The sequence below is a fragment of the Vigna unguiculata genome, chromosome 9 (genome assembly GCF_037176805.1).
Source record: "Vigna unguiculata cultivar grain cowpea cultivar isolate G323 ecotype 2 chromosome 9, ASM3717680v1, whole genome shotgun sequence".
Lineage (NCBI taxonomy): Eukaryota > Viridiplantae > Streptophyta > Magnoliopsida > Fabales > Fabaceae > Vigna > Vigna unguiculata.
Window position 1 is genome coordinate 45,962,923 of NC_140800.1, and position 137,884 is coordinate 46,100,806.

The 137,884-nt window shown below is 33.1% G+C and overlaps 22 protein-coding genes, 1 non-coding gene and 3 pseudogenes across 47 annotated transcripts in view; 11 read left to right on the forward strand and 15 right to left on the reverse strand.

The window, feature by feature from the left end:
- The first annotated feature begins 240 nt into the window (after positions 1-240).
- On the forward strand, positions 241-1,377 carry LOC114164542 (uncharacterized). The gene is made up of 2 exons (XM_028049253.2): positions 241-434; positions 716-1,377. Exons 1-2 carry the CDS (start codon positions 321-323, stop codon positions 1,163-1,165), a joined length of 564 nt encoding a protein of 187 aa, XP_027905054.1. The 5' UTR covers positions 241-320; the 3' UTR covers positions 1,166-1,377.
- A 3,372-nt stretch (positions 1,378-4,749) lies between these two features.
- Positions 4,750-6,882, forward strand: LOC114164069 (3-ketoacyl-CoA synthase 4 pseudogene; annotated as a pseudogene). Its single transcript, XR_014984656.1, has one exon. The product of XR_014984656.1 is annotated as a 3-ketoacyl-CoA synthase 4 pseudogene (transcript).
- A 10,881-nt stretch (positions 6,883-17,763) lies between these two features.
- LOC114162414 (transcription factor bHLH63-like) lies at positions 17,764-20,383 on the forward strand. Its single transcript, XM_028046285.2, has 7 exons — positions 17,764-18,393; positions 18,481-18,714; positions 18,827-18,961; positions 19,088-19,159; positions 19,243-19,437; positions 19,521-19,623; positions 20,213-20,383. The coding sequence occupies exons 1-7, from the start codon at positions 17,986-17,988 to the stop codon at positions 20,251-20,253; spliced, it is 1,188 nt and encodes a 395-aa protein (XP_027902086.1). The 5' UTR covers positions 17,764-17,985; the 3' UTR covers positions 20,254-20,383.
- A 5,181-nt stretch (positions 20,384-25,564) lies between these two features.
- RD2 (Adenine nucleotide alpha hydrolases-like superfamily protein) lies at positions 25,565-26,778 on the reverse strand. Of its 6 annotated transcripts, none has more exons than XM_028086534.2 (5): positions 26,461-26,778; positions 26,253-26,332; positions 25,985-26,103; positions 25,813-25,879; positions 25,565-25,728 (listed from the first exon to the last, which is right to left on the reverse strand). In XM_028086534.2, the coding sequence occupies exons 1-4, from the start codon at positions 26,648-26,650 to the stop codon at positions 25,828-25,830; spliced, it is 441 nt and encodes a 146-aa protein (XP_027942335.1). In that variant the 5' UTR covers positions 26,651-26,778; the 3' UTR covers positions 25,565-25,728; positions 25,813-25,827. The 6 variants fall into 6 exon arrangements, with proteins under 6 accessions (XP_027942335.1, XP_027942331.1, XP_027942333.1 ...); XM_028086530.2 differs by having other exon boundaries at positions 25,813-25,889; positions 26,461-26,768; XM_028086532.2 differs by having other exon boundaries at positions 25,819-25,879; positions 26,419-26,758.
- A 71-nt stretch (positions 26,779-26,849) lies between these two features.
- On the forward strand, positions 26,850-28,245 carry LOC114196036 (phenylcoumaran benzylic ether reductase POP1-like). The gene is made up of 5 exons (XM_028086527.2): positions 26,850-27,070; positions 27,165-27,299; positions 27,392-27,629; positions 27,703-27,906; positions 27,985-28,245. The coding sequence occupies exons 1-5, from the start codon at positions 26,882-26,884 to the stop codon at positions 28,149-28,151; spliced, it is 933 nt and encodes a 310-aa protein (XP_027942328.1). The 5' UTR covers positions 26,850-26,881; the 3' UTR covers positions 28,152-28,245.
- Positions 28,246-29,621: 1,376 nt separating this feature from the next.
- LOC114195983 (protein RER1B-like) lies at positions 29,622-32,051 on the reverse strand. 3 transcript variants are annotated; one of them, XM_028086445.2, is made up of 4 exons: positions 31,870-32,051; positions 31,328-31,724; positions 30,098-30,278; positions 29,622-29,949 (listed from the first exon to the last, which is right to left on the reverse strand). In XM_028086445.2, the coding sequence occupies exons 2-4, from the start codon at positions 31,675-31,677 to the stop codon at positions 29,896-29,898; spliced, it is 585 nt and encodes a 194-aa protein (XP_027942246.1). In that variant the 5' UTR covers positions 31,678-31,724; positions 31,870-32,051; the 3' UTR covers positions 29,622-29,895. The 3 variants fall into 3 exon arrangements, with proteins under 3 accessions (XP_027942246.1, XP_027942249.1, XP_027942247.1); XM_028086448.2 differs by having other exon boundaries at positions 31,328-31,684; positions 31,870-32,028; XM_028086446.2 differs by having other exon boundaries at positions 31,328-31,771; positions 31,870-32,023.
- Positions 32,052-32,444: 393 nt separating this feature from the next.
- LOC114195984 (SNF1-related protein kinase regulatory subunit gamma-1-like) lies at positions 32,445-34,850 on the reverse strand. The gene is made up of 7 exons (XM_028086449.2): positions 34,268-34,850; positions 33,991-34,163; positions 33,823-33,915; positions 33,585-33,743; positions 33,428-33,510; positions 33,114-33,305; positions 32,445-33,034 (listed from the first exon to the last, which is right to left on the reverse strand). The coding sequence occupies exons 1-7, from the start codon at positions 34,455-34,457 to the stop codon at positions 32,647-32,649; spliced, it is 1,278 nt and encodes a 425-aa protein (XP_027942250.1). The 5' UTR covers positions 34,458-34,850; the 3' UTR covers positions 32,445-32,646.
- A 148-nt stretch (positions 34,851-34,998) lies between these two features.
- LOC114164408 (glucose-1-phosphate adenylyltransferase large subunit 1-like) lies at positions 34,999-38,935 on the reverse strand. 2 transcript variants are annotated; one of them, XM_028049077.2, is made up of 15 exons: positions 38,635-38,935; positions 38,275-38,520; positions 38,054-38,176; positions 37,789-37,959; positions 37,555-37,647; positions 37,375-37,458; positions 37,234-37,289; positions 36,977-37,070; positions 36,456-36,641; positions 36,266-36,346; positions 36,089-36,175; positions 35,869-35,973; positions 35,675-35,781; positions 35,468-35,528; positions 34,999-35,365 (listed from the first exon to the last, which is right to left on the reverse strand). In XM_028049077.2, exons 2-15 carry the CDS (start codon positions 38,500-38,502, stop codon positions 35,264-35,266), a joined length of 1,578 nt encoding a protein of 525 aa, XP_027904878.1. In that variant the 5' UTR covers positions 38,503-38,520; positions 38,635-38,935; the 3' UTR covers positions 34,999-35,263. The 2 variants fall into 2 exon arrangements, with proteins under 2 accessions (XP_027904878.1, XP_027904879.1); XM_028049078.2 differs by having other exon boundaries at positions 38,275-38,523; positions 38,635-38,870.
- Positions 38,936-44,587: 5,652 nt separating this feature from the next.
- Positions 44,588-45,846, reverse strand: LOC114164361 (uncharacterized). The gene has a single exon (XM_028049000.2). The coding sequence runs from the start codon at positions 45,585-45,587 to the stop codon at positions 44,697-44,699; it is 891 nt and encodes a 296-aa protein (XP_027904801.1). The 5' UTR covers positions 45,588-45,846; the 3' UTR covers positions 44,588-44,696.
- A 1,186-nt stretch (positions 45,847-47,032) lies between these two features.
- LOC114164616 (uncharacterized) lies at positions 47,033-48,188 on the reverse strand. Its single transcript, XM_028049346.2, has one exon. The coding sequence runs from the start codon at positions 48,002-48,004 to the stop codon at positions 47,150-47,152; it is 855 nt and encodes a 284-aa protein (XP_027905147.1). The 5' UTR covers positions 48,005-48,188; the 3' UTR covers positions 47,033-47,149.
- A 5,041-nt stretch (positions 48,189-53,229) lies between these two features.
- Positions 53,230-54,479, forward strand: LOC114164492 (uncharacterized). The gene has a single exon (XM_028049190.2). It carries the CDS (start codon positions 53,484-53,486, stop codon positions 54,372-54,374), a length of 891 nt encoding a protein of 296 aa, XP_027904991.1. The 5' UTR covers positions 53,230-53,483; the 3' UTR covers positions 54,375-54,479.
- A 296-nt stretch (positions 54,480-54,775) lies between these two features.
- Positions 54,776-57,088, reverse strand: LOC114162958 (uncharacterized). Its single transcript, XM_028046977.2, has 2 exons — positions 56,086-57,088; positions 54,776-55,405 (listed from the first exon to the last, which is right to left on the reverse strand). The coding sequence occupies exon 1, from the start codon at positions 56,976-56,978 to the stop codon at positions 56,091-56,093; it is 888 nt and encodes a 295-aa protein (XP_027902778.1). The 5' UTR covers positions 56,979-57,088; the 3' UTR covers positions 54,776-55,405; positions 56,086-56,090.
- A 3,254-nt stretch (positions 57,089-60,342) lies between these two features.
- On the reverse strand, positions 60,343-62,289 carry LOC114196261 (small ribosomal subunit protein eS25). The gene is made up of 4 exons (XM_028086849.2): positions 62,034-62,289; positions 61,877-61,951; positions 61,621-61,755; positions 60,343-60,609 (listed from the first exon to the last, which is right to left on the reverse strand). The coding sequence occupies exons 1-4, from the start codon at positions 62,034-62,036 to the stop codon at positions 60,496-60,498; spliced, it is 327 nt and encodes a 108-aa protein (XP_027942650.1). The 5' UTR covers positions 62,037-62,289; the 3' UTR covers positions 60,343-60,495.
- A 2,843-nt stretch (positions 62,290-65,132) lies between these two features.
- On the forward strand, positions 65,133-66,263 carry LOC114196188 (uncharacterized). The gene has a single exon (XM_028086751.2). The coding sequence runs from the start codon at positions 65,407-65,409 to the stop codon at positions 66,046-66,048; it is 642 nt and encodes a 213-aa protein (XP_027942552.1). The 5' UTR covers positions 65,133-65,406; the 3' UTR covers positions 66,049-66,263.
- Positions 66,264-68,545: 2,282 nt separating this feature from the next.
- On the reverse strand, positions 68,546-70,819 carry LOC114164464 (putative jasmonic acid carboxyl methyltransferase 2). Its single transcript, XM_028049152.2, has 4 exons — positions 69,886-70,819; positions 69,409-69,804; positions 69,087-69,326; positions 68,546-69,009 (listed from the first exon to the last, which is right to left on the reverse strand). Exons 1-4 carry the CDS (start codon positions 69,958-69,960, stop codon positions 68,644-68,646), a joined length of 1,077 nt encoding a protein of 358 aa, XP_027904953.1. The 5' UTR covers positions 69,961-70,819; the 3' UTR covers positions 68,546-68,643.
- A 140-nt stretch (positions 70,820-70,959) lies between these two features.
- LOC114163394 (bifunctional dihydrofolate reductase-thymidylate synthase) lies at positions 70,960-77,995 on the reverse strand. 10 transcript variants are annotated; one of them, XM_028047704.2, is made up of 12 exons: positions 75,696-75,736; positions 74,596-75,119; positions 74,104-74,503; positions 73,993-74,037; positions 73,735-73,800; positions 73,018-73,079; positions 72,842-72,916; positions 72,611-72,776; positions 72,413-72,536; positions 71,793-71,899; positions 71,554-71,709; positions 70,960-71,315 (listed from the first exon to the last, which is right to left on the reverse strand). In XM_028047704.2, exons 2-11 carry the CDS (start codon positions 75,030-75,032, stop codon positions 71,599-71,601), a joined length of 1,593 nt encoding a protein of 530 aa, XP_027903505.2. In that variant the 5' UTR covers positions 75,033-75,119; positions 75,696-75,736; the 3' UTR covers positions 70,960-71,315; positions 71,554-71,598. The 10 variants fall into 10 exon arrangements, 8 of the variants coding, with proteins under 8 accessions (XP_027903505.2, XP_085523286.1, XP_085523288.1 ...); XR_014984720.1 differs by lacking the exon at positions 73,018-73,079 and adding an exon at positions 71,403-71,429 and having other exon boundaries at positions 72,611-72,916; XM_085667160.1 differs by lacking the exon at positions 73,018-73,079 and adding an exon at positions 77,835-77,939 and having other exon boundaries at positions 72,611-72,916; positions 75,696-75,771.
- Positions 77,835-82,001, reverse strand: LOC114163393 (pentatricopeptide repeat-containing protein At1g56690, mitochondrial pseudogene; annotated as a pseudogene). Its single transcript, XR_014984718.1, has 2 exons — positions 81,657-82,001; positions 77,835-80,121 (listed from the first exon to the last, which is right to left on the reverse strand). The product of XR_014984718.1 is annotated as a pentatricopeptide repeat-containing protein At1g56690, mitochondrial pseudogene (transcript).
- A 1,718-nt stretch (positions 82,002-83,719) lies between these two features.
- On the forward strand, positions 83,720-88,426 carry LOC114162973 (phosphatidylinositol/phosphatidylcholine transfer protein SFH3-like). 2 transcript variants are annotated; one of them, XM_028046999.2, is made up of 15 exons: positions 83,720-83,972; positions 84,286-84,429; positions 85,033-85,285; positions 85,421-85,520; positions 85,620-85,886; positions 86,119-86,196; positions 86,292-86,393; positions 86,489-86,538; positions 86,731-86,830; positions 86,910-87,005; positions 87,121-87,180; positions 87,273-87,366; positions 87,464-87,819; positions 87,914-87,988; positions 88,072-88,426. In XM_028046999.2, exons 2-15 carry the CDS (start codon positions 84,384-84,386, stop codon positions 88,096-88,098), a joined length of 1,704 nt encoding a protein of 567 aa, XP_027902800.2. In that variant the 5' UTR covers positions 83,720-83,972; positions 84,286-84,383; the 3' UTR covers positions 88,099-88,426. The 2 variants fall into 2 exon arrangements, with proteins under 2 accessions (XP_027902800.2, XP_027902801.2); XM_028047000.2 differs by having other exon boundaries at positions 87,470-87,819.
- A 240-nt stretch (positions 88,427-88,666) lies between these two features.
- LOC114162972 (Sec14p-like phosphatidylinositol transfer family protein) lies at positions 88,667-93,786 on the reverse strand. The gene is made up of 14 exons (XM_028046998.2): positions 93,310-93,786; positions 92,908-93,211; positions 92,501-92,600; positions 92,119-92,385; positions 91,951-92,028; positions 91,723-91,824; positions 91,568-91,617; positions 91,306-91,405; positions 91,106-91,204; positions 90,893-91,006; positions 90,384-90,516; positions 89,399-89,799; positions 89,034-89,108; positions 88,667-88,935 (listed from the first exon to the last, which is right to left on the reverse strand). Exons 1-14 carry the CDS (start codon positions 93,341-93,343, stop codon positions 88,915-88,917), a joined length of 1,878 nt encoding a protein of 625 aa, XP_027902799.2. The 5' UTR covers positions 93,344-93,786; the 3' UTR covers positions 88,667-88,914.
- An 8,423-nt stretch (positions 93,787-102,209) lies between these two features.
- LOC114164196 (bZIP transcription factor 44 pseudogene) lies at positions 102,210-103,493 on the forward strand (annotated as a pseudogene). The gene has a single exon (XR_014984626.1). The product of XR_014984626.1 is annotated as a bZIP transcription factor 44 pseudogene (transcript).
- Positions 103,494-116,217: 12,724 nt separating this feature from the next.
- LOC114164902 (U1 spliceosomal RNA) lies at positions 116,218-116,378 on the reverse strand. Its single transcript, XR_003599637.2, has one exon. It is a non-coding gene; the product is annotated as a U1 spliceosomal RNA (small nuclear RNA).
- Positions 116,379-117,572: 1,194 nt separating this feature from the next.
- Positions 117,573-121,867, reverse strand: LOC114163908 (pre-mRNA-splicing factor SLU7-like). Its single transcript, XM_028048294.2, has 9 exons — positions 121,582-121,867; positions 120,700-120,863; positions 120,484-120,596; positions 119,524-119,931; positions 119,274-119,409; positions 118,879-119,178; positions 118,472-118,688; positions 118,242-118,345; positions 117,573-117,951 (listed from the first exon to the last, which is right to left on the reverse strand). The coding sequence occupies exons 1-9, from the start codon at positions 121,595-121,597 to the stop codon at positions 117,805-117,807; spliced, it is 1,605 nt and encodes a 534-aa protein (XP_027904095.1). The 5' UTR covers positions 121,598-121,867; the 3' UTR covers positions 117,573-117,804.
- Positions 121,868-125,824: 3,957 nt separating this feature from the next.
- Positions 125,825-130,664, forward strand: LOC114163358 (RING/U-box superfamily protein). Of its 4 annotated transcripts, none has more exons than XM_028047624.2 (5): positions 125,825-125,975; positions 126,845-127,254; positions 128,542-128,588; positions 128,929-129,895; positions 130,152-130,664. In XM_028047624.2, exons 2-4 carry the CDS (start codon positions 126,939-126,941, stop codon positions 129,871-129,873), a joined length of 1,308 nt encoding a protein of 435 aa, XP_027903425.1. In that variant the 5' UTR covers positions 125,825-125,975; positions 126,845-126,938; the 3' UTR covers positions 129,874-129,895; positions 130,152-130,664. The 4 variants fall into 4 exon arrangements, with proteins under 4 accessions (XP_027903425.1, XP_027903423.1, XP_027903422.1 ...); XM_028047622.2 differs by having other exon boundaries at positions 125,869-126,054; positions 130,149-130,664; XM_028047621.2 differs by having other exon boundaries at positions 125,869-126,054.
- A 1,514-nt stretch (positions 130,665-132,178) lies between these two features.
- LOC114163233 (uncharacterized) lies at positions 132,179-133,130 on the forward strand. The gene is made up of 2 exons (XM_028047414.2): positions 132,179-132,499; positions 132,600-133,130. Exons 1-2 carry the CDS (start codon positions 132,224-132,226, stop codon positions 132,864-132,866), a joined length of 543 nt encoding a protein of 180 aa, XP_027903215.1. The 5' UTR covers positions 132,179-132,223; the 3' UTR covers positions 132,867-133,130.
- Positions 133,131-133,921: 791 nt separating this feature from the next.
- IMPL2 (inositol monophosphatase family protein) lies at positions 133,922-137,067 on the forward strand. The gene is made up of 9 exons (XM_028047408.2): positions 133,922-134,266; positions 134,379-134,457; positions 134,912-135,006; positions 135,095-135,144; positions 135,529-135,653; positions 135,840-135,906; positions 136,399-136,488; positions 136,597-136,708; positions 136,826-137,067. The coding sequence occupies exons 1-9, from the start codon at positions 134,050-134,052 to the stop codon at positions 136,894-136,896; spliced, it is 906 nt and encodes a 301-aa protein (XP_027903209.1). The 5' UTR covers positions 133,922-134,049; the 3' UTR covers positions 136,897-137,067.
- A 152-nt stretch (positions 137,068-137,219) lies between these two features.
- LOC114163230 (26S proteasome regulatory subunit 10B homolog A-like) overlaps positions 137,220-137,884 on the reverse strand; it is a 2,223-nt gene continuing 1,558 nt past the window's right edge. The window contains exons 8-10 of the mRNA XM_085666811.1: positions 137,663-137,854; positions 137,499-137,597; positions 137,220-137,411 (exon numbers count right to left, since the gene is read on the reverse strand). Coding sequence (XP_085522937.1) covers positions 137,361-137,411; positions 137,499-137,597; positions 137,663-137,854 — 342 coding nt within the window. The 3' untranslated portion in view covers positions 137,220-137,360. The remainder of the gene's footprint in view (positions 137,412-137,498; positions 137,598-137,662; positions 137,855-137,884) is intronic.

Sequence of the window (137,884 nt, forward strand, 5' to 3'; positions counted from 1 at the left end):
ATTTAATATTTTCTTTAACAAGTATATTATTTAATATTATCGTATTAGTGAAGGAAAATTAATAAAGAAGCAAGTGGAGATTGGTTTTCTTAAAAAAAAAATAAAAATAAAATCAACGAGGATTGACCAGACCACTCTCGAGTTGAGAGTTGAGAGTACTCCTAAATTAATTAACCCTGGTTGAGCGATGCGTGGTGGAGGTTAACCCTAGTTAAGAGATTGGATGCTATATAAAAGGACAGGAGGGCGTAACATTGTTCTTCGTGCTAATCTCGTTGGCTCTTTCCGTTTCTGTCATTTAGGGTTTGTGAGTGTTGTCAATGGCTTCTGGAGAAGTTGAGTTCCGATGCTTCGTCGGTGGGCTTGCTTGGGCCACTGACAACGATGCTCTTGAGAAGGCCTTCTCACCGTATGGCCAGATCCTCGAATCGAAGGTCCGTTAGTCGCAGGGATCGGATCTGACACCATTCGGATTTGGATTCTCTTGATCCTTCTTGATCTGTGCTCTCTCATCTGTTTTGCGTTACTTGATCTATGATACTTGTGTTACTATAATGATTCTTTTATTACTCACACCAATCGGTACGTTCATCTTCATCTTTGATTCAAAGGCGAAGATCGATCGGTTTTAATCTGATTTTTTTTTTCTTCATTTTCCCTGAATTTCACGGTTCCGAACCCGATCTGACGTGATTCTATGTTTGTGTGTGTTCAGGTTATCAACGACCGCGAAACCGGAAGATCACGAGGGTTTGGATTTGTGACCTTCGCCACGGAGCAAGCGATGAGAGACGCTATCGATGGTATGAACGGCCAGAATCTCGACGGCCGTAGCATCACCGTCAACGAGGCTCAGTCCCGTGGAAGAGGTGGTGGCGGAGGTGGTGGTTATGGAAGCGGCGGTGGTGGAGGTTACGGTGGTGGTGGCGGTGGAGGGGGATATGGACGAGGTGGTGGAGGAGGTGGTTATGGTGGAGGCGGCCGCCGTGAAGGGGGTTATAACCGTAATGGTGGTGGTGGTGGAGGTTATGGTGGCGGCGGCGGCGGATACGGAGGTGGTGGTGGTGGTTATGGAGGTGGTAGTAGGGACCGCGGATATGGGGATGGTGGGTCTCGGTACTCGAGAGGAGGTGGTGCTTCCGATGGTGGAAGCTGGAGGAATTAGTGTTATTTTGATTTAGGGTTTAGTGGTTGAAAACACGGGAGGATGTTGTCTCTTCCTCCCTTTCATATATTGTGGTAATTTTAGGTTTGGAATATCTTTGTGGTTTGAGCACCTGTTATTGTTTCAGTGTTACTGTCCAGTGGTTATCGTTTTTGACCTCTAAATTAATCTGTGTAATAACAACAAAAAATGAATTGTCATTATTATGTCTAGGTTTATGTTTTATTGGATTACAAAATCGAGAAATAAATGAAAAAAAAAAACCTTTGAATTTAATTATCGACAATTTGAATTTTATTATATTAAACCGTTCAGACTAATTTAGGGAATAATAATGAATAAATATGTATTCTGTGATATGATTTAAATGGTGTCCATAAATAAAATTAAGTGTATAATTCATAGATGTTTAAATTTTTTTCCAATTGGTAGTTGAAATTTGTATTTGTAATAAGTGACATTGAATTCATATTTATAATTTAGGAGTATTTTAATTACATAGTCATAAAAGTAATAAAATGATGAGTACAGAAGAGGTAGAACATCTTTGTTAGATTCATCGTAATCTGAGTAATTACGTGATTCAGATGGAAGAGTACGGAATTTCACGATACCTTTCTATCTTATGAATCCTAATCTGTTCAATTTCGTTAACACATTTTTATGATATAGTTACAGCTGATTATCAAGTACAGAATTATTTTCTGAGGTATTATATTACTATTACTATATTAAGTATTTTTAATTATAAATACTATATGACTGCGTCAATTTAATATTTTATTATTAAAAATTAAAGTATTATACATATGCATAAAATTAATGATTACTAAAAAACTCATTTTGCTTCTTAATAATATTTAAAGTAAAACTAAAAAACATAAGAGCTGTTTTTCCTTTAAATGCTATAGCGATATTTTTTTTCCTTTAAATATATTTAATTAAAAATATGAAATAAACGATAAATCAATTTTTCTCTTAATTTATTTTAAGAATATTGTAATTCACGAATATTAAAATCTGTCCAAGTTATTTTAACTTTAAATATATATTTTTTTAAATTGTAATATAAATTACAATAAAGTTGTTATTTTGTAATTAATTTAACATTTTAAAGATGTTAATTATAAAATTATTTATTAATATTACTGTTTTTTGTTTTTTTAGATATTCTTTTTATATATAATGTATGATATATGTGGAAATTAATGGATGTAGAAAATTTTTAAATATTTTTTTGAATAAATTAATTACAAATATTATATTAGAATTTTTTTATTTATTTTGATAACGTAATTGATTTTATTTTAAAATAAAATTTCATTTAAAAAATGAAAATTTAAAATGCAAATTAACAAAATTCTAGTAGTGAAATTTAAATCATATTTAATAATTTAATTTGGTGATTTTTTTTTCGAAATAATTTTAAATTTTATTATTTTAATTATTTGAAATATTTTTTAAAATTTAATTTTTTTAAATTTTCTTATTCAAATAACTCATTTTATCTCAAAGAACTTTAAATTCACCAATGTCCAATCCAAACTTATACAACTTAAAATATAAGAATTTTAAGAAGAATAAGTTTAAAATTATGGTGTATGAGGAGAATTATGAAATGTTAAAAATGAGTAATTTTTCAAATTTTTATATTGTTATATATTTACATATTTTATCATACCATCAATACAAAATATACTTGAACTTGATTACTACCTTTTCACATAAAATTATCTTAGCCATGGATACACCCATGTAAAACATTTCTCAAATGTCTCAAATGATAAAATAAGATGTCTATAACACAGGAGTTATTACGTTCAGAGATCAAATAAGAAGTTTTTTCTTCTCATTTTTTTCTTCTCACGACGTATTCAGATAGTGAGTTACATACATAGTTGTAGGTTTAAAAAAAAAACATTCTTAGCATTATTTATTTCTCTTTATGGTTCTAACATTTAATTCATTACATTTCTTTATGCAATTATAGGTTTTCATTTGCAATTTTGTTTTGTATTTTTAGCATTTGCATCTTCAGCTATTTATTTCAGTGTCCACTTCCAACCACAAAAATGACGCCACCATCACCACCACTACAATTGAAGGGAGCAGAGAGTGATTTTTTTATTTTATTAAACTCAAAAAGCAACACATCTAAATTTAATTAAAACCGTAAAGTTTAATCACTCTATTTTTTTAACAAGTGACAGTATGTTGGAAGTCTCATATCGACTAGAGATATGGTCAATTTATAATATATAAGTAGGTGCAATCCAAATCTCATAAGTCGATTTTGTGGAGTTGAGTTAGACTTTAAATCCACTTCTAACATTTTGATGTTTACAAGTGTTCTTTTTCAAATAACTACTTTATTTTTTTTAAAGACTCAAAGAAATATCTATTTAGTTATATTTAAATATAAAATAATGCAAGTGTATTAAGTATATCAAAATATAATATACGATTTTCTTTTTTTATATTAACTTTGAATTATATCAAGAATAAGAAAGAGTTGAAAAAATAAAGTTTTTTTTTTCTCATACTTCAGACCATATTAATGAGTCTTTAGAGAAGACACTAATGAGAAAATAAAATACCTATAAGACAAGAGTTAAACTCGTAAAAAATAAAAAAATATACAATCTAAAATTTTAAAATGATAGATTTATGATTCTTGTATCTTATATGATTTTTAATTTTTTTTTATTTCTATTCCATTATTGATAAATATTTTTCAAAATTAATTGGTAAGACTATTTTAAAATATAGGTATCGAACCAATAAATTTAGTAAAAATTGTAATATATAATAAAAGAAGTTGAAATGAACACTTTTCTAATTCATAAAAAAATAAAGAATTATTTTTAAATAAATGAAAGCTTATTTTATTTATTTTTTAAATCTAATCAAAATATTTTCGAAGTATCGTAAAGGTTTAGGTAACCAAAGAAAGAAAGGGAGGCTAAGGACCTTAAAAATACTACAATAATAATACTTAATGTATTTACCGGCAATCTCTACCTAAATTTAATATTATGCAGTTCCATGTTTTATCAGATCTCTTATATTGGCGTTATAAATATTTTTTCTTTTTCAGAAACCCCCTTCCCCTCAATTTCATTTTTTAGCAAAAACATTATAACTAAAACAAGTAAAAAATATAAATATTTTAAATATTCCATATTTAATCTTCAAAACACTTGTCGTGGGAAACAACTTCTAAACTTTAATTATTTTTAACTTGGAATCTGAATGTTGGACAGTAAAAAAGCAAACTCATTGTGATTATGAATTTCAACGAAAAATACTATGAACATAAGCTATACCAAAGGAGCCTATACCACAAGTCGTAAATTAAAATCAACTCACAACAAGTTAGTTAATTTTAACTTATAAGAAATATTTCATAGATAAATTTATGCAGGCGTAAAATTGAACGAGAACAGATGAATTTTAATTTATAAAAAAAAAATCATTTTTGTGGTTGTGAATATTCTCACACACAAGTTTGTCTGTAAAGTATGTTACTTGGGTAGGTCTCAAATTGTAAATAAAAAGCACTTTTTTTGAACGTGATTAAAAAAATCTGGACAGATGGTGTGGTTGTGGAGGAAGAAATGTTGAGGGAGAAAGCGATGAAAAAGACAGAAACAGAAACACCTAATTAATCCGAAAACAGAGTTGCAGACAGAAAGTCAAGAAGAGAGAGATAGAGAGAGAGAGTGAAGAGGACGAAGGTGAAAGGAGTGAGATTGAAGCCATCGCTCGCCGCTTTGACCTTCACTACATATATATCATTCTCCTTTCACTTCCTTCTCCCATTCAATTTCTCGCTCTCTCTGTTTCTCTCTGTTCTGTTCTCGTCTCATATTAGGAACCAGATTTCAGATCAGATCAGATCCCATTATGAGTTCCGACACGAACACGAACACGGACACGACGGCGACAACCTCGAAGGAGTCGAAAACAAGGTTACCGGATTTTTCGCAGAGCGTGAAGCTGAAGTATGTGAAACTGGGGTACCATTATCTGATGTCACACCTGGTGACTCTGTGTCTGCTCCCTCTCATGTCCGTAATCCTCATACAAGCTTCTCAGATGGAGGCGCAGGAGATTCAGGAGCTCTGGGCCCACCTCCAGTACAACCTCCTCAGCGTCATCGCTATATCCGCCATCCTCGCCTTGGGATCCACCCTCTACATCATGACCCGACCCACATCCATCTACCTCCTCGACTTCTCCTGCTACCGTCCCCCCCACCACCTCACCGTCCACTTCCAAAAGTTCATCCACCACTCCACCCTCACCGGCGACTTCCTCCCCTCCTCCATCGATTTCCAGCGCAAGATTCTCCTCCGCTCCGGCCTCGGCGAGGAAACCTACCTCCCCGAGGCCATGCACTCCATCCCCCCCCGCCCCTCCATGGCCGCCGCCAGGGAAGAGGCCGAGCAGGTCATGTTCGGCGCCCTCGACAACCTCTTCGCCAACACCCGCGTCAAGCCCAAGGACATCGGAATCCTCGTCGTCAATTGCAGCCTCTTCAACCCCACCCCCTCCCTCTCCGCCATGATCGTCAACAGGTACAAGCTCCGTGGCAATGTCAAAAGCTTCAACCTTGGCGGCATGGGCTGCAGCGCCGGCGTCATCGCCATCGATCTCGCCAAAGACATGCTCCAGGTTCACCGCAACACTTACGCCGTCGTCGTCAGCACCGAGAACATCACTCAGAATTGGTACTTCGGGAACAACAAGGCCATGTTGATACCCAATTGCCTCTTCCGCGTCGGTGGGGCCGCCATTCTCCTCTCCAACAAAAGCTCCGACAGGAGGCGAGCCAAATACAAGCTCCTGCACGTGGTGAGGACTCACAAAGGGGCGGATGACAAGGCCTTTCGGTGCGTGTACCAGGAACAAGACGATGCCGGAAAAACCGGCGTGTCTTTGTCGAAGGATCTCATGGCTATTGCCGGTGGGGCTCTCAAGACTAACATAACCACTCTGGGTCCCCTTGTTTTGCCTATAAGCGAGCAACTTCTTTTCTTTCTCACACTTGTCGTGAAAAAGCTTTTCAACGCGAAGATGAAGCCTTACATCCCTGATTTCAAGCTCGCGTTTGACCATTTCTGCATTCACGCCGGTGGAAGGGCCGTTATTGATGAGCTGGAGAAGAATCTGCAGCTTCTGCCTCTGCACGTGGAGGCTTCCAGGATGACGCTGCACAGGTTCGGGAACACCTCGTCGAGTTCGATTTGGTACGAGTTGGCTTACACGGAGGCGAAGGGGAGGATGAGAAAGGGGAACAGAGTGTGGCAGATTGCGTTCGGGAGTGGCTTTAAGTGTAACAGTGCGGTGTGGGAAGCTCTCAGACACGTCAATCCCTCACCCAAATCTCCATGGGAAGATTGCATTCATAAGTACCCTGTTCAGATTGCATAGTCACTCTGTTGCAGCTTTATTCATCACAAAAATTCTGGGTTTTCATTTTAGATTCTCCTCTTTTCAAACTCCATTGAGTCATCATCGATTATTCTGTTTTCATTGTTCCTTGAGTTGAGCTTTCACATTACTGTATTCTGATGATCATTACATAATTTTTTTTTTTAAATCTTCAGATCAGTGTTAACGTCGTTTTGTGTGCATTTTTGTTGCTGGTTCGAACGATGTTGTAGGTAGGCAACTGGTGCAAGTGTTTGGATTTAGTCAGAAATTTGTTGGAACTGTGCTGCCCCTATAGATTAGGTTTTTTTTTTTTTTTTTTTTTTTGTTGTGCATTAAATTGTGGAATTGCGAAGAACGAGTCTTCAAAAAGAGTGCACTGTACCTACCGATTAAGCATAGGAAAAACGAGGATGGCAGAAAGAACGTAACCTAATACCTTCAAAAAAATGCTTCCTTTGTAAAACAGAAAAATGGCACATGGCGCGTCTTTTGTTACATTTTAGGTATAAATATGATTTCGTGTACATCAAACATTACTCTTCGCTAGTTGCTATATATAGATTAGAAATTTTTTCAGAATTTTATTGTCTGACGCAAAAAATAAATGAAATTTAGTCAGCAAATAGATGTGCAGAACTTTGGTAAGCTAAGGCTAAAATTAATTTTTTTAATGATAAAAATAGTCTTAAAATTTGAATCGGTACAAGTGGTGGTGTAAAAAAATATATTTTCCGAATAAGATTGAAAATTGAGTGGGGTGGGGGCAAATAAAAGATTGCATTGGGTGTAGAAACAATGTTAGCTATTATTTCTGCTCATTTTCTGTTCTGACACATGAAGTGTTTTTTGGCAATGCATGTTTTTCTTTGAATAAAATATTCTTCTTTTTCCCTTAAAATAATAATATTCTTCTTTGCCCATCTAACTTTCAATTGTTTAATTTCAACCTTGTTAGGGAGAGGGAGACACCTCTCCTTTCTCTTGGTGTCTATAAATTTTGAAGAGCATCTTCTCTCTACTCGCAACTTCTTCTGTAAAAGTCAAAAGTTACTTACTAAATGAAAAAATAAAAAAGTGGTAAATGCAAAAAAGTTAGATTTGAAAGTAAAAAGACTAAATTTTGTTTAATATTTTGGATGATGCAGGTTGTTCTGGTTAGCAGTAAAGTGACGAAAAGAGAAGCCTCTAGAATAGTTACGTTCATGTCTCTGAGATATTAATAATGTTTGTGTTCCTTTTAGGGTACATGTAGAATTAATCAACTTTTAATCTTAACCATGAAAGTAATGGATAATTTGGTGAGGGAAGATACAATGATTAGCATCTAATTCCATGGTAGGAGTATAATTAGTTTTAAAAGACATGGACGTGGCTATTTGTGTAAGCAATAAGTTTTACGATGCATATTGATTATTCAACCATCACCATGGTGTCAATATTATTATTATATGGCCTCATTATTAGTGATTCAATATATTAGAAATTAAGGATATCAGTTTAAATTTTACATCGGTTAGAACTAAGAAAATAAAGCATTATATAAAAATAAAGATCCATAAATCTATAATTTTAAAATTTTAGGTTGAGAGTGATGCCAATATTTTATGTGATTAGACTCAGGATTTATTGGTATTTATTCTCTCCAGAAACTCTCTCCCTCAACCTAACAATTTTTCTTTCTTTCTCAGCTTTTGCAACAAAAGAAGATTCAATCAAAATCCCAAATCAATGAATTTTAAGTCTACAAGAATACCAACAATACTCATGAATCGTGGTTCTTTGTAAAATACCTACCAACAAGATTATAGTATTTTTTTAGTTCTGTCCCCAACAGGGTGGTAGGAGATTAAAAGATGAACATTTTGTGCATAAACATGGGAAACGGTTTAACTAATTCAACTAAATTTTTTTTGACCCACAAAATTGGGAGTTGAACTGGTTTGAATTTTTTTGTTTAAAATCTCCACTTAACTGAAGTGAATTAGGTCAGTCTGACGTAATAAATTAAAAAAAAAAAGAGAATGAGTAATTTATAAGCTGTCTCACCAAATAAAAAGAACAAAGGAAAACATTAATAAGTAGACATAAATAAATGTAATCACACAATTACATAAATGTTATCATCAGTTAATTAAAAGTAATGTGTAGAAAAGAAAAAAATGGTTTATGAAAAAGACAGAACATTTAGCATTTATTATCTTCACAGTTAACTTAAGCATATTCGAAAGTAACATCTGCTATTTAAAGTATTATTATGATAATGATATCACAAAAAGTCAAGCGTAAAGTCATGAAAATGAACCGTCTTCGATTACAACGAAGAAACATCAAAGAAATTTTCTACAAATTTTTTTTCTTTATTTTATTTCTAGTAATTTATCTCGCAATCATTTTCCACTCTATAATTTTCTCTCAAACAAATACATTAATTTTCTCTCTAAACTACAACTCTATGGTTAAAAGCCAATTAGTTAATATTCTAGAATTAACAAAAACACAATTTTTTTTTTCTAAAATTAGGATTCTATAGCTAAGAAAAGTTCAACTTAATTAAATATACATTTGATTTTTATGTTTAACTTATTGTCACTGTTTTTGTATTGTTTAATTTACGTTAAAGTATATTAATTAATAAATGTTAATTAATTTTTAAAATTATGTACACATTATTTAAATTTTAATTTAAGCTTAATTAAGTTTCAAGTGTTTTTATAAATTTGTGTATTTTATTAAACTTTTTTTATTTATTTAGAATTCAAAATTATTATGTTTTTCATTTTAGTCTACACCATTTAATTTTTTTCATTACTTTTTCGTCTCCATGTATTAATTGCGATATTATTTTATTAATCACAAAAACATAACATATTTTAACACCAGAAAGAAGAAATAAGGATAAGAAATAAGGATAGTAAAAAAGATAATAACTACATCATTCGTTATTTCCTTAATTCTCCTGTGAAGGACTTGACACTGTTTCTAAAAATGACCTAAATTACAATTGAAAGATATACAGGTTCATTTCATAGTAGACTTAGCCATTGCTTCAGATTATTTTCAGGTTGAGACACTAGTTCAGAAGCCTTGAGCAAGAAAATGAAAAAGAATCAAAGAGAATGATGAACAATGAACAGAATATTAGTTAGAATTATGTGTAAGATGAATTAACTGCGTGATGGTGTGGATTTGTAATTAGGAAGTGGAACATGATCAGATTTTGTTAGGAATTGGAGTTTAAGTCTAATTCAATTTCACATAATCGATCTGTATAGTAAGATTTGTGCTATGTTTCTGACATTCTCCGAGAGTATCTCGTAGTGTCTTTTAACATCTTCAATGCTTTTACTAGTAATTGCTTATTAAGAATTTAAATATGAGTTTAAGTCTTATATTGATTAGAAATGAGAAAGTAGAGCACTATATAAAGATAAAGACTTGTACAGTCATAACTTTAAAGTTTTAGATTGAAAGTGATATCAATGCCTTATGTGATTGGACTCAGGTCTCGTTGATATTTGTTCTCTACAGTGAAAATTCCTCTTGATCCGGACAATACTGCTTTCGGTACATTGTGCCACCGATGAGGGGTATCTTCTCATACTTTGCAAGTGCCTTTTGGAAGCCATGAGAAAGAAATAGGGAAGGAAGAAAGAAGGTTGAGAATAAAAGTGGTGTGGTCCTTCACGTATAAATAAAATGGCTTCAGGTTGAAGAATAGTGTGGGTTGTACCTCACTCACTCATAGCCGAATCTGAGTTTCCAAAAGTTTCTGCTTTAGAACCACTAAATGAAGAACAACATGGTACGACCAAATCAGGGGAATCGGTTTCTAATGAATCTGGTTCTGGATTTCATATCTTCACCTTTCTTTTCTTTCTCGTTCATTCTAAATTAACTTCCTATACAACAAATTATACAACTCAATACATTAGGCTGTGAATCTTCCAGGGTTTGGAATAATGCTGAACGATTTATCATTTTAATTTCAATTAATAATATGATTAATTATTTATTTTGTCTTGTAAATAATTAAATTGAAATAAAACTCGAGTAGTTTTAATTGAAAAAATAATTTACAGTGATAATAAGAACTGTAAATATTATAAATGAAACTCCATTCCAATAATGCACGTATTTAACTATTTGCAATCACACTGTTACTTAATTGTTTAAATTGATTGTATTCTTTTAAACTTTGTTGTCTTAAAAATTTATTGAGTCCTTACAAAATGTGGGATCTTAGTCAAGTTGGGCCTGGACTTTCCTTGCACCCAGGCCTTCTTTTTTCAATTACCTTTTTCTTTTTTTTTTCTTAAATCACACACGATTTTATTTTTTATATCAAAATTTGTTAAATAAACACCTTTTAAATTTTCAGATTTTGGCCCAACTGCAAATATTGGTGTGTTTGATATTACAATTTTGTAATCATGGTCTTTTGAATTTAAAACGTGTAAGTTCAAATCATCAAGATAATTGTGATTTTTTATTGTCAAATTACTAAAAACCTCTTCTAGAAATTGAATTAATGATCTCTAACTATAAAGAACTAATCGCTAAAATAATTAGAGACAAAATTAAAACCTTAACTATTAATTTTGGAGAAAGATTTAAGATTTAATAACTAGTTGTCGCATTTTTTCTTTTAGCAAGCATTTACTGGGACTTCACTTTACTCTTCTTAATAATTAGAGACAGATTACTTGTCCTGCCATTACTTCAATTTCCTGCAGATAGTTGTTGTTAAAAAAAAAGGCGCAATTTCCAGGAGATTTAAAAAAAAAAAAATTAAAAATTTTAAAAAGAAAAGAATCCTATTAATTAAAACTAATTTATGAATAAGTTAAAATTAATTCTGATGAAATGTCTTTTATAAATCAACTCACTCCTATATATATTTATTTTACTTTATAAAAATGAATGCTTAATAAATACTCCTAAAAAATAGTTTGTATCGAATTCTTTCAAAGCCATATGGGTGCTTTGTTTTAGATTTTTTTTGACATATATATGTAATTAAGTTTCAATTTCGTTTTCTATAATATAAAGATTTATGGTAACTTAAGGCTGTTGCATTTAATCTAATATGAAAATGTCGTAGTAGGTAGAAATGTGGTTATATTTTTTGTGTAATAATTAAGAGAAATGTGATTATGTTAGGGTTTGATGATTGAACAGATACTTAGAAAGGAAAAATGTACATACAGATATTGAAAATGAACATCGACGACAATATCTAATGTATTTCCACCTATGGCAGTGGCATACAGATGTGTTATTTTGTGAACATTGACTTTGCTTATTCCAACCAAGGACTTGTTCATTCCCATTCTTCCCAATCACCCTTTATTCTCAACTCAAATCTACACTTTTATAATCCCACTAACCATCCACAAATAAAATGTATGAATTTAAATTATTATTATTATTATTATTATTATTAATTATATTATGAAACTTGTCTGACTATACAAACGTTGGAAATAATTAAATTAAGTGTGTGGGAATTCATTGAAGAATGGTCTTAAGAGAGTAACATTTGTGTCTGATTATGGTAGGTAGTTGAATATATGAATCTTTATGGTGTTCCATCTTCTTTTTCCCATGTCGAACATTAGAATATGGGAAAAAGAAGTAGGTGTCTGCTACTTGCTGCTTTATTTAATCCATTTAAGACATTTTGTATTGCCACTTGCTAATAAAGAAGATACCAGATAACCATGAAATAAATTTCTTGTTGAAATGTGTGTATCGAGGGAGAGAGAAAAAAAACAGATTCATATACTACATTGTTGCACACCAAATATATGAAGAATAAAATGACATGAGGTAGTTTAGTGCCTGCACAAAATAGGAACAAACCCATATGGTTTTTGAATTAAATGCATCATATATAGATAGTTTCAGATCTCACGGTCTCTCTCTTCACTCTCACATTTGTCTCTACTCATTAATCTAATCAATTCCTCACTCCAAAATTTCTATTCTAATATTGTCTCAGTCTTTTGTGTCTTTGTTCTTAGTGATTGCTCCAAAACCCTTCATGTGATATTGCCTCTCTTTATCCACTCACATCTTTTTTTTCCTTCCGTTAAGTTTTCAATCTATATGGGCTTCCTTCTTCACTGTATTTATGTTCGGGAGCATCATTAAAGTCGTGGAACGATCATACGATCACTCTAAGATTAAAATATGAGAGTTGTTCCAGAAAAACTCTGCATGAATTCATATGAAAACTTCTTTTAATTAAGGGTTCAGTAACAGCATGGCTCCACCTTCAAATTTAAAGCTGCTTTAAAAAGATATTGATTCACTGGAAAAATCAGCAATCTTGGGTTTGGAATAATAATTTGAATCCAAAATGTGCTATATTCTCTCGTGGTGATTACATGTGAATCCTATCCCTATAGAAAAAAAGGGGTTATGTAGCATCAGTTAAAAGGGTTGAATACATTAATTGCTTTTGAATGTGTTTTTCCAAAACCATACTTCACTTCAGAGATTTTCATGTGCACCGAACTTGGGTCGATTGAGGAAATGCTCTGAAAAGTATGAAATCATGTGAGACTCGTGGCATCTTGTCACCATCACCGTATTATTATTATTACTGCATGTATGCATGTACGTGAATGTTCTCATACATGTTTGTGCACAGCATGTTTCGTGAACAATGTTGGCGTTAGGTTTATATCAATGCCTCTATAAATATTTATTTGAGAAAAAATAAAAGAAACTTTTCTCTGAGATGGCTGATAAGGAACAGATATATGATGTTACAGGTGCTGTAGCAATTGTAAGTTTAGTATGTTTCCGGAGTTTTGAATTGTCTCTATGTACTATGATTAGAATCAGTTGCGCATATTTTGGGTTACGGTCAAAAACAGACAACAAAAGTAAGAACGATGTTGTCAGAAGTAGGGTTGATGGCTAGCTATTGAAGACAAAATATACTTTGGTGTAGCGTAGTTCAGAGACTCCTTGATGAAGTGAGATATGGATGGATCCTTTCCTTATACTAAGCAAAAAAACCTTTTAGGGTAAAAGTTCATGAATGTAGAATCAGTCTCTGCTCCAACTTAGAAAACAGTGTGTATTTTCGTACTGAAACAAAATTGTCAACGCAGGGTGGTGAAATGAGTTGAAGAAGTAAAGAATGTAACCACGAAATGACCTCAAAGGAACAAATACCATGCATTTTGAATTTTCCTTCTTCTTGGAAAAATGTCTGATTTAAAAATGATTTTCATTTAAATGTAAAGCATCCAGCACATGTAGAATATGTTTGAAAGGGAAGGAACTGAAAACAAAAGGAATATATTGAGATGAAATTTGGAGAGTACGAGAGAAATTAATAGTGCATGTTGCTTCTCTGCTAACCACGAGTTTCATATTACAGTACTCGTACCCTCAATCATGATTATCAACTGCTACTGTTTCAGAGTCACATTTTCTAAATAAACAAAAAAATTGAGTATGAGAGACGTGAGTTTTTTGGATGTCTATTTATGGTTGTTTTCGAGAGATATTACTGAGACGACACGTGAGTCAATTCATATACAAAATCAATTCTAACCTAAAATTAAGACAATAAATTTGTTAATCTTCATTTTATATATATATATATATAAATACCTACTACCGCCACGAAATTAAGAGTGTTTCATAATTTGCTTTATAGACGTAGAACCTATCGTTGTGTATCTGCAATATGCAATGCATGTGCTGCTGCTAGCATGACAAGACGTAGAAACTTTGGCTTGCAAATTTTAAAGGTGTGGGTTCCAACGTTGGGGATTGGAACTAGAAAAGAGACTCAAGCTTTTTTTCTTCCCTTTTTCTTTAGAGAAAAAATGTCTAATTTTTGGATTAGTGAGCGTCTTTGAGTACTTTTTTCTTTAAATATATAATATTATGGTGGAGAAAACTTTTTTTAAAAGATAATTTTGAGAAAATGCATCTTTTCTGAATAATTTTAAGCACTATTTTAACCAAAGATATTTTGTTAAAAGGTATTCAAGCAAAGAAGTTATTGCTTTCACTTATCTGTGCACTAAAATTGGTAAGTGAGAGTTTTTTCTTTCATTGATTTCGCGTTTAATAGTAGAAGTTTTAAGGAAAAAAAAAAAAACTTCTTAATATCGGACGTGAAAAGATAAATGCATTCAAATGTCGAGTCCAGATTTTCTATTAGTTGTTTTGGTACTGTCCTCTGCTGAACATTAAAAATACACTAGGTCAGTAGAGGAACAACACAAAAAACTCAACAGAGAATCTAAATTTGTGTTGTTCCTCTACTATGCCTTCATAATATACTGATTATCACTAATTTTGACATTTTAAAATATATTAAAAAAATATTTAAAATATTAACACAATGTACTTTTGATGCTCAACAGAAGACAACACCAAAAAGACTAGTAGGGAATCTGGACTCAACCTTAATCCAATGATGTTATGGATCTTTATTATTTTTATATAGTGTTTAATTTGTTTATTCTATCTAATGTGCGACTTTGACTCACATTTAGACTATTTCCAACTTACAACTCATTTTCTTACACGATTTGAAGTATATTTTTATTGTATATTGAAATTTATTAAATTTTTGAAGATTTTTAGAACAATTTCTATCGGTGAAGTTGTGCACATAATTTTGTAATTTTAAATAAATAATAATAGAGAATTATTATAAAAATGTGTTCAAATATAATTTATTTGTTAGGTTATGTTGTAAGCCGAAAAAGGTTATCACGAAGGAATAGTATTAGAAATAATAAAATTATCTAACATTTTATTTATTTTAGACATTTTAAAAGTAGAAATATATTTTTAAAATATTTATTAATTGAAGAACGGAGTGGTGTAAAGATTAAATTTCTACTTCTACACATACAGTAAACTAATTAAGAATAATCCAGTCTGATTTAAAGTAATTTCTGTAAAAATCAATAATCTTGTTTTTTAAAATCTATAGACAATGAATGTCATACTTATTTTTTGTCTTGTCACTAAAAAAAGAGATAAACCATAAGAATTCTTACATCTGAAAATCCAGTATCCAACTTATTCCTCCTTTCTCTCACTAAATATAACATTTGTGAGTTATATTATTATTATTATTATATTAATAATAATAATAATAATAATAATAATAATAATAAGTAAAGGAATAGTTTCCGATACATTGGATCTGGTGCTCTTCTGCGTTGCCACATGCCACATCTTTCTTCCAATTATTAATTTGGTTTATATTTATTTATTTATTTATTTTGGATAAGAAGAACTTCCTCTCAAGCCAATTATTAAACATGGGATTTAGTTTGCGTGATTGGTTCTAACAAGATACAACATCAGATTATTCTCAACCGACAGTACAAAATGTAAAATGGAAAAACAGATGAAAGGAGAAAAAACAGCAACATACCTCAAGCTATATCATAATTTTAATATGGTAAACTTCACCAGTGAAAATTTGTTTAAGTTTAAATATTTATAAAAATTTTATAAATAACTATAAATAAATCTATTGAATTTATCTACATATACAATAATTAAAGTGTAACGAAAGTTTCACACTGACTAATAATAGATTTGTCCCGTGTTAAGTTTGATCTAAATTCAATTTCTAATACTAACGGAAGATTAATATTCTGAACAACAAAATTGATGGTAAAATTAAACTATCAAACGTTACTTATTCTTTGGAGATGCATCGTGTGAAGGATATAATGGAAGTAGCACTGAGAAAAACAATATTCCATAAAATTTAAATTTATAAATAAATGATCAGATTTTCTCACTTAAATTTTCAGTAGGCCATTATATGATAAACTAATTCTTTTTCTTTTCCTTCGTCTATGAAAATATTCAAGTAAAAGTCTGTCTTCATTGAAAATAGTGTCATATTTTGTATTGGACGATATTTAAAAATTTTCCCGAAATAAAAAAATTATAAAAGAGATATACAAAATCTAAAATAAGCGCGATCCAACTCAAAGGTGTTCTTGGCTGAAATCACGCATGCCTTTTTTGGGTACAGGCAAATTACACACATGCCTAGCAAAAAAAAATAAAATTATAGCGCCCAAAGATATGTATGGGCCACAAGTGGATGAAAGAAAGCCAAGGATGAGAAGTTAAAAATTGAGTTGAAAATGAAGAAAAAGCGAACGCCATTAAGCAAACATGGAAGTTGTGTTTGTTGGTCTTTTGAGAGAGAATCACGGGAAGATATAACAGGATTTATGGATCTTTATTCTTATACAGAGACTTACAGGAATCATGAAAATAAATTCAACTCACTTAGTTTAGAATCTTAAGATAATAAATTTATAATTTTTTATTTTTATATAGTATTCAACTTTTTTATTTTTATTCGATATAAGACTTACACTCTCACCTGAAGTGTGTTGATCTCATGTCATAAACTCTTACTTGTGAGTCGCATTGGTTGAAGCTGGAAATGGTGTTCCACCATAAATAAATCTGCAAGCAAAGCATGATTTAGACTACTCACTCTTTCTTTTCAAGTAGTTTACTTGTGTGGGCCTTCTCTTGTGGCAACCAGATGTCTCACACTCCTCTTTTTCCAAAACCATAATCATACTCACTCACACAACAACAACAACCACAGCAAAACGGATTTTCAAGTGGTCCCGTACCTTTAGGTAACAAGCTTCAATTCAGATGAAGTAACTACCCAACGGGGTTTTCTATCTTTGGAACGGACTAACACAGGGTGTAGGAATCTTCACCTTCTAATCATCAAGGTACTGCGTTTTGTACCTTCAAACACCTCATTGTGTGTTAGAGCGGGAGTTTGCAACTTTTGTCATCCATTAAGAGAATGAAAGAACGAAAGAGAGAAGTGTAATTATGTGTTTTTTTGGTATCAAGAGTCCCACATCGATCAACTAAGTGTAGGTGATTAGTGTTAAGGAGTAGGGTATATGAGGGAGTGGAAGGGGTGAGACAGGCCCACGTGGCAGTCATGTCAATAGGGTCCAATGCCCACAGCTCTCTCTTTCTCAACTTCTAATCTAATCCACTCCTTGTCTCTCTTCAATTAATTCACACTCACCCTTTTTTTTATTTTTTTATTTATTTTTATATATATTATTCCACCACTTTATATATACCCCATCCCTTTTCCACTCCAACCCTAACATAACATAAAAGCATTTCTTTTCACTTCTCCTAATTCTCCTTCACTTCCTGTGTGGGGCCCTACTTCGCTTTGCTATAAAGTGTTGCCTTCTCTCCACGCGCCCTCTGCAAAATCCTCTGTTTCGATTCAACAACATCAACAACAACAACAACCTATAACTGTTACTTGTTTCGTAATCCTAATTAACGTAAAAAAAGAAACAAAAGAATCGAAAATGTTGCACTGTGCGAACACGTCGGGGAATCTGGCTGGGGACATGACAGTGTGGGAAAGACAGAGGGCGAGGATGAAGTGGCAAGAAGAGCAAGGCTACTTTTCTGCGTTCGACGCGCTTTTCTCTTCTTCTTCTTCTTCATCTCTTCATCTTCAAGATTCCTTCTTGCATCCTTCTGATTCCGGTTGTGCGCTTGGTGAAGTGGTGGCTCAGGCTCAGGCTCAACCTCGCTCGATGAATAAGCCTTCTGTTCATGGGTTTGATGCAAGTTCTTCAATTTTAAGGACTTTTAGTTGTCCACCCGCTTTGGTGGAGCCCGAGCCCGAGCCCGAGCCCAGGCCCACTGGCTCCTCGATTGGGAAAGAGAGTTCCAAGAAAAGGAAACCTGAGAAGCTTCACAATGCTAAGGTGTGTGAACAGAGATGAGAGAAGAGAACGTGTTGTGCATTCTGTGAGTGTTGTTGTGTTAAACTGACGGTTGGAGTTTTTGTTTAGTTTGTTACAGAAAATGATATGAAAGACAAGAGGATCAAAGTGGGTGCCGACGATGAACAATCCAAAATCACAGGGAGCCCCAAGAGTCATAGCAACAAGAGAGAAACCTGTGCAGATACTTCAAATTCGAAGCAAAATTCCAAAGCATCCGAGGTTCAAAATCAAAAGCCTGATTACATTCACGTGCGAGCACGTCGCGGCCAAGCCACCGATAGCCATAGCTTAGCTGAAAGAGTGAGTACTGATTAACATTTTATTTCCACGTTAAGGTTCGGTGTGTTTTTCTTTGTCTGGATTTTGGTTCTTGGATTTTAAAGTAGGTATTCTATCTCAACTTTTTGCTCAGGTTAGAAGGGAAAAAATTAGCGAGAGAATGAAGTATTTGCAAGATTTAGTACCTGGTTGCAACAAAATCACGGGAAAAGCGGGAATGCTTGATGAAATCATCAACTATGTTCAATCTCTTCAACGACAGGTTGAGGTAAGAGCCAGTGGTGCATTTCCTCTTTTCCTTTCACACTGATCTATGCGAAATTCATTTGGACCCCACTTCGTTTGCGTGGATATTAAAAACTTATTGTGTATATTATGTGATCATCATCTGCAGTTTCTGTCAATGAAATTAGCTGCGGTGAACCCAAGGCTCGACCTCAGTATTGATGATCTGTTTGAAAAAGAGGTAAGGAATATTATGCGGTTACAGTGTTTCTTATGTCTTGGTTCTGTTTTCCCGGTTCTGAAATATTTGATCTGATCCTATAGGTGTTTCCCTGTGCTGCGAATTTTCCAAACATTGGAATGTCATCAGATTTGACGAACTCTGGCTATGTTCAATTTAATTCACCACAACAAATGGTTTCGTATGGAGGATTAGACACGGTGATTAACCCTCCCTACATGGGGCTAAAAAGGAATGTATCGGTGCCTGAAACATATCTTCACTCGTCCTCTTTCACAGTAGGTTTCACCTCTCTTTATCTATTCCTTGTTGTTACATTGCTCAATGATCTCAATTTGATCTCATTTTTCTTATGCTGCAGCAATTGCTTCCCTCCTCAACATGGGAAGGTGATTTCCAAAACCTTTGCAATTTGGATTTTGATCAAGTGCGAGCCACATCTTTCCCTTCTCATTTGTCCTCAGGTAACTAAAATTTTGTGCCGTGTGGGATCACTTTTTCCTTAGCCTGCTATCTTAAAAGCAGAAAGTAGAAAGATAAAAATAGTGGATTTTAATACATGATAGAGACGTTAAGCCCCACTGATGTTGATAACAGCATATAAACGCTGAGACCTTTTCCATTAATGAGAATAAAGATTTGTTTTGTGAAAAAAATGATCTGTTTAATCATGTATGTGCTTCTTCTTTTCTTAGTACTAGCTGAGAAGGATAAGACATTAATCACATGACAAAAGGAAAAGAGACTAGGTTGTTTAGAGGCTTAATCGTGTTCAGTGAAATAAAATGGATAATATTGAAGATGAAGAAGCAAGGTTCCCTTTTTGCAATTAAGTTGTTATTGGGCAAGTTGGATGAATAGGGCAGGACCAGGAAGAATCGTTTTCTTGATGACATCTTAGCCTAGGGGATTGCAAATTGGACCCTGTCTCTCCTTGTCATTTCGCAATCTTTCTTTTTTAGACCACTTGAAATATTTACACTCTTTGGAAGTAGTTATACTAGAGCATTCAATATAAATTCTGAAAAAGTTGTTTGTTTGACATCTCTGCAGGACTGGTTGAAGCTGGCAATCATCTAAAGATGGAGATGTAGACTAGAGCTTCTATTTCCTTCTGCAACTTATCAAGATTCTTTTTGTTTTCTTTTCAAGTACATAGCATATATCAATTGTTTGTAACTTCTCCATAATATAAATAAAATTTATTACTACCTGTTAACTTCAGTCACCCTCTGAACGATCAAATCATGATATAGCCCAGTCAAGAAACCAAACAAAAGAAAAAAGTAAAGCTCGATAACGATCAGCCGCAGCCTAATCTGGGACCAAAAATCTAATCACTTTGCACAACCATTTTAATCTGCATCTCCCTCCATTCACTCACAAGTTTTGGTAAAGCGAAAATCAGTGCTGGATTTGGTGGGTGTTTAATCAAGTTAAGAATATGCTTTTATTCACATGCATAATGGGTTCTAAGTTAAAAATAACTTCTGTATTGGATCAAAAGCTTTATACTCTTGTTCATATATGAATTAAAAACACACATATCGAACTACTTCCTTTTGTTAAGTCCACATCTAAGGTAACAACATCACCACATATACTGTGAAACCAAAAAAAGACATAAATTTTATCATAAATTTGCATTTAACAGACTTTAGCAGCAAATGATGTTACAGAGAAGTTTCCTTTGTGTGCATGATTGGATTAAGAGTTACTTGGGCATCCTCCCATTTGGTTAGGTGAAGCAGAATGAAAACACAGAAGAAAGAAGGGTTTGGCCTTTGGGGACAGAATAAGGGCCTCTTGATTGGGACAGTGATAGAGAGGCCACAGAATGATGAATACAAAGGTCTAAATATGGGGTGGAGAAGAGGGTGATGAGCAGACATTTGCATCTCTTAAATTTATTGCAATGGTCTTTTGTCTCTCAACTACTTCAAACAATTGTCATTCATTTCAACCAAAATGCCCGTTTTCTAATCACGTGTCCATGTTCGCCCCCGTTTTCTGATGCTTAGAACAGTATTGACAAAGGACACTCCCGCGAAATGGAGTAGATATGTTACCATTTGTTCATTTCAGTTTCTTTCTCATGTGAACCAGACCAAAATCTCAATCAAATTTTCCATGTTCCTATGTTTTAATCTTCCATCGATCAGAGATAAGAAAAGTTTACAATCAACTTAGATAAGATTGGATTAGACTTAAAATTAATTTGTTACTACTATTAGTGATGCACCTACTTCAATCATTTGTGTGTTTGCTTCTCTTTTAACTTGATTGAAACCAAAGTATCCGAATGACATGATAATGGGGGAAGTCAAATTGGATTTAATAAGTAAGTTTGTTGATATGATATAGGTGTCGAAATAATTAAGAGGCATGAAAGGAAGTTTTCAATGTTTGGTTGCATTGGGGAGTGTGGTTTGTTATTTATCTTGGAGTGACAATGGTGGAAATGTCTCATTCATAGCAAAGATTTTGTTGATTCTTTGTTCCTGCGGATAGGGAGAGATGATATAAGAATTTGCTTTCAGTGGCCCCTCTTCACTGTTTCTCATCTTATGTCTCACTCTCTGCCCTTTCACTCACATGGGGGCTCCTTCTCCACTTTTAATCTTATTAAGGCTAAGGAATACCCACAAAGATTCCCTCTCCAAAATACTTTTTCAAACTTTTCAAACTTTTATTCACCTCTATCACATTCATCCAAATGCTATATTTATTTCAAAATATGGTTTTGTATTAAAAATTACTTAAGTTATTTTTTGAGTCAGAGAGTCAATCTATTTAACCTAACAATCTCTGGTGGATTAGATCGAGTTTAAATTTTTTTGGTTCGCTTAAATTGAGTTGAATTGATTCATTAAATGACCAAGTCATGATGGATCAAGTTAAACCGGGTTGTGTTAACTATTTTAACAACTCTATATTAAATATATAATGTGAGATATTCTTTATTGAAACCTTGCTTAATTTTATTAAAACCTTATATATATATATATATATATATATATATATATATATATATATATATATATATATATATATATATACTTTTAAATTATTTTAAACCAACATTTGTTTTTAATTTATTTAAACGATATAGCATGATTGAATTCGTAACAAGATTCAACCATTATTCTTTGAAGAAAAGATATCATGAGCGGCTAATATGTAAGTACAAAAACACACACACACACATACATATATATATATATATATATATATATATATATATATATATATATATCGGAAAATGTATGCAAATTCCCCAAATTATTATACGTTTTACTCAATAAATCGGATTAATAAAAAATTAAAAGAAAAAAATAATTTAACCTTTTTCCTTGACGTTATAGAGATACCAAAATAGATAAAATAAGAAACTAAAAACGAGACAATAATTCACGTCTAAATAATAAATTAGAGTGTTCCTTTTATTTCTTTTCAAACCTTTCTACACCAAACTTCCAATTTATTTGTTTCAAATCACATGTTCTTTTGCTCGAAATTTTATTACCTTTGGAGTGTGTTTAATTTATAAAAGAAAGCAAAATAATAGAAAAAAAAATGGAAAGTGATAATTGCTTTATATGCTTACCTTTTTCGGTACATACAGCTGCAGTCATCTTATCTTTCCTTTATTTAGAACAATGTTTGGTCTAATCTTAATATAATTTGTTATTAGTTAGGAATTAGGTTTAATTAGTTAGATATTAGGGTTTATCCTAACATTTATAAGCTTTCTGATCAAAATTGCAGAATTGAAGTAGCAATTTTGAAGTCACGACAACAAAATTCCAATGACTTTGTGATGTCAAGATCAATCTTGCCAGGACTTTTACAACTTAAAATATTTTCCTATTAACTTTTTTGTTTTTTCAAAATTTCTAAAATATTTTTACATGACTCCACTACAGTTAAGTATTTTATGAATATTATATTATTAAAAATTTCCTATATCTGAATCATTCGTCCTATATGATAGAAACTAAGCTACAAATACAATGGAGGGCTTCTCCCTACACCTCCAAGAATCTTTTCTGTACTCCCAAAATCAGATTTATTTTCATATTTGTCCATGGTAAAAAATAAAAGTTATTGTGTTTTTTGACCGCATACCCCTGCACCCCAAAAACGCCTGACGCTCTGCACCCCCAAAACAAATCCCAATAAAGCAAGAATCTGATTTTCTGCACGGATTGTGGAATCCGTGTCGGAGGACGATGAAACAGAATACACATTTCGTTTATTTTTTTTTGAATTGTACTGAAACGGAATGTGGAATCCGTGTCAGAGGACGATGAAACGGAATACACATTCCGTTTCCTTTTTTTTATTTTTACAGAAACGGATTATGGAATCCGTGTAGGACGACGCTGAAACGGATTTTAGAATCCATTTAAGTTTTTTTTGTTGGTTTTTCGTGAAATCCGTTTTAGCAGTTGTTGAATGTAATTAAGGAGTGAATCTTGATTTGGAGCAGTATGTGTGTGAAATGGAAAAAGAAAGAATGGTTAGAGAGGTATAAAGAAGAGAGAACACGTCAGCCCAGGACGAGTACTTCGCGGTGATTCACCACGTCTCCAACATCGTGCACCGCGACTTCTACCTGGAACACACCCTCAACAAGCTTCGCATCCACGTCACCTCGGAGCTAGTATTCCGTGTTCTTCGCCCCCACGCCCTCCCTCTGTTTCTTCAACTGGGCCCGATCACACCCCACCTACATCCCCACCTCCCTCGAGTTCGAACAAATCGTCATCACCCTCGCCCACGCCAACAACTATCAAACCATGTGGTCCCTCATCCGTCAAGTCACCCTCCACCACTGTCTCTCCCTCTCCCCTGCCGCCGTCGCCATCCTCATCGACGCCTACGGCCACCACCGCCACATCGACCAGGCCGTCGAGGTCTTCAACAAGGCCGCCATCCTCAACTGCCCCCAAACCCTCCCGCTCTACAACGCCCTCCTCAAATCCCTCTGCCACAACCGCCTCTTCCACGACACCTACGCCCTCCTCCGTCACATGCTCCGCAAGGAAACGAATTACGTAAGCTGTTTCGGGAAAAAATAAAAATTTTGTGGGAAACGGAATACGAATTCCGTTTCACAAAATTGTGAAACGGATTCTGTAATCCGTTTCAGAAAAAAATTCGCATTTCTTTTGAAACGGATTACAGAATCCGTTTCACAATTTTGTGAAACGGAATTCGTATTCCCACAAAACTTTAAATTTTTCCCGAAACAACTTATGTGATCTGTTTCCTAAAAGTGTGAAACAGATGCCGGAATCTGTTTCATAAAAGATTATGTGTTGTTTTCTTGAAACAGAATGTGAAAGCTGTTTCATAGTTTCTGGAACGGAATACAAATTCCGTTTCACATCATAAACAGAAAAAAAAAGTTCAGCTACCACACTTGGAGAGAAGATAAAAGGATGCAGGTTACTCACAATAACACCTTTCTTCAAACAACCAAGAAATACATAACCTTCAACCACCACAAGCACAGACACTGAGACGACACTGAGAGAATAAACTTAAAAGAAAATGAATGAAAGTGATACAAACCTCCAAAGAGGGACCACCACCACCAGACAATGAAAGAATGAAGCACGCAAAAATGAAAGCTCAGGGACGTCAGGGACCACACGAGAATGAAACGAGAATGAAACTGAGAAATTTTAAATGAAGGCACAGTGAGACACATAGACAAACGGGAGAAGAAATACTATTTGGGGGTGCAGAAGTTGGCGACGCACTACCCACTTTCAGTTATATCTTAATGAAGGGCATAATTGTAACTTTTGGAAATACAGAAGAAGTGTTGAAAGTGTAAGGAGAAGCGTGCATACAATGCTCCTCGAATAGTCTTTACGAAAACAGGCTTCATTGTGTGGTATTGTGAGCCCAATTTGATTGGGCTTTCAACTGATAAGAAAAGGCAATTGTTAAATACACCTCCGAGAATATTCCTTTTTGAAAAGAAAATTCTCCAACACAAAGCCATCTCTTCAGCCGCCGTTGTTTCTCCTTCTCTGTCATTCAACCACTGAAGAAAAGTGCAGCACAATTATAACTAAGGACCTTGAACATATAGGGTAACCTTAGATTAGTACTTTTGAATTTAAAGATTCACGATCTTAAGGAGCTTAATTACCAAGAGCAATAACCATTAAAATAAATTTTCTAAAATAGTTTTGCATGTCTCAACCATGATTAAATATTTTATGAAACAATTTTTAATTTGTATTGTTAATTTAGAAGGCGAAAGGGAAGAAGAGAATTCGAAGGTGGAGGAGCACAGACCCTGGACTCTTTCGTTCCGGAGAAGTCGAATAGTTATCTTCATCCCGAAGAAGAACCATTCCAGAATGGTCAAAATGATCAAGAAAATTGGAACGATTGAAATCTGATTTATTAAAACAAGGATAGGAAGAAAAAGAAAGATAACAATCTCCACACCTATAGATACAGGGTAAAACGAAAGACGATATACATAACAAGTATTTTACAAGTTAATTCCACTGGTAACTAGACTATTGACTCGTCTCCAGCATCTGTGGATCAAAGAAACGAAAATGCTTAAAAAATCAGCTGTAAGAAAATGTTGAAAAAAGAAGAGTAAGGTAACGAAAGCAAACCTTTACCAGGAACAATCACAATAGGTGCTGCTTTACAGTGGTGCAAGCAGTACACCCCAACACTTCCCTGTAGCACACTGAAGAAAATCACAATCACAAGATGATGCTTCAGTTCAATCATAAATGCATCATGATTGAGATATAGATAGATACAGAGAGAGTCAAAGCAAACCTTTGCAAGAAGCCTCTGCCTCTGGTCCCCAAAATTACGGCTGCAGGTTTGATCCTCTCTGCTTCCTGGCAAATTATTTTTCCTGGATCACCTTCCACAATCCTCGCTACAGTTTTCACCTGCATTTTATCATCTATTGAGATCAATCATAAAATTGCTTTCACAAAAATGAATTTCGTTTGTTTTGCAATTAACAATATCAACAATTATTTTGTACAACTAATGCACGATTGGAATCAAAGTCTTGAAAAGAAAAGGAGATGCAAACCATTGCTACTTGAAAAGCCTCAACAGCCAATTTCTCCATCAGCCCCTGGCTTATCTCATAATAATCATTCATCTTCAAATCTGCAAAAAAATCAAAGAAAAAAAACCCTAATTATCCATTTCCAGATTGAAAGGGAAAAAGAAATGAAAAAAGTAAAGGTAGAAACCGGAAACGACGTGAACGAGATGGATAGTATCAGCGAGCCTACAAAAATGAACGAGAGCCCAATCGAAAGCGTGTTTGCTGTTGAGGCCATGATCTATGGCTATGATTATGTCCCTTCCTCTTCTCCTTTCCCCGGTTTCCCTCTCCAACTCCGGCTCCGGCGCCACCGGAAGCAGAGACGGAAGTTTCACTTCTCTGTAGTTGTATTCTTCATCTTCCATTACCGTCTCCATTCTCAAAACCACTCCCCCTGATTTTCTCTTATTTTAGATGCTAATTATAACTAAATTTAACATTACTATAAATTATTATCTTGTATTTATGATTAGAATGAATCTCACTTTTGAAACAATGAGTGATGTGATGTGGCCCACACATAACGTGAAAGCGATATTTATAAAAGATCACAAATAGCGTGATCGATGTGGGACTCGGTTTTTGTTGTAAGAAGAAGAACCTGAGCAATGGCAGGGAACAGCAAGAGCAGGATTCTATTGATCGGAGGCACCGGTTACATCGGAAAGTTCATCGTGGAAGCGAGTGCCAAAGCTGGCCACCCAACCTTTGTTTTGGTGAGGGAATCCACACTTTCAAACCCTGCAAAATCCTCTCTAATCGACAAATTCAAAAGCCTCGGTGTCAATCTTGTTAAGGTAAGTTAACAACATAAATCCTCAATCATTTCTCCATGGTTTTTGTTTTCCTTATGAAAAAGAGTTTGACCTTAATTATATTTATTATGTTCAGGGAGATCTATGTGATCACCAAAGTTTGGTGAATGCCATAAAGCAAGTGGATGTGGTGATCTCCACCGTAGGCCAATTCCAGCTAGCGGACCAAGATAAGATCATTTCTGCAATTAAAGAAGCTGGAAATGTTAAGGTATTCTTCTTTCTTCTTCTTCTTCTTCTTCTTGTTTTCCCCTTTCGGTGTATAGTTTTAAATTATGAAATACAGCACATGCACTCATACAGAAATTCTATCCCTCTGAGTTTGGAATGGATGTAGATCGAACACACGTAGGTGAGCCAGTGAAATCTAAGTTTGCACAAAAGGTAAAAGTTCGTCGAAGCATTGAGGCAGAAGGAATTCCCTACACTTGTGTGTCCAACAATTTTTTTGCTGGTATCTTCCTACCCAATTTTTCACAACTTGGAGCAACAACTCCTCCCAGAGACAAAGTTATTATCCTCGGAGATGGAAATCCCAAAGGTACAATGTCATGACATAACAATTAATGCATTAATATTAATTGTCTACCTGTTAACTTCTGTTGCATCAACAGTTGTTTTTAATAAAGAAGAGGATGTTGCTACTTACACAATCAATTCAGTGGATGATCCCAGAACTTTGAACAAAATTCTCTACCTTCGACCTCCCAATAATACCTTATCATTTAATGAGCTTGTCACTCTGTGGGAAACAAAGATAGGTAAAACTCTTGAAAGAATCTATGTTTCAGAGGAACAAGTACTAAAGCAAATTCAAGGTTAGTAAGTGAGGATTATTATTCAAGTATAGTTAGATTTAGTAGTGATAATAACTTTTTCTTTTTGTTCTTTTGTAGAGTCCTCGCCACCCGTGAATACGATCCTATCAATCGATCATGCTTCTTATGTAAAGGGAGACCATACTAACTTTGAAATTGAGTCTTCATTTGGAGTGGAGGCTTCAACTTTATATCCAGATGTGAAATATACTACCGTAGATGAGATTCTTAATCAATTTATCTGAAATACAGTCTAATTCCTATGTTTATTTTCTTGATAAAATTATTATTCTTTAAATAAAGACAATTGTATATATAAAAGCACCGATTTAATTTCAATGCTTGCAAAAAGAAACAGATTTAGGTCACATTATCATAATTTTATTATTAGATTAAAGAAAATATTAAATGATTTTTTTTATGGGTGTCAGTATATTTCCTACTAGTTAACATCACATTTTATCTCTCCAACAGATATTTAACTTCAGACTTTTCAATACAAAAAATATATAACAATTTTAATAAGAAAAAAAAGGTTTTGATGTCTTATTCATATATTTTTAGCATGTACATATCAGTGCCTCTAGATATTGCGAAATATAAAAATTTTCACCATACACCACTGTCAGTCATTTTCCCCTTGGATCTTTTTAATATTGAGACCATATAACATAAAAATTTAAGATATTTATTTTAGCCGTCAAATAAGAAAATTAATATTTTAAAATGTAATTCTATTTATAGTATACCAAGCAATAGAAAAATAACCATAAACTAAGTTATAAGCATTGTTTATTTTGGAGACCTATAAAATTAGTTAGCATGCATTTAGAGTTGTAACTTCTATGAATAGTTTTTCTAAATTTGGTAGAAAAGTATGCATAAACAAGGGTTTGTTATCTCTTAATCAAAATAAACTTTTCAACGCAACTCTCATATCTTGGTTGGTGAAGTCACACCAAAATATGAAAAAACCTCTAACACAATTTTCCCTTCAGCATATGCCTCTCCCATGCATGTGGGGTACAGTCATACTTATGTGGATGAACCTTTAATATATCAATATGTGAATTTTCCACTGACAACACTTTTCGTGCAAATATTTACTTTTTCGTTTGCATCGCGGGGAATTGAATTATGACCATGATTTTTACTTTTTCGTTTTACAAAATAAGTCAAAATTCAATTCCAAGGATTTTTATTTTTTAAAATAATTAATAAAATAAAATAAATAAATGAAATACAATCATTATGTACATGGTATCTAGAGTTTTTTTTTTCTTTCGCTGCTGGTGTGCAATTTTCACCAGACCTGAAAGGAAGTTTCAGGAGCCACCATCTTGGTAAGGCCATGTCATTAGTACAGTGTCCACAAATTTTGCTGATGACTAATTTCCAGAAAAGAAACCTGAATGACTTTCTTTATTAAGGTCTTTTTCTTCCATCAAAATGGAAATGGAAATGCAAAACGTCCCATAGTCACAAATCAAATGCAATGTCTAGACAGCTTATCAATAACATCCTAAGGAATGGGCCCAGATTTTGACGCACTTTAATAGACACATTAGTGGAAACCTGAACTTATCCACCAATCTCTCTACTTTCGGTGATGGGGTGTTCAATTCAACATCCTATCTAATCTTAACGATATGTCTGGGGCAGACAGAAAGCCTAAAGCGACAGATGAACTTTGCCTTAATATGAGGCAGAACCAGTAATGGAAAAATTCTAGTATCACAAATTCAAGAATACAAGATGAGATTTACAAGAAATCCAATCAATACATGTGTACCAATATCAGCACGTCTTCATGTGTAATATAATAAATAGTGGGCAACAAGATTTTCTGCACTGCATAATGCATACGCATCCATAATACCCTAAATACAAATTCTTTCAAAAAAAAAAAAAGTGGAGGTGGGGGAATTAACTAGCCTGATTGTTCAGAAAACCTAACAAAGTAGATCCTCATTGTGAGAGCAAAGTTTTTCAGTCTGCTCGAGAGCCACTGCTACCTGCAGAAGATTTCTTACCAGTATACTTCTGCCAAATATTAAAAGAAACAGTGTTATGTTTCAGGAAGAAAGGACACAAATATAAAAACAAATCTTTTGCTGCACTGAAGTTACAAAAGAAATACTAACAATTGTACAAATAAACTATGGAAGGGAAATCTAAGAATAAGACCAACCTGCTTCCCCAAGTTAAATGGGATATATTTGTATTTGATCATGTGTGCAACTTGGCGCCTCATTGTAAGGACAAAGAGAACAAACCAGTAACAGAGTAATATAGGCCAAAAGACAGGAACATCAAACGGGGAAAAGAAGGTCATCACAAACGCTATGCAGAGAGCCTTGGTGAAAGAATACCTACACCCATTACAAAATTCACACGCATGAAAAACAACAACCACTTTCAGTAAATAAAGAACTTACAGATACAAATGAACTTACACCACCCAAATCACTTCCAATTTAGACACCAGTTAGATAACTACCAGAAAGTACTTCAGAAAAAGAAATTACGATAAAAGGAATTAAGTTTCCCACATAAATAGTTTAGAACTTTCTCATTTATACGCATCAATTTATTCCAAAAACTGATTTTAATTACAGGAGAAACTAACGACTTTTTTGGTGGATATATTTCTCTATTAACACTTTTAATAAAAAAAAATATGAAGTAAATGTTTCCACAAACTCAAATCAGTTCATGCATTGGTTAGAAATTATATTTTGGATAAACTAATACGAGAAAATTTTACAACTTAAGATACAAATAAGCTAACTTTAGTTTTTGCATAAACATATTTCATATTTTCTTCTTTTAGAAGTATTTACGGAATATTTTATCCAAACCGGCCCTTAATTCATCTTATCATCTAATTTTCTTCTAAGTGATTACTGAGAATTAGTTTATTATTACACAATCTAATTTTAAGATAAGTTTTTCAATAAAAGCTTCGAGATTACATAAGCTAATTTTAAGATGAGTTTTTCAATAAAAGCTTCGAGATGAGAAAAATAAAAAGAAAAAATAAATTCATTCTTTCATAATCTATAATTAACTTATATACAACTTAATGCCTAAAAGTTCTTATACATTAGCCCTAAATCTTGACTTTTACATAAGTTAATCACACCTCATAGAGAAACTTATGTCATTATCTTTTCTTTCTATTCCTCTTTCATACATTCCTTATGGAGAAACTCTTCCAATAGAACCCTAAGTTTAATTCCCTTCATCTTCCTATTTCCTCTCCGTGTAAGTGCAACATGGTAAACTCAGGCAGTTACAAACTGGACTATAAACTATCGTTTATGATGCAATTACAAATCCAGGGATACGAAAAAAAATAAAAATCCTGAATTAGCATAACTTAAAATAAAAATTAGAAAGAGTGTGCGTGGAAAGTTACCAGAACTTAAACTCAGGGAGGCGGCGAATGAAGGGTTTGAACTCATCGGATCCTTTGGTGGGAAGCAAAGGGGAGTTGGAGGGATCGAGCTCTGGATCAACCAAAGGGGATAGAAAACCAATCAAGAGATTGAGGAGGTAGATTCCGAGGCCGTAAGAGACAACGTAAAACCCCTGAACGTAAACAATACGCAAGACGTAGATGGATGCCATGACCAATGTCCCAATCCATCTGTAGGCGGAATGAGGGGTAGATTTGTCCAGATAATACTGAAACAGCTTAGAGAACTCCTGCAGATATTGCTTCACCGGCGCAGACGACGGAGCAGCACCACCGCCACTTCCCTCCATTCCGACGCTTCAAATTTAGAATCCCAACAAACGAACACAATCGTTCACTGTTGATGTTATTTATCAAGGTTTAGGAAACAGGGGGAAAGGAGATCTGGGAAGGTGTCTTGCGGGGAAAAGAAACCCTAAGAAGGTGGAAAAGAAACGAAAAGAAGAGAAAAGAAAGAGAATTGAACAAGAATTGAAGCTGACCTGTGCGTGCGGATCTACAAGGTGGGTTGTTTGGGTTTGAATGTTTGATTCCGTCAACCAAGTTCTCTTCTGTGTCTCATTTCATGTTAAGAGGATGGAAGTGGAAAGTAAGGTTCTGTTTTGTGTTCTATGTTATGTGTCATGTGCTTCTAATGCTAACTCACTCACCACCTTCTTTCTTACTTACCATATGTACCCTTCTTCACTGCATATAATTTTCACAAGTAAAATCATAAAAATTATTATTTATTATTTTCACTTTCAATGTAAATTCAAAGGTTATTTCCGTTCTAATATTGTCTTTTTTCTTGCAAATAAATAGCTATAACTTTTTTAAAGAAAATAAAAATTCGAAGGTATTTCCGTTCTAATATTGTCTTTTTCTTGCAAGGTTCCTTGAAGTGGGCTTTGCCGAGCGGCCCAATAGATTATGGCCGTGCCTCTATCCTGCACCCCCCACATTATCAGAAAAAGTTAGAGTCGAATTAATAAAATTCAAAACTTTTATTAGATACTCAATCCAATTAAATTCTATATTTTAATTCAAACATACGAATTTTAGACCCGTGAACATGTCGACTAATTATTAATTTAAATATAAAATTCTAATTTATTCCACAATTTTGTACTTGTACTCTACTCACTCAATGCTAACAATTTCTTTCTCTTTTCTGGTTTTTTTTTCTTGCTTGTATTGTTTTTCTCTTGTTGTTGGCTTCTTCTTCGTGCATCCGTACATAGTTTGCAGAAGTAGTCTTCAAGCATTACTGTATCAGATCAGTGATTACGAATCATAGTTCCATCTTTCACATGACATCCACTTTGCTCCAAGGCAAATTCAAAGAAGCCACCTCCATTAATGGTGGAATTAACACATGGGGGAGCAAACTGCAGAATTATATCTCTCAATGTGAGAAAACCTGTAACTTGCTCCTTATCATTGACGAGAAAGCTGAAACTGCTGTTAGTCTCTGTGGTATGCTCCATTATTTGCTTCAGCGTTTCATTTTCATTGCTGGCAACTGGCAAGTCCATTCTGGGTATGAAGCTGTTCTTCAGCCGAAGACTTCCTGCGGTGAGAAAAGCCCCTTGATCACGTTCAATGCTTGGCTTAGTTTCTGCTTTCTCAGTCTCCATGTGAATGAATTCCCCCACAGTTAAAATCCTGTCATTGCATATAAACAGTCACCTCTGTCATATTGGTTACTGTAATTATCGAGAGATAGGACATGTCTTGAACTTACGTTCTACTTCTAAAGATGTCATTATTCTTTACAAGAATATGAACATCACTTTTCCTCACATTACCAAGGAGCTTCTTTGTTTCTCGATCTACAACAGCTACTGCACTAGTTTGGTTTTGGCAGAACGTCTTTAAAGCATCTGCGACAGTTTGGTCTGCAAATACACAACTAGGATTTTCTAGGCCTTCAAATCTGTGCAAGGACAAGAAAAGGGTCAGAGAGAAACAAATCAAGATTGCGAATTCACTTTAGCAAGTGGAGAATAGATGTATCATGTATGTATGTATGTACATTAAGGAATGTGAGTTGAATACCGCAAATCTGACAAGTTCTTGTCTGCAATGTTATCAAACCACTCTAGTTCACTTGATTGAAGAAGGTGTTGGACTACTGCATTCTAGCAGCATATTACTGTAAGATATCTGTGCTTCAGCCATATAATTCTAAACCTGTGCTTAACTCAGCAGATACCTGTGTAACAAAACCGATGATTCCATCTTCACGTTGCTGCACGACCGGCAAAACGTGCACCTGATGCTTAGAGAGAAGTAGCAGTGCATGCAAAACCGTATCATCCAAGTTTACGGGGAAAAATGGTTCCCAGAGGAATGACATAGCCAACTCGCTAATCTACAACTCAAGAAGTATAAGTCGATTTTAATCTAATATATTCAAAAAGTGAAGGTAGCATAAAGAAAACGCAGGAAACCTTGGTTTGCCCAATCTGAGGAATCTGGTCCAGGACGGAGAAAAAGCCACCGTTCTTGATAGATTTGAGATTGTCTGTGATCTTTTCATATTCCTTTCAAATACCATGTGTGATTAGAATGGCATGGCATTTGGGTGGGGGAATCAATCACAGATAGAAAGGTAATACCTCAAGGCACCAAAGAACCATGCTTGTAAAATCAACGAGACCAATGTACTGATCTGAAAACGTCATGTTAACCGCATCGGAGTCCATGTCGACAATTGCTGCAGAAAACACGTCCTTTTCGTACAACGTATGAATTGCATCCCTTAAACTGTCTCCGGCTTTCAATTCCAAAACTTCGGATACAAGAGACCGGACATGCATTGAATCATGTAATGTTCACGACATGCATTGATTCTTGAACATAAACATAAGTGGGCAACGAATGTAATAAAAGTACCAGGTGAGTTTTTTATGCCAGGTATCGAATTAATGGGTATGCGATCAAGAAATTGCTGAAGGGCGGTGCCAGAATCAATCTGCACGTGTTGGCGGTCACCATTGTCGAGGCTTGAAGTGAGGTTCTTTGCCTTGTCTTCTAACCCACCTTCCGAGACGTTCAACACTTCCGCTGTTTTCACGGATTGCATTGTCTTCGTTTCTTCTTCTCCGTGCGCAAAACTCCGTGCATTTAATTTAGCTCAACAACTCTTTCACTTTTCCCATTCCTCCTCACTCACCACCTGTGCCTCTCACCGCACGTTTAGGACTTTGACCTTCTTCAAACTCAGAACTTCCGCATCTCCGTCTCTTCATAATCACTTATCCCGAATGGAGAATTATTTACTATAGATCTAACCAATTTCACGTGGCAGGTGACTTCATTGTTTAATTTACAAAAAAGATGCATTTTTTAACCATACTTCTTAATTTAAGAAAACAAGTATATAGTGATATATGAATATGAATGTATCGTTGAATTGAAACCACTTACTTTTCTTTTTATAGTATTACCATATAACATGATAGTGCCATTTTCCTAGGAATATTTGGTATTCATTGCCACTGCCACTATTTTCATGACACTCTCATCATTAAATTTAAGATTTTGTTAGCGCTTCAGTTGACGTATGACTGTAAACAAAAACTGATGGTTATGACAAATAATAATCTAGAAAGTGGTAAAGAAACTTCGCAGCTCAGAATCGGTCCTTCAATTTATTTGCTTTCATGCGACTTGGCTTTCATGTTTTATTCATTCTATTTTTACATGTAGTGGTGGGTGGGGGAAGGGTGATTCTATTTTACAAATAGAGAATCGGTGTTCTGCTTTCTCCATTGTCACACCTAACACAGCATTGCGTTCTGTCCGCAGAGATGTTTGAGTGTGTTCCTCACAATGCTTCTTTCACCTAGCGCCTCTGGGCAAACCGCCCAAGACATAAGCTCTATCCTTTCATATGACAGTGCCATCTTCTATTGTTGCTTTCTCCGCTATGATGGTGATTCCTGATCGAATGTAAAACCCGTCTTCTGGTCTATCTGCCTCTTGAACGCCCTACATAGAAAGCATTTGAGTTGGTAGCCAAGACACAAATAGTTTGCTTAAACCAGAAAACATGTGACTGTAAAACACGATCAAAGATAAAATCATGCTTACATCTTTGTTCTTGATGATGACATCTTTCCCAATTTTTGCATTCTTGTCAATGATACAGTTCCTTCAACAAAGTTAACAAATTTATGTGAACAACTGTGTTACTATGACAATGCTATTTCTTATCACGATATTCATTCAATATATTTTCAGGCCCATAAAAAGATTCAATAATCTAGCGTCCATTAACTATGTATGAGTTAAAAGTACCTAATTTTGGTATTCCTTCCAATCCCAATTGGGACCTTCCCCTCTGCCAGGAGAGAAGCAATTTCGGATTCAGTTTGGTAATAGTCCGCTCCCATCAGTACAGTGTCCTGCAAAAGAAGGTATCGGTTAAAGAGGAATTTTAAGTGGGGTGGTGTAGCATAACAGGTCTAGAATGTGAAGTGTTTGTTGTTTACCAGAATTTCAACTCCATAATCCAAACGTGAACGTTCACCCACAACGGAGTGTTGCACTGTGCATTCTCGTAGGAAACATCCATGGGAGATAATGGCATCCACGATCTACCAAAGAAACTCAAACAGAATGAGCAAACATTTCATGATGTTACTCTTTTATTTCAAATAATTTCATGATGTTACTAACATATTATGAGATAGAATTTTATCAATGTCATACCCTGCATTTGTCAATCTTAGTTGGTGGTAGGAATCCTGGAGATGTGTAAATGGGAGTCTTGGGGTCATAAAATTCGAACTCGTGACTCTGCAAGAGAATGGCTTTGAGCATATGAGTGTCATAAATTTGAAAACTATTAAATTAGAAAAATGATAGCCATAAACACCTTCAACCTACCTCTTCAGTAAGAGCCAAGTTAGCATCATAAAAGGATTTTATTGTTCCAATGTCTTCCCAATAATCTCTGAAAAAATATGACTGCAAAAACAACAAACATATAACTCTTTTACCTCCGCCATAGCTATAATTAGAACTCTAACGTACAGAAACATGTGAAAGAAGATATATTCATGCAATTTTCTCTTACTTGGACATTGTGGTCCCTCACAGCTGCAGGGATGATTTCAGATCCGAAGTCATTGGAGGTAGGATGTCTACATTCTAGAAGATTGAGTAAAACGTCTGTCTTGAATACATAAACCCCCATAGATGCAATATATGGTGACTTCAGTGCATCTGGGGGTGACAACCCAAGAAGAGAGGTGTCCACTTGCTGCAAGAATACAACAGGAATATGAGTACATATCAGATAAATATACATTGAGAACATATTCCTATGATGGCAACAAGTTTTGTAGAAAAATCAAATGACTATGGCAAGGAAAAGAAAAGGATGAAACATCAGAATTGAAGGCTTATTTTGGTCCAGCAAGTTCACGGAAAATGCTATAATGCAAAAGATAATCACTCCTACAAGGAGGAAAGACTCTTGAAATGGTAATTTTCTTTTTCTTTTCCTTTCTAGCAGTGAGCAACCACAACAAAATTACTAGATAACATGAAAACAGAAAGAAAGAAGATGCAACATTAGGTTAGATTGTGAATTACCATTGCTGTCATATCATCACCCTTTGGTTTTTCTGAAAATTGAATGATGCGGCCTCTATCATCTAGTTTAACCAATCCATAATCTGAAGCACGGCTGTAAAGCAGATAAATAAATTTGTAATTTTTTTGTTACCAGAAAATTAGTGGTTTCTATTTACTCACCCTGGAAAGAAATTAAGAAAAACTATAATTTGTTCTTTATATAAACGAGGGGTAGTATCAAGCAAAAAAAAAAAAACATATCTGTCTGAACACACCTGTTACCCACAGCAGCACATGAAACAGTGATATCAGCATTTTTGTCAATGTGACTCTGTTCATTTGTAACCAAAGTAAATCAGAAAACTTTTGATAAATAAAAATAGTATCCATTATACAAAAACAATTACACTGCAAACCTGTATTAGGTCCATGTAATCCATTCGATATAGATGATCTCCAGCCAAGATCAATACATTCTCAACGTTTGTGTTCTTGGCATCCTGCAAGAAAGACCCTATTACTTGTAGAGGAGCTCAAACCGTGATAAGAAAAGGCCAAGTAGTATATAAAAAAAAAAAAAAAAAATTCACACCCACCTCAAATACCCAAGTGAATTGCCTCACAGCATCTGCAGTTCCTTGGAACCACTTCTTTCCGGCCTCTCCCGGTGTTTGAGTAGCCGCCAGAACCTGTTAGGAGTTTAGGGTAGCTTAATTAGTGACCACATGAATAATTAAGAACCACAAAACTGAAAGTGGTCAACCAAGAACTCTAGTGGCTCATATTTCTCCATCAACCACAGCAACCAAAAGTGGTGGTGTAGCACTTACTTCCACGGTCCCATCCCCAAAGTTGATGCCATTCCCAAAATAGGTGCGGGCGATGTGACGGTTGAGAGATGCAGAGTTGAACTGAGTCAGCACAAATATCTTGTTGATGCCACTGTTGATGCAGTTGCTCATAGGGATGTCTATAAGCCTGTAGCATCCCCCCACAGGCACCTGAAAACGCATTGCATGCCACACACCATGTCAACGACAACTTAATATTCAGACCAAAACAACCACAACATTAAACAACTTAGGATTCACTTACCGCAGGTGTGGCAGCGCGTTGGGTGAGGGGAAATAGCTGCTTCCCAGGTCCTCCACCCAGTATGATGGAAACAACATTTTTAGGATCAGCCCTTCGTCTCATGAATGAAGGCACTTGCAAGGACTGAAACTCAAAACACACCAAATAAAAATGCAACCACACAAACAAAGAAAAAGGTCCAAGAATGTAGAAGGTGAATCCCAGAATCGAATTCAACTCACCACTGATTCTTTGGCATCGTTTGAAGTGAGGATAGCAGATGCAACATCATGCGGCACCCTCCTCTGGCTTCTTGAACATTTGGCCAACCGATTCGTCACAAAGGCACTGCTGTTCAGGCCAAGTTTCAGTCTTTCCCCAAGAAAGCTACTTTCTTGACGAAAAAGATGGCCTTTCTGTGAGTTCACCAAGTGAGCATTGGCTTTCAGGGTCACACAAGAAGAAGCCATTGCAGTGATCTCAACTCACTGCTAAAGAAGTGATGGGTGAGATGCTGAGTTACAAACTCTGTGAAGTGTGCATTACATAAAGGGCATGAGATATACTGTAATAAATTAAATAACATAAAGAAAAAAGCTTACCTTGACACAAAGGAAGGCGAAGGTGAAGAGGATTAAATTAATGAAATTTTGTAAGTATGCAATAAAGTGGAGGAAATCAGAAGAACCAATAACAGTGATTTTGATTTTTGAGATTATTGAAGGTCAATCATTAGACTTATAATGCGATCGAGTGGTGATGAAGGTACCAGAGGTTGCCTTTATTGGCTCACGAGAAAAATCTTATGGTTTTTGATAACTATTCTTAGTTTCCAAAAACTATAGAAAAGGTAGCATATATATAAAATAATGTTGCCTTGCCGCTGTAGTCCAAGCCCCCCAATTCCCATAGTCCAAGTTTCTAGGTGTCTGCGCCACGTGGGATGGACATTAAGGAACAAAGACATGTCATCGATTACGGTCACTGCTCCTAAATGAAATCAAATAAAATCAAATAATTGATATATAGATTCGTTCCAAAAATGTTGATGTGAATTTCTACGGTTCATATTTGCTTCGATGTGTTATAGTACACAAAGATACTGCTTTAACCTGACACATCTTCACCATCCTTGGAGCTATGTATCCATTTCACATGTTGCAATTTTGTCACTAATCGTTCTTCTTCTTCATTTTCGTTCTTGCCATTTCCATTTCACTGCTTAATAAAAGATAATCACGTTCTTTAAACTAATAAAATATGAAGTTTCGTTATTGATCACTGCGTGCTGCATTAATCTGAGGTGAAAGTAGAAAAACATTGGAGTTTATGAACCGAATGAGATGAGAAGAATCCATTTGATGCCTCCTGAGTCTGAAAGAAGGACAATTTGTCTCTGATGATTCCCATTAACTTATAGCAAAAATACGTTGAGAAATTCAGATCCCACTGAATATTTAAGAATCGAATCGAAGTATACAAATCCCTCTGTCAAGGGCCTGTCAAATAGTCCAATTCTATCAGAATGTCCATATACAAATCCCAAACTCATTCATTTCTCTCAGTTCAACTTTTTTACTCTTCTGCAATCAAATTATAATTTATTGTACATTTATTTTGTTATGTTATTATAATTGATTTTTATCTTTAAATTAAGAATTTAATTGAAAAATATTTATCTCGAAATTGATGAGATAGAGGATGAAAAAAATGTTTTTTTTTTTTTATAGAAAAGATGACAAGTTAAAAAAATGGAGTGTCTAATAACCAGATATCCTATTTTAACCTTTTTTTTTCTTTTTATTCATAAACCTTGTATATAAAATTGTATTAGACTAAATTTCATCCATATCAACATATCCATAATACTACTTTCATTGAATGTCATTTACCGTAATAATACTTTTTAAGTAGGAAAGTCTCATTTTTGTTACTTAAATGTGTTAAAGTGGGAGGTTAAGTAAAAAAGCAAAATACTTTAAAATTTTTGAGTTAAAAATAATATCGAATATTTTATAGGTGTAAAATCAATATTATATAATTATATAATCTTTCAATAATTATAATTATAACTTATATATAACCAAAACGAAAGAATATATAACCAAACACTAACTAAGTTTAATGCATATCGCGTAAAAATTGACATTACCAATTGATAAAGATTTCATTAATGTATTTCTTTTAAGTTTTTCAAATATTATAATAAAAATAATATATTCACTACAAAACATTCCATAATTAAATAGAAAATCTGAAAACATTTTATATTTCAGAATAAGAAGATGAAAAAAAAAAGAGTGATGGTGTATATAAACAAATATTTTGAATTTGGAAGAACATGAGATGGAGAAGTACAAAAGGTATCTTCAATCTTGTAATTGTCATTTTACGAAATAATGTAACTGCTGGATCAGGTGGCTACCCAGAGTGAGCAGGCCAGGTCCATGGACGGTTCACACAGACGCAGCGGGGCCCAAGCCCCATTTCATCTGTCAGTGGGCCCATCTCTTGTGGTCCACATACCTTTCCATCACCTCGCTTAAGTTCTTCATTAACATTAATTACTATCACCACCATAAAATCATTAATCACATTTAAATGTTAAAATCATTCTAAATATGTACTTATAATCTATTTAAAAAATACCCTCCTTACAAAAAAAAAAGGTATATTATTGAAAGCATTACATTATAATAAAATCATATAAAAACAAAAGAATGTGGAGATGAAGATGAGGCCCGTTAATCAGAAGTTGGAGGCCCACACTGAATGATTATGAGAACAATGCATGTGAAAGAGAAATCGATGCAATGCAATAGTGTTGGTGATGATGGTACTCACATACATACATGCATACATGATTCATGTGAATATGGTGCCCTTCCATTACCTCCACCGTTGGTTCTTTTGTCTACGAATGGTGGATTCATGATCATGTTATAAAATAATCATGATGGTTCACTTAACTCGATCTCCACCGTTGAAGTGGTGTTGTTGAATGTAAAAATATCAATCCAACAGCAACATTAGACACGACCATTGACAGAACCACTCTCAACTCTTGGTCGTATTTCAATCATTTTATTTTATACTAAAAAGCACTTTTTTATATTTTAAAAAATAACCAATTATTTAACTAATGCTAAATATAGTTTTTGCAATTGACAAGGCGACCATTTTCCAACGTTGGATTTCGTTATGGAAATACTAAATAATATCAAAGTTAATTTCTCAAATATTGTCGCGACTAGCTACAACGATTTAACGAAGAGGTCTAATATTATGAAGTTTATAATTTTTACTTATTTTTAAAAAATAATAAGGATTTTTAAGTTTAAATTTTAATATAATAGATATCGTACCGATATAAATAAATTCATATTTTTTTCATAATTAAAATGATCGATATAAATAAAACCAAAAATCTGATACGGAAGGGTCTGGTTGTCCCTATTAAGAAAAACAACATACAAAGTGACAACATTCATGTGACATGTCTGCTAGCAATTCATTAACGCAAATACAAAAACATAACAGTGATCGAGATAACTCACATTGGTGTTTTTTTGGTTGTAACTTTTATTTCTTTATTATAGTTATTATTGTTAGGTGTAAAGGGGAAGTTTTGTTAGAAATAATAAATCTGAATTCAATCATGTAAAATATTATTCTCAATTGTTAGGTGTAAAGAGAAGTTTTATTAGGAATAATAAATCTGAATCCAATGACATTATTTTCGATCTAAAATCTTAAGATAATGAATTTATAAATTTTTATTATTATATAGTGTTATTTTTTCATTGGTTAGAACTTAAATTCATATTTGGATTCTTAAATATTTTAATATTTTTTATTTAAAATCTGTTAAATTTTGACTTTTGTGATCAATCTTTGTACTTGTTTTTTTATTATTTATATAAAGAAAATTGATACTTTAATCCACTTTTTTGACTCATTTTTAACCTACTGTGATGTGATGTAGTAATCTAAGAATGATAAGAGTGATGAGTTAAAAATGAATAAAAAAATAGGTTAAAATATCACTATTCTTATATAAAACTCTAGAATCCTTGACTAAAACTAGTACATTGTAAGGTGTGTGAGATCTAAAAGATTTAAATGATGTAGATGTTTAAACGCTGATCAATTTTGATAGATATTTTTATATTGTACGAAACTATGGTTTGAAAATTATTTTAATGGATGTTCGAGGATCGATCTTTGCAATTGTTTCATATATTGAAAGAGCATTAATTAATTATTTTATATTCTTTCGTTATAATCTCTATTAAGTTAAAATTTTCATGTCTTTAATTTTTTTTTTCTTTTGTGTTCTTCTTTAAATAATTACAATTTTTTTATGGGTGATTTGAGAGTCATGATTTTTAGTATGGATTATTTGAGATGACAACAAACAAACGAGTATGACTTCATTATGCCTTCTTTATCTTCCTTTTTTATTTGCATTTACATTGATTTTTATGTGGATCTTTGATATAATCTTCTTCCATGACTTTTAATAAATTTAAGTCTCTCTAGAAAAATTTGTTTTATAATTAATAAATTATAACTTTCATCATAAAAAAAACAGTAAAATAGAAAAATGCGAGATTTTTTTTCCTATTATATAGGTCATATAACAATGATGATTTTAATATTATTGTTAATTTTTTTAAAATACGAGAAACATGTTATATAAATAAACCTGTTATTTTATTCAATTCATATATTTTATATACGAAGACCAAAATACAATAAATATCAAATATTTAAAATATTTCAATTCTAATTTAAAGTATTTTTATCTTTATGTAATACACACTTTTAAAACTATTTTTTAAAATTGACTTAAATAAGAAATGAAATAAATAAGTATTGTGGTCAAATTTTTTTAAAATCATAAACAAGTTATATAAAACCTTTAAAATCACTAATTATTTAAAATAAGTAATGGCCTAATTGTTGTACATCTTGATTGTACAAATATTTGAATCTTGTTAAAAAATTATAATGGAGTTCACCATATTTTTCTGGCTTTTTAAAGAAAAATATTTGAGTATGACAATGAAAAGTAAATTATACTCGTACTTAATAAGAAGAAAATGTTTAGATAGATAACTGTGTTTATAAATGTAATATTTTCAACATTAAAACTTTATTCAAATAATTTGTAATATAAAATTTAAAATTAAATAATATAACAATAAATCATATAATTGTTTTTATCAGCTAGGATTTTTTATTTTACTTAATCAAGTCTTAAGTAATTTATAAATTTCACTACATTTAATTGGATTTTTATTAAAAGAATAATTTTATTAAATCATGATTTTCTTATAATAAATATTTTTTTACATATATATATATATAATTAATGTAATTTTATTAAGGATGTGATGTGTCCTGCCATATTTTTCTTTAATAAAATTATAGAGCGATGTCACAGTATAAGCTTATTGGGAACAGTTATACAAAAGTAAAAACACTTTAAACACTTTATAACATAAATTTTAAATAAAGATTTAATTGAAAATACTATAATTTATTAAACAAAACTTAATTAAGCTGATATTTTTTCTTTCACACATTCTATCCGAAATTATTATTTTTTTAAATTGTCAAAATTGTAAAGTGGGGAGTGTAAATAGCGTAATTAAAGAATCTTATACCATAGTTCAGGCAATTTCAAATCCAACATATAGAAACAGATTTCAAAAGATAACAATAAAAAGAAAAAAGAAACTTTGCACACAATTAAGAAGTAATAAAAGCTCAATTAGAATATGATTTATTTTAAATTTATTACTGTATCTTCGTCTAAAATAATGACTATTCAATTAGATATTTTTGTCATGGTGATTGATGGTTCTTTAAAATTTTAAATTAGTGATATATTAATAATATTATAATAAGTACTAAGAACATATTTGGAAAAGAAAACAAAAATTAAGGTCGATAATTCAAAATTTATAATTTTTATTATTCTAGCAGTCCTCCGTCAATTAATAAGTCTGGTTGTAAGAAATTAAGTGATTAAAAAATATCAATTCGTAAAAATCATAAGAATAATGAAATAATTCAACCATTTAAGGGGAATACAAAAAAACAAACTCATAAATTAGTACTTACAAAATTTACATCTTTTACCCTGAGACTACTTTTATTGTGGAGAAAGTGAAGAGAAAAGTTTCATAGAGAGAATAAAACAAAATATTTACTGCAACGGAAAAGTTTAATTTTGAAAATGCGTAACACGATATACTTTAAATAGAACTAAACTATGGGCTCAGTTAAATCCTGCGTGACAATTTTAGGATTGCACACGATTTTGTTGCCTAGCACGTGTATATTGCTTTTCGCATGATTGTGCTGAGGTAACACATGATTATGCTGATGTAATCGATGTTCAAGTTTCCAAAAATATCAATAATAATTTTAGAATACTAAAAATATAAATATAAAAAATTAGTAAATCACTTAAAAGATATCACATAAAATATTTCATTTTCCTTCCAAAAAAATCCACCAGAGAGATAAGATAACAACAAAATATGAGAAAGATTTTGAGTTCATTATATCAGTAGGCATATACATGTATGATTTGCATGTACAAATGTATCTATTTCGATGAGTACAAAAATTGAGTCCCAGGTATGTTGGACTAGTGGTTAAGAACATTAAGAAGGGAGACTCTTATTTTGATTAGTCGCCTAAACAGAAACTCGAGTCCTTCTTCAAAGTCTTGAATGCACGACTCCATTTTCTCCAACTGCCTTTGCAGATTCTTTGTTTCTTCACATTTGGATGTCTTGGCAAATACAAAGGACTGCAATGCTGCATCCACTTGGGCAAATTCATTTTCATCCGCCACTTCCGAGCAACCCACTCTCTTTGCCTGAATTAGCTTCGAAATTGAACGCCAGGTGTTTGACTTTGCTTCTGTTGAGGCTGAGATAAACTGCAACACTGTCTGAAATGTTGACAGTGTTGCCACTTCCGTGTCTTGTAATAAGGTAATCAAAGACAGTGTTTGGTGATCTTTGTCTGTGGTGGAAGAGATGTTGGAACTCTTTGAAGAGGCATTCAAACTTGCCAAGGCTTTGGAGATGGCCTTTTTCACCACCTTTCTAGATGTCAAGAATTTCTTAGCCTCTGCTGCCAACTCCACTTCACCACCCCTCTTCCTTCTTATCATCGAATGAACCTCACGTGTGCATTCTTTTGTGTGCAGTAAAGCATCTTTGGCGGCACTGCACACATCTAAGAGCCTTAGGGATCCATCCAAAACCTCATCTACCCATTTCTCTTCACGCTCATGGAGAAGGACATCTTGAGTGAGGGGAAGATGGGTCAATTTTTCAACACTCTCTATCAGATCCTGCAAGCATCTTATGTTTTGGCTGAGAAACAATGAGGAAAAGGTGGTTGCTTTGGAAGCCCTTAAGCTGTCCAAGTGCTCATTGCATTCTAGAATCAGAGGGTGTGGTCTTGAGGGCAAGCTATTTGAACGCCCATGGGAATTGGATTTTGGGTTCAAGGGAGAGGATGCCATTTTTTCTCAGGAGAGAAAAAGACTTGATTTTTAATGTAGAGTTGATGAGTCTGTGCATCAGCTAATGGCACCTTGTCAATATATATTATGGCTGTTGGAGGCATAAAGAATCTCTTCTAAAACAAATATCAATAAGGCTAACTAATCGAGATTTGGATCTAAACATAATTACAGAAGTGTTAGAATAGTGTCTCCCACCAAGGAAACTATCCAACTCGTTATTTTGTCTCAACTTGCTCTTTCACATGCATGATTAATGATTATGACATATTCAATGCAAATGCCTCACCTAAAACGTGTTTCAACCTTAAATGTAACTCATCTGCACCCGTGGACTTCTGAATTAAGGGTAAAACAATGCTTGAAAACGCTCTCTCGTAGGAACAAGAATCACATCGTATCACTTGTTCGCACGTAACATTTAACTTAAATATTAATATTAAGCTAATCCTTGGTGTGTGTGCCCCGGTTTTCTATAACAGGCTATACAACTTTTTTTCCAGAGTATGAAGATGCAATACACGTGCGCTCATTGAAACAGATAACTAAAAGTCAAGCCAAACCAGAGCTTGTTTTGTGGGATGTTTCCGTCTCTTTTTCTGTCACAAACTCATTATGTGTGTTTCAGTTTCTGTGGGTTTTTCATCTTCAAGTTAAGTAATAAGTTTATTACTGGACTTGGATAGTTTACAAACTTTACATAAAGTCAAGTTCACAATAAAGGAAAAACAGAAAAAGTTTAGCCACAATCCTGTGTTAGAAATTCTTTCTTAATTCAATCTCTATTATTAATTTACACATGAAGTCTCAGAAAAATATTTTTAATCATACTTGATGGTAGATGGTTCTATTTTAATGAAGCTTATTGGTCCTTCACAGCAGAAGCTCGTTTAATATAGCAATAAAACTTGGACTTTAACCTCTCTGCTGTCTTGCACATCACTTAATAATAAACTGCATATTAAGATAAGACACCAATCAGCTTGTCTTCATAAAAGGAGCACAATCATCTTCCTTTTGTATTTTTTTTCCCAACATGTGCGAATGGACATTTAAATTTCGATTTAACCATTGACCTGATGACAATATTAAGCTTGACAGCTAGGATCCATGTTCAAATTGACTTCGAATCACATGTGGATTGAATACTTTATTTGCTGAGTTTTCTTTTTTCTTTCCTCTCTTAATAACTTTATGTTTTCTAATCTTGAAACTTTAGTCCTCCTCCTTGACCATTCTTTTCATTTTCTTTCTTGTATAGATCAAGAAAGCAGGTCACAGTGTTAAAGTTTTAAAATTGTAAAATGTTTGTTCAATCTATACTTTGCTTTCACTTATTCCAGACGTGAACATTTGAAAGAATAAAGGGAAATTGAAAGATAAGATTTTGAGAGTACTAAAGAACAGGGAACAAGCAAGAAGATGAAATAACTGTAGTTTGATCCTTAATTAACACATGTTCTTTAGAAAGAACATAACTTAACTCACATTAATGTACAATTGGTAGACAATACTTGTGGGGTCAAAATTGAGTTCAGAAAAATCATAGACATGTACAATGATCAGTGATTGAAGATGTTGAGAAGGGAAACTCGGTTCCTAATTAGTTTTCTTGAGAGGTGCTCAACTCCTAGTTCTAGATCCTGAATGCATATCTCCAAATTCTCAAGATGGCTTTGAAGATACACCATAGAAGAAGACTTGTGACGGAGGAGAGACAGCAAAGTTGCATCTACTGTCTCAAATTCATTTGTCTTTGATTCTTGAGAGTCACAAGAAACTCTTTTAGGCTGCATCAGCTTTGAGATTGCCGACCATTTGCTCTGTTTTGGTTGTCCCTTCGGGTCACAGATAAACACCAACAAAGATTCTAATGACTTCATTGTGATCTCTTCTGCTTCTGTTAAGATACTAAGCACTTTGTTCGAAGGAAAAAGTGCAGACTCACTCTTGATCGCTTTCAAATTTCTCAAGGCCTTTCTAATTGCTTTCTTCAATTTGTTCCTTGAAGCCAAGTATTTCCCACCCTCAATTGTGCAAACAGTTTCATCACCTTTCCTTCTTCGGATGACCGAGTGAAGTTCATGCAGGCTTTCCTTTGATATCAGTAAGCATTCTTTAGCTGTACTGCAGATATCCAAGAGCCTCAAAGACCCTTCCAGAAGGCCATCAACACATTTGTCACTGCACTCTCGTGCTAATACTTGTTGTTTGCTTGTCAAATGAAGCAACTTATCAGTGCAGTCGTGCAAATCAAGCAAACCATCAAGTTTGTGGCTCAGTGAAGAAGCAGCTTCACAATCCTTCAGTCTTTGAAGATGCTCCTCATATTGTGATATGACTGGGTGAGGTGCGGATGGAAAGCTGTTGCTGCGAGTGTGCAGAGAGCTCTTTGTGTTTATTTCAGTGACTGCCATTTATCCTTTATCTTCAGAAAACAAAAGGGTTAGGGATGGATAAGACTGTGTTGTGTGTTTTGAACTCTCGAGTCTTCGAGTTTTAAGGGTTGGAAACTTAGCATCTACTCTATATATAGTGGAGGAATTGTTGGAGAAGTTTGCTTTTTAATTTCTCCCTTAAATGCCACATAATGAGTGTTCTATCATATTGTATTACATGACGAGACAAGAAGAATATATTCCCTTTAATGTCTAGGCCTGGCAATGCTTATAATGCATCCACCCTTCCTCATTCCTGAATTTTTAACTTTGCCAATCACATGAAATATCAGACTCCATGGAGCATGCATCAGAATAGAAGCTATTGTCTAGAGGAGGAGTTGTTTCAATTGATAAATAAAATTCAGTTTATGAACTTGTCTACCTAGAGCAAGACAGAATTTGACATCAATGAATTAATTCAACATTTATTAATGTATAAACGTGCAACTATTTCTACATAATACATGCATTTCCTGGAAACACTGCATGGTCATCGCCATCCAGATATGAACAATCTTTGATGTCTGAAGATGAAGAGATACCATACCCCCACTTTGGTTCCGATTATCAAGCCCTATACAGTTCAACAACATGTTCAATTTGATTGTATTTATAAATGGATCTGCTTTTCTTCCAGCAGACACTAGATCCATTTCCAACGTTCAATGCCCTCTTGGAGTTCACAATTTGAGATTTTATATATATCTTGGACCTGAAAAGATGGAGGAGACATAGCAAAGGCATCTCATCTATAGGAAGATATAATATTCGTGTGATTCCCAACTTAAAAATTAAGAAATGGGGTTTAGGAAGCTTGATTCATGAAAAGCATCGACCAAACAACGTTGTGAATAGTCAAAGAGTTACATATCCCTTTTGAATAATGGTATTTGTTTGCTTGTATCCCAAACTCACAATATGCATTGAACTAATCTCAGTAGAGGGAAGGCACCAAAGACTAAAATGTACATAATCACCATGTAATGATAAAGTTTCATACTACCAGCAGAACAAAACCAGATTTGCTGTCATCTTGTCACTGTACTGCATTGCTTAAGTATCTCCCTTACACCCTTCATGTTTCCTAACCAATTTGGTTCAATTAATTTCTAGTACTAATGACTCAGTGATAACAACTAACAAAATGACAAATAGTAGAACAAGTTCATACGTTTATGAATGCTTAATTAATATATTGATATCAGAAAATAAAGATTCTCTCTCTCTTATTCTTGTCATGTTCTAGGCAGACAAGTGCGTAAACTCTCCTCCACATAATAGCTTCTATTATGATGCATGCTCCTCATTTGATACTTTGATTTTGCAAAGATGCCTTTTTTCAATATTATAATGGGAAAATGAAATGATTTGGTGGTGAGAAGTCTAGGTGCTTGGGAAGCATTGCCAGAATCTCAGACAACTGAGGTAAGATATTCCTCTTGTCTCCCATATGTAAAATAGCAATCTCCCATATTACGTGAAGGTTCAGGAAAAAGATTAAAAAAAAACCTTGTCTCCCATAATGTGTTTGCTATATATACAGTAATGCCAACCCTTAAAACTCAAGACTCAAGACTTCAGAACACACAAAAATACATCATATTCCCTCCTAGGCCTTTTGTTTTCTGATAAGAGAAAATGGAAATCGGTGTAACAAATGCAAAGAGTTCTGTTCAGACTCCATGATGCAACAGCTTACACTCAGTCATCAGAAGAAGGAAAGGTGATGAAACTGTATTCACAATTGAGTGTGGAAAATACTTGACTTCAAGAAACAAGTTGTAGAAGACAATCAAAAAGACCTTGAGAAATTTGAAAGGGATAAACAGTGAGTCTGCAGTTTTCCCATCAAAAAGGTGCCTTCTCAATGCTCAGTTTCTGAACAGAAGCAGAAGAATCACAGTCTTTGTTATTGTTTGTTTTTGACACAAAGCAACAACAAAAGCAGAACAGGTGGTCATCCATCTCAAAACTGATGCAACCTAGAACAGTGGCTTGTGTCACACAGAATATTTCTATGATTTTTGTGAACTCAATGAGTTCTATCTCAACAACACAAGCCTCTACACACAGAATATTTCTATGACTTTTGTGAACTCAATGAGTTCTGTCTCCCACTGTACATTAATGTCGATTAAGTTTTTTTTTTTGTTAGACAGAACATGTTTTAACTAAGGACCAAATTATAGTTATCTCACTTTCTCTCTTTTCCCTGTTCTTAGTACACTCCACATATTGTCTTTCAAACTCCCTTTGTTTACTTCTAAAATAAGGGAAAGGAAAGAAAAGGGTTAATCAGATAGTTTTCATTTAAAAACTTAACAATTTTACCAGCCTTCTTTTTCTATACAAGAAGGAAAATGGAATGAATAGTCAAAGAGTAAGAGGAATAAGTCTTATTATTAGAAAACTGAAATCCACATGTGATTTAAGATTACCATTTGATTGATGATTAAATCAAAATTTTAATGTATGGGTGTCCTGTAAGACCCTAGAAGATAGCGTTTTAAAAGTGATAGTGGTTTAAAAATAGTGAGACTCGATTATTTTAATATTAAAAGGTTTTAGTATAAATAAAATTGTTATAAACAAGTTTCATTATTTTAGAGTTCTTCTCTGACTTTTCTATAGAGGTTCCGTCTCTCTGGTCGTCTGATTGAAGAACCGAGCCCATAGGATTGATCCTCTCGGCGAACTCTTCAAATTGGACCGATCAGTTTCTCCGTTCGCGTAAGTTGAGTTTCCGATCTCTTTTTAGTCTTTTTTGTTTTCTGTTGCATGCAAGCCCTCTTCCGCTTGCATGCGACGTTGTAATCATCAGTATGAGTCTTTACTGATCAGTGATCATAACGGTATGTCCTGATCGTTCTTGTGATGTTTCTATGTGTAGATAGAGCATCCTGTGGAGTTAGAGGTGTTGACGTTTTTAAGGCGTTGACGTTTATAAAGCTATCTAAACAGGATAACAGGTAAGGGGTAAGGGAAGCTAACAGTTTTACTCGAATTTCGTATAGAAATCATTCTGATGACTTTGAATTGCATGATTGATTGTTGTATGAGTGCTTGAACTGTGTATTTGAGTGAATGCTTGGATTGTGCTAGATTCACTGTTGCAGGTGAGAACAGACTGGGAATCTGGTGTTTTCGCCTAAGCGAGCAGCTCTCGCCTGAGCGAAAACACCAGAAACTCATCCCCTGCTTCTGCGCGAGATCTCGCCTAGGCGAGCCAGTCTGGCTTGAGCGAGAGTCACTCTCGTCTAAGCGAGACAGCTTAGCCTGAGCGAGAATTCGTCCAGAGTTTGGGTTGTTCTCTGTTTCGAGCCTCGCTCAGGTGCCTCGCTCAGGTGAGAATGACTCGCCTAAGCGAAAGAGCCCTTTCGCTTGGGCGAGACCTTCTAGCTTAGGCGAGAACCTTTGCAGCTGAATGTTATTTCTCTGTTTCTAATGGATGAAGTTATGTTTAAATGTTAAAATGTGAACTTAGTTACGATATGCATGAATTGTTATGACTGATAATATGTGTGGTGAAATTGCATGAAGTTGGAATATGAGAAGAAGTGGTTGAACTAGGATTTCAAGGAAAATTCTAAGAGGAATGTTTTAGTGTATGTAAGGACATAAGGACTCAGTTTTGGTTGGTATCTTGACGCTCCTATAACCATTAAGGCTTATGTAGAGCATAATGGATTATGTCGGGAGGAGTAGCAGGAGGTCCTAGTTTGTGGACCCGATTCAGTCACAGACGTGAAGAGGACTTACCTTGGGAGTGGTTGGGTGATAACCCCTTGTGTCCAAACTCTGCAGAGTTTGGGAACCGTCACAGGTCAAGTCACCAAGAGATCCGATGTCGCTTACATAATTCAGATATTGAGTTTAGAGTCATGTATATGTGCTGTGGTGGTCTATATGACTCTGTGATAATGAGAAAGATTGCATGGTTTCTGTTTATAATTGAACTGCATGATTCCTTAATCAGATTAGCTTACCCTTGCTTTTTGTGTTTCTGTCTTGTGTTATATGTTTCCTTTTGCGATGATCACCTATTCGGTGGGAGCAGATGTGGTTGCAGTGTCAAAGGCATTTATGGAGGATGAAGAGCCATCGTTTTAGGGTTGAGGAGGAGGTTTCCAATGGGAGCTTTAGCAGTGGTCAGTTTAAGTATAGAGTTTATTAGCTTAGTTTAAGTGTATAAGTGATATATTTTTATAGTCATATCTTTTGTAAGACTGTATTAATAGATTGTGTACACTGAATTATCTGTTTTTGGAACTATGATGAAACTCCCTATTTTTATGTTCTAAATTTTTAAAATTTAAGGACAATGGAAGAAAAAATGCTGATGATTGTACAAGACAGCAGAGAAGTGGAAATAAACAACACACTAATATGACTCAATTACACCTAATATAATTCAATTTTATTGCTCACCTAACAAAATTATAAGTCGCACTTCATTGAATTATGACCATCTAGCACTAAGTATGACTGAAAATATAAATCTCAAAGATTCACTTGTAAATTAGTAAAACAAAGAATTGAAAAATTAATAATTCTGAATTGGATTGTGTCCCAAGTTTGTCTGTTTTTTTTCTGTGGTGCGGTGGCGGTTTTGCCATCTGAAACGATGAAAACATCTGTACAAGTGAAGATTGGTGTTTGATCTTTTATACTTAGACAGTATTAGTCATGCTTGTCTTTTACTTTGATTCTTTTAAAAGTTGGTTGTTACATCTTGCATAGGCTTAAAAAGTTTAATTTTTCTTAACAGGAACCAATGCTGAAACCTGGTGTGACAGGAAGTAGAATGCTGTATACAAAGGAAGGGATATATTAAAAAAATATATATTTACATGAAATAATTAAAGCTGAAGGGCCCACACATTTTTATATACAAATATCAGATAAACCTGAAAATTTTGGGTGACCACAGCATTACATTTCTGGTTCCACCCACAACTTCTATGGTAAGCTAGAAACAGGAAAACAGAGGGAAAACAATGTAGATGAACAAGCTTAAGTTTGACTTTCACTTATTGTGGTTTTGTTTTAATGGACTAAGCGTGTATTGAATATCTCGAATCTTGCAAGTTGCTATGAATGGTATCATAGCATTTACAGAAAACAGGCTAAGGTTTATGAATATCAATGATATATACATAGCCTATAAAATAATGTTACATGAGAATTGACTCAAAATACGAATTGGATAGTTTCCATGCAAGTGAGAGAGCAAGTTGAGACAAAATAAGAGTTGGATAGTTTCCATGGGGGAGACACTGTTATAATATTTATGTAATTACGTCTACATCCAAATCTGGATTAGTTAGTCACTCATATTTGTTCAGGAAGAGATTCCTTATGTCTCCAACAAACTGTAATATATATACACCAGATGCCATTGGAAGGCTCATCAACTCTACATTAAAAATCAAGTCTTTTTCTCTCCTGAGGAAAAATGGCGTACTCTCCCTTGAACCCAAAATCCAATTCCCATGGGCGTTCAAATAGCTTGCCCTCAAGACCACACCCTCTGATTCTAGAATGCAATGAGCACTTGGACAGCTTAAGGGCTTCCAAAGCAACCACCTTTTCCTCATTGTTTCTCAGCCAAAACATAAGATGCTTGCAGGATCTGATAGAGTGTGTTGAAAAATTGACCCATCTTCCCCTCACTCAAGATGTCCTTCTCCATGAGCGTGAAGAGAAATGGGTAGATGGGGTTTTGGATGGATCCCTAAGGCTCTTAGATGTGTGCAGTGCAGCCAAAGATGCTTTACTGCACACAAAAGAATGCACACGTGAGGTTCATTCGATGATAAGAAGGAAGAGGGGTGGTGAAGTGGAGTTGGCAGCAGAGGCTAAGAAATTCTTGACATCTAGAAAGGTGGTGAAAAAGGCCATCTCCAAAGCCTTGGCAAATTTGAACGCCACTTCAAAGAGTTCCAACATCTCTTCCACCACAGACAAAGATCCCCAAACGCTGTCTTTGATAACCTTATTGCAAGACACGGAAGTGGCAACACTATCAACATTTCAGACACTGTTGCAGTTTATCTCAGCCTCAACACAACAAAAGTCAAACGGCTGGCTTTCGATTTCGAAGCTAATTCAGGCAAAGAGAGTGGGTTGCTCGGAAGTGGCGGATGAAAATGAATTTGCCCAAGTGGATGCAGCATTGCAGTCCTTTGTATTTGCCAAGACATCAAAATCTGAAGAAACAAAGAATCTGCAAAGGCACTTGGAGAAAATGGAGTCGTGCATTCAAGAGTTTGAAGAAGGACTCGAGTTTCTGTTTAGGCGACTAATCAAAATAAGAGTCTCCCTTCTTAACGTTCTTAACCACTAGTCCAACATACCTGGGACTCAATTTTTGTACTCATCGAAATAGATACATTTGTACATGCAAATCATACATGTATATGCCTAGTCATATAATGAACTCAAAATCTTTCTGATATTTTGTTGTTATCTTATCTCTCTGGTGGACTTTTTTGGGAACTTGAACATCGATTACATCTAAATGATTCTAATTAAGATCTCAAACATAAGGATTTTTTTCATATTCAATATATTTAGGGGGTCCTTTCAGACTCAGAACAGAGGGAATATATATATATATATATATATATATATATATATATATATATATATATATATATATATATATATATATATATATATATATATATATAAGCATTTTCTTCAGCAAACGGTAAAAAAAATAGATATTCGAAAATTTGAAGGGTTAGAAGTATAGCATACAAATGATTGAAAAGGAATGTACACTTTTCTTTGATCACATTTATGTACAAATGAGGAATGGTTATAAACACATTTTTGTTGACTAGTGGCTCAAAATGTTGAGTAATGTAACTCTCTTTATGATTAGTTCTCTTGAGAGGAGTTCAACTCTAACTTCAATATCTTCGATGCACAACTCCAGATTTTGCTCATGGCTATGAAAATTGTCAGTTACTGAAGGCTTGGCTTTGAACTGATGTGACACTTCAACACCGAATCATACATCGCAAATTCATTAGGATCAAGCACTTCAGAATCAGAAGATATTATCTTAGACCGCACAAGCTTGGATATTACCATCCACCTGTTCTTCTTTACTGACTTTTGGGGCCAGTAATGAAACATAACATAGATTCTAACGAGTTCACAGTGACCACTTCTGCCTCTTTTAAGAAGCTAATTATGGAAGAAGTTTCCTAGTCCTTGATTGAAGAAGAAACTGTGAGCTTATTTTTGTATTGCCTTCAAGATTTTTAGGGCCTTTCCAATTGCCTTTTTTCATGTTCTTCCTGCATTCCATGTATTTTCGAACCTCAATTGTGAATCCAGTTTCAGCATCACTCCTCCTGTGAACAACTGACACAAGCATGTGCATGTTATCCTTCGATTGCAACAAAAAATCTTTAACTGTACTACAAATATGGAAGCAACTATCTTAGGAGTTGATAATAAGTCTGTTGCTGCAATTGTAAGGAATCTTGTTCAACATGGAAAAACAAAGCATATCAAGGTTAAATATCATGCAATCAGGGAAGCAGAAAAAACAGATTAGAACATTGCAGTTCTTAAGATCAATTAATAGATATAGTGGTGACGAAAGCAACTGAAAAGGCAAGTTCGAATTACTATGCTAAAGACTTGGAATATTAAAGAAACATCTTAAAGAGGAGTGTTAGAATTTGAGAATATTCTGCCGTCTAAGCTCTTTGTATTTTACCTTTTCTGTTACCAGCATATGTTACCTACCTATTGAGGTTTATTTCAGGACAAAATAGCAAAACTAATCAAAACTCGATATGTTTCTGATTTGATTTGGTTGAATTCAGTTTTGGAAATGGGAGCAAAAAGCTGAATGCGATTGGATCTTTTGAACATATATTCCATGCAAATATGACACTAATGCTGAAAGAGATCAAATGTGTAATATATAAACAATATATTCAGTGATATATTTAGCATATCATCAACATATAGCAAGTACATTATCTACAATTGTCCCCAGAACACCATTACAAAAATTTGATGCCTTCAGATACCTCAACTAATGATTAAGAATGTTGAGAAGGGCAACTCTGATTTTAATCAAACGCCTAAACAGAGATTCGAGTCCTTCTTCAAGATCCTGTATACAGGTTCCCAAGTTCTCAAGCTTCTTCTGCAAACCACTGATATCGTTTGACTTAGTTGACATGTTTAATGCAAATAACTGCAATGCAGCATCCACTTTTGCAAACTCGTTCTCCTCTGCTACTTGTGCGTACCCTACCCTTTTGCTTTGCATTAGCTTTGATACCAAAGCCCAGCTGCTTCGTTTTGCTTGCGCTGATCCAGAAAAGAAATTCAGCAATGACTCAAATATGGAAAAAGTGATAACTTCAGCGTCCTTCAACACTGTTACAAATGCCATGGTTTGGTAGTAGTCTTTGTTAGTGAGGGCAAGGTTGCTTTTATTTGCGTTATTACCCTTCAAATTCTCCAAGGCTTTGAATATGGCCTTTCGCACCACCTTTCTTGAGGTCAAGAATTTCTTAACCTCCACTGTGAGTTCCACTTCGCCTCCTCTTCTTCTTCTTATAGTTGATTGAAGCTCACGGGTGCACTCCTTGGTGTGCAGAAGGGCATCTTTGGTTTCTGTACATGCATCAAGGAGTCTTAGAGATCCATCCAAGAGATCATCCACCCATTTCTCTTGGCGTTCTTGGACAAGTGCTTCTTGAGTTAGGGGTAATTGAACTAACTTTTCAATGCACTCATGCAAATCTAAAAGGGTAGTTAGATTTTGCCCCAGCAATGAAGAAGATATGGTTTCACAGGAACCTAACCTTGCTAAGTGTTCATTGCACTGAAGGATGAGAGGGTGTGGTTTAGAGGGTAAACTATTAGAACGAGCATGGTTATGGAATTTGTGGTTCAATGAAGATACTGCCATTTTTCTTCAACTAGACAAGAGGAGGGACCTGGTATTGAATATCTGCAATTCAATGGCCAACTTGGTATCTTTCCTTGCTTGTTAATCAATATATATATATATATGGCTATGGAGACACTAGGATTCTCATCTTGAAGTAAAACAAATAATTACTAACAGATCTGCATTGATATAAATATTATCAGAGATATGTTAATGTGATGTCCCCCCAGCCTAATCTTTACAACTCATACCCTTTTGTTTTATTAGTTTTTCTTCAAAGTTCTATAATCCCCCACTTGGATTTTGGTCCATAGTTTCTTCTGGTACACTGTTTCTTTATCAGAAGTTGCACGAGGACATTGACATTATCTTGGCAATACAATTACATTTTTGTCTTCTGTGAAGAATTATTTTATCCATGTTGAGGTATCCACGTGTAGACTATTTGAATTGGTAAAAGGAAAGCTCCATGCCTCTTGGTAATCAGCTTTAATTAGTACTAATAAATATACAATCATTTGCAATTCTATCACTTCAATTTTGTCACTTTGTACTCGGGTGTGCCGGTGATTGACTTGAAAGTTTCATTGCTTTTTGGCTTCATTCATTTAAAAGGAAGCCTCTATAACAGCATATATGCCATGACAGATGCAAGTTCTTGTCTTCTGTTTACTGAGATTAGTATCACCATTGAAGCTGCATTGTCAGTTTATCTAAAATAACATTCTTCCTTTAATTTATTTGCATAAGGAAAATTATATACACGTGTCAGTATCAGTATCTCAATGGATGAAAGAAATGTTTGATATGACTCGGAAAAAGAAGAAGGTCTGGTATGTATTGAAAAGCAAACTTTGCCAAACTTTGTCTAACATATCATAATCATTTGCATAAGTTATGGGTTGTGAAAATGAAAGTGGTAGATTTTATGAACAAGATAGGCTCCATTCCATATCCTGATATAGATAGTGTTAGTGCTGAAATATAATTTTAGTATAAACTGTAGTTGTGACGGTGTTAGTGTATTATAGACCTTGCTTTGCTGTCAGCATAAAATAGAAAGATATGATAAGGAAATTAAATGTTGATTTGATTTGTCTCATAATGATAGGAAGAAAGCATCACATCGTTCATTGAATTGAAGTTGTGATATTTGAGCCCACGAATGATAATAGAGAGCAGTTGATCAATCACAAAGCCACCAACCGAAGGACAGAGGCAATTGTGATATCAGCCACGAGATGTTGTTCCAATCATTGATCCATAAAACATGAAGCCTATAAACACCAAGATTTGAATTAGATCGTGACACTTAAATTCTGATAAGAACATTTAAATTTGCCTATTTTCCAAATGTATCAGATTATTTTTAGAGTAAGACATTAACGGGTCAAATTTATTCGTTCTTCTCTCCAAACTCTTCTGTTATTCTGTAATTTATTTTGAATCTGAACTTGGAATAACACCAAAGATAGAAGTGAGACGAGGTTGGCAATACATTGCAGATATTTGTGAAGGAAGGAGGAGAAAAAATAAGGATAATAACTGGAATTTGAACTTGAGGGAGTCAGCTAAATTAGGATTTCAAAGAATTTATTTACATAAATGGTCCTATTATGTTCAATTGATACTGTTAAATTACATCAGTAAATTTTGTGATACTTAATTAAGGTATTCATGATTAGAGAAAAAGTATTATGATAGGAAAAGCTTGTTGGTTTATTAAAAATAAAATAAAATTTAAGGTATAAATATCATACGCCCACCAGATAATCTTACCCAGAGACTGAATGGTCTTTCCTAAACTTTTTTGTGTTTTCTCTCATCATACGTAATTTCTTCTTTTCGATTAAGGCAAAGGAAGTATAAATATTCTTGTTTAGTATAATTTTCTTTGCCAAAAATAGTTTTGTTTCCTGTTGTAATCTGATTCTAATTGTCAAATTTGTTTGAAATGATAAGGTTGAACGAACATGTCAGATAGAAAAGTCCTAAATTTATTTTTTAAGATTTTAGGATTTCATTCTCTTTTCGTGAATTGAATTCAAGTGACATTTATGTAACTTTTTTTCAATAAAACCTCATTCTTCGAGGAAAAAAAATATTAGAGTTTAGTTTCTCTTAATAACAATAATAATATTAATATAAGTGAAGGTATTGTATATGTTTCATTGAGAAATTATCAATATAGAAGAAACTCACTCTTAATTGAGATATTATTGCGAGTATGTATCATGTTTGATAAAAATGATAAAGTTGAGATTAAAGCTTCGTACACCCAATCAAATTTCACAAATTTCACTTTCCACTCCATCAAAAGCTTCTAGAAAATGTTGTCTATAAAATGAGAAAATAATTATTTTTTGAAAAAAAAAGATTAGAATTATTTATTGTGTTTCAGAAAATAAATTTTGAGAGCAATAAAAGTGAAAGTGATAAAAGTAAAAGTAGTAAGAAAAGTAATATGGTGGATAATGAAAATGATAGGATACATAAAGTAAAAGTAATTGTCTAAAATTAAATATCATAAAAGAAAGAAAGTCCATAATGCATTCAAAGTTTAGTCAATCCATTAGAGCTCGTTTACATTTGTATAATCTCTACGCTAATGAATCCTTATTTAAAAAGAAGAAAAAACCTTCATCTCCAACACAAATCTTTGTTTACAATTTTCTCAAACGTATTTTTTGAACTCAGGAGCATAGAAAAAATAATAACAATGCACTCATTTTAACTTTTTTTACTAAACCTTATCATTATTTTATTGTTATTTATTATCAACTCCTTCAATTTTGAATGTTTCCTAAACATTTAGAAGTTTTTCAAATCTTACAATTTTGTCAAGTTTTTTCCATTCGTTTAGCTTTTTTACGTTAAATTTATTAAAATACATATTACAAAAAACTTGACCACAAAAATGTTTTATAAAAATATCACAACTTGTAAAATTATTATATAGTTTTTTAAAATCCAACACATCCTACCACATAACTAGTATGCCGCCAAAAGTTTTATTAGTTTCATTCATCACAACTAATCGACACGTGTGCCTAGATCATCGTCAGGTGATTTTAAATGAATTTGATAGTTAAAGGTACTTCAAAGGGAAACTATGTTTCTGATGATTTGCCTATGATGAATCGGAGAAACAACCTCAGAGTTTTAAGTTCGAAATCTCCGTAAGGAGTATCTTATTAAATATCTTGAAAAGTCTATGGAGTTACCTTCTTCACATTCTTCTTCAATGACAGTTATACAATACCCTAAATTTCGATTGATATTTCACTACCTTTCGTACTAAGCTTTTAAGTAGAAACTAACATTAGGAATCAAACTAAAAAATACGACACAGAACAAAACATGCCATCAATGGCCAACGATAAAACATGAAAGTGTTGTGAAATATATAATTATCAAGGATGTAAAAGGAAATAAACGTTGAATTAAGAAACTGTCCGAAATGATTCAATCTAGCATAAGGTATGTCTCAAACTGGAAACAAAAATCAACTCAGCGATGCATCAATACTACACATCTAGGTGTTTGTTGCTCTAGTGTAAATCTGCTGACTTGCATGGGCAGACACCATCCTGATTGAACCTCTAGCCATCAATTCCCTAATAGCCTTCCTTGCAAGTGATCCATTAATCTGCAATGTGCATGTAAAAATTATTAGAATCTTTTCTTCACATGATACCTATAAATTGATGACAATCACCGATAAAAACCAAGAAATACATACATACACATACATCTATATATACATACACACAAACACACATACATGTGTGTGTGTTTCTGATTATAAGTCATTGGTTAATATCATCAGTCATAGGAATTTCGATAAAAATGAGACTTTAAGACTGCAACTGTTAAGAAAAATTAAAGGTGCTCCATAGAGAATGAAAAACGTTATGTTGGACTTTCAGCTAGTACCCTATTTTTTGTATCACAAATATCAAATGACATAGCCTCAGACATCTTCGACATGGATAGAAGACCTCCTAACTAAATGACGAGACCTAAAATTTATCAATTGCATAGGTTTGTAAATGATTATTGAATCCAAACATCATATCTCACAACTCAATGCTTGGAAATTATTATCAGCAGAGGAAAACGATAGTTAGCAAATCCAGAAAAATATCAAAAAGACCATCGCAAGAAAACGTAGGCATAGCCATGTTGCAGAAAGACAGACAAATAGTTAACATAAAACAATTATCCAGAATTATTCCTCGAGAGGAAGTAAGATAGCAGATAGAAACACGAAATAACTAACAAAAAATTCTAGGTTTAAAAGCTTGAAAATATATTCAATTGACACACAAAAATATACAAAGAATAAAACTTGCAACAATTGAAGTTGTATCTCCACCAATCAGTGAAGAAAATCCCAATTAAAATCATAGTAACACTAGACATATTTTAGACGGTCCACATCAGTCTAGGGATGCAGATCTCGTAGAGGACTCCAAATAGAGGAAAAGTTGCAACTGAATCTCACTCTCACATTGAAAAAGCTCTCGTCTTTTCCAATAAAATAACTACAAATGTATAATATGCACCAAAATAATGAAAATGCCACGAACACAAACGCTATTACCAATACGAGTAATCATGTAACAGAAGAATATAGAATAGGAAATCAAACAATTACCCTAAGACGATCAGAGAGAATGGATGGAGTGATAAGCTTGTATTTTGGTGCCTCAGAGAGGAGTTTGTCATAGGTACCCTGATCAAACAGCACCATGTTATTCACCTTTTCCTTTTGCTTTCCCTTGCTCCACTTCTGTTTCAACAAAAATCTAACATTAATATCACACACCCATCCATTACACTTATCTAGAATTACCCAATGGGCAAACCAAAAGAATTGGAACAAAATTAAAACTTGAACAAGAAACAAGAACCTTCTTCTTCTGCTTGCCACCGCCAGACTTGGCGGGCTTTGATGAAGGTGGGGGAGCCTTGTCCTTCTTTGGAGCCTGCAAGTACCATCAAATCAGAATCACGAACATTAGATTGCAACAACAAAAACAGAATGGTGAAATTATCAGAGAAACTTGCCATGGATTCCGATCACAGACGGCAGGAGCTCTGAGATTGGAGACGGCAGCGAAGTGAGGCAATCTAAATCACAAAACCTAACTAGGGTTTTTAGTTGGTGAGGAGTGAGGGATAAAAGGACCAAAATACTGAATACTACGTCGTTTTATTTGATCCATCTGGGCCACTTTGGTAATGGGCTCTCACACCCACTAAGTTTTGTATTGTAACAACTCATTGTTTACACTCCTCAATTTAATAAGTACCCTCTCTTTCCTTCCTTATATGTTTTTGAATAATCGTATTTTTTAAAAATAAATAAATAAACTTTACTCTCCTAATGTTACGCTGCATATTCTCTTCCATAAACATTTTTTTCTGTTTTACTTTATTTCTTGGTCGATCTTCTTTTGTCCTTTTCGAAATGTTATTAATTCTTCCAATGCAGGTTATATTTATATCGCACATTTTTGTTCTCTAAAGACGTAGTTCACTCCTTTCATTCCTGAATAGGCCATTCATTATTATTCACACTTCTTAGGAAAGTTATACAATTTTGTATTATCAAATTTGTTTGTAAATATAATATTTTTAAATTACCCTTAAATAATTAATGTACTGATAAAAACAATGTAATGGTGAAGTTTAAATTTTTAAAATTAAACTCATCAATTCTTCCATCTTTATAAAAAAGAAAAAACGATAGTCGGTAGTATTTTTATTTATATGTAATATAATAATATTATATCCATGGAAAAGACGTTATATGCAATATAAATTATAATTTTCTGCCATTAGTATATATATATATATATATATATATTAAAGAAGAAAAAAGTTTTGTTGTAGTTAGCAAATTTGAGAATGTAATTAGTTGAATGTTGTCAGGTAAAGGCTCCATCCACATTCAGGTTTGTTGTAGAATGATGTACAGCCTGAGTTCAGGTTAGTTTTATCATTTAATTTTATGGGCCTTATATGTTAATCTTTTACTTTCTGTCCCATATATATATATATATATATATATATATATATATATATATATATCAGACTAGAGTCGGTTTTTCCATGACTAAAATCGATTCCAAGCTAAACAGATTGGTTTATAAACCTGCATAAAAAGATGCAAGGTGGGTTGGGATGTTGAAGTAGTTGGCTTGCACAGACCTACCCTTCATAGACTCGTGGTCTGCGCAAGCTAAAGGTGGGACGGGCTGACTCGTTGGCCTGCTTATAAAATTAAATATTCTCATTTTATAGCTTTTACATCATTTATCACATTGTTTTTACAAGTTCCTTTTTTATTATTATTATTATTATTTATTATTATTATGTTTATGTTTATGTATAATCATTTTATATAAAATAATGAATTTAGTTTTTGAATGTGAAATATTATTTATGCATTTTTAGATACCATCTTGTAGGTGACATGTTGCTATTATATTTTAATATTCGTTGTTATTATTATTTTTATTTGATTAGGTAAAATAATTTGAATTATTTTGATAAATAAATATAAATTATTATGAAAAAAAAATATTTTACTCATCACAAATACAAATCAACTCGCAGGGTGAGATAGATTAGAAAAGTAAACCTAATACTACATTCGAGACGAACATGAACCAATTTTATTTATACTTTACGGGCTAAAACGCAGAATAAACTAAAACGGGTTGAAATTATCCACTTTACCATCCTAATTTTAACGAGAATAATATGATAAAAGTTCATATCTTACACTCAAATCATCTCAACTCACGCGATATCGGAAAAACTAGCTAACCCGTAAATTTACTTTTTCATACGTTCTCAATTTTTTTGAAAGAAACTAAAACGAATCTCACCATTCCGCGTCTCACAATATCTTTGAACGAAATATCCTCGAACACAGCATAAAAGGAGACTTTGAAATTAAAGTTTTTTCGACCTACTCATTTGGTACATCAATAAAACAACGTTTTATTTAATAAAAATGAATCGAGACTAGTTCACCTTCAATTATAGGTTTTCATATATTTATTTACGTGCACTTATGCCACTGCTTAACAAATCACGTTTAAATTGGGGGAGCTAAAAATCAGAGTAAAGTTGAAATGAAAATGTTTATGTGATGTTCCATTGGAAGAAGCCGAAAGCTGCATCTTGGTCCTTCAATATTGAGGCCTTTTTATTTTTGAGAAATAAGAAACAAAAACAAAAGTGCATTCCTTTTTCTTAACGACTAAGAAATGGGTCGCTAATCCCTCACACTTTTAATTACTCTTTTCTTTTCTCTCTTAAACTCCAACTGTCATTGTCTTCTATTAGGTACTGCCACCTTACCACCACTACTTTTAACATTTTTAAACTATTTTAACCAAACTTTTCTTTAAAGAACAAAATCATTTAATATCAGATATATTAAATTCTGTGTTTTTCTTCTAACACTAATTTGTATCATTTAATAACTTTCTTTTTTTTTTCAAAAAGACAAATAAGAATATAATTTTATGACTTTTCACACTAGACTTTTTAAGTCGATGATATTATTAGTTTATTGTAAGTTAATGTCTTTAGCAACAGGTCACACATACAGTATTGGAAGTGAACTTTAAGTTTATCTCAACTCCACAAAACTGATTTTGTGGGGTTGAGTTAGGCTTAAAACCCACTTTTAACATAGTATCAGAGTCAAATTAAAGTCTATCCTAATGAACTTTCTTGGACATTCTGTTCCACCCGATATCGGGCCGCTAACGGACTATCCACTACTTTCTTATCCCATGCATGAGATGAATATATCTTGGCGTGAGATGGTGTGTTGAAAGTCTCACATCGACTAGATATAAGATAATTTCGTAATATATATAAGTGAGGTACAAATCTCACCTTACACATCAATTTTGTGGAGTTGAATTAGACTTAAAACTCACTAGTGATGAATAGGTCACACATATGTTAGTATATATGCCATTAATCAAACTTAATGCGCAGAGAAAAAGTAGAAAAAAAAAAGAAGAAGCAGAAAATGGAATGCCAGATAAAGGTGAAGGCATTAACAACATATTCGGTCTATTTTCTTTTATTTTATTGAACAACTTTTTTTGTTTTCTTTTTCAAACTTTTATTTTCCTACCCACTTAGATTGGATTCTATAAATCAGAGCGAGTGCACCCATTTCAAAAAAATAAACAAAGAAAAGCCAAACCAAGCAGAAGAAGCACACACTTCAAAAGCAGATGCAACACACCAAATTCAGTAAAAAACTGAGTTCCTTCACTCTGTTCCCATGCATCCGATTCTAGAAACGGTTGGTGTCTGCATCATTCTCCAGTGTCAGATGAATTCTCCTGACAAATCGTCGGTTCCTTTTGATTGACCAAACCAACCGTTTGATTTAATCAACCAAATGAAGCCCTCCACCAAGCATTTCCAGAAGCTCCAATCAAACAAAACCGCGAAACCTCGGAAACATAACCGTTACCTCCGAAAGATCGCGAACGTGTTGCGTTACGCCGAGATGTGCGTTGTTCTGGTCTTGGTTTCGAGGCTCTCCATCAACCTACCATCCACTCTCAGAAACTCAACCGAGTATTTCCGCAACTTCATGGGTAGTCCTCGTTTTGTGTTTTTCCTCGGAAACGTCATAATCATAACGTTGTTCGCGCAATCGGGTCACTTTTCTAATCACTCTTCGGATAAACCATCGCCAGAACCCGATCTGTATCTCGAGTTTCTCCAGAACAGCACCATCAAACCAACACTTGTTGTTCACAGCAACACTCGTAAAGCAAAAGGTCAGAAAATTGATCCCACCAAAACAGAGACTGGTTTGGAGACGGTGAAGAAGGATTACAGAAGGTGTCGATCGGAGATGGTAGAGCGCGTGGTGGAGAATGAGAAACCGGCGCGCGTGTTGCGGAGGTGTGAGACTGAGAAAGTGGTCGGCGACGTTGATTCGTACCCTGAAGATGGGATGAGCAACGACGAGTTTCGTTGCAAGATTGAGGCTTTCATTGCTCGGCAACAGAGGCTACGAACGCAAGAATAAAAGTGTGTTAATTTGGTTAAGAAAAAAGTTTGTATATTGGTTCTACTATTGGGTGAAGAGTGAAAAAAACTATACATGCAATGTTATTTAATAAACAAACTAAATATGTGATGTATAGATAAGTTGTAATAAGTAGAGCTTAAAGGAAAGTGAGTAAATTATATATTGTTTTCATCTTAGAATTAATATATCGCATGTATTTAACTTTTTCTTAATTTTTCAGTTTCGTTTATGCTAATTCAAGTCTTTTCAGATCCACGTAAAATCAGACCAGTTAGGTTTGATTCAATAGGCTGTGGAATGATAGCATTAGTATGAAATTTAGAAAACTGAAAAAGCAAATCCATGATACTAAGATGTTGTGTAAGTGCCACAAACTCAAGGTGCCACCATCTATTGTCTGCCACTGCCTATTCATTTTTATTTTGCCTTTCTCTTCTCTTTTGCTTTTAATTATTCAATGACAAGTGTGGCAAGTGGGACCCACCTATTTTATGCTTTATTTTTTGTCTTTAAACAAAAATACAGAAAAATTGGATTACTACTTCCGGTAGTAGAAAAATAAGATTGGAGAAATGAAAAAACAAACAAAAATAATTAATAAAATATTAAAAAATCATTATTTATTTTATCACGAAAAAATTATTTATTTTTCTTATCTCACTTGATTGTGTTATATATCACGGTTGATTTGTTTCCTAAAATATATTACTTATTTACCTCTCATATTTTCTCTTTGTTTTATTAACACGTTTTTTCTTTTTGTGGGGAATATTCTTTTGTCACACAGCACACATAGCTATTTTTCCATATTCTCAAAGCAAAACCCTATTCATGTGATACAGAGAATCAACCTTAAAAGGATTCCTATATTGTCACGTGATACTGGTAATCATTTTGGAGTTTGATGATTTCAGTTATAATTTTTGTAAGAAAAACATGGGATTTTTAATAAAATTATGTTATTTTTTATATTTTTGAGATTTGTTTTGATTTTTTATGTAGTTTAAATTAAAAAAAATCAACATTCCAAATTGAATAGTAACTGATGTTTCATTACACAGTGCTATGTGAAAATTGTACACAAGGAATGTTGTAAAAGAGAAAATTAATGTAAATACAGTTTAAATTGAAAAGTAAAAATTTATATTTCTATAAGTAAATAAAAATTAAATTTATTTAATACTCATTGTATTAATTCATTCAAATAAAACGACTTTTCAAGGTAGAAAACGTGTACAAATTTTAAAAAATAAAACAAAAGTATCTAAATTTGTAATAAAAAAATAATCATTTTAAAAAACCTAAAATAATAATTATATAATAATACACTTTTTTTTCTAGAAAACACAATTTTTCTTATATAAATTATATTCTTTTAGGTTATTTTATTTTTCCCAATTAATTTATTAGCTATTTTTATTGCATATTTCTAATTCCATATGCTAGCTAATTTATGAGTTACTAATTTATCAACTAAAAATTATTTTATCAGCTAACCGCTAGTGTTTAATATTTTTCCTAGTAGAATTTATCCGCTAGTTATAATTGTTTAATATTTACTATTTTTGAATTAGTTTAAGTTCAATCAGCCGAAAACTAAAAGAAAAAATTTTGGATTTTGAGAATGAAACAACAAAAATGGATAAGAGAGTACATAATTTTGATATATTTCATTAGAGCTGTCAAAATGGGTTTGAATCCGCGAGCCAACCCCGCTCATCACGGGGTCGGGTTGGGTTGAAATTTTTTTATAAATTTCAATACGGGTTGATTTTTGACCTGACTCATTTAGAACCTGGCTCATCCGGGTTGAACCCCTGGTCAGTCGAGTTAGCTCATCGACCCGCATATAAAAGGATCACACAAGTGTTTTTATTTTTTTTAAGTTGGACTTTACATTTAGGTAATGTTAGGTTGTTTTTTTTTATCCCACATAAATAATTTGTATTTTTTTATTTTAGTTTGTATTTGGATTGTATTAAAATTTATTTAGATTTTAATTAGAATTACAATTTAGTTTTGATTGAAAATAAAAATAAAAAAATTGTATTTTTTAAATTGAGTGAACCCGTGAGTCAATCCGTTTAATCCGCTAACCCATGGTAAATCAGACCAGGTTCAAATTTTTTTGACTCGCTAAAAAGTGAGCCGGATTGGATTGGTTCACTTAATCATCAACCTATGGTGCGTCGAGCTGGGTCGGACCAGATTACCCATTTTGACAGCTCTATATTTCACTATATTTTTTGTGTTTCACGATAAGAAAACTTCAAAACAGTATATGGGTAAGAAAAGATAAAATTTTGGGAGATTGATGGTAAAAATGAGAATATAATTATAAGTAACAATTTAGATAATATTTTACCTACTAAATACACAACGTGATTGTAGCAAAAATGATAACACAAAATAAGGTGATATGTTATATTATATTATACATGCACGTAAACTATATATAAGCTTGATAAACGAGATAGAAGGTGACGTAAACATGTAAGGTGAATTTCGGATACTAAGCTTAAATTTCATTGCAACGTAGCAAAAAGCAAGAAAAACTTGAAATGGTAGAAGCACATGGTGTTTCACTCGCACTTATTTTTTTGTCATGAACATGACCAGATAAGTATACTCTAATTTTTGTTTCTCCAACAGTTTCGCAACCTTCTCTCCGAATCTAAGGAACAATTCATCAATTACACCTTCTCCAAACCGTGAAGTCAGAAAAGGTTCAGTAGTAGCTCTCACGTATTTCGCTATGAAATTGGCTCTCGCATTTGCATCTAAAGCCAAATCACCATTACCATTTTCTTTCAACCCCTCATCCCAACTCGACTTCAACGTCTCCAACTTTTGAAGGGTAAAACACCCTTCCGCATCAATCAATTCCTTAACTTCATTAGCAGTAGGACCATATCTTGGCATATTAACGGACTCCAACTTTTCCTCTTCGATCAAACTCTGCATTGCATAGTATCAACACTCCATAAAGTTATCATTCCACGAAAATTTTAAGAAACAAATGGATAAGAGAGTACCTCCAAAACCATGTCATTGAGAACCAAACCAATTAACCCCCAAGGAGTGATTATGTCAGAAGTTTCATCTCTGCCAACAAATGTTAGAACCATGCCACCACCATGCACGAGTTCCTCCGCACGTGATTTTAGAAACAGATTGAAATCTTCACTGAACTGATGAAGGTAAGCTTGGTACACTGTGCATTGGCTCGTGTTTGTGAAGTAAATGTTTTCCTTGTTAATCAATCCCTTCGGAGCCTGTTGCCAAACGAAACATCGTAAAACAAATACTAAAATTCTTATTTATTTGTTGGTATTAACAATTGAAGATAATAATGACCTGAGAGAGCCAATGGAGACTGGTGGAAGAGTGAAAAAAGTGCATGGAATTGGTCGGGAAGAGTCTCCCATAAAAGCTTCCGGGCGTTGCATTGACGAAACATGCACCAAATCCCTCTCCCTTTTCTTCTCGTAGCCTCTGGTAGAAGCAAGGTAGGGAGTGAAAGATGTTGTTGAAATCGTTTTGAAATTGATCGTTGAGGTAAATCTGGAATGTGATGGAGCTGCTGCGACTTATGTTATGAACAGCATCAATAACATCGTACGCAACCTGAAGTGCGTTTGGTCCCGAAGAGCAACCCAGATCAGCCACTTTGAAACAGCTCGGGACAGAGTTGCAGTACAGGGACTTCATACTTTCTTCGAGTATGGGTTTCACTTTTGATATCATCTTACTCTGCACCAAACTAATAAAATTAGAAAAACAATGCAATTCATTGTGTGGGCAAAATAAATAGTTAGATAGTACGATGGATACTTGAAAGGAGGAATTGTTTGCGTAGCTAGCTTCGCCAGCTCCACCATTAGCGAAAATAAATTGAACTGTTTCCATTGGCAGGGTGAAGATGAAGCGTGGATGAGTAATGATTTGGTGTGACAGTGATGAACTTGGTTTCTGGATCGTCTTTTAAAGAAGAGGAGGCTTTCAGTCCAAAAATTCTTACGTCTGCTCATACGTAAGAAAAAATGTCCACATTTGCATAGACCTACCTTACTTCTCTCAACTTCACAGTCATGTCTTTGAATCATAAAGTTGACCTTCTCAAACAGATAAATATGCCTCCTAATATATATGTTTACAACATATTTTCAGTCTTCTATATTAATAAAAATGTATTTTAATTTTTTAACTCGAGTTAATGTTGTACTACCAAATTTCCAACTTATTTTCGATTTTAACATTCGTAATTTCTTGCAAAATAATAGATGGTATGCACACGTACAACGAAAGTAGTTCGAAATGATCGCTTGTTTATGGTAACTTGCATTTAATAGATGAGATGGTATGAAAAATAAGAACATTTGGTGAGCTTGTAGTCAGAAAGATGTTCAGATAAATGACAATTCAAAATGAAAACGAATACTTCATATTCCAAATATAACTTTTATCGATTTCAATCAAATACTCGTTTTTTTACTTCATAATATTTATAAAATCACATAAAAATTATAATTATGATTAGGTATTTGATTATTATATATGCATACTATTTCATTTTTTTCAAAACCCAAGGGCGACCAATAATTCCACTCAATTATTTTCAGCATCACAATTGACAGGCATATTCAAAGAAATTTGGATTTTTTTTTGCTTGATTTTATATATTTTTTCTCTCTTGGAGTTTTAAATTACACTTACAAATATTGATTTTAAAGTTTTAAAATATATTTAAAAAAATTAATGTACCACCAATGTATTTTTAATGTTTGAGGCGTTTGAATTCAGGAAAGAATCTGAGGCGTTTAAAGAAAAAATAAATTCATACTAGGCTCGCTTGAACTTTTAGTATATAACTCTTATAAAAAAAAAATAGAAAAATAGGCACAGAAGTAACTTGTCCAAAAGTTCGAATAATAAAACATAGAAAATGCTTATCTAAAACATCGAGTAATCGATCCCTCAAAATTATAGTGGAGCGTGTACATTGGAAAGGATGGAAATTGAAATTAATCTAAATCACCTGAGTGGTAAAACATGGACCCAAAGGATTCCCACAAATAATATGTATGAACTAAATAGTTGTCTACGAGATCATCTTTAGTAGTACACAATTTTAAGCGCTGGACTATTGAAATTGGACTCTGAGGTGATGGAAGGGAATTACTTTTTGCGCTATCCTTACATGCTAGTTGAATCATCCTTTTCACGCCACTTTTAGAAATTTAGTTCCCGAAGAGTATACAGGACTGATGCAAAATAGCATTAAGATTTTAAATCAATTCAAATTCATATAGATTTGCAAAACTAGCTATAAAACCTAAACAGTACTGAACCTGTCATTTAGCTCGCCAACCTCAGTACTGATCATAGGCCAAAGAAAGCACCAAACAACATTCTATTGAAATCCTTTTATACATATAATAAAGGTAACACATAATCCAGTAGAGTTCTATATAAAGACCAAAACCAAAACCACGTACTTACCTCGATTCAAAAGGCAGAAACAGCCAGGAAATGAGAAACCCCAACTTAGACAGCCATCTTCATATCAATCTTCTGGTGAGGATCATAGCCTATGAGCTTGAAATCAGCAGCCACAAAAGAATCTATGTCTTTCTTCTTTGGATTTATCTTCAAAGTCTGCTTCAAAGTACATTAAGGGAGTCAACAAGGAAAAAGAGTCAAAAGACAAACTAAAAGAACTGTTAAACAATAGACATTACTGGAAAAGGTTTTGGAAGTTTATGGAGCTGCTCCTGCAAAGGCCTCACATGATTACTATAAACATGTGTATCCCCAATAACATGGATAAAATCACCTGGAATTAGATCTGAGAAAAAGCCAAGTCATAGTAAAAGGGTTAGTTATTTTACATAATCACCTTTTAAGCTGCACTATTTCTCCAGTGATATTATCAAAACCAATAAGCTTTTATAAACTCTAAACCTACGTACACCAAAAAAATTAGAGTACAGATAAAATACCAACAAGAAAAACAAAAACTTTGGCCTCTATTATGCAAAATTTTCAGTTACTATAAAGAAAATGTCCACACACAACTAAAGTCCAACAAAACTGATATATAAAAGACTTGTCAAGTCTAAACCAACCACCTGACCTAAACATTCTAGGGCCAATTCTAGCAAACAGAAAAAAGCAGGCTTTGCCAGCCAGAGCATAAAATTGAATCTTCGAGTACCACACCACCTATTAACTAGCTTAAAGTCAAACAACCAAATAAAATGGGATACATCATCACTAATTACACCCACAAAATCTAAAAACATTTTATCAATTGACTACATATTTAGGTCTACGACGAATGCTTTGATAATTTACATACCACAAACATGAGCAATCATGCATGTCAGAAGGGCATAAGATGCAATATTAAATGGAATGCCCAGGCCCATGTCCGCAGATCGCTGATACATTTGACATGATAACTCCCCGTGTGATACATAAAACTGCGAAAGTTAAAATTACAAAAATCAATATATGTGAGGGGAGAGTTTTCAAAGATCAGCTGGAAGTGGCAGACCTGTGCAAACATGTGACAAGGTGGAAGTGCCATTAATTTAAGATCAGCTGGATTCCACGCAGAAAGAATGATTCGTCGATCATCAGGATTATGCTTTATCTTGCTAATAACGTCTAAAAGCTGATCAAACCCTTGGCCGGAGTAGTCAGCATGCATGTCCGTGTACCTATAAAAGGTAAGACAGCGAGTAAATGTTTGAGCAAATTCCAAAAAAATATATAATTCCCCTACCTGGCACCAAAGTGCCTCCATTGAAACCCATAAACAGGTCCCAAGTCGCCCTCCTCCCTCTCTGTCAAACCAACACTGTAATAAAACATGTACAGCCAACCAATTACTAACTGCAACAATATAAAGGAAAAATGCACAATGTGTACTTCGAAGTTAAAACATATAATCATGCTTGCCCATCAAGGTATTCTCTGGATGCATTGCCATCCCATATATGAATGTTTTTTTCCTGTAGCACCTGCCAAATATACCTTGTTTTCAGACTGAAGATCATACAATAAAATCTAGCATACCAGTAAAAAATTTCCAGTTAACTATAATATAAAGCGCCTGATGCTAGTGAAAAACTGTGAATGAAAATTTAGTCCGCAACCCTTTATCTCTATGGCACTAACAAAGAATCAGTAAACGCTTAGCAAGTGCAAATTGTTTTATTATCAAACCAAGCCTACCCTGAGGGATAATAAATTTGTTATTTCACACATAATCTCTAAATAATTCTCTACAAGAAAAACAAGGTTTCGTAATGCTCGTAGAGAAGAATGTCAATTCAGGTACGTACACATAACTAATTATTCTATAATTGCATTTTTTCACATGTTATACTCTGTATCTATGAATATCGTTTTCAAAATTCCAACACTAAAGAATGCAATCATATTTTAAAGTTCAAATATATTATAGAAGTAGATAATAAAAGAAATGAGTTAGCTTAGAAGAACCAGAGCTTTCCACATGTTTACATCTATTATTCAAATCCGAGCTCAAATGTTATAAGATACACAACCGTTATGTTCTCCAATAGTTGGCTCATGTCAGCTTGTTTGTGACCAAACTGAGGATAGGTGAGGATTCATGTGTGTATGGAAAAGATTGGCAGAAGATATTAATACCTTGGCATTTGTTGAGCCACTGATAAACCAAAGAAGCTCTTCAACAACTCCTCGCCAAAATACTTTCTACAATCAATTGAAGAAATCTTGTCAAATTTTCTCTCAAAATTTACAACTAGATATTCTCATTCGCAAGAAACACTAAATTACACTATAATATTCAAACCAAAGTAAAAAACAAAAAACAGTTCACACGAAAGACAGATTCTTTTACACAGTAAATCAAATGCGCCTTAAACCATAAACTCTACCACATGCCTTAGTTGTCAGAAGAGGAAAGCTTCTGCGTAAATTGAATCTCATCTGTGGAAAAAGACAAAGTCAGCATATAAACTACAACAACCCTCAATATACCAACCAAAACATTACCTGGCTACCAAATTTTGACAAGGTGCCAGTCCCCGTCCTATCACCCTTTATTGTACCTTCAGAAATGATCTCTTGAACCAGCTTAAGATACATATTCTCCTCATGTCTCTCAAAAATCATTTTAGGAAGAAAAGAAAAATCCTTGACCTCAAATTTTATGGAATCATAATTATTATCAATAACTGGATCGATATTCTGGTTCAGGGACTCCAAAGGAGAACTCCTTACACGAACATAAGTGATGAAAGAATAGCGTATGTTGTTTTCCACCTTAGGAAAGGATGAGTACCACGGCCGAAATATAGTGAAATCAACTGAAGGCATAAAAGTGTCACATTCGATGTTTGACTGAATTTCTGTTAAGTGGATAGCTTCACATCCGGGTGCATTGAGAGCCTCTCTGTACATGGAAATTATCAGCTATAACAGAGAAAGAGCTTCACACGAAAAGGAAAGAGCAGATGAAAAAAAGTACACTTGAAAACAAAATACCTAAATATTTGACCACCTCCAATAACAAATACTTTCTCAATTGACAGAGAGTAAGGAGAAGAAGCTAATATTTCCAATGCAGAATACATACTTCCACATATAACAACATTCTCTGACGTTGCAATATCAAAGCTGCCTGAGCGAGTGAGAACAATGTTAAGGCGACCAGAAAGAGGCCTGTACTGAAGAGGGATACTCTCCCATGTTTTCCTTCCCATTACAATGGCATTCTTCTTTCCAGGATCAGATGTTTTCTCAGTGATCTCCTTAAAAAATTTGAGATCAGTAGGCAATCTCCAGGGTAACTTCCCATCCTTGCCAATGCCCCAATCTTGAGTGGCAGCCACTACCACTTGGTAAGTCCTTTGCTTATTAGGTTGTGGATTGACATTGCCATTGCTGTCTCCATTGGAGATGACAGAAAAATCACTGGCCATTACAGAACTCAAACGCCGACAGAACCTTAAAGATGGTTTCCGAAAACAAGAACTGCACAACCAACTCTTTTGGAAGTGCAGCGGAATCTGAAACCAAAAAAGGTAGTAGACCATAATTAAAGAAGGTAACTATAAATGAAACCAGCCATGCGCAAAGTAACACAATGAGATGAAGGGGACTTTGCATGTCGTTAGAAAAAAAAATGAGCAGGAAGTTATTCAACTAAGACCTAGGTTGCCTTAGAATTAATTACTGGAGAGAGGAGAGGGAGCATAACCCCATATATTTCGGAAAAAACCGCTGCAGCTAATGCATGAAGAAGTCTAAGACTTTATCTTTAGCCTTCACAGCAAAATGAGAATACTCTCCCAAGACTCGGCAATAAAATTTGGAACCCACCCAAACATTAATAAGTAATTTCCCAAAATCTGTCCACTACAACCATGTCCACTACAACCAAATCAAACCCGCACTGTTAGAATATAACAGCACAAGACGCACATAAAAAGTTTAACCATCTTCTATGCAACCCACTGCAAAAAATAGTGAGCTTCCAAAACAAAAACAAAAATAACCATCCAACACATGCAACATAATATTCAAACACACAAAAAGAAAAAAAAGCAACAGCAGAAAACATAGAATGTGAAGAAGGAACTGACCGATGTGAAGGCGAAGCGCGAAACTTTGGATGCGTAATGACCTAATAAATAGAAGTTGGTGCAAAAGTCCACGAAGCTTTTGAAGTCAAGATCAATGTAAAAATCCGAACAGAGAATTATAAGGTCATAAGATAATAAAATGAAGATTTGAAAGAAGAAGAAAAAAGGTTAGCAATGGAAACAACCAGCAACAGCAAAAGTGAATAAGATGACAGAAACCGCTTTCTGAGCAATGGATTTTTAAGAAGAATCTGTCACAATGGACTAATCGGCCGTATGATCCGCGCCTTCTAAACGAGGAAGCCCAACCCCCTCACTGCGAATAAAATACCAAACAATCTGTTGCCAATCTACACCTCCCTTCTTTATTCTTACACCCCCATTTCTTTTAAATACCCATTTGGTTCCTTATGAAGTGGTAGACGAACTTATGATATTAAACTTCTTGCCATAAGAAAATATTGGAGGCATTTACCTTCTTACCTTTCTGATTAACCAAAGAAAATAAACTTTCACATTCAACAAGTGATTAAAACTAAGTTACATTCACATTCAACAGATTCATACTACAATAAAGAGAAGGTTGGACTAAATTACAGTAACATGACATTATAATCTATTTATTTGGTCAAAAACTAAGCTACCTGTTAAATTCATAGCCAACTACTTCCAATACACAGATAAAAAATAGGGTACACCATATGATGTATTGAAATCAAAAATCACCTCAGCTATGTATAATTAAGACCTCAAAAAAGAGATCAATAATAGTAAACAAAGCTCATACTTGTATGCTTAAAAAGAGGGAAAATAAAAATGAGAAGAAATCAAAACTCAAAATTTCACGGATTCAAAAAAACAACTAGGCAGACTTTACTTATAACCTAGTAAATAAATAGCATATGCAACCCCAACAAAGGAATAATCCTTCATCACTGTCAAAGAGCCGAAGAAACTAACAAAATAAACTATTTAGGGATATGAAAATCAATAAATTTCACATCTCGCGATACATTGCTTCAATAAATGTACCGATACAGTGCTTCAAGATCCAAATGACCATAAATACAAGGATGAGTTTCTTTCTGATATGTCAGTAGCATAAATGGCTCTTTTTTAACATATTTCATGAGACAAGAACGAGAGAGGAATTTGGAGAAACAAGAACACGAAAGGAATATTAAGGTTTCAAGAACCCACAACATGGGAACCCAAAGCAGAGAATGCAAAAACAGGGGATTCGAAAAAAAAACCCTTAATCAAAAAAAAAACTCAAAAACAAAAATGGTGGAAGAAGGAAATTTACCTACAATGTCAAAGGACTCCATGGTTGGAAGAACGGAACTAATGACGACAAAAGTCTACACCCGTCCACGATAGTGCCGTCCAGAAAACCATCCAAAAAACCCTAAATATGGGAGTAAAGAGACAGAGACACAACAACAAATTTGCAGTGCATGACTGCCGAGGACAACCACCAGAAGCACCACAGGTAACACCACTACAGGGATAGAGAAGAGGCATAGAACTTTCGAAACAAAAAAGTGAAGAGACTTTGTGTGAGGAGTTTGTCCCTTTCGCAACAAGGTGGAATTGTTTTTTCAAAAAATTAAATAAAACAGAAACCACGTAGGAGCCAGATAGACTTTGTGAAACTTGTCAAAAGAAAATGCTGTCAAAATATCGTTTCTCTAGTTTTACATAGCCTCAAGAATTGCTTTTATGAGGGTAGAAAGGATAAAATATTCTATTTCAGTAAGGAAATTAATAATATTTTATCTATACGCACTAGAATTATTCTTTAAAATCTAATATGGCTAAAAGGTAGAGGGATAAAATAGAGTATCAAGTGGTTTCCGGTGCTACTAAATGATTGATTACCTTGCAATTAATGTTCTTGCTTTGTCATATAGGTTGAATCCCCATCAAAAGCTCCTAAAACAAAACTCTAGTTATGGCCTATGGGGTATATGAGTCAGAGCATATCCATAAAGTTTAAAACCATGCCATAACCTCCTTGGACTGCTTTAGTTGAGACACTAAAGTTGACAGCAATTGGTATGGTCGAAGTGCTAACTCTTCTAAAGTGAATGTTTCATTCAATCTATTCTAACATAAGTTTGAGGATAAAATACTCACTTATGTATGTCACACTAGCAATTCGTAATGAGGAGCTTCCATTTGATTGTAAAATACTGATCCCAGAGCACATGGTATACAAGTCCATCAAACTCAGCGGTAAAGCCACCCTTTATTCCAATAACTTCAAGACTTAGGTCATATGAGCTTCAAGGAATCACCAATAGTCCTTGCAAGAACAGTAACCATCCTTGAAATGATGAAATCTATTAGCATCCCTCAAAATGATCTCCCTTCCAGTAACTTTTGCGATTAATTTAATTGCAGAATGGCAATCACCACAAACCCGCAAATTTTTCATAACTCTAATTGGCATTCCTTTAGGCACTTTTAGGAGTCCATATGCTACAGCTAGCTTTTCACTATGATAACCCAGGCTATGTGTCTTCTCTTCCTCATCCACATCGTGAAGGACAAAGCTACCATCAGGACAGTACCCAGCTTCCCTCAACAATCCACCTAACTTCTCCAACATTTTCATGATGATAGGCTGCTCAGCGTGGCCCTTGCTGTCTCCCCCAGTGAACATATGTACCTTTTTCTCTACCTCAATCCAACTACAACCAGGCAATTTGATAACACTCCTAGATTTTATTTTCTTCCTAAGGACTTCAACATCTTTCCATCTTCCTCTAGAAGCATACATATTTGAAAGCAAGACGATAGGTCCAGCATTTTTAGGTTCTAGCTGTGCAAGTTTATCAACGACAACTTCAGCCAAATCAAGATTCATATGAGTTCTGCATGCTCCCAACAATGCACCCCAAACAATTGCATCAGGTTCCATTGGCATCTTCTCTACTAGTTTCATTGCATCATTAACCTGGCCTGCTCGACCTAGCAAATCAACCAGGCAAGCATAGTGTTCAACTCCCGGTTCCACTTGATATTTGCATTTCATTGATTTAAACAATTCAAGCCCTTCTTTCACCTTGCCACTATAGCTACATGCTGAAAGAACCCCAATAAAGGTAACATCATCTGGTGGAACTCCAGAGGAGCCCATGTCATAAAAAACATTCAAAGCTTCTTCCCCCAATCCATGCTGTGAATAACCCGTAATCATAGAGTTCCACATAACAACATCCTTCAAAGGAAACCTGTCAAAAACACGTTTTGCTCTCACAAGATCGCCACACTTAATGTACATTGTAATTAAGACCGAGGAAACGTATAAATCCTTATCAAATTCAGATCTCACCAATTGGCCATGCACCTGCCTCCCATGGTCAAGACTGGCCAGGCTGGCACACACAGAAAGAACACTAATTAAGGAAGGGAAACTAAGCGCAACTCGTTCTCTCTGCATCCTCCGAAACAAACCCAACGCTTTCAACTCATACCCTTTCCTCTCATACACCTTAATCAAGGCACTCCAAGTTCCATCATCCCTATCCTTCATTTCCTCAAACACACACCTCGCCTTATCCACCTCCCCAGCAAGCCCAAACCCCATGATCATCTCATTGCAAGCAACAACCAGCTTCACCGGCATCATGTCAAAAAGCTTAGAAGCCTCTCCCATCCTCCCACTATGAGTATAACCCATAAGCATGGCAGTCCAAGACACCTCATTCCTCTCTGGCATCACTTCAAAAAGCTTCCTCGCAACATCCACTCTCCCATTCCTTGCATACCCAGAAACCATAGTTGTCCAAGTAACCACATTCCTCTTCGGCATTTGATCAAACAGTGCACGAGCCTCGCCCAAACGACCCTCCTCACAATACCCTCCAATCATGTTGGTAACCGCTACCACATCCTTTTCAGGCATCATATCAAAGAGCTTGCGCGCATCCTCAATGCGAGCCTCTTGCAGCAACCCGCCGAGCATAACGGTCCACGATACCACGTTCTTGTTGGGCATCTGCCAAAAGAGACGTTCCGCTTCAGCAACACCACCATTTTGCACGTAGCCACGAACCATAGAAGTCCACGAAACAACGTTGCGATCAGGCATTGAGTCAAATACATTGCGTGCATCAAGCAACATTCCGTTCTTGATGTAGCCTGAGATGAGACCGTTCCAAGATACGGTATTTCTCTGGGGCATTCTCTCAAACAAGAAGAGAGCCTCGCATGGTTGGCAGGCTTCAAAGTACGCAGCGACCATTGTGTTCCATGAAGAGATGGTTCTGAGAGGGAGAGACGTTTCGTCAAACACCCTGCGAGCATGGTCTAGTTTACCGCTACGCGCGTAACGTGCAATGGCATTAGCAGTGGTGCACTGTAATCTCACTTGCATAAGCATGCTCCATAGCATAGTGGCACGACCATGGTGACCCATCTACATATGAATGCATAATCATGCACTATTAGCATTTGTAAACATACAAGTCTCAATGTTCTATTTATCTAACGCTTCTTCCTCGACCTCCCCATTAACAAAAAAATGATTACTTTCCCCAAATTAGAAATCAAGACCCAAATACAAAAGAAAAAAAAAAATCCCTAAGGCTATGTTCTTTTGGGAGGAAGGATTAGAAGGAGAAGGAGAGGAAGAGATCGAAAGGATTAGAGAGTGAAGTTAGTGTTATTTCTTTTAAGGGATTCAAAGGTGATTTTAGAGTGGATTACGGAATGGAGTGAAATTTGTGACTGAATTGACTTATGTGACATATTTAAAAAAAATTAATAGAAAAAGTTAGATATCCAAAATGTCCTTATTGTTATAGGTAATGTAAAATTATATATATAAATGATTTAGAATTATTTTTATAAATTTTATTAAATAATTGAAAATATAAAAAAATTATTTATAAAACAATAAATAATAAAATATATTTTGTATGAAAATAAATTTAATATATAAGATAGAAAATAATTTATTTACATGGAGACTTTTTTTTATTTTTAATAATAATTTTAGAAGTAATGAATTTTTATTAGGCTTAAATACTTTTTTGGTCCTCATTTTCGTAGTGTTTGTTACGGATGGTCCTCATTTTGACAAAATGTTTAAAATGGTCGTCATTTTGACCGAATGTTTAAAATGGTCCTCATTTTGACAAAATGTTTAAAATGGTCGTCATTTTGACCGAATGTTTAAAATGGTCCTCATTTTCGACATAATGTTTAAAATGGTCCTCATTTTCGACATAATGTTTAAAATGGTCCTCATTTTCGACATAACACACCCTACTACAAATCGTGCCACCACTTGTACAATGCTATGCTTCGTTAATGATTTAAATGGTATTACAAAAAAAGACCAAATAAAACACGAATTGCGACCAAAAGACCATTTTAAACACGAAAAAGACCATTCTAAACATTCAATAAAAATGAGGACCATTTTATATCTTCTGTCAAAACGAGAGTCATCCGCAACAAACACTACGAAAATGAGGACCAAAAGGTATTAAAGGTATTTAAGCCAAAATTAGCCTTTTTATTATCACCATTATAAATTATTGATTGTCTACTTCAAAAGCTCAAGCCCTAAGAGAATTTCAAATACAACCTTTAATTGCATCATCCCTTGGCCCCAAGTTTAGCCATATCTAATAAGTAATGTTAAACCTATCACTCTAAACAACTTCCAAGATTTCAGGCCCATCTGATTGATTTCAATTCCAATTTCCACATGAGCAATCAAATACCAGTTTTTCAGGACATCTTCATCATACAATAATCACAAAACAGATAAATGAAAAGTTGCAAGTGGCCAGATACAAGATGTATTCGTTCTTGAGACAGGTTTTAAGTTCAATGTAACTGAATTTAACATATACTACTTCAGAAACACAACGCTGATATCTCTAGCAAAAGTTTTGAAGTTAAAAAAAAATAGGATGAAAAGAAGAAGATAATGGTATCAACCTTGAGGAGACGCGCTTCGTCGCCGGAAGAGAAAGAAGACGCTGAGAGGGGATCGGAGCTGGGAGGTGATCACTGCTGGCATGGGAACCTCACCAATGCGAGGAGATCGCCGCTGCGAGGGAACCGCCGTTCGAAGAGGACCGTCGTTGCCTGGGTAGCGCTTCGTCGTCGCGAGTTCAGAGAGAAAGAGAAAGAAGACTCTGAGTGTTGAGTGTTTCGTTTGAGATGAGATGAGTGAGTGTGAGTAATTGATTTAGGGTTGAAAAAATAAAACAGAAGCGGGCTTGGCCCGCCTGGGCAGAGTTATGCAGACCCAAGGATTCAAAATGTCGGCCTGCACTTTTTCTATCGGGCCTGCGGGCCGGGCTCGCTTTGCACCCATAGATTGGGGGCATGACATAAATATGAGTGGATCTCCATATTATATATTGTATATATGTTATTCGAGCTCAAATAGAAATAAATAAATTCATCAGCAAGATCATGCTAACAACTTTCTCCCCTTTTCTTTTTAAGCAAGATTATGTTAATTGAGTCTTTTTTTGTTAAGACACTCGTACTTTTATATTACATTTTTTTTTAATATCATTCGACATTATTTTTTTATTATTAATCATTATTTCTTTCTCTTATAAATATAAACAAGTTAATTTTTGTTAATACTATTTTAGTTTTATAAAAATTGTCAAATTGTCAAATGTTCTTAAAATGACATCAAACAACTTTTTTCTTTGTTATTATTATTGTTTTAAAAAAGAAAGTTATAATACACTCAAGCTAAATAGAGTGACTGGAACTATTTATAAGATCAGATGCTATCTTGCTTCATTCAAATTTATTAAAAACAATCTTTTTTCAAGAGTCAATCTCTATTTAATAATTGTATCTTTCTTAATTTTATAAATGAATTTAAAGCAATAATAAAATTTAAGTATGTGCCTGCAGAAAAAAGAAATACATTATAAGGTGTTGCCAGCACTATTAGCAAAAATGGAATCTTTTATATAAATATAATTTTCTCTGGAGATGAAGGATGAAGTGAATATAATTTCCTTTGTAAATACTTTCTAAACTCAAATTTTTTCTACATTGAATTGAGTTATCATTCATTTTTTCCTAACTTTTCAATTCTGATAATGCTTACTAAATTATCTCATCACATTATATTCTATTTTTCATTTCACTGGATCTTAATTCTATAGTTAATTATTTTTTATCCTAAACTATAACGAGTTTTAAATGTTTCTTTTGTTTTAAATTGTGATTGTGTTAGCGTACTTAAAAAATGTATGGATGCACTATTCTCCACTCAACATAATATTTACGGTTTCTTGACTTAACATACATGTAAGATATTGAAAAAGGTATGGACTACGTTCAACATGATTTGTCGTGTATAATGTAAAAAATAGTTAACATTGTTGGACAAAAGAAGAATTTAGATTTTTTGATGAGTTTTTATGCATTATTTATCTGATGTGTCTTCAAAATACATTGATTGATCACTGATTTTTAAAATTTAAAATATAATAAAAAAATTTTTAAAGTATCCATATTGTGTATCTTTTAATACTCACTAAAGGATGACAACAAAAAATCTAATCCAATAGAGAATTTAAACTCCAAAAGAGACTATATCAATACATTTCTGAAGCAGGTGGACATAACATGATTAAAGTTTGCAAAAGTGACGAATACTAAAATCGTGTTATAATTTAGAAAAAAAATACATAATTAGCCCAAAATTTTATTTAAACATTTTTGATAAATTTGAAGTACAGATGCTTCTCTCATAAATATCCTTTGTGCAAAACAAACCGTTAGAAAGATGGCTAAAAATATTGTACATGGTTTACATTTCTGGTATACATGACTAATTTAGGAAGTAAAGTTATTGAAGGAATGGTGTTAATTAGATGAGGTGATTGATGACTTTGTGTGTGTTGTTATTGTGATATCTCGAAAAGTCAACTGGGTAAAAATGAATGGTAGAGTTTTGCATAAAAGAGAGTATACGTGTGTGGAAGAAAAACAATGCTAATGAGTTGGAGAGGAATAATGTGATTGTGAAGCAACAGAGTGGCTTGCATTTCGCAAGGCCAAAGAATCACCAAATCAAGACCTCTTCAACAGAAAATGACAGATAAATAAACAAGGGAAAAATAAAATAGCAAAGTCTAAATTTGTCTACTAGTTCCACCAACTTTGAGCCTTTGAATATCCCATCGTGCCCCCACATTCAGAGGTTTATTCGGAAACCATATATTCAGGCTTTTGATCTCTTGGTTCTTGCAACCCCTACATTCCATAGTCAAGGTATTCTCTCTGATATCCTCCTCCTTCATTACCTATGATAATATCATGTTCAAATCATAAACTAGAAGCACGTTTTGATGCATGTTGTTGACACTTGATTGGCGTTGAATGTGACGAAAATGTGTTTCAACACACACATTCTTAGGATTTCTAGTTGCATGCATGAGTAGCATCTGATCATTAAGATTTGAGATATCTGTCTCTCTTTCTTTTTCCCTTTTTTCCATGCATACCAGATATTCATCGTTTTGTCGTAGAAGCATTGGTTTTTTGAGCTTCTTGACTCGTGTTTTTTGCTGGCTATATGTTGCAGGCGTACGTCAAAGCTTCATTGTGGGTTCTTGATGTATTCTAGTACTTGACTGCCTTAGGGCCATTTTTGCTTCTGTGAGTAAGAAAAATTTATTATTCATGGCTGAAATCGTGCCTTCACCTGTTGACCAACCCGTTAAACCTGGTAAGTCTAATAATTCCTTGGATTTCATATTGCAACATCTTCTCTGCAGTTTCTTTGTCTGCATTCACTTTATTTTATGCACGCACAGTGAAATCTTCATCTACTTTAGCTAGAACGTGGGATGGTACACACCATAATAAGAAATTTGCAGGCTATATCATAGACAAACGCTTCACATTTTAGATGTTCCGTTTGCAGAAATTGGGACATGGTAGAAATGTGCATATGGCTGACTTCTTCTGTGGTTTGGTTTCCATTGCAAAAACACTTTAATGCAGAGTTCCAAACAAAAACTACTGATTAATGTTATTGGTTTACATAATTAATGTACCTGTAAAATTGTACGGATATAAACTTTGCAACAAATAATGCATCCAATGCTATACTGCTATTCATTAATTAAATGCTTGGTTGGATAACAAACAGAAAGTATTTATGGATCCAGATGTATGGTATGGGAAAAATATGTAGTTTACCTTTGCCAAGGTTGTTAATAGAAACTGGTACAACAGGAGCGGATGAAGATGTTTAGAGTGTGATTTCTTTTTTTCAATTATCTTGTTCAAACTTGTGAGTGTAAATTTTACTTTCTTGCAAGCACAGGCAGTGAAAGTGAATATTCCGACGATGAAAAGAAGAAAAGGGTAGGATCGTTCAAGAAGGTGGCCATGAGTGCCTCACTTAAGTTCAGGGGTTCCCTTACCAAGAAGGGGAGGAGGCACAGCAGGGTTATGTCTCTCGCTATCGAGGATGATCTTGATGCAGAAGAGTTGCAAGCTGTTGATGCTTTACGCCAAGCACTTGTCTTGGAAGAACTATTGCCCTCAAGACACGATGATCACCGTATGATGCTAAGGTGGCCTTGTGAAAAAGTTTTCTTGCTCATAGATTTACTTAATAGATGTAGTATCAGCAAATTACCTTTGTTGTTTACACCTTAATCGCACACTCTAATATCTATACTTAATACTTTGCTTGTACTATGATCCAGATTCTTGAGAGCAAGGAAGTTTGACATTGAGAAAACAAAACAAATGTGGGCAGATATGCTTAAATGGAGGCAGGAATTTGGTGCTGACACCATCTCAGAGGTATTATTCTGCTGAAAAGGAAACTCACTTTTCATGCTGTGATCTTTTTTTGTGTGATTTTTTGTTTATGTATCTCATCGTAGTTTTTTTGTCTTTAAGGATTTTGAATTCACTGAACAAGATGAGGTTCTAAAATACTACCCACAAGGGCATCATGGGGTTGACAAGGATGGCAGACCCGTTTACATTGAAAAACTGGGTCAGGTTGACTCTGCCAAGTTGATGCAAGTAACAACAATGGATCGTTATCTCAAGTACCACGTAAAGGAGTTTGAGAGGACCTTTGCTGTTAAGTTACCTGCTTGTTCCATTGCAGCAAAGAAGCACATCGACCAAAGCACTACTATTTTGGATGTGCAAGGAGTGGTATGTGTGAAAATTTTATGGACATGTTTCAGTTCATCAACTTCTCTGCCAAAGAATAACCAATATGAGAAAAGAACAGTAGTTACACCTTATATGATAGTCACTATAATTTATAAAGCCAATGTCCATTCCAATTATTTGCGATGCATATCATATCATATTATATCAACTGTTACTATTTTTTCAAATGGAAACAAGTTTCATACAATTGCTGACTAGCATGCTTGCTCAGGGTCTCAAGAGTTTGAACAAAGCAGCAAGAGATCTCCTCCAGAGGCTTCAGAAAATTGATGGTGACAACTACCCTGAGGTACTGGTTTATTTTATGTATATGTGCATGGAAACAGTTTCAACGTCCTTCTAAAGTTACCCTAATTGAAACTTTTCTTTTTTTTTTCTACACAGTCACTGAACCGTATGTTCATCATCAATGCTGGTTCTGGATTTAGGCTCTTGTGGAACACCGTTAAGTCATTCCTAGATCCCAAGACCACCGCAAAAATCCATGTAAAAGTTTTTAGCCTGCTGATAAATTAAAACCAAAACCAAGGAGGTTTTTAGTTAAGCAGGGACACTGAACAGATTAATGGTTTATTGTACAGGTCCTGGGTAACAAATACCAGAGCAAGTTGCTTGAAATCATCGATGCCAGGTTAAATTTATCTCCTCTCCCATTGAAGTATTTCATTCATCAAATACGTTATTTGGTATTGAGTAATGCTAACTCTTCATGATCAAATTCATTGATGTATAAAAATACCATTAAACATGTTCTTCCGTTATGTCATTGGCATTGCTCCTAAAGACTATAAATAACACCTCAGTTGTCTATTCTGTTTACCAGTGAACTTCCAGAGTTCTTGGGTGGTACTTGTACTTGTGCAGATAAAGGTGGTTGCATGCTTTCTGACAAGGGGCCATGGAATGACCCAGATATCATCAAGGTAGTTTACTGCTGAAGGATAAATTTCTTTAGTTAAGCAGCAAAGTAAAACAATAAAGTATTTGTTCTTGATGAATTAGATGATTCAAAATGGCGAGGGCAAATGCAAGAGACAAACCTTGTCAGGGATTCAGGAGAAAACAGCCACAGAAAACGGGAAAGCACATCAAAATGTAGTAAGTTTCCATCCTTTTAGCAATTTCAGACTGCAAAACTTAGTAGTGAAACTCTTCGTATTTATTTGTTAGAATATTTGATAACTTAGTATACTTTTTGGCCTATATTATCAAGGGAAACAAAGAATCATTTCCACAGACATTCAATGTTGATGTGCCATGCGCATCTCCAGAGGTAAGTTCCATTGACGAAATGTAAATCAAAATTTCTCTCTCTACTGTCATATTTTTTTTTAAGAATTGCCCTTTTAATATATAATATTGCAGATGGTAAAGCCTGTGTACAACTACGAGGGATTTGCCCCTGTGCTTGGCAAGCCAGTAAATTCATCATGGAACAAATTAATAGAGAATGACAAAGGTATTTTACATAAAAATGAATGTTCCCTTGCACTTGTAATATAATAACACATACTTGTGGCTACTTCTGCTAAAATTATGACTTTAATTTCGTAAAGGTGCAGATTGTTTTGCTAGCAAGACACCTATGGTGAATACCAATCACTTCGTTGGTGGAATCATGGCCTTCATTATGGGGATTGTGACCATGATCCGCATGACAAAGAACATGCCAAGGAAACTGAATGAAGCAGCACTGTTTAGCAATCCAGGATATTATGAGAGCACTATGATGAAAGCGGCCACCTTCTCATGCAATGATTACATGACCTTTATGAAGCGCATGGCTGAACTAGAAGAGAAAGTCACTGTCCTCAACAAGAGATCTATCATGGCACCCGAAAAGGAGGAAGTGCTGAATAATGCTCTGAACAGAGTCACCACTCTCGAACAAGACTTGGATGCAACCAAAAAGGTTTACGACTTTTCCTTCCTATTTTAATGCCATGAACGTTATTTCCATTATAGTTCAACTTCGTATTTTATTCGGCTTTCTATTTCGGCTTTAGGCACTTGACGAAGCCCTTACTCGACAAGGAGAACTCCAAGCTAAAATTGACAAGAAAAGGAAGAAGAGGAAGTTGGTATGTCGTACTACCATAAATTTTTCTATAGGTTTATCTATCTACTACTTTTATTCACACACTTTTTTGGTTTTTGATTACAGTTCCGCTTCGGCTGTTTAGCTGCTTGATATCAAATAGTTTTACTGCATCAGGAAGAGTTGTAAAATTGGAGGTTTTCCATTTCGACAGCTTATCAATGTTTTAATAAAACCTTGTGCCGATCCAATAAAAAGTTTGCCATTCCCAGACAATTGTGCATATGTCGGAATATTGCATATTTTTTTGACCAAAAAAAAAATCATATTATCCAAGCTTTAATTCATTGAGAATAACAAAACGTGTTTTACCAATGTAACCCTTTGGCTCTGCATCATCTTAAAATTTCATATACAGTTGTTTTTGGAAGTATAGTGTGAATTCACATAATCATCAAATGTATGTTCTCCCTTTCTCTTTGATTGGTGCATTAACGTAAATCCTTAATCAATGTATTGACAACACTAGATTAAAACCATGACTTCATTTGAACCATATAGCTACCTATCAAAAAATAGTTTACTAACTGAATTTGTTTTGACTTGACACATCTTAGTATCTTAGTATAGGAGTGAAATCATTTCGGAACCACTAATTTAAGTTTGAATGCAAGTGTTTTAGCATTACTGAAAATACTCAGCAAAAGTATACCGCAAGAGATTGAAAAAAAGAACAGAACTTTTCAACTAACAAAGGCAAACACAGATAAAAGACTGTAACCACACACAAAAAAAAAAGGCTCGTGTTTCACAAGCCAGCAAAGGCAGTATTGTTGATATACACACGTTGAAAGAAACAATTCTCATTATACTGAAAATCAGCAGTCAGGGTTACATCTTGTGCAAGGTTAACATTCCTTAAGAACAACCGTGACATCCTGTGCAGAATCTCTTTCTCAGTAACAAATCTCACCAGCAAAACTTCTTTTTCTGATTAAAACACAGACAATGAAGGAAAGAAAAATATAAAAAATCAGATGTATGTCAAGGTTTTAACTTTATTCAAAATGATACAGTTGCCAACTTACCCGAAACCTGGCTTCTTCTTGTCTGTCGATGTAAGCAAGCAGCTCTTCTTGCCTCATTAATGCGTCATGAAGAGCCTATGTAAAATCAAATTCAAATGTTAGGGACCCCGGTAAGCAATCAATTAGACACTGTATTCTTCATACCCCTAACCTATACAATGTCATTTTGGAATGCACAAACAAACCTCAATTACATGCAGATGTTAATTTTTTCTCTGTTGTAAATGGCATTTTTTAGTTTGATTGAAAAATATGAAAAAGGCATGGATAGACCTTAATGCTTTACACATGCACCCCATAAATACAGAGATCATCGGCATGATGTCGTGATCTTCAAAAAGTCGAAAATAACATAAGCATCCTACCTTTTTAGTAGCAATTAACTCAGCTTCCAAGGCATCCACCCGGCATACAGCAGCATTCAACAACTCTTCTTTCTCATAAGGCATCTCAGATGGTTTAGATTGGAGTGTATCAACCTTCTCTTCAAGCTCACCCAACCTTTTCAGCATGGAGGGAAGGATATTTTCTTCTGTAGAAGGTGGATTTGAGGTCGTAGGACGAACTTCCATGTTTGTTGTATCAGTAGGTGGTTCTGAAGTACTCCTATCATCATTAGATGATAATGCAGAAATTTTCTTGGTCACAGGGTATGAAACTTGACGTAAAAGAGTTAATACGGTCAAGAAGAAGATAGACAGTGCTACCCAAATACGAGCTTGAAGTCCCTCTGGAGTTTTCTGATTGACAGGAAGAGAAGATGTTCCTGTATTGAAATTCAATTAAGTTTCTGGAGAAAATTGCATCAAACAATTCAAATCCAAAAGGCAAGTTGCACTGATTAGCAACAAAGCTAAGACTCCTAGATACAGTTTCTAGGGATTATTTAGATCCCTCTACGACTCTAACAGGCCCATCACAAACCTATTATTGACTTTCAAGTTCAGACATATTCTCCGTATATGTCAAGGATCCAATAGTTGAATATCTCAGTGCAGAGACCACAAAAACTCTAGCATGAGAACAAATAGCAAGAAGAATGTTATACTGAAAACTAAGATTACCAGATAAATAATTGATAGTACACAGTTAGACATAATATAAACACGGAATCCCAAATTCAAAGAAAAGTTAATTGAGAGTTATAGTGACAGTCTAGACACAGACACAATCACCACAAATCTAAGGTGCAAATAATAAGCCAACAACAACCCAATACAAGGAGCGTAAGGCCTATCAACATACCAGATTTTAGAAGCAATTGTGCATATGGATTAATTTTTAATAAGCAAAAATAAAAGAATTCATCAAAAGTGTACATCAATAAATACCACATCATAAGTCACCAACCTTTTGAGGTGTAAGACCTTTGTAGGGTGGTTTTCTTGTTCCAACCAGCATCAACAGGTATGTCTACCATTGGAACATATTCATCGTATCCAGACAAGTTACTGGCAAAGCTTGTTTTTCCTACTATTTTAGCCTGACAAAGAACACGAATGCAAACAAATTTTATATTTAGGACAGAACACAGTGCAATCCTCTAAAAGATATTAGATACTTTGAATTTGGTACAGTTCTCACTATACCAGATTTGTATTTACTATTTCCCATAACAGTTAAAAAAAGAAAAAATGACCATCCAATCAAAACCACTTTTGATCGGATTAATTGGATAGAATGTGAATTTAAAACCAAAATGACAGCATGGTAAAATAAGAAATCCATGGGATTAGATCAATTACTTTCCTCCCAAAGTTAATCCAATCCAATCTACAAACACTCCTAAATTAACAAGCCAGGAAACGATGCACACATCAAGACAATAGTAGCAACTTCTTTAATAAGTCAAAACTTACTTCCTCATGAACAGGGGTCAGCTTAAGGTGTGAATAACTCCTCATTGCTTTTGGAGAGGATATATCTTCGGCCTCTGACCCTGATTCAGCAGTGGATGTATCACTGCCTTTGACCTGTTAGGAAGAGGTGATAAAATTAAATGACCGGTAATAACATGGACATTGAAGAAAGGTATGAACAATGGCATTGGGTTCCGTTTAAAAAAAAAGTACCGTTGGGTATCCCGGCTTAGCATACACAATAACCTTTCTTTCATTGTTAAGAACTTTTACAACTTGTTTTGACCGCCATGCTCCACCATTGAGAACCATCTATGTAGAATTCACATGTAATCAACTGTCAGCCTATCACAAGTGAAACTGACATAGTATACATATAACCTATCAAAAATCAACCAAGAACAGCATATAACCTTGAATATTTCAGGGTTTTTCCAGGGCCCTTTATCAGATCTAAGGCAACCTCCCTGATCTGCACAGGTGCAGTTACCTCCCAGAAATTCCGGCAACTCACTTCATCATGTGCAAAATAATAATTAGGCGTCTAAAAGGATCGTGCAAATTGTACAAGTGCAAAAACTTATGAAGTATTAATCAAGAAGGAAAAGAAAAATAAATATAAAATTGTAACATGCAGATTATAATAAACATATAAAAAATAGAGACATCAAGTACCTGGCATCTATTACTTCTAGCAATTTGCTTTGGTACTTGTTTCCAAGAACCTAAGTAATGTTTCAAAAGAAATATCAAACAGCTTCAGAAGTCTTATAAGTCATAACATCACTAAACAGATCTCTACATAGCTGGAAAATGGCCATTTTACATACGTGAATCTTAGAAGTTGTTTTGGGATCGAGAAAAGATTTGACAGTGCTCCACAACAGCCTAAATCCAGGCCCAGCATTTATAATAAACATCTGGCAAAGGGTCTGTGTGTCATTAATAAAAGAATCATTAGTCACTGACCATAGTATATCTTTCAGATTTCCAATAACAGATGAAATCAGCATTCCAAAAGAAAGTATAATAATTACACAAGGAACAAGATGACACACCTCAGGGTAATTGTCACCGTCAATTTTCTGCAATCGTGTAACGAGTTCCCGAGCAGACTTCGTAAAGTTCTTAAGTCCCTGTAATGTCAATTATATAACAAACATGTTGCAAGTTCTAGGCCTTTGGTTAAAAGTCAACACATAGAGGAATAATTAAAGGTAACATACCACTCCTTGAACATCTAAGATCGTTGTGCTAGAATCAATGTGCCTCTTGGCGGCAATAGTGCAAGCAGGAAACTTTACTGCAAAAGCTTTCTCAAACTCTTGCACATGGTACTTGACGTATCTATCGATAGTTGTAACTTGCATAAGTTTGTTTGGATCAACTTTTCCAAGTCTTTCAATATAAACAGGCCTTCCCTCCTTATCGATGCCATGATGGCCATGTGGATAGTACTTCACAACTTCATCCAACTCTTCGAACACAAAATCCTGACAAAAGCCCGAAACAGTATGTAAGGCGATCATTCAGCGTAATATTGTCTCAGCACCAAACACCTGCCAAAGCAGAAGCGATACACATGTGCCAAATTCCGACCACTTTTACCTGCATAATCGTGTCCGCGCCAAACTCCTTCCTCCATTGTAGCATGTCACACCACATATGTTTTGCCTTGTCAATATCGAACTTCCTCGCTTTCAGAAATCTTCAAAACGATAATTAAGAAAAGTCAGGTACAAGTTCATTTGTCCAAAATCATACAAGAAACTCAACACCAAACTAGGGTTTCATTCTTTTTTTTTTTCCAAGAACACCAGTTCTATTTGTGGTACTTTTTGCAATTGAAATTCTTGCGCTATAACGGTTTTAAAAACAAACCGCAACAGCAATTTCAACCGCACCATCAAGGTTTTCGAACTCACTGCGGCCGCATTGCAACAGCGGCCGCATCAGCTGCAATTTTTCGCAGTGTCAAGGATGATGACAACCAGAAATTAAAAACCTTGAATTACCTTAACATCATATGGTAATCATCAAACGCTTCAGGGAGCAATTCGTCCATGATCAAGGATTGGCGAAAAGCGTCCACAGCTTGCAGCTCCTCGAAATCACGAACGTCCTCAATCGACACGGAGCTAACACGGCCATCGCTCTTTCTCCTGCCACTCTTCTTTCTAAGAGAGTGTTTGAATTTGGAGGACGCATTGAGTGCTTTCTTTTTGAGAGATCCAATTCTTGTCCTCCTCTCATCCTCGGAGTTCTCAAAGTCAGATCTCCTCTCTCTCTTCTCATCACTGCCCGAGAACCCCTCAAAGCCTGTCAAAACCCACAATCAAACTCAAAACGAAACAAACACACCATCCAACGTCACAGATAGGGCCAATTTTCAGGAAATTAACCAAAGAGAGACTCACAAGGCCTGGCAAAACGATCGAGGGGACCGGACATTGCGGTTGCGATGATCAATTGCGACAGAAACACATAAAGGATTGAGAAACCCTAGGAATTGTAGATAGGATTGAATTTGAAGGAGGTGGTACTCGTTTTGTGAGCGATTCCGATCAAAGGTGCGAAATGCTTTTGCGAGTGAAGTAAAAGACGATTACGATAATAAAAAATAAAAATAAAAGAAATAAATAGGAACAATAAATAAGAAGCGTTTGACGTCGGCGACAGCTAGAGAGAGGAGAAAGGAAAGGAAAGAAGGCGCGTGGGAGATGTTATAGAAAGAGGAGCTGGAGAAGGAAGGAGGCAGCATGTGGGTCCCACTTGGCTGAGTGGCGCAGCCACGTGGCGGTGGCGGGTGTGAGAAGATTCAGAGAATGAGCCAATTGGAAAGCGCCAGTGTTCATTCCCTCAGGGGAGGCATTTCGTCAAACACCTGTCTTTCAATGTGTTCTAAAAGTTACGCACAAAAACAACACATGATTTCACCTTCCATTCTTCTCCGCATCTAAATTTGTTAGATCTCATCTTTCTTTGTTAAAACCTTTCACTTTTCACTCTACCTAACTCTGTAAAGTTCTCAGGTAAAGACACTATCTTCATAATTCAAACATGTTATCTATGTATCTTCATAATCCACTTTTTTCACAGAGGATAACTTTGACAAAATCGTTGTTATGATAATTTTCTAATTCAACTAACAAACGAATATTCGTCTGGAAAATCAAAAGTCAACGTCTCTTCTCTTGATTTATTTTAATCTTACCTCGATAATCATAACGAAAAAATATTCATGTATTTTAATATATCTTCAGACACAAATCCTCCTACATAAATTCATAGTATATTATAATTTATAAACCTAGCCACACTCATTTAGATTTGCATTATCACTCTCTTGTTTTTATCCTTAAAGTTTTTATAATTATACTTTACATTAAACTCGATAAAAGTCTAACAAGAAAACTCAATAAAAGCCACACCCCCTTTATTAATTTTGTCTGGGGTTTTTTCTTTAATAAAAAAATAAAATAAATAATCGTAAATTGCATTTATTGTACAACTTTCTTGTCTTAATCAAATTGACTTGCATACCAAAATATAAGTCATCTTGATTTTGATGCAAACTACAAACAACAACTTGACTTAAGGAAAACTTCTAAACCAAATAATTAACACGCAAACAAATTTTGCTTCTATTTATAAACAACTTGGCTTATGGCGTTTCTCACGCATCAATCATGCTCCACTACTAAATAAAAATCCTATTATGCTTTTACATATAATATATTTAGATGATTTATTCTGTAGATAATTTTGGGTCGAATTATTTTCTTTCAATCATTTTTTCAGTATAATTAATTAAAAGTTCGTGAAAAAAAATGGTGTTGTCAATATTTTGTATAGCATGTCGTAACTCCGTTTGACATATTTTAATATACGTAAATTATTTCATCATATTCACAAAGATACTGATATTTTTTGCCTCTTCACTGTGAAAAAAGGTTAAACTAAATTAATAATTTTTTTTTTTAACATTTTAACATTCTGGCCCATGAAGAGGTACACAAGTTGAAGGTGTTTGGCTTTATGTTTGTGTGACTCGAGATTTGTGACCCAATCAACTAAAAAAAATATTCTTGAGTAATAGATTCCTCTGAAACACGTTATCATCGTAATTATGATTTATAAATTCACGTGTGAATTATTTTATAAATTAGTTTCTAATATATATCATTCAGAAAGGAGGAGATTATTATTCCTTTAATTCCAATTTTATAATTTTTATTAGTAAAATGTTTCATTAACACATGTTGATTTCCTTTCCCTTACTCTTTTCCTTTTCCAATTTGTTTTAGTTCTTCACCTCAAGCTTTGTTTTATTTTTCAAAATCATATTAGAGATAATTGTTGTAACTCGCAATAATTCTTTTTAAGTAATTATTATATCAAACATTAAACTCGTGAATTTAATTTTAATATTAATTGTTGGAATAACATTTATTATTTAGTCAAAATTTATATTTAATATTCATTTTTTTCTATTTGAGGTATAAATGTTCAAATACCACAATTTAGTTGAATTTTTACACACTTTATTTTCCTCTTGAAACAATTGATAGGTGAGGGTGAGCTTTTAAAAGAGCATCTTTGAGTTAAAATGATTGAAACATGAAATCTAAGTAATAAAAATGTTGCAAATTAGTATTTCTAAACTGGGTAAGGATGTTGAAACTCGTAATAAACTTTAGTATTTTTATAAATGTTTTTGAAAATTTTGCATAAAAATTTGATTGCGGTGTATTTTTTCTCAATAAAGATATTCTTGCTCGTATGAAAATGAAACAAAGATTTTTGTTTCTATCTTAGTTGTTTTCTTGCTTGAGTGACAAAATTGTTGTTTGAGTGAGGTTGGATCAATTGGAAATTCTACACTGATTTAAAAAAAAACAAACAAAATACAACATAAATAACATTAATAACTTAATCTAAACCAACACACGTTACTAAACATATAAGGTTTTACATAACTAAAATAAATAATCCATCAAACTATACTTTTTGTCCTCTCCCATAATACTTGTCATTTTAGTTCAAATTTCAAGTTAAGAAAACTATAATTAAATCCACAAATACCTATACAATATTTGATTTTGTAAAATTCAAATCTTTGGGTTATCAATTTATAGTAAAAAGACAATTCTTACTTTGATTTTTACGCCTTCAACAAAGTGTTTTAATATCCATAAAAACAAGAGACTAAAAATTAAAAAGATAAAAGCTTACTCAAAACTAAAATTCAATGAAATCAAAACATCCTGAAATTATCGTCTTCTAATACATGTGCTTAAATTCCTCAAAAAAGAATGTTTTGGAAAGATAAAAATATGATTTTCTTAATGTTATATGTAAATTTTATAATTTTTTAAATTGTAAATAACTAGTATTTAATAGAACATATTTTTTTTTTGTAAATCTCAATATTTTGTTATACAAAATAATAAGGGAAAGAAGAGCTAAATATTCCCAAAGTTTTTTCTTCTACTTTTTATTGAAAGGTAGTTAAAAAGTTATTCGTAAGAAAATATATATGATATATATTATCTTCTTAATTGCTTTCAATTTGGAAAAAAAAATTGCTATCCCAACCTAAGTTTGTTATTTGAGGAAAAAGGCTAACATGTGGGTATTAAAGGAATAATAAAGAAAGAAATATATTTGGGCTTTTCGTTTAACACAACACATGTTAACGGGCTTCTGTAAGTCATCTTTTAGACGGGCTATGCGTAGCTCGGAGTGGATGCATGCTCTTTCTATCTTCACCCCCACACATTTCATTCTGTACACCAAAGACGTGTGAAAAAACTTATTTACCCTTATCTTATTCCTTTTTCTCTTTATTCTTCATTCAATCAACACTCCTATTTCCCATGTCTTTTTTTTTTCTACGCATTTCTTTTACCCCCTTCATCTTCTTATTTTTATTAAAAATATATTTTAGATTATATAATTCAAAATTTTATAAATTTAAAATATTAAATTTATATTTTTAAATTATGCATTTCGAAACATTTATGTATTATGTACTTTGAAACTCAAAATAAAAATCCTAAATTAAAGAATAAAATTGAAATTTTAAAATACAAGAATAAATTATGGAGTTGCTATAATGCATAGATATAATATGTGTATCAAATACGACACATATTCGATACATCGATACATTTATTTTTAAAATAATAAAATATGATACGAGATATATACGTGATATATAAATATTGAAAAGTGCACAATAATTCTTATAAACATAATAAATATGCGATTGTTATTGTGTGAATCTAAATTAAAACTATATGTACTAAAATTGTCAATATAAAAAATATAAATTATTGTCATCATAAAAATATTATTACAAAAAACAACTTTTAAATAATGATTAGTTTTAGTAACAAAAAATATGTTAGAGACTAATTTCCTAATTAAATATATGGTTGTTATTGTGTGAATCTAAATTAAAACTAAATGTACTAAAATTGTCAATATAAAAAATATAAATTATTGTCATCATGAAAGTATCATTACAAAAAACAACTCTTAAATAATGATCAGTTTTAGTAACAAAAATATATGTTAGAAACTAATTTCCTAATTAAAAACCAAGAAAGACAAGTTATTTTAGTAACCAAAACCTCGTAACCAATGTTAATGACCAATCTAGAAACCAAAAACGTCAGTCGTCAAAACCTTTATAGCTAATGTTTGTGACTAATATATAAACCAATTCATAATAGAAACTATTTTAATTATAAATTTAGAAACCAATTATATTTTTTTTAAACTATTTTAGTTGTAAAAAAATTGTATTTTTTAAATTGATACCTATATTGGTTATTATATATTAACTAATTTTAATTTTTTTTGTCTTGTCATTATTCAAATATTTAATTATAGTGTACTACGACTTCATAAATTATATATTTTCACTAATAAGTATCAATAAAGTTTCATAAAGTATGGAACATGGATACATGTCAAACAAATATACACATTAGATATGACTACATGACCCAAATTGAAGTATCGATGCATTGTTAAAATTGCAAAAAGAGAAGATCCTACAGGCATGGGTTTATTTTCACCCATTTTACTCTAAATCGCAGTGTGAGATTTTTAGTAAATTTTAACATATAATAAATTTTATTAAAATATTTAGGATAAAGTGAGAAATCTTCGTTTTGAAAACCATTGTAAACTGGGGAAATAAATTTGTTTACTGAGTACATTCATTTAGATCAAATGACCATATCAACTAACAAAAAAAATATGAATTAGTTGAAATGAAAAACATAATAACAACAAGGAATATTCATATGTTTCACTAGAAAAAAAAATAGAGAAAGTACTAAATAAAATGCTAATCAAATAATTTTTTTTTCTATTTTTAATTAAACAATAATCAACATTTGCTTAGTATAATTTAAATATTTAAAATACATTTTTTTTTAACAAATTTTTTAAAGTGAGCCAAGATGTTTGATACTTGCAGTGACATACATAATTTATTTTTATTCATTGTCTACTCTATTTATCTTTCATTTTTTTTATTAGTTTTATCTTTTCACTTCAATCAAAATGTTCAAATTATTTTCTTTACACTGGTTGTTCTTTTGACAAATGATTACTATGTACGATTTTTCTTGTATCAATGCATTATTAGTAATTCATCATTTCATTAGAGTAGTCTAATTTTTCCACTAGGACAAATGTCAATGAACAATGATGCCAAATGGGAAGGATTAAATCGAAATAAATAATAATAATTTTCGCATTATGTGATGATAAATAATTTAAAAGTATAATTAGTGACAATATTATTAGAATGAAAGGATATAATTTGCATATATATATTTGTTATTTATTACTGGAACCCACATATAAATTATAAAGATAAATATATGATCGAAAAAAATATTTTTTTAGTATTTTTTATATTTATAAAATAATCAAAAAATTATATATAAACTATATTTGTTTTGAATATTTTTTAAAATTAAATTTAAATATAATTTAATAATAAAAAACAATTTATTTTATAAATTTATTCATACATTTCCTTATATGTTATACTTTGACTATTTATTAATATGTATATAACTTTTCATTTCTTAGATATTCTGAACATAAACTTTGTATAATATAAGTGATGAATAAATTAATAATGATTGACTTAAAAAAAATAAGATATAAATTTTAGAAACATAGTTAAGTTTTTAAAAAACTTAATTTAATTTAATTTCCTAAAACCTGGTTATGAAATATAAATGACTTCCAATTTATATTATTTAAAATTACCAACAGCCCAAAAGGCACATTAATACTATATACCCTTACACATAAATTATAATACTTTATTTCAAATCATATAACAAACCGATTATTATAAAAAGAGCAAAATTTTAATATATACTTCACAAAGATGTGGTGACTCAGTCTACTGTCAAATAAAAACAAAAGCAAAAACGACGATGTGTAAGCAAGAGTTACCACCGATAGAATTGTAAGCAAGGGAACAAAGATATTAATAATACTAATACTAGGGACATTAACATTTAATGTGCAATATTCAAAAAATGTTATTAATAATTTTAAAATTTAAAATAAAAAATAGTCTAATTGGATATTAACATTAATTCTTTTTAATAAACACACAGGACAAGTAGTTAATTAATAAACATTAAACATCAATTTAATTACTTTTTATAATAAAACCCAATTAACTAAGTTATCAGTATAATACTTAATTACTTCAAATCAAATAAAACCATTCTTGCAGTAAAATTGCTCTCTTATTTATAACAAAAAGTAAAACATCAATATTTGACTATTTATTTTGTTTTGAATAAATATTTTGTATTTTTTTAAAATTATAGACAGATAGCATTTTAAGGAAGAAAAAAAATACATGTTATAATTTTCTTTTGTATTGTCTTTTTTGTTTATTATTTGTTTTATATGATGGTAATAGGTTAAAGAGAGAGCGTAAACACGAGTTATTAGTTTATAAATTTAGCTTGACTTTCTGTTGGGTTTCTACTAAAATACTCAAATAATGGAACCTACATTATGATTTATATATAAGTGTCACATGCAAAAATGAGTGAATTTTAATTATTGGATATTAAAAAAAATATTATAAAGTTTAAACAAATTAAATATAAGTTAAGTTTTGTACTGGGTAATTGGATCTGATTAAAATTCAATAATACAGGTGATCGCAGTTCCATAATAATGTAAACTTGATTTGTCATTATTTAGGTTAATAAATGTAAAGATTAGGTTTGTATTAATTTAAACTATGTGAGAAGTAGGAAGATTTACATAACTACGAGATGAATATCAAGAACTTGAAATGAATATTTGGTAGTTATTGTGAATTTTTAATTTTTTTTATATTGGTTTATATACAATTTTCAAATGCATATTATAAGTATAATTATTGAAACTGTGTTGAAATTATATTACAGATTTTTTTCTCAAAAATTAAATATGAATTTCCTGTTACATCAATTAAAATATTAACAATACAATTTTAAAAAAAGGATAGATCAATTTTATATTAAATTTTAGAAAATTCAAGACATAAGTAATAAGATATTATTGTATGCATTAAAACTTATATCTAAATATTATTTTTATATTTAACTTAACCATTTCCATATATTTAAATATTAAAAACTTATAAAACAACATTATGTTTTTTGTTTCTAACGTCATAACATATAATATTACGTTTTAAAATTATTTTTTTGCGTGTTACAATTTTATAAAATCTAGTTTTATCATGGTCAAACTATTTGAATCCTAAAATCAGTATCTTAAGTAGTTCAGTGAGAAGGTAAGAGTATTAAAATAGTTCCTACTTATTCATGCAATAAAAAAAGCAGAGTTTTGAAAGCACTGGAAGAAGATCACCATTTAATTCATTGTTTTTTCTGAGTGAGAGTCAGATCTTCTAGAACCCCAATTTAATAAAAAGTTTGAACTGTTTTCAAGAAAATAAAAAAGTTTTTTTAATACGCTTTTTATTTAAAATAAATTAAAAAATTATAGAAGAAAACTAGTTTATGTGTATAAGTTGATTCCTTTTACTTTATGACTCTTTTCAAAAAAATATTATGATTTTTTTTTTGTCTAAATAGACTTTCAGTTAGTTATAGTTTGATTAAGTTACGTGCTCTTTAAATATGCCACTGAGTTTTTTTTCTCTTTGGATGAATATTATTTTATTAAAAAATAACTAAAAATTTCAACATTTAATTATAGATCACCAGATTCTTTGCCACCAACATTAGTTAACATGAATAACAATGATATGGTTTTCTTAACACAGTAATATAGGTTTTAAATTCTTTCTTTAACTAAATTGGGAAAGAAATACTAAGCACATGTCATGTGTGCTATGATGAATTGGAGAATCTTACTATTTTCTTTTCCATTTACAAACTATCTTAATCTAATTAAGAAAATGATTTATTTTATGCAACTGTATTTTTTTTCACTTATTTAGATGAATAAAAAAATTAAGTAAATTATATAATTTTTTTTTTAAATAATGATTCTTATACTATGTTAAAAGTAGACTTTAAATCTAAATTCCACAAAATTAATTTGTACAATAAAATTATTTATGACATTACATATATTTTTGCTATAAAAATGAATTATTTTGAAAAAAAAAAGTAAAGTTGTGACATATAACGAACGAATATCATTTTATAAAAATAGGAAAATGGGATATATTTTTTTTGTTTTCATTGATTTATTTTTATTTGTAAAAAATAGAATATTTGTGTTCTAATGAAATTTGGCTGAATAAGTTTTTGTAATGTGGTTCCCAGCTGGATTTCCACAGTGACTGTCTCAATCCACTTTTATTGATATGGCGCTGCTACGACGTCTAAATTTCACATGTAATATTCTGATTGATTATCAAATATATTTTTGTTTTTCTATATTTGGTCTCATTATTTTCAATATTTTTTATTTCATTTTTAAAAAATAGTTAATATAAATTTTTAGTTAAAAGTAAGATAGTGGTATTATTGTATATGTTATTTGAGTCAAATTGAAAATCTTAAAAAAGTAAAATAAAATTAAAACAATTATTATTGTAACAAAAAATAAAAAGTTATTAAACTGATATAGAACCACAAACAGATGTTTTTCTTTTTCATACATACACCATGACAATTATACAAAAGAAAAAGATAAAGACACCAAATTTATTTTGGCTTGTTGGTTGATTTGAAATAAAAAAAAAAGTTTCAATTTTGTTTCGACAGCTTTTTGTTCTATAAATTGGGTTGGTTCAAGTGTAGAGACTCCCCTTCCACTTTCTTCCTTCTTTCTCATAGCTAACTTTTAAGATATTTTGGCCACTCTGCATCTTTGCACCACCCTTTTTGTTAATTCTTTCTTTACGATCTTCTCAATCATTCTGCAAAAATTGATCTTCCATGTTGTGAAAACTCCGCTTTGAAGAAGGCTCTTAAATGCCCAACATCTTGTTCTTGATGTTTGAGATTGATGTATTCAATTCTGAGTGAAATCTTCTTTTCCGGGTGTATGATCAATTCCACTGTGAGACGCAGGACCCATTTAGTTCAATCCTTCTCCGTTGCCTTCCTCTACTGGCTCTACTACGTTTCATGATTTCTACCCAAAACCAACCTTTCTATTTATAGTTTCTATATTACTACAGCTAGCTACTACTATTTTTCATCAGCGTTTTTCTTTTCGTGTTTTTTAAGCGTCTGGGTCCTGGGTCCTGCGTCCTCCAATCCAAGGTTCGATTTTTCTTGTGTGTTTACTTTTTGATTCAGTTCATATGGCTTCGTCGAGTGGAACATCTTCAGGGTCGTCTCTGCTTCAGAATTCGGGTTCAGAGGAGGACCTGCAGGCGGTGATGGATGAGAGGAAGAGGAAGAGAATGATATCGAACCGCGAATCGGCGAGGCGATCCCGAATGAGGAAGCAGAAGCACTTGGATGATCTGGCATCACTGGTGACTCAGCTGAGGAGCGAGAATCACCAGATTCTGACATCGGTGAACCTCACCACCCAGAAGTACTTGGCGGTGGAGGCTGAGAACTCGGTGCTGAGAGCACAGGTGAGCGAGTTGAGCCACCGGTTAGAGTCTCTGAACGAGATCAACCACTTCTTGAACTCCACCAATGGTGTCTTTGGGCCTCCGGGCCCGTCACCAACCTCCTTCTTTGAGCCCGAGGGTAGCTCCACCTTCTTCAACAACAACCCTTTCAACATGGCATATCTCAGCCAACCGATCATGGCTTCTGCAGATATGTTGCAGTACTGATTGTGATGATGAGATGGGTTTGTTTGTGTTTAGGTTCGTGTTTGGTAGGGAGATTGTAATCGGTGGTGGCAGAGACAGTGACAGCGACAAGGAATAATGATGAATGTGTATCATATGTTAAAGTAGGTAAGCTTGTTGGTGCTGCTTCTGTGATTGGGCCCTGTGCTCTTCTCATATCAGATCTCCCTATTATTGCTGCAACTGTACTTCCCTGTGTCACACTTGTAGTGTTTATTGTAATATCACCAAATCATATAACATTGTGTTTTTATCTCATTCACTGTTTTCCATTTCACTTTAACTTTTCTCCACTGTTCTTTATGCAATCGCCTTTCACTACCTTAATCAAGAGTTTAGATTTTGTACAGCAAAAAAAGAAATGAGGTTTAAAAAAATTATACTGAAAAAGACTCGTCAATCATGTTTATGACAGAAGTTATCAGATGATAAATATCTGGGTAGTTTACATTCATGACATAACAGAAAAAGTGTAAAAACATTATAACGATACTCAATAGAAAATTACTGTTATTAACATGATTTTTTTTTTTCTTTACAATTTATGTATAGTAAAAGTTTGGTTAAGTGAGACACTAAATATGGATTACTATTCAACGATTACTGAAATGAAAGGAAAAATGTTTACATTACATTACATCGACCTGCAATAAAAAATTCAGCTTTCTCAATAGTAACAGTATTGTCGATCCCTCTCTTTAAATGTTCCATATTTTACTTTCTGTGGTGCCCCATTTGCTCGAATGCTCTGTATCATTCATTATTGTATACTAAAGTCCATGTTTTTGTTTATTTGTTGCATTGTTTTTACCTTTTCCTTCTGTGGTGCCCCTTTTACTCAAATACTGTGTTTTACCAATTTATTATTGTATATCCTGAGCTAGTGCTTTAGACTAAACCGGAGGTGGTATACAATTTTGATACTTGCACTTCAATCATAGTTTAGTGGACAAAGTTGAATTGTTTAGTATATAGTAATTAATGTTTGAACTTTGACATGATGTACGCACTCTTTCAGCCAGTGGGTCCAGGCTCAAGTTTTACTTCTCTATACTGTCATATTCTTTTCTGAGTTACTTACTTACTACTAAACCCGTTTACTTTTTGATCCCACAGATTTAGGAGTTAGGTTCATTGAGCTTTCATAATTCACATGGTTCACCGATTTTTCTTTGATGCAAGTTTTTGGTGGTTAGGTGATAGACTTGTAATAGACAAATACTAGCAGTATATATAGTAAGAACTAAAAGCTAAATATGTTATTACCAAGAAAGGGGTTAAGATTCCAAGATATTATTATACTTGGTAGAAATATATTCGGTTTGTCTATGGAGGCCTCATGAAGTACCCAGAGATTCGCATATCTTAACTGAAGGAAAAGTCCAAAACTGACCAACAAAAGAAAGTGACAACTGAAGAAGAGAGTTGCCTGTGGCACCCCCATCTTCTGATCTTCTCATAATAGTTTTTCAGCTCAGAAGAAATTTCTTGAAATGATGAACTCTGACGTATATATATATATATATATATATATATATCCAGTGTCTGTGATATGTCTAACTAAAATTACGAGTCATTATATTTTAAGCCACTCTCATATAGCTACCAAGCAACATAATTTTGTGTTGAATGGTACCAGGAAAGGTAAATATGCAGTAAAATATGAGCTTAGCAAGAGGGTTATACTTGCACTGATAACTAAGAAATTGAAAGCAAAGGGTACTACACAACTTTGAGTTAAAGCTGCCACGCCAAGTTCTTGGAAAGTTATAAAGATTAAAGGTACATGATTTAGTAATAAGAGCAAATATGAGTGCGGTCTTATTGTGTGCCAGGGAACAGGTTTCACGTGCTAGGACCAAGGTTTTCAGACCAAGTATCTCTAGACATGGTACTGAAATCTCAGAACTGAAAGTCATGGTTTGCATATGCTGTGTTATGTTCTATAACCTTTACCTGAACCTAAATTTTACTTAATAGCAAGTGACACCAAAACATGTGGTTTGGTCACGTGAAATTTACTAAATTTCGGTATAAAGTATGGTTTAGAAGATAGATTAGTATATATCACACGTTTATACTAATGAAGACACATTAGGAACCTTACTATACACTATTCTGGTGAAAAAATGGACCAGGAATCTCTCAGCAAAACATAGAGAAGTTAATTACTAAGTTGAAATGCTCTTATTGGTGTGAAGAACGGTAATAACTTAATGGTTTGATTGATAGCTTTATACCTAATTTTGCTGAATTTATTGTATGTTTCTGTTCCAAAAGAGAAAAAGAGGATGCAGAGTTTCTTGCAATAGCAAAGGCTGCTTGCTCCTTGATATTGGAGTTAATGCCTCAAAAAGTTAAAGTAAGCGCGCTTACTTGTACTTACAAAGTTGATTTATTTAAAATAGTATATTAGCTTGTTTTTTTACTTTACTCTTCAACATTTGTTATGGCCAAACTTTCTAACAAATGAATAGTTTTCTTCTTTTTTTACCTTCATTCGTAAAATATCACCTTTTCTTTACTTAAACACAAGTCCATTTGTTTTGTTCTTTTTTTCTTTTCCCTACTCTTACTAGCATTCACACGCTTGAAAACAAACATCAACTTAAAAATAGTTTTTTCCTCTTTCTCAATCACTACACATGTTTTGTCTTTGCATGGTACATCTTCTCCCGGCCTTTCAATGCTTCGGTCACACCCCAAATATATATTAAAAATACAAAAAATGTCACGAATACTCACGCAACTATGATTCCCTTTAAATAATGTTGGTTTAAAGCATTAATATGACTTACATTAACGACATTTGCAACTCTCAACTTCAACCAAAAACATTAGACAAATGCATAGCACCATCATGTCTCATTGGATTAGTTTTCTGCAAATGCAAAAAAAATAAAATGTTCTGGTACACTTAATATGTCTCATATCGCTTAGGAGTCGAGATTAACCACATTTTAAATACTCTTATCTCCTTTTATCCTCCAAAATATCTTCTAAAGACAAAACTCTAACAGAACTCCACGATACTCCAAAACCCAACTTGGGTCGGATTGGAACAAGAAGCTTTTTCTTTCCTTTTAAGGAGACTTGAATCAAGATTATTACATCTTGGAAGCAAGTTAAGAATTAACTTCCAAGGTATCAACATATTTATCACTTCGCCTTCTGTTTGTCACAGTTCAATATAATATTATTCACACGAGGTAAATGAGTTAAGTGGTGGAGGCTAAAAGCATATGCGAAGGAGGTACTTCCAGGAAGCAACGTTGGACTGTCTAGAATACATTGTCGGAGAAAACCATGAGATCTGATTCAATGATTCACTAATCCATGTGTGATTTCATTGTAATGTTTGGTAGCCTTAGATTGAGTAACATGTAAGGCTTTGACTCAGCCGCAAAAATCAAACCCAGCACAGCACATACGTTGTGCTCGTTGCTGAAACTAAAAAGTTTGTTAATTTCATCACTCATTTATCCAAAATAGTGTAAAGGAGAAATTCCACTTAATTAATCTGTCAAAGTAAAAAACTTTTAAATAGATATTTGAGTTGGGGTTCAACTCAAGGATACAGGAATATAATCTCTGCCTCTTCTTTTTCAACGCCAAAATCTACAAAGTTCAGAAGTTACAACTAGTTCAATGGCTACAGCTGAATTCGCATATATTTCTCTGCACAGAACAAGATTTCAATTGGAGGGTTCACAGTTAACAGCATATTCGGGAGAATAATCTCTGATTGTTACGAAAAGGACCTTTGTTAGGTCGGAGATACAACACTAATTAGACCCGAACTCAATCACATAAGATATTGATACCACTTTCAACCCAAGATTTCAAAACTATAAATTTATGGATCTTTGTTCTTATATAGTGTTCTATTTTTTCATTTTTAACCAATGTGAACTTAGACTTTAATTAAATTCTTACTGGTTTTCTGTTGGTAACATATCATGTCTACGTGAGTTCAATTGATAAAAGAGATAGAACAAAATAAAGAATGTTATCATGTTTCGCTGTTTTGAAATAAGATAAAATAAAATACAACCTTGATCAAATAAATTATATATTAATTCTACATCATCTTCTTCTTTTTTATCCCATTTTCGTCGAATTAAATGGTATACGGAATCAACTTTTTTAAGTCTCATAAAAATATTTAAACTGATAACTTTATTAACTTCAAATCACTGTGTCCGATCCTTTAATTTATGCTGTTTACCATGAGAATAAAAGCCTATGCTTTATTTCTCATCAGGCTTATTCTGTAGCTACATATTCTTTTTTCTTTCCATGATTATGAGAACTTTGAGCCTTCCCTTAACTTGGTTGTGAACAAATGAAGAAAAACTAATTGGCAGCTTACAAAAGAATACGGAATAAGAAGGACGGTTTAGTGGTCACTGAAATGAAAGCGAAAATTTTATATATTTTAGTGATGCTCTGCACTCTGCACTGCCTTTTGTGTGTGTGAAAGCAAGATTGGTGTAAGGACCAAAATTCTTAAACAGTAATTTTTTTAATCACACCATAAAGCTTCTCTTCTGCTACTTGCATTTTGAGGTAACACCACCAAAATAGTGGATTTTCTTTTTCAAAATTATTAAAATAGTGTATTTTTTTTTAAAAATCATAAAAACGAATAAATTGTGTTAATTTAACATGACTTAGTTTCTCTTCTGCTACTTACATTTGGAGGTAACACCACCAAAATATTGCATTTTTTTTTCAAAATTACTAAAATAGTGTAAGTTTAAAAAAATTATAGACTATTTATATTGTAATTTTCTTAAAACTTACATCATTTAAGTAATTTTGAAATAAAACTACACTATTTTGATGCTTTTGCCCGCGTTTGAAACCAATATCAGAAAAAAAAAATAGAGAAAAACAATACAAATTGTACATTTTTAATTCTGGCCATGCATTCCTTTAGAAGCATGAACTTGTGATGGAATGTGGAGAAAAAATGATTGGTATTTATATTTGTTTTTTAGTTGAAATAGAACTCATAAAGGTTCCCACACCTGAAATACTTGGCTTAGGTGCAAGAAAGATATAGATGAGTCCTGAATCAGTTCCATTATTTGCTTTATGACAAATAAGTTAAGGAAGGAGACATCAATAGCAAGGTTTTCATTCGATTCTGTTCTCCTTGAGCAATAGAAACCACAAATAGGAGACTAAATTTGAGGACACAAATTATGAAAGTGTGTGTACTTTGATGTTTTCGTTTATAATTTGATGTCTTGGAGAGAAAGGGTGGCATTATTGAATTTGGATTTTCTGGTGGATTATTTTGTTGTTCTTCTACTGTGTCTTCATAATACACTGATTACCACTCATTTTGACGTTTTAAAATATATTAAAAAGATATTTAAAATACCAATACAGTGTATTTTTAATGCTTAGCAGAGGATAATACAAAAAAAATCAATAAAAAATCTGAACTCAACACTATTATTATATTTTATGCACACAGCCCCCACACATTTAGAAAGAGGGGACAAGGATGATGAAAACTCCCATGATGCATTCTTTTGGGATCTGAGTACATTTTTTTATAAGGAAAGAGGCAAGCATGTGGCCAGCCATGCTATTCAATGGTTCACATGACTTGGTGAAAAAGTTGTCCTAATACTCAATATATTTAGTGCATGCTTCATTTTTAAATTGGGATCTAATTTTAGTAGGTTATGGTGAGGTCATTTAGCCAGAATGCTCTAGAATGTGAGAAATGCAGTATCAAGAAAAACTACAACTAGTGTTGTTTAGATAAGTCAAAAATAAGTGAAGAGTTTATTTTATAAGTAATGGTTTACACCTCTCTCAAAGTTTCCTCCAACGTAGGGCTTAACTTTAGAGGACCAAATACGCAGTGCTTCCCCTTTGAGAGGGTCCATTCCATTTTTCTTTCACGTTTGGAGTTAGAATAAAAAGCATTCTCAATAAAGTTATATACCAGCTTTTGACCCAAAATAAAAGTTAGATCTTGCTATGGGTGTGCACAAGAGCACAACCAATAGATAATGAGTTAAGATTCTCTAGTAATTTTTTTCTATATGGTTCTCTACTATGTTTTTGAAATATACTTATAAACACTTGTATAAATATTTGTAAGAAGTGAATTAAAATTTCATTATTCTATCTTAAAACATCAATATGAATGTTTATTAGTGTATTTTGAAGATGCAATAAAAGATCGACAAAAAAAAATATAATGGAGAATCAAATATTATTATTGGTAAGAGAAATTTTTGCCGATGTTTAAACTCCTTAATAACTTAAAATTTCATACAAATTAGTCAAACTTATACTATTTGGTTGATCTAATAAATCTACTACCTTTGGATTGATCCTTTGATTAGCATTTTGTCTGTAAAATTGCCATTTAATCCGAGATTGGTTCATGTATTGATTTCAACCGGTTATTGTCTGTATACCCAGTTAGACACTAGATCTAGGTTAGAAATCTTCAACTGTTGACTACAGTTAGAAAAAAAAAGGATTTCTCAGCATTAACAATTCCCTGAGTAACGTTTTCGGACAAAGATCTAAGCATTTATTTTCTCCGGCGAAATAGGAAGTGTAAGGTACCAACTAAACACATGTTGACCCTCGTAATAATTAGGGATATCAAAAATATCTGTGCCCGCGGATATTCGTGACGGATAGTTACTACTCGCGGATAACGGATAGCGGGTATTTTAATACCCGCTTATAAACGGATTAGATACGGATATCATACTATCCGTACCCGTTACCCGAAAAATATTAAAATTAAAATTTAATTTATATTTTTTTAAGTTAAATTTAATTAAAATTAAAATTAATAGTATGTTTTATTATGTCAAATATAATTATAATTATAATTAAAATTAAATTAAATTTATATTTTATTTTTATAATTTTATATTAAAAAATTTATAAAATATTTTTTTTTTGAATATTTGCGGGTATTGGGTATCCACGGGTACCAGTGGCGGAACTTGACCAAAAATTGTAGGGGTGCCAAATTATATTTGTTATATATAATTTTTTTAATTATAAAATAATAATTTCTTTTAATTAAAAAAAATTAATTTTTTTACATAATTTTTTTTATTCAAAATAAGCATTCATGACAGTAGAATCTAAACAATATAACAATAATATATATGAAAGAGTAACATAAAGTTTATCATCAACAATAATATAAAACAAAAGTTACCTTTATTCAGAGTGCTCCTTTACGCTCTTTAATATAAAACAAAAGTTCCATTATTAACTTTCCTCCAATTTTTAAAACCTATAAAATAACATTCAAAAAGTTAAAACATGTTGATGACAATAAACTTATTGCCAATTAGAATTCAATGAAAATAAACTCAATTACCTGTAACAATGAAAACATCTGAGCCAGGTCGTCCGCTTGATTTTTTACTAAAAAGATAGCACGATAAGCAATATGCAGCATCTTTTAATGGCGAATACTCTAACCATGAAGGAAATAAGCTAAACCATGTGTACTGAAATCTTCTTGGATGATCATCTTTACCAGAAAATGGATAATTTTCTAGACGCATTTGATATGGACCCCATTTTAGATAAGCCCTTCGTACCTCATCAATTTGATTTGGTGGGTATTGCCAAATTTGAAGACGCTTTCCCGGATCACGTTCTAAAGTATTTTCAAATTCATTATGTGTAACTTTGGGAACCTTAGAGAGTTGTTTTTCATTTTCTTCAATATTTGGATTCTCATAAAGTTTCTCAATTTTAGATGACGTAGATGCATTTTTTTCATCTTCATCACTAGCCTTCCTCTTGAAAAAAGAATCAATTCTTTTACTCTTTATCATAATTTTTCTAATATAAATTTTTCACCTCTCACCTATTTACAAAAAGATAAAATTATGAATACCCAAAATTAAATCTTAAAAGCAAGACTCAATATTTTAAGAAAACTAATAACTTCTAAATGATTAGCTTTCCTTACCTTAGAGTAGATTTCTAATCTTGTTCTTCCCTTACACAACTTCAAAGCTTAAAATAGCTCTATCTACACAAAGAAGAGTTTGATCAATAATTAAAGTATGATTTTATGATCTCTAACAGATAGATATATGCCTAGAGCGTAGAAAAGCCACATACAAGAGGGAAACATATTGCTTCAAAAATAAAAAGGAAAAGATGAACTTACTCAAAAGAAGAAATTGTTGGGTCCAAAATGTTCTTTAACTCTTCAATTTTGCCGTAGTGCAATTTGATTTTGAAAATAATAAGGAATTGATGGTAAAAATTGAGATGGAAATAAGAGGGGAGAAAGAGTTGGAGGCACGGAAGAGAGAAACCAAATAGAAAAGTATAAGAAATTATAATAGAGAACAAAACGTGATTTTTAAATTTTAAAATAGATTTTTCAAACTAAATTAATATAAATAAGGTAATAATATATAAATAAAGTAATAATATATAAATAAAGTAGTAATATATAAATATATTTTTTAAATATATAGAAAATAAAATAAAATAAAAATAATTAATATAAATAGAATAATATTTTTTAAATAATATTTTTTAAATATATAGAAAAAAAATGAAACCAAAAACGGTTGGGGGAGCCGTGGCTGCCCCTGTCCCTTAATAGTTCCGTCCCTGACGGGTACCCGCAAGTTTTAAGAATATCCGCAAGTATTTTTTAAGCAGATACCCGGCGAGTAAACAGGCGGGTAGCAGACGGATTTTTTTTTGGCAGGTCGGGTTGTAGGTAGACACTATCCGTGTCTGATCCGACCCGTTGTCATACCTAGCAATAACTGTTGATAAATAGAGAAAGAGAGAAAAACAGAGATAAATAATGTTATAAAAAAATTTGTAGAACTAACAGTCAATTTTCAAAAATTTTATAAATAATTATATTTTAAAAGATAAAAAAGAAAAATTCTCTTTATATATTGTTATATATATATATTATTATAGATATATATTTCTACTTTTAACTTCTATGTATTCTATTTTGTTTCTTTAGGTCACTTCAATCTTCCTCTTAAATGATACGAAGAGTATTTTTATTATCTCAAATCGCTTGAGATATACATTTAAAAATTATTTTGATATTTAAGTCCGTAAGTATTTGAGTACAAAAATATTAAATACTATTATAAATTAGTTTTATGGAATTGAATTACACTTAAAATCTATTTTTTGTAACAACTGACTAAACTGTGTTCGGTTTCATTTAAATTAGTTAATTATGTTAATACCTATCGATCGCTCATCTTCCTGATCGACGGTTCATACTGTATAATTTTTTTTTAATTGGTTATTGTTGTCTTTCCAATTTTTATCTCACTTAAACGACGAAAATGGCAGAATATTACATATTTCCATTTCTGAAATGTTAAATATCTTGAAAGAATTCACGCAACAAAAGATACAGTTAGAAAGTTAAGACATTATAATGCATCCTTTGGTATTTTATTTGATAAAACAATTCGAAGTTCTTCAGAACACCCCTAACTGTCAAACTCTGGATTTTTTTTTTCTGGGTGAATAACGCTGACTAAAATAAGTTCATGAAACTTGAATATAATTCATATTGCATTTCTATTTTGCGAAAACAAATTAATGCATTTAGATACGTAATAAAAAGAAGGAAACATCTGTAGCAGCTACATAAATTCTGGGTTCAATCATTAACTTTAAAACCAATCATGAGAATGGAGAAAGGTTGGATATGCAACTGACAAGATATTAAGTTCAAACTTATGTGACGCCATACACCAAACCAATATATTATAAAACATTTTCAATCCAAACAATGTAACATTTACATAAACTAAAAACAAAAAAACAAAAAAGGGGTCCTAATAGAACACGTTGGTATTCTAATTCTTATCTTATGATATAAGAAGATACATATTATACATGGCTCAGCAGATTATAAATGAGTGATGTTTTGATTCACTCTTATCTAGATAAGTATGGTATGGGAAAGCCAATAAAAAAGTTTAACTTGAAAACAATAGTCTTGATACTGAGAAACCTTTTAATGATTTGACATTAGATTGAAGTGCAAACTCAATTATTACCTTAAATCCATTATTACTAATACTTTTAACTAAACAAATTAAAGAGTTTAATACACAATATTACATATCTTCACGTTTGAAAAACACTTAACCTTCCTGAATCAAGCCTGCGTTCATTTCTACAGCAAGTTAAAACCGCGGGCACAGTCGTATTCTTAATACTGGGTTTTTTTTAGAGAGAATCACCGGTTCAACTTATATAAAAGATTAATATTATTTTTAATAAAAAAAATTTAAGATAATGATTTTTTTATATAGTATTTAATATTTTATTTTAACGAGACTTAGATTAATACTTGAATTTTTAATCTTTAACTGTCGGTGAATGATGAAGGTCGAGAAAACGACGTCTCTGTGAGGCATTGTATCAAATAAATAATTAAACCTTGAAATTAATTATAAATTTCTTCCATTAATCTCCGCGTTTTGTCACAATTCATTTCAAAGAAGTTAACTTCATTTTTTTCAATGTCTCCCATTCAAAATTTGTTTTTTTTATAAATTGATATATAATTTAATTATGGTTTAATCCAATCAATACTAATAATTAGTCCACTGTGTGTGAGTTTCTATTTTTTTTCTATGTTAAATTACTATTTTTAACCTATTTTGACACTAGAATTGTGATTTTACCCGAATCCTCATGTCAAAGTGTATATATTTCATCATCTAAGAATGTGAAGAGAAACAAGAGAATGATATTAACTATGTAAAATACAGATATAGCAGTTATTGTGAAGAGATTGAAAGTAGTGGATGATGGTATTTTATTGGTGTGAATGAAAGCATTATAGGTGAGGTGTTATCATGGAGATAGAATCAGCGAGCGAGGATCATCGCAGAATTTGCATTTGCAGTACTTGAAAAAGAAACATTGGCCTGAGATTGCATTGTCTGAGATCTGGCAATGATGGTTGCAAATGGAAGAATGGAAGCATTTTCCATGGGGCCAGCTTCTACTGTTGCGCCAACAACTGCCTCTCCCTTCAGTCACTTCCGAAGCTGCGAACACACACACACGCACACAAATAATCTATCAATTTCATCAAATCAAGATTATCTAGGGTTTAGGGTTTAACAGGACTTGCCTGAGGCTACAAGAACAACCACCGCAAAACAAACTGCAAATACTTGAATACGCTTAAGAAACCCTTCCATGGCGGTTGCTTCTTCACTTTTGGTGTTATTGATTTGTTGAGTGAGTGATAGATGAGATGAGGATGTAATATATAACTCTCGGGATCAATGCTCTGATGATTCATGCTTCGGTGGTGATATCACGGTTAGGTTAGCTTCACAAATAACATGCACAATCCATGAATCATCAGAACGAAGATATCAGTTTACATCACCAGATATTAACCCTTTAATACTCTATAATACTTTTAAATCAAGAATAGTTTTGAGTCTGAAAATAATATATTCAAATCAAGTGTAATGTTTAATTTTCCATCTAAATTATTATTAGAGTTTTTTCTCTACTAATCCCAAGACAGCGTGATCGAATTTTGTGTACGGTCTTATAATATTTGAAATATGTACAATGATAAATAATCACAATGAAGAGACATTCTGTGATTAAAAATTTTAATGTGACGGTTTTTTTCAACTATAATATAGTCTTGATTTAAATTTAATTATTATTTCAGAGATAATAAAATTATATTTGAATGTTAACAAAAGAGAGATATAGTATGTTTATATATTTTACAATTTTTACACTTCAAGTTAAGAAACAAAAACAAATTTATTTATTTATTATTTTACTAAGATTATTAGTATTCTTCATGTAATCGGTGGAAATAAATTGATGAGAGAGTTGATATGTATGATTGGGAGCATGTAAAAATAGACAACAATTGATCCTTATAAAATAATAGGTGATTCTTAAAACAAAAATAATGGATTGTTGAATTATTAACTATATTTGTCTACCAACTTGTTTCGGGTCTTTCTTCCTACACCTCCAAACATTTCTTCTGCACCTCCAAATTTTTGTTAAATTTTCAAAATACCTTTTGACCATTTAAAAAAACTCACGGACATCACACCCCCAAAAATACTTCCGGATGTCAACTTCCAAAAGTCAAAATATATTTGACTTCCGGAAGTTAAAATATATCACCGAAAGTCGACTTCCGGAAGTCAAAATATATTATTGAAAGTCGACTTTCGAAAGTCAAAATATATCACCGGAAGTTAACTTCCGGAAGTCAAAAATCATTACCGAAAGTCGACTTCCGGAAATCAAAAAACATTATGGAAGTCAACTTCCGAAGAATTTTTTTGACTTCCGGAAGTCGACTTCTGGGAATATTTTATGACTTCCGATGATGATTTTTGATTTCCGGAAGTCGACTTCCGATGATATATTTTGACTTCCTAAAATTGACTTTCGTGATATATTTTGACTTCCGGAAGTCATATATTTTGACTTCCGAAAGTCGACATAATTTTGGGAGTGTGTTGTCTACGAGTTTTCTTAAATGGTCAAAGGATTTTTTGGGAATTTAAAAAAAGTTTGGAGGTGTAAAAGAAATTTTGGAGGTGCAGGAAGAAAGACCCACTTGTTCCTAGTAGCGTTGATCCGTCCATTTAGGAGTCGTGTGCTGGACTGGCCCAGTCCACTTGAAAAGCGGGCTGAATATTTGACTGGCCCACATATATTTTGGCCTGCATTATACCATGTAATTCACTCTATTGATTCATCATACATTACTGCTGTTGCACCTTTAAGCAAAATACTGTTGACTGAACCCAAAAACTCAGAAGCATAGTTATATAAAACTAAAAAAGTTTGAACTGTCAATGTTGTGGTTTCAACCTATTACAAATTTACAACTTCCAACAAAGCAATGTAAACAATTATTTCTTACATTAAAAATATTTAAGAACTAACATTGGAAGGGGCCGCGCGAACGCAGGCCCCCGCTGTCACAAATTATGATGTAGGCTCTCCCACTTGGGAAGACCTTAGGATGGCACCCTTCCAAAGTGCAATGGAAGTCACCAACCTAGGCCATGGACCTTATTGATCACCCATTGACCCCATCCAGGTAAGTATGTTCAAATGTAGCCAGTTGCTCTTTATTTATACAATGTTGTCAACTGGCATGACTACAACTTGCTCGATGTGGGACTAGATAGGAGAACCATTTACTGCTCTATCTGTCTGTGAGAAGAAACATACAAAGAAACCTGTTTCACCGATTCCACACTACAAATTTGAAAGGAATAAGTGTGTTCCATGAAATAACTCACATACGAGCATATCAGAAAATCCATAAGAAATAGAATGGAATAGAATCATTGTACTTTGTTTCTTGTTTCTTTCGTGTTCACCATAAGTACAATTTATATCACCTTATAAGATTTTTATCATTCATGAAGTATAAGTGAATCTTCTCATAATTTGTATTACCAAAAGAGATAGTTTAGATATCTCATTTTTGCATTCAAGGTAACTATTTTCTTAGGTTTAAAGAATTTCAAGTGGTGGCACCAAGCATCATCCTTCAAGCCCAGCCTAGCCTGATACTACTTTCCATTGATTGCGGCTTTCTTCAATGAAACTTTTCTGAGCTACTTAACCTCAAAGGAGTCGCTCATTCTACATGTCCACCAGGGCTTTAACAATGTAGTGACTTTAACACCCCAACATTGTGATAGAACTACGTCGTTCTCTGACAAGAAAGGATGCCAACAGTGATGGTAAAATAAGTACCAATCGAACTCCAGCACTCGCATTCACCAGAAACATGATTGAGGAGATTAAAAATCTGTCAACTGTTGTCTCAGAGTAGCTACCTGCTCTCTCTTTTTTTTTTTTTCAGGATAAATATTTACACATGTCTAACAATGCTACCTTCATATTCAGGAAAGTATGAAATGTAAATCTTATATTTTCAAATAATAGTAATTGATAAATAATGAATAAAAATACACACAGGAACATTGTAAACCTTTTTTAACCGCAAACAATCATATATATTATATATTTACTTTTATAATTATATGAAAAGCAACAATAAAGATTATCTTTTACTGGATTGCGCGAGTAATAAACTCAATTGATAACCTTATACTGAGAACACTACCCTCTTATCTACTGAATGTTTTCAATATTTTTTTGTACTTAACTTTAGAACACCCATTACTATTTATTACTATTTATTCAGAACGAACCCACAGGAATTTAACAATTTTTACATAACTTTAAAACACCGATTACTGTTTATTCTGCGCGTATCGACAGTAATTTAACCATTTTCAATCAACTCATTATATTACTGTTCATTTTACATATCACACAAGGAAACGAACCTTTAAAGGTTGTGATAAAATGTTACAGTGGCATTAACGAGCTTTTTGAAGGTACAAAGTAAGTGATTTATGCGAGTCGGTGATTAACTGATGCATAAAAAACTATATACAAACATTAATAGTTCCCCGAGCTCCTGACTTTCCATGATATCATTTTATTTTGAAGCTTAGTGTAGGAAATCTTTCATTGGATCATCATGATGGACTTTCTTCATCCTGTATGCCTCCATGTCCTCTTCAGTAACCTCATCGTTCCATCTGACATTATACTTGCGTTTCCTCTCATCTTTCTCTTCCCTCTTCCTTAGATCTTCCTGTGAAACAACGTTACAACGTTTGTATAAATGTCACAATAACTACATCTCAAAAGATTGAATGATACATAAAAATACATTTTACACTAGAAATAGACATCATAATGTAAAGTCATATTTGTTAGAAGAAATTATCAACAAAATTTAGTTTAAATCGAATGTGTCGTGTCCTTGGTAATTAAGGTCGACAGAGTTATTGGCAAAAAAAATATAATTAATTCCAGTGGGTACAAATAAGACGCAGAATGACTACCAAAGACCGAGTACACATACGATAGAATGTCATTTACCTTCTTGAGTGCATCAGCAAGCAATTTCTCATCTAGAACTAAATCATCTGGGACATCAGTACCCCACGTAGCAAGTTTTTTCTCCTCCACGGGTGCAGGATCCTCTGTAGTTCATTGAAAAGATAGTGATTAATAGACATGCTAAATACAATAAACAAAATTTACAAACAAACAGAAATAAGAAAGGAACGAAATAGAGGTAGAGAAACAACGTTTGTTAGCGAACGAACCTGTAGCAGCCTCCTTACGGGCAATATTAGCTTTCATAAGATCACTTGCAGCTTCAGCAGCCTCAATACCAGCGGCACCGGTGCAATAGCTATTTCGAATTGTCTGCTTGCAGCACTTATAGCCCCACTGGTGATCCTTCCACCATGAGCCCCACACAGTTGTGTGGTTGTTAATGTAAATATCTTCTTCATACTTGCTCCTGGGGACTGCTGCTTCCTGTTGGAAACATCAGATAAATAATAATTAAATCTCAAGTAACCATAAAGCAGAATCATTAAAGTCAAAACTAAAATTCAAGGTAAAACACAAACGTTAACAATCATGAAAAATGTCCCACTACCAAGAATATTTAAGATTTATAAGCAAACTACAATGGTACTCTACAGATTTAGAATACAACTCTCACCTGGCCTTTAATTATTCTACCAGCACGATCATACTCAACTTGCATTTCAGTTTGGCCAAGCAGAAGTTCTCTTGGAGGCTTGTTCTCATCAGCAGCATTGCCATACTTCTCAATAATGGTTTTCTTTGTTTGATGCTTCAGCTCCTCACTTCGGATAAGGAAACTTTTATGGACTAATTCAGCTTGTGATGGGGCCGCTTGCATGTGAACATCTTGCCCCTTTTCAAATGCTTCCCAAGCATGGATGTTCAACTCCTTAAATTCCAAAGCTTGCCCGCTATTTCTATATTGGTTATCACCCTACAGTACGAAAGCAGGTTCAGTCTAAATACAAGATCCCATATAGCAGTAGAAACAAGTTACAATGTTCCAAATTTTCATTCAAGACAAGTTACCCCATAAAACTTTTCATTTGGATCTGCATCTGGAAGTGGATCCTCTCGCATGGATCTGGTCTTGGGATCATAATGTGCTGAATTGACATCAAGATTAAGAAGATATTTTGCAGTATCTTCTCGAATACGTAGATTCCTGTAGGAAAAAATAGTTCAGCTCCAATTCATCTAATATAAATAATGAAATAACCTTAAATATAACCAATTAAACTGAAAAGATATATTAAAATGATGGTAACATAAAAATTACCTCACAGTTCCTGTACTTCCACCACCTGTTGTACGCACACGCTTCTCAACCTTTGCAAAGTCCATTTGTTTGCTCTCATCAACCTTTGCCTCATCTACCCTTAGATCATCTTCCTCTTCATCCTCATCACTTGCAGCATCCTCACCATTTTGGTTGCTCTTCTCCAATTTCTTAAGTTGTTGTTCTTTCAGGTACTTCTTCCGTGCTTCATCTCTAGCTTCATACCTCTCAATGACTCGAGCATAAGTTGACGCATCATAACCATTCCATCTGTCCCGTTTTCCATCATAGTCGAGCTCAAAAGTTTCTATCTTTTCATCAGGGGCAATGTGAGTGTTTGTCCATTTTGCTCCCACTTTTCGTGGTCTTTCCATACATGACTTCACATCATGGGTCATAGCTCCACAACTGTAACAAGAAGATTGGAGTGGTCCATAAATAAATTCAAAGACAAGCCTGGTTGTCAAATAGTTTACAGGATTTGAAAGATAATATTTAGAAAACATGTCTTAATAGCCAAACATATCAAACAACATATTCACGTACTCATAATTAATGAAGTTATAAGGTAAAAACATAAATACTAAGTCATCTGTTATGCTATATACAGTCCCACTCCCAGCCATTTTCGTCTAGTTTAAATAACAATAGAAAACTAATTAAATATTCAGACTTCGAAAACCTAAAATACACATTGACTAGCAGCACCAAGAACCCAGTCAAAAGTTGCACCTGGAAACCTCTTAAGTTCAAGAGTAGAATCAACTGATTATGCGAGTGTTTACCTAAACACGTTGCTTTGAGAGAGAATTTACATGCAAGTAAACGTCGCATTTATTTATTGTCTTATAACCAATACTAGTAAAAGTTTAATCAAGAGTTTTGTCAGACAAGAAGTATGTACATACATTAAACACAGAGAAAATGCTCAAAAATATTTGTCAAATAAAGATCACTTACTTTTCGCATGCGCCTTTCCTATACTTGTCAGCCTGATGGATTTTAGCACCTCTATCGTACCATGATTTGGTGTAATTGGGATCAGATTTCCATTTTCTTTGATGTTTCAAACTCTACAAGCATAACAATAGGACAAAAAGAAAATGTTAACTTTTATACATCAAACATCCCAAATTCCTTCCGATCTCAATAACTCTAAAGAGTAGAGACACTTACAGGTCTCTCGGCATTAAGATACCAAGGCGCAGATGACATATACTGGGGAATATGAGGATTGATTTCCTTCCCATCCTCATCAAGTTCAGCTGGCGCAAGCCCCGCTTTTCGTGCCTCCTCCAACTCAATCTGTTTGCGATGGTCCTCCCTGGACTTAAATGCCACTGAAATTCATGCCAAAAAACTTTAAACAACATTGAGGTATATAAGGTATAATGAGACGAACATAGTTATGTTTAAAATTCAATTAAAATTAAAAAGTGAAAATTGAAGAATTGTGCAAACAGTCTCAAACCAATCAACCTAAGAGCTATGAAGCCCCGGTACTTCAAATTTAAACAGATATCCGAATCCAATTCTGAAACTCCCAACAATACTAAACTAGTCTGAGAAAAAAAAAAAACTCACTCTCTCTAAACCTTGCCAAAATACTTGTTTCTATCATCTATTAATTCAAAACATGATGAGTAACGATTAATAGATATGAATTGTAATCTACAAGTAGTTAAATCAGGAAATTCCCAAATATAAATCGTAAATCAGGAAATTGTAACACGGATAGTAAGATCCTACATATCTTATGAAATTGATATTCACACAAATAGATTGAATTGGAGTGAGACTAAAAGGAGTTTGGAAGTTGATCAACAGTTTTCTCGTTCACAAAAGAGAGGGGAGTCACTGAATTTTTACTTTTTCACTGCAGTAAAAATTCCCAAAGAGTCTCTTTTATTTTTGGCCAGTTTCCAGAGTCATCTACTAATGGCTTAAAATGTTTTCAACCAAAATGGACTAATGTTTTGAAACGGGTACAAGTGTGGGCATTGATATCAGAAACCCTAGAAAATGAAAATATGGGTTTTGGAAGGGAGAGGATAGTACCTGAAGCGGTAGCCATGCTGTGAAGTACGCAGAAAGGAATTGAAGATCAAAGATGAAAACGAAGAAAATGATCAAAAGCTTCTATCTTTTCACCACCACCGAACTTCCGCCGAAACTCCGAAGCACCACCACAGCCTCTGTACGCGGGTTCACAACATTGCTTACAAATGAGACTCGATATTCTTGATTGAGCACAAAAGGAAGGAGAATAGATCAGAGGAGAAAGCGAAGGACAATACAAAAGCTTGCAGATGATTGGGATCAAGACCACCGCAGAAAACGAAAACTTTCGTAACCCTATATATCTATAATCTAATGTAATCTAATATATCTGGTATCTAATATCTATATTAATATATTAATAGGGGATTCTTCTTTTTTTTTTCATTTATCAAAATAATGATTTTACCCTTTAAATATAACTTATTTATTTATTTGCATCTATATCTTTGATCTATATCTATAATAATAAAGGATAATAAAAGAGATTTCTCTTTTTTGTGTCCACATTTCATAATATCCGTTTTATCTTTAGTTATTTTAAAAATTAATTATTTTATAAATAATTTACTTTTAATCATTTTTCTACAAATTTTTTTATCTTAAATTATTATTTAAAATTTTTTTACATATTTTTTTTAATTTTATATTTAACAACTATTTTAAAAATTATATATTTGTTATTAATATTAAATTTCTTAAAAATTAAAAAATACGAATGCACAATAACAACAAAGACAATAGCGCCTGTATGTTCCCTAGTATCTATAAGAAGAAAATATTAGTACAATTTAAAATCCATAAATACTTATAAATCACATTTTGACACTTAATATATTTTTTGATATTTTTGTCATTTTATGTGTAAATAGTAAATCACTGACGAACAATAAATTTTTCCTTTTATAGTGCTCTTTTATTATAAGTTTTTTTCTTCCAAAATAAAAATTGATTATTATTATTAGTACTAGCATTTTTAAATTTTTTAGAAATTTAAGATAATAACAAAATATATAATTTTTAAAATAGTTGTTAAATATAAAATTAAAAAAAGTAAGATATGTAAAAATAAAATTTAAATAATGAGATTTGTAGAGAAGTGATTAAAAGTAAATTATTTATAAAATAATTAATTTTTAAAATAACTAAGGGTAAAGCGGGTATTATTAAATGTGGATACAAAATGAGGAATCCCCTTTATTATTTATACAAAATGAGGAATCCCCTTTATTATTTACTAGCGTAACACAGGCGCTATCGCGCGCCTGTGTGTATGTATTTTTTAAATATGCGTGATAATACATATATTATAATTATATTTATTAAAAATAAAGTGAAATATATCAGAACAGATAAAAGAATAAGCATTGATAAATAAAGAAGAAGCAAAACATCTGATTTTATAAAAAAATTGTAAAAATAATGGTCAATTTTTAAAAATTTAATAAATTATTATATTTAAAGGGTAAAATCGGTATTTTGAAAAGTGAACACAAAAAAGAGAATCCCCTTTATATATTGTTATAGATTATTATAATTATAATATTATTATATATAATATATATATATATATAATATATAATATATATATATATATATATATATATATTATAGAATAGATAGATATAGATATTTGTATTATTATTATTATTAGGATTTATATTATTATTTTAGTATATTATCATAAAATAATATAATTATTTAATTATATTATAAATGATTTTATGTTTCTATGACACATCTATATAATTGTAATAGTTACGTAGATATTTTTTTAATTTATTTAAACAAGTTCATTTTTAATTATATTATTTTTTAAAAAAAAAATTCGTGAGTCACATACAAGTTTTGTAAGAAAAGTACAGTTCAAATATCATTTTGTTTATTGTTTACACCAAATACGCATAATCTCTCACAAAACTCAATTTGTAACTTCACTTTAATTTCTATTATAAATAAATATTTCATGATATATTTTTTTAAACTATTATCAGAACACCACAAAATTTTCTATACATGATATTTTTGTATTGAAAGACAACAGTATATATTTACTTTGCGATTCCCTTTAACTACAATTTATAATTGTAAGTTTGGATTGTGGAACAAAATTTTAAGAATTTTGGAATCAACTTAATTATATTAAGCTATTTTATGATTTTAATTACAACAATAAGATAACTAAATAAATTCGTTAAGGACAACGCACATCAATTGAATAAATAATAATCAAATAAAAGTGTTATATAAAAAAAATAAAAATTACGTACATATACCATTTTAAATAAAAAAATGTTAAAACAAAGTTCTAGAGTATTTTCTTTTTGTTGTTCGATTTTTTCAATTTTATTTTATGTGAAACTTAAATTCGTATTTAAATTTCTAATAATTTTTTACGAATACTTTTTACTTGTATAATTGTTTATTTTAACAAGACATACCATTAGTTAGAAAGACGTTTTATACAAATACATATAAATACATATAAGTTAATTGTGAAAACTAACCAAACTACGATATCAATTATAAATCTTTTAAAGACGAATTACTAGATAAACAAAACATAAATCAAATATGCACCATGAAATTATTAAGAGAAGGGTGACCATGACCTCCCACAATTTTAATTTGTTTATATTATATATATATATATATATATATATATATATATATATTAATTATTTTCAATTTTTTAATCAAAGTTAAAGTTGAATGAGGTATCTTTTTATTTATTTTATAAAACATAACATTTAATGTTAATAAATAATAAAACATAAAATCAAAATTTAGTGAAGAATACAAATATTTATTAAGATATTTATTATTATTATTATTTTGTATTTGTATAGTTTTCATAAATTATACTTATCTCACACTCTCATATATTTTCTTTTTATTTGAAAAATAAAAAATAAAAACTTATTTTTTTTATTTTTATTTTTCATTTGTTCTTTTTAATATTTGTGAAGAAAAAAAAGTAAATATCTTTTTGATAATGAAATATTAAGATAATAAATTTAAGTATTTTTCTTTGTTTGTTGTTAAGTTTCAATTTTAAGTATATTTTTTAATTTGATGAAGTTATTTTTACTTCCTAAAAAGGAGACCTTCGGTTTTATAATTTTTAACTAAACATTAAATAAAGTCAAATAGTTATCAGATGCAAAGTTAGGAGTATCTTTGAGGTGAGAAGTGAAAAACAACGTCTTAAAGTTGTGAGCAAAATGAATATATGATTTGACATGACCAAAAATAAACAAATTTGTGAATTTTTATTTTTATTGTTTTACCTTTAACCCTTATTTAATGTATCACAAATTACAGACTTACGCCTTTTAAAAAAAATACAAAATTCCAATACTTATTGTGAATGTTATAATATACCAAAGTAGTTTATAAACTTTGTTTTTTCTCAACTAACCGAAATATAATTTTAAAAATAAAACTGCGAGTGTTGAATCGATATCGAATTAGTCGATATATGATGCAAATGTCAATAAAATTAAGATCAAAATAGAAAATAATAATGCAGCACTCGAAGTATATACATACCAGTCAAACCAAATTCTTTAAACTTTAATTTGATTTACGAACAAAATTCATTGCTCAAGACCCATTTAATTGAACATTGAGATTTGACTATTAAAAAAAAAATACTATTTCGATTTAGCTGTTTAATTAAATAAATAAAACTGAGTTAGTAATTATCGAAGAAATCTTAATAACTGTTGACTAAGTGGATTTATTTTTCTATTGAAAAAAAGCTTGGAATTAGGTACCACATATTTATTTAAAATTAAGAAAGAAAAAACAAGAAAGACTTTAGAGATTGCTTAGGGTTAAGGGAGCTGAACTAAAAGCACCAACCAAAGCTTTTGATTTTGGCTCTTCCATCCACTTTCAAATAATATATATGAAAATCAACATAAAAAAAAATAATATTCTAACTTTCAATTCAACAAGTTTCTTAAATAATAACCAAACTCAGACTATATAAAAGTTAAAAGAATATTTAATGTAGAAAAGGAAAAGAAAGAAAGAGTACTGGACACAAAAATTCAGGAATATATGCAAAGATTGATATGAGGGAAAAAGAAATACATCAATGGCATAAATTCCCAGGGCAACAAAAAAAAGCTACCTCCCTGATATTGCTATCATGATTAGTATATTTTATTTTCTAAATAACTATATAAATTGTTATTTATATTATCTTATTTTGTATTTATTATTTATTAATTCTAAAAAAAAAAGAAAAAATAATGCCCAACATAATGATTGATAAATCTCTATTTTTTGGCCGAAACTGCTGAGAGGCATTTTTGGTTTATTATTTCAGAAAACTCAAGTGCGAATCGCCTCTACTGAAGAAGAGGGAGGGTCCTCAAAACGGCGTAAGAAACCGCTGAAACGCTCCTCTTTCGTCTTTCCGCTCTTCTCTCTCTCTGGTGTGGCTCTTGGTTTCGTCAAAAGGTGTGGGTGGGTCGGTGTCATAGCCAAAAGATGTGTTTTTTTTTGTACCCAAAACCATGTTATGCTCCCAATTTCAAAATTACTTGTTGTTTTTTCCTTTCCCTCCTCAATTACTAGATATTAATTGCTGTTGTTGTTACTGTTCAAGCTCTGGAGGTCTTCACTGTGAATTCCTCTTCTTCAGCGTTTATTTCGGATCGTTCTGACTTTTGCAGTGAGCTATATGTTTTCTTTATTTCGGATTTTTGGTTTCTTTCTGTCTTTGTCTGAATTTTTTTTTTTAAAATTGTGTCAAATTTATTGGATCATTTCCGAGGCCCTTTTCAATTTTGGGGAATATCATTTTTGTTTTTCTTTTTGTTTTTTGTGTCGCCAGTGATTTTAGGTTGGTACGATATCCGTGATGAGAGTAGAATATCATTTTTTTGAAACAATAATGGTCTTCTTACTTCCCCTCTTCCTGTATATTCTACTGTTATGAAATTTCTGTGTTCATCACTATCAATATTCTATTGTTTAGATCGTATATGAAGTTTATTTCTGTCTTGAAGTGGTTCATTGTAGCATCACGATCAATATTCTATCGTTTTCATTCTAAATTTTATTTTGGTCTTTCTCTTGTGTTCATTTTATTTGGGGTTTTTGATTTGGAATTTTGTTTAACCTGACCAGGATTATTACTGGTTGAGTAACAGTGAATAACGATTTTTTGGGTCATGCTTTTGACTGTCATATTATTGTTCGTTGCAATTGATGGTCTGCCTTATTTATTTATTTATTATTGTTCCAGGTATAGTGCTGTGTCAACGAGTGAATCGTTGTATTTGTTGATGCATTCGGTGGTTATGTTGGTGTAAGAAACTAAGAACTGCTGCTACTTCACGATGGGTGCTGCTTGTTGTGTTGCTGCCAGAGACAAAACTATACAAAGTGGATCAACCAGTGACATTTTGCACCGAAACGTTCGGTGTTCTCCAACATGGAGCTTTCGGTGGGATCACCGAGGGCGTGTAGCTGGTGAAGATACTTCTATAAATTGGTTTTCTGATGGTATTAGCAGAAATGATGGATCGGAGAATAAAAATGAATCAGCATATGTTTCAGAGGACGGAAGTCCATTGCAGAATTATCAACGGAAAAGATTCCAACAGTCTCCAATTTCGGAAGCAACTGCTGTACGTGGGAGAAATTCAACATCAGGTAACTCTTCGGAATTTTCCCTTTTGGTTTTAAACATTAACCGACTTGGGTTGGACTTTTCTAGAACTGGCTGTTCTCTCGGTTTTTTCATAGTTTATTCTCTACCCTTATATCGATCGAGACGTGTGAGAGATATGAAATTCTAGTACATATCTGAAACTTGGAGATATGTATTCTCACGTATTTTTGTGTCCAAAGCAATCAGATTCAGATATAAGGACAAATTGAAAATTAGCATAAAGTCTGGTTTCTTAAATGGATAGTTCTGTAAAGGCTAAAATTTCTGTCTCTATGAATGAGATGACGGAAACTGACATCGCAAAGTAAGAGCAGAAACCACAGAACTATCAATTGTTTTTTATTTATTTTTCACATTGTTGCAGTAGCAAATATAGAGGGGTTAGATTAAATGGTTATTTAAATTTGATGGCACCGTTAATCTTATAAGAGAAATGAACTGCTAGGAATTTAGATTTGTCAGCGCTAATCATTGTTTAAAGATAAACCATACACACAATAATCCAGAAGGGAATCGAAAAGTGAAAAGATGGTAATGGTAGAGCATCATCTTTGTTTATTCTGAAACTTGTATGAGATTTAGTTAAATACTTCCAGCTTTTGAGATTCAGAAACCAGGTTTTCAATTAGTGTTAGATTTATCCGGTTCATCCCTTTTTTTCGGACAGGAAGTTTTGGTGATAGTTTGTAAAAAGTATTTAGTTAAATATCGTCGGAAGTCACCAAAATATTGAAAAATTCTTACTGTATCCGTGTCCCTACAAAAGTTGAAGGTGGCTATTCAATCATTTGTGGTCAATCTCCTTGCCTCAGGAAACACTGGAGATCATCCTTTAAAATTATCTATATTTTCTAATAAATATTTTGTTTCTATTTCTTCCGAGGGTTCTACAAAACGTTAAAGGTGGGAAAAGTTCCTTTGTCATGCATTTTCTATCTTCAAGTAGTTATACTGAAGGAAATCAAATCAGGAAAGAATTCTTAACACCAGACTTACTCAATTTAGCTTTTAGTTCAGGATATTGAAGTTTTTTGGTCATTTAGATAGGGTAGGTGAATTTTAATCAGTACTTCTTCCTATAGAACCCGGGAATATAATTTAGGCAACTAAGAAAATAAGTATGATGAATAAGGTGGTTTTGTATTGCTTATTTTGAATCTTATTAGAATATTATTATTACACTTTAAATTTAACTAATCCGGGTTTACTATTATTCTGTCATTTGATTCTTCTACACTGTCTGACAAGGTTATTTGTGATTATTGCAGACCAATCTTTTTCAGGGACTGTTTCTACGGAAGTGAGTGTGGAACAGGTGAGGTTATATTAATGAATGTGTGTTTAAGGGTGGTGTATTTAGTGAGAAGACATTTTCTTTTGAGTTAAAAAAAAATGAATATTGACATTAGATCTTATCATCAACGCTCAAGATGAAAATGCGTGTTGTAAGTTTTTTTAGAAGTCACCCGACTTTAAGTCTAGAACATCCTTGTATATCTGTATGATTTTTTATTTACTCTTTCACTCATTAAAATATGACCCTTTTACTATATATGCGCTCCCCACCACAACCACAACCACACACATGCACACACACATACTTGAAACGTATGTTTCTTCTTTGTAGCAATTCCTAATAATGAATCACACTCTAGGTGAATGGGCTGGTGGAATCATCAACAATATCTTGTCCATCTCCCACAAAACCATCACTGCCTTCAACATCACTATCAACATCTCCTCTATCATCCCAGTGTCACATACCTCCCTCAAACTTGACCCCTGTAAGGTGGCCCTGCCATTCCCCAGGATACCGATTATCACAGCAAGCTTCTGATAGCCGAATTCCAGCAGTCAAGTCACCCAGCAGCTTCTCTCTGTCTGAAGAAAGGCCGGTATTTCCTTCATGGAACAATGATGTGGGTATGCGCTCGCATGGTGGATCTTCAGATGGTTGGTCCATACCTGGTTTTTCTGAGTTGATGGGAACTCCTCACAGAGAAAGGTGGTCATTTGATAGTGAGTCCTTTGGTTTTAACCGTGAAAGATTAGTTAGATCTGGTAGTTGGTTTTCAGCTTCATCAGTTGATTTGCAATCATGTGGAATTTGCTCAAAACTTCTAGCGGAGAAGTCTTCTTGGAGCACTCAAAAGATAATTGCGAGTAATGATCTTTCTGTAGTTTCTGTACTTATCTGCGGACATGTCTATCATGCTGAATGTTTGGAGAGAATGACATCTGATATCAATAAGTATGATCCAGCTTGTCCAGTTTGCACTTTCGGTGAAAAACAAACTATGAAGTTGTCTGCAAAGGCCCTGAAAGCTGAAATGGATTTGAAGGCTAGAAACAATAAATCAAAGAATCGGATTGTGGACAGTGATATTGACGATGATTCTGTTGTGTTTGATCACTTTAAAGGGAGAGGGTTTAGAGGTAAAGGTCCTAGGAATGACTCCAGTTCCAGCAGGAGAAGCTCCTTTGGGAAACCTTTTTTGCGGCGACACTTTTCCTTTGGATCAAAGGGTCCCAGATCCATGTTAGATAATCACCCTACAAGAAAGAAGGGTTTCTTTTGGGCCAAATCTAGCAAGGAATAAGGTGCTTCTTGTTTGTTGGGAGGTCGGTGGCTTTATCTTTCTTTCTTTTCTTGCATGTATATGTTTACCTGTAGCATCTTTTTAGTGTCTTTATCTTCCATCTATGGCATGCTTATGTTTATGAGTAGCATCTTTAGCTTATGCCATGCATTGTAATGAAGAAATGTGGTATAGCTGTCAAGTTATTGTACTTAAAAGGTTCTTCTGCACGGTACACTGGAAATCTTAAGTAATTCTTCTGTACTTAAAACTTTTTTTTTTCACTTTCTTTATAGCAGGTTCCATTATTGATCATCTGTGCATCCTCTAAAGGTTTAGGAAAAGACAAGATGCAATTCATGCTTTCGGAGTGCGTCTGTATACACTAATCTGCAATTTCAACTGGATAAGAAGTTGAAGTTACTCTGTAAGAAGACATAGAGAAGTATATGAGAGACATACAGACGTAAAAAGTAGTGTTTGTCCCAAGGGTCTTTCTGCAATGTGTACAGGTTGATTTGTTTATTGCATGGATATAATTCTTATATCCAAATGATGTTCTGTTGTCCATGGTTCTGCTCATATGTAATGTAAAACATTAGCCCTTCGGCGTTTCCGAAGTTGGGCAATGATTTTCACAGATTGATAGGCAATACCAAATAGCTGGATCGTCTTTAGTTGGTTGCTTTCAATGAAAGAGCAGTTTCAGGATAGCCTATTGTCGAATTAGTGTTTTTTGTAGTTAGCGGATCGAATCATATGTATACATTATTCTGATGTGTTGGCTTTAATGAAAGAACGTTTTCAGCATAGCATCCTGTTCGATTAATGGTTTTTTGTCGGTAGCAAATTGAATTATATGCATAGAGATCAGTGGGTTGGGTGCTTCATGGTGGAAGGAGTTGCGGTGCTTCTTGACTGAAGTTGATTGATAATATAAAGTTTATACTATAAGTGTATTTAAATTAAATTGTATAAAGTTATGTTTTTTAATATATCCTTATTTTTTACTTTCACTGTGTATTGTAAATGGTGGAAAAGTTATGAACATCTTCTCCTGTATCAGCATAATCCTTGAAATATCAGTTGAGGAGAATTAATATAAGGCTACAAGATGAAAGGTACAAAACGAAAACATGAATGAGACAAGTTTAAAAATACTAGTGTGCAGCACTAAATGTAAGAATCCTCGAACAGAACAGAACACTTATTTAACTGTTCTTTTGAGTCACCAACTCGTAATTCTATAAATGTCAATCACAGAGAACGCATTTATGAGATAAGTCAGTACAATAGCATAATAGACATTATTTGTCACAAGAACTCTGTCACAAGAATATCCTCGCAATTTTTCATCAAATGCCATACAGGCTCCACTATTCATCACATCACCCATTCATTTCTGACCACCATTGTATGAAGTTCTTATTAGATTACTGATGTATTTTAGAAAGGAAAATTACCTTTTGATAATTTTTCTTTTACAAACTTAACAAACCTTCTAAAAAGTAGAATTAAAGTAAATAAATTTTTATTTTTTAATTAAAATAAAACAATAAAATAATAGTTTTTTATCTAAATAGAAAAGTTTGTTAAAACTTTGTTAAAAACACTTTATTATCTATAATATCTATAATATATATATATATATATATATATATATATATATATATATATATATATATTACCTTCTTGATTATATTTAATCAAGGAAAGTTTAAATCCCAGTTGGTTCTAACTAATTCACATTAGTAATTATTATAAAACTCTTTTTTCAATCAAATTTCCAATTTTTTAATTATTGCACTTTAAAATTCAATATTAGTTTGATGCTCAGAAGTATATTTATTTCTATTAGTTGCAGTAAATTATTATTGTCTAACTGTTGAATAAAATATAAATATATAAAGTTAATAATTTAAAAATTAAAAGCCATATGAAACAAGATAATATTACATAAAAAATTCACAAATTTATATTTATTTCTTTACAAAATTTTGAACAATTTTTTCAATTGTTAAATTTGCACATTCAACGTTAGAATAATGTAATGATATTTGAGAACTTTATAATAATAGAAATAAAAGTAAGCAAAATAATTTTTAAACATTATTATAATAAAAAGTTGGCAAATCGATAAAGAGAATGTTTACAGCATAAACGGTATACGAACCCTAAAAACAAAGAGACACCTGTCCTCATCATTCCTCTTACGTGGCGACAAATTTGTGAGGTGTCAGCACCTTTTCGAGCCACGTGCTGGTGTGGAATTACATGCATATATTCACCGCCACGTAGCTGAGGTTATATAACAAGGCGCACACAGTGTAAAGAAGGTATGTTACGTAGAAGTTGAAGAAGACAAATTGAAATGGCTGAAGCACAACTACGAGACCAGCATGGGAACCCTATCCCACTCACCGATCAGCACGGTAACCCCGTTGTATTAACCGACGAGCACGGCAACCCCGTTCACGTCACCGGCGTCGCAACCACTGCTACCCCCGCCGCCACTGCAGGTTCAGGGTTTGGGACCTACGGTGGTCCTGGTGCAACCGCAGTAACAACCACCGTGTCGGATCTCATAACAACCCAACCAAGGGACACTAGAGAGCTTCGTCGTTCCTCTAGTTCTAGCTCTAGCTCGGTATGCACCTATCGTTTTCTTTTCTTCTCTACTTTAATCGTTTTATAGTTTTACACAGATTGTTGAATCTAAAAAACTTGTAACGTGTATGAATTTGTAGTCTGAGGATGATGGACAAGGTGGGAGGAGGAAGAAGGGAGTGAAGGATAAAATAAAAGAGAAGCTTCCAGGGAGGAAGAATATGGATCAGCAGCATTCACCAACAACAACCACAACTACTACCGCTGCTACTGGTGTTCCCGCTGCTACTGGTGTTCCACAACCAACCGCCACAAACCCTAACCCTAACCCTAATCACCATGAGCATCACAAGAAGGGCATAATGGAGAAGATCAAAGAAAAATTGCCTGGCCACCATAACCACTGAAAATCTCTCTCTGTGGGTCTGTGTGTTCTGATCTAGTTTGAGTAGTGATTTAATAATTAATTAATTAACTAGTTGTTATTATAGGTTTGTATTATGTGTCGTGAGTGATTATTAATTAATTAATTAAGTACGTAGTTTTATTATATATGCTCTGTATTATGTGACGTGGCCATCTTTTAAATCATGTACGTGAGGGTGTATTTTATTTAGTTTTCAAATGCTGTGTGTTATTATTGTCATTAACAAGGTTTGGGATTCCACTCATTTTTATTTTTTGATGGTATGGTATTGGATATATATTTTAATTAACTAAAGAAGCAAGCTTCATAATTTCCATAAATGCAAATGAGTTATTTTTTAAGGAGTTATATAAAGAATATATGGTACTATAATAATACCTAAATATGTTCTTGGTGCTTTTATATAGTGAGATTTCAGCATTCTAATTCGTTTACGAGGATTAAATAGCGAATTTAGTTATACTTGTAGAATAAATAATTTTGTTGTCAGAATGAAGAAAATAACAAAAAAAAATTAAAGTAATTTTTAAAAGTTTAAGCAAAAACTAATTTAAAGTGAATAAATTATTTCTACGTTAAAAGCGTGAGTTTATGGAAGCTTTTTCGGAAGAAGGAAATAAAATAAATATATCTGAGTCTTTGAAAATGATAAATAAATAAAAACGAAAGGTCAAAAAAAAAAAACCCTGACAATTATTTTTATATAAGATATCAATAGTTGAACGTATATGTTAAAACTTAACTTATTTATTACAAATCTAAAATATAGATATATTTATAAACTTTAAGTATAATGTAAAAGAAATTATTATTCATCATAATTAATTATACAAACTAGTTAAGCATTATGTTCTCATCAACAATATTGCAGTTGCAAAAGAGGGGAAAATAACTCTTAAAAATTTGTTTGCACTAAAAATTATTTAATTCTCTCAAGAAAAGGTATTTAAATATCTCGTAGAAGAAAACGGATAGTTAATTGAAACGACCACGTTTTGATTTTGAATGAACAGCAAGATTAAAGAGACATGGAAAACCCTTGTTTGTTTCTCATACGTGAGGTATCTGCTACCGTTGAAGCATGTGTTGTTTTTTAAGAGATTGAGAGAGTTTGAGTTTGAGTTTGAGTTCGAGATTGATTTTTGGTCGTTAATTGCAGAGCAATGTTCTCACAGTGCCATTTTCTCTCTCACTCTCACTCGCCAGTACCCAATTCTTTTCTCCCCCCAACCTTCCGTCTCAGAGCCATGGCGGCTCACACTACGCCTCTTCAGCTTAATCGATTCGCCGAGGTCGGTAACACAGTCGCCGATGCTGCCGGAGAAGTTATCCGCAAATACTTCAGGAAGAACTTCGACGTTATTCACAAACATGATCTCAGTCAGTTACCTGTTCTCTTTTCTTGTTTCATTTTAATCCCTTTCACTTTTATAACGTTTCTTGTTTTCTTTATTTGAATGCTTATGTTCTGCCCTTTTACATGATGTTGCAGGTCCAGTAACCATTGCAGATCGATCGGCTGAGGAGGCTATGGTTTCAATTATACAAGAAAATTTTCCTTCCCATGCAATGTAATTATTTAATCTTATCATTTTCTTGCCGTTGCCGACTAATTGTGTGGATTCCATTTTCATCGGGTTGAGTCTTGCAGCAACATTGCATGTCATTCAGTTCGTTGTAAGTCAATAGCTGAAATGCTAACATCATTGAAATAAAGTATTTGCTACTAGCCTGAAAGAATTACCCCCATTGAAATGAGTCAAGGGATTTTACTATTGGTTAACTTGAGTCTGTCAATGCTCCATAATTCTGGCCTCTTTAGATCGATAAATTTGTATTGTAATTATGCAATTTAACTTACAACTGAAACAACTAAACAGGAGAGTAGTGTATAATGCTTCTGTTTCCCGGTGCCTATGTGCATGAGTTATCAGCCAGCCGCATCCATTGAATAATCCATAAATGCAATAGTTTGGTAGATTCTGTGGACTGAAGCTCATTCGTGGATTTTTCACTGAATTTCAGTTATGGAGAGGAAAATGGGTGGAGGTGTAAAGAAAAGACTGCTGATTATGTTTGGGTATTAGATCCCATAGATGGGACAAAGAGTTTTATTACTGGTAATTTTCTTTCATGGTTTTTTTAATTATTATTGGGTGAGAGTTCCCAGATTTCACTTTGGCTCTGTTTGTTTTGTTTCCATTTCAGGGAAACCCGTATTTGGTACTCTCGTTGCTCTTCTACAAAATGGAATACCAGTAAGAGTCTCTTGCCACTTGAATGCGTATTAGACCCATTCACACTTTATTTTCCTTGAATCATCCCAAATTATTGCAGCTTTCTTACTTTAGAATGAAGAAAAACTGGATGTTCAATCATCTTCATATCTTAAATATTTTAAACAAAGCTGAGTCTTTTCTCTTTATACTTTACAATGTGAAAACAAATAAAAAGAAAATGATGCAAAATGTCAACATCAATCGATTTCAATTATTTCTGCTAACTGATACACTTATCTGATTGTAAGGGATACTTGGTATTTTTACCCACAAAGTGCATATGAAATTGAAATTGATCTTCTCATCATTCAGCTAATCAAGTCAAAAACTTTATGTTGTTGAGTTTGATTTCCTTTTCGATAGATCCTTGGCATAATTGATCAACCTGTGTTAAAAGAGAGGTGGATCGGGATAAGTGGAAAGAGAACTACACTGAATGGACAAGAAATATCTACCCGCACATGTGCAGACCTTTCTCAAGCATACTTGTATACTTTTCTTATTTTTCCTTAACAAACTTATTATGAATTCTTTCCTGATCTTGATTGGAAGAGAGAAAAGAAGCTGGTTACAAGAGTAGTTTACATTCTTTTTCATATTTGCAGCTTTAGACACGGCTAGCATAGGTCTACAAAAGCAGGTATAAAATCTAATTTCATTTCTTCCCTATATAGGTACACCACAAGCCCACATCTGTTTAGTGGAGATGCAGAAGAGGCATTCATCCGTGTTAGAAGCAAGGTCGGTTTCATTTTTAACATAAAGGGACTACATGATATCATAAAAGGATGAAATATTTAGTCAATATTAGTTTGAGGCCTGTTTTCTTTCCCAATCTTAAGGTTGTTTAGTTTCCAACTGAAGCATTGCATTGATCACAAGTTCAAATCAAACAGGGTTAGTGGACATTTATCCACTTGTCCACCTCTAATTTAATTTTAAAACCTATACATATTATTTGCATCACCTTTTTCGTCGTTTCAAAGTCAGCCTTCTGAACTACTCAGATATCACAGAAAATGTGAATGTAAGACACCAGAGTAACTTGGACTTTTTACATTTCTGACTCAGTTAGCAATATTACGTTGCCTGTCTTCTGCTTTGTTATGTCTCTATGTAAATTAACATCTAACTTTTCTAAGAAGACTACATCAAGCAGTATTGCCAAAATGAAAATTTTCTGTTTTCCAAAATATTATTGTCATCAAGTTATTATTTTTTGCACGTTTACAGGTTAAAATTCCATTATACGGCTGTGACTGCTATGCATATGCTCTTTTGTCTTCTGGTTTTGTGGATCTTGTTGTTGAGTCTGGTTTGAAGGTATGCTGCACTCTCACCTTTAGTTGCGTGTTTAACTTTTGACCCATGTAGAGATAAAGACCCCAAGATGGTTAAAACAATTTTTGTTTGTTAAATTTTGAATTTCAGCCGTACGATTTTCTTGCACTAGTACCCGTTATTGAAGGTGCTGGAGGTGTCATAACTGATTGGAAAGGAGATAAACTGTTTTGGGAGGCTTCTCCACTTTCAATCGCGACAAGTATACCCTTTCGTCTAATTCTAATATCATTCGTAGTTGCTTTTCTTGGTTTTCTGCCACCTTTATAAAAATGAAACCCTACGAATTTTTTATGACTTATACAATATCACGTGACAGGTTTTAATGTTGTGGCTGCGGGTGACAAACAGATTCATCAACAAGCTCTAGATTCATTGCAATGGAAGTGATAGCTTGAATTAACCTTCGACAGGAATAATCTTCTCTAAAAATCGCGTCTTGGTTCAGATGTGTATGTATTATCATAACATTATTATTCGGCATTTATCTAAGTTGAAAACCGTGTACTCGGAATCTTGAGTGTCTTGCTGAAATTAATCTCTTTCTCAGTTGGATGGATTCATGAACTCTTCAAACCTGATAAACAAGTTCAAAATTCGACATATAAACAATTTGAAAACTCGAATTTGAACGGTTTCAAAATTAAAGAAACTCACGTCTTCCACTCGTTTTCTAACTTGTCCTAGGGGTTATGGTAATATGGTAATTTTATGTAATTTAATGATGCTGTCAAAGTAAACCAGATTATCAAATTCTTGTTCTATCACTGAACACAATGGGCTGGACAATTTAGTGACAAACTGTGCAGACACCAGAAAAACATCTTGTGCTGAGTGCTAACAACAATTTGATTTTAATGGCTGCTCGATCCCAGGTTCTTTGCTTCAATCAGTTTGCGCACAGCCTGAAGGATCACAAAGTAAAAAGCATTAAGGGTATATTATAAATGTGGGTCAAAATTACATTCTTTTATCAAGTGTAAGCACTTCACCTTCATGAAATCTATATTAATCGCATAATCCCGGAGTTCACGAATAGCGAACATACCAGCTTCAGTGCAAACATTACGAAGATCAGCACCATTGAATCCCTGAAGTCAAACAAAAAACCATTAGGAAAAGAATGCAAAATAACACTTTCAATATGCATGCATACCTCAGAAATATTAGCAACTGCTTCATAGTCAATTTTGCCCTGTTTTGCAACTCCAGCAGCATGGATTTTGAGGATTTGCATCCTTGAGTGCTTATTTGGTAATGGTATTTCTACTTGCCTATCAAGTCGACCCGGGCGAAGAAGTGCTGGATCAAGAATATCACGCCTATTTGTAGCCATAATGACTTTCACCTGGATAAGAATACAACATCAAAATTTAAC

Coding starts and splice junctions, on each gene's coding strand:
- LOC114164542 (XM_028049253.2), top strand. CDS start 321: ATGGCTTCTGGAGAAGTTGAGTTCCGATGCTTCGTCGGTGGGCTTGCT. Junction 435..715: donor GCCAGATCCTCGAATCGAAG/GTCCGTTAGTCG, acceptor GTGTGTGTTCAG/GTTATCAACGACCGCGAAAC.
- LOC114162414 (XM_028046285.2), top strand. CDS start 17,986: ATGTTGCACTGTGCGAACACGTCGGGGAATCTGGCTGGGGACATGACA. Junction 19,160..19,242: donor ATGATCTGTTTGAAAAAGAG/GTAAGGAATATT, acceptor CTGATCCTATAG/GTGTTTCCCTGTGCTGCGAA. Junction 19,624..20,212: donor CCCTTCTCATTTGTCCTCAG/GTAACTAAAATT, acceptor ACATCTCTGCAG/GACTGGTTGAAGCTGGCAAT.
- RD2 (XM_028086528.2), bottom strand. CDS start 26,650: ATGGAGACGGTAATGGAAGATGAAGAATACAACTACAGAGAAGTGAAA. Junction 26,333..26,418: donor TCTCGTTCACGTCGTTTCCG/GTTTCTACCTTT, acceptor ATTTTTTTGCAG/ATTTGAAGATGAATGATTAT. Junction 25,890..25,984: donor GGCAGAGGCTTCTTGCAAAG/GTTTGCTTTGAC, acceptor GATTTTCTTCAG/TGTGCTACAGGGAAGTGTTG.
- LOC114196036 (XM_028086527.2), top strand. CDS start 26,882: ATGGCAGGGAACAGCAAGAGCAGGATTCTATTGATCGGAGGCACCGGT. Junction 27,071..27,164: donor TCGGTGTCAATCTTGTTAAG/GTAAGTTAACAA, acceptor TATTATGTTCAG/GGAGATCTATGTGATCACCA. Junction 27,300..27,391: donor AAGAAGCTGGAAATGTTAAG/GTATTCTTCTTT, acceptor GCACTCATACAG/AAATTCTATCCCTCTGAGTT.
- LOC114195983 (XM_028086445.2), bottom strand. CDS start 31,677: ATGGAGGGAAGTGGCGGTGGTGCTGCTCCGTCGTCTGCGCCGGTGAAG. Junction 30,279..31,327: donor CTCCCTGAGTTTAAGTTCTG/GTAACTTTCCAC, acceptor TAATGGGTGTAG/GTATTCTTTCACCAAGGCTC. Junction 29,950..30,097: donor CATTTAACTTGGGGAAGCAG/GTTGGTCTTATT, acceptor AATATTTGGCAG/AAGTATACTGGTAAGAAATC.
- LOC114195984 (XM_028086449.2), bottom strand. CDS start 34,457: ATGCAATCCGTGAAAACAGCGGAAGTGTTGAACGTCTCGGAAGGTGGG. Junction 33,744..33,822: donor CTCAGATTGGGCAAACCAAG/GTTTCCTGCGTT, acceptor CTTGAGTTGTAG/ATTAGCGAGTTGGCTATGTC. Junction 33,511..33,584: donor TCATCGGTTTTGTTACACAG/GTATCTGCTGAG, acceptor ATATGCTGCTAG/AATGCAGTAGTCCAACACCT.
- LOC114164408 (XM_028049077.2), bottom strand. CDS start 38,502: ATGGCTTCTTCTTGTGTGACCCTGAAAGCCAATGCTCACTTGGTGAAC. Junction 37,648..37,788: donor TTGGGGATGGGACCGTGGAA/GTAAGTGCTACA, acceptor AACTCCTAACAG/GTTCTGGCGGCTACTCAAAC. Junction 37,290..37,374: donor ATTACATGGACCTAATACAG/GTTTGCAGTGTA, acceptor ACAAATGAACAG/AGTCACATTGACAAAAATGC.
- LOC114164361 (XM_028049000.2), bottom strand. CDS start 45,587: ATGGCATCCTCTCCCTTGAACCCAAAATCCAATTCCCATGGGCGTTCA.
- LOC114164616 (XM_028049346.2), bottom strand. CDS start 48,004: ATGGCAGTCACTGAAATAAACACAAAGAGCTCTCTGCACACTCGCAGC.
- LOC114164492 (XM_028049190.2), top strand. CDS start 53,484: ATGGCGTACTCTCCCTTGAACCCAAAATCCAATTCCCATGGGCGTTCA.
- LOC114162958 (XM_028046977.2), bottom strand. CDS start 56,978: ATGGCAGTATCTTCATTGAACCACAAATTCCATAACCATGCTCGTTCT.
- LOC114196261 (XM_028086849.2), bottom strand. Junction 61,756..61,876: donor GTGGCAAGCAGAAGAAGAAG/GTTCTTGTTTCT, acceptor TTGTTGAAACAG/AAGTGGAGCAAGGGAAAGCA. Junction 60,610..61,620: donor TTCTCTCTGATCGTCTTAGG/GTAATTGTTTGA, acceptor TGCACATTGCAG/ATTAATGGATCACTTGCAAG.
- LOC114196188 (XM_028086751.2), top strand. CDS start 65,407: ATGAAGCCCTCCACCAAGCATTTCCAGAAGCTCCAATCAAACAAAACC.
- LOC114164464 (XM_028049152.2), bottom strand. CDS start 69,960: ATGGAAACAGTTCAATTTATTTTCGCTAATGGTGGAGCTGGCGAAGCT. Junction 69,805..69,885: donor CAAACAATTCCTCCTTTCAA/GTATCCATCGTA, acceptor AGTTTGGTGCAG/AGTAAGATGATATCAAAAGT. Junction 69,010..69,086: donor TCAATGACATGGTTTTGGAG/GTACTCTCTTAT, acceptor TATGCAATGCAG/AGTTTGATCGAAGAGGAAAA.
- LOC114163394 (XM_085667158.1), bottom strand. CDS start 75,146: ATGGTCTACTACCTTTTTTGGTTTCAGATTCCGCTGCACTTCCAAAAG. Junction 74,504..74,595: donor GGAGGTGGTCAAATATTTAG/GTATTTTGTTTT, acceptor TTCCATGTACAG/AGAGGCTCTCAATGCACCCG. Junction 71,710..71,792: donor AACTTCCAAAACCTTTTCCA/GTAATGTCTATT, acceptor ACTTTGAAGCAG/ACTTTGAAGATAAATCCAAA.
- LOC114162973 (XM_028046999.2), top strand. CDS start 84,384: ATGGCTGAAATCGTGCCTTCACCTGTTGACCAACCCGTTAAACCTG. Junction 86,539..86,730: donor CTTGAAATCATCGATGCCAG/GTTAAATTTATC, acceptor TCTGTTTACCAG/TGAACTTCCAGAGTTCTTGG. Junction 87,989..88,071: donor AAAGGAAGAAGAGGAAGTTG/GTATGTCGTACT, acceptor TTTTGATTACAG/TTCCGCTTCGGCTGTTTAGC.
- LOC114162972 (XM_028046998.2), bottom strand. CDS start 93,343: ATGTCCGGTCCCCTCGATCGTTTTGCCAGGCCTT. Junction 92,386..92,500: donor GCGCGGACACGATTATGCAG/GTAAAAGTGGTC, acceptor GGCTTTTGTCAG/GATTTTGTGTTCGAAGAGTT. Junction 89,109..89,398: donor AGTTAATTGCTACTAAAAAG/GTAGGATGCTTA, acceptor GATTTTACATAG/GCTCTTCATGACGCATTAAT.
- LOC114163908 (XM_028048294.2), bottom strand. Junction 118,689..118,878: donor GTAGAATAATTAAAGGCCAG/GTGAGAGTTGTA, acceptor TGTTTCCAACAG/GAAGCAGCAGTCCCCAGGAG. Junction 117,952..118,241: donor TTGCTGATGCACTCAAGAAG/GTAAATGACATT, acceptor GTTGTTTCACAG/GAAGATCTAAGGAAGAGGGA.
- LOC114163358 (XM_028047624.2), top strand. CDS start 126,939: ATGGGTGCTGCTTGTTGTGTTGCTGCCAGAGACAAAACTATACAAAGT. Junction 127,255..128,541: donor TGGGAGAAATTCAACATCAG/GTAACTCTTCGG, acceptor TGATTATTGCAG/ACCAATCTTTTTCAGGGACT. Junction 128,589..128,928: donor CGGAAGTGAGTGTGGAACAG/GTGAGGTTATAT, acceptor ATCACACTCTAG/GTGAATGGGCTGGTGGAATC.
- LOC114163233 (XM_028047414.2), top strand. CDS start 132,224: ATGGCTGAAGCACAACTACGAGACCAGCATGGGAACCCTATCCCACTC. Junction 132,500..132,599: donor CTAGTTCTAGCTCTAGCTCG/GTATGCACCTAT, acceptor ATGAATTTGTAG/TCTGAGGATGATGGACAAGG.
- IMPL2 (XM_028047408.2), top strand. CDS start 134,050: ATGTTCTCACAGTGCCATTTTCTCTCTCACTCTCACTCGCCAGTACCC. Junction 135,007..135,094: donor GACAAAGAGTTTTATTACTG/GTAATTTTCTTT, acceptor TTTCCATTTCAG/GGAAACCCGTATTTGGTACT. Junction 136,489..136,596: donor TTGTTGAGTCTGGTTTGAAG/GTATGCTGCACT, acceptor TTTGAATTTCAG/CCGTACGATTTTCTTGCACT.